At 39.0% G+C, this 118,386-nt stretch overlaps 3 protein-coding genes across 7 annotated transcripts; 1 reads left to right on the top strand and 2 right to left on the bottom strand.

Annotated features, from left to right (window-relative positions):
• Nucleotides 1–9,392: 9,392 nt before the first annotated feature.
• cwc22 (CWC22 spliceosome associated protein homolog) lies at nucleotides 9,393–33,253 on the bottom strand. The gene is made up of 20 exons (XM_023293184.3): nucleotides 33,156–33,253; nucleotides 31,233–31,289; nucleotides 30,928–31,142; nucleotides 28,623–28,915; nucleotides 28,053–28,307; nucleotides 27,683–27,811; nucleotides 27,285–27,453; nucleotides 25,644–25,697; nucleotides 25,417–25,552; nucleotides 24,565–24,771; nucleotides 24,416–24,478; nucleotides 24,236–24,331; nucleotides 22,738–22,819; nucleotides 22,256–22,316; nucleotides 15,766–15,843; nucleotides 15,061–15,213; nucleotides 14,743–14,870; nucleotides 13,708–13,809; nucleotides 13,340–13,530; nucleotides 9,393–10,079 (listed from the first exon to the last, which is right to left on the bottom strand). Exons 2-20 carry the CDS (start codon nucleotides 31,285–31,287, stop codon nucleotides 9,625–9,627), a joined length of 2,922 nt encoding a protein of 973 aa, XP_023148952.2. The 5' UTR covers nucleotides 31,288–31,289; nucleotides 33,156–33,253; the 3' UTR covers nucleotides 9,393–9,624.
• Nucleotides 33,254–34,008: 755 nt separating this feature from the next.
• Nucleotides 34,009–93,700, bottom strand: itprid2 (ITPR interacting domain containing 2). Of its 5 annotated transcripts, none has more exons than XM_055015115.1 (22): nucleotides 93,576–93,700; nucleotides 85,458–85,559; nucleotides 84,669–84,830; nucleotides 82,140–82,182; nucleotides 79,192–79,241; nucleotides 78,928–78,981; nucleotides 71,769–71,808; nucleotides 71,560–71,655; nucleotides 67,388–67,535; nucleotides 63,141–63,201; nucleotides 54,370–54,477; nucleotides 52,525–52,909; nucleotides 51,294–51,492; nucleotides 49,062–49,110; nucleotides 46,693–46,775; nucleotides 43,257–44,927; nucleotides 40,884–40,943; nucleotides 40,429–40,553; nucleotides 40,197–40,311; nucleotides 39,356–39,445; nucleotides 38,954–39,283; nucleotides 34,009–37,447 (listed from the first exon to the last, which is right to left on the bottom strand). In XM_055015115.1, exons 2-22 carry the CDS (start codon nucleotides 85,498–85,500, stop codon nucleotides 37,340–37,342), a joined length of 4,020 nt encoding a protein of 1,339 aa, XP_054871090.1. In that variant the 5' UTR covers nucleotides 85,501–85,559; nucleotides 93,576–93,700; the 3' UTR covers nucleotides 34,009–37,339. The 5 variants fall into 5 exon arrangements, with proteins under 5 accessions (XP_054871090.1, XP_054871092.1, XP_054871093.1 ...); XM_055015117.1 differs by having other exon boundaries at nucleotides 39,380–39,445; XM_055015118.1 differs by having other exon boundaries at nucleotides 84,699–84,830.
• Nucleotides 93,701–108,121: 14,421 nt separating this feature from the next.
• Nucleotides 108,122–116,078, top strand: neurod1 (neuronal differentiation 1). Its single transcript, XM_023296106.3, has 4 exons — nucleotides 108,122–108,251; nucleotides 110,015–110,301; nucleotides 112,137–112,366; nucleotides 114,998–116,078. Exons 2-4 carry the CDS (start codon nucleotides 110,027–110,029, stop codon nucleotides 115,558–115,560), a joined length of 1,068 nt encoding a protein of 355 aa, XP_023151874.2. The 5' UTR covers nucleotides 108,122–108,251; nucleotides 110,015–110,026; the 3' UTR covers nucleotides 115,561–116,078.
• The last annotated feature ends 2,308 nt before the right edge of the window (nucleotides 116,079–118,386 follow it).

The following is a 118,386-nucleotide window of genomic DNA, read 5'->3' as shown; positions in this document are numbered from 1 at the left end:
AACTTCTAATATTTTCTTTAAGAACATTCACATAAAAATAAAAAACTTTTTTGTGAATGTTCTTAAGAAACATTTTTAACATTTCTTTTGTTCCACCAAAAAATGTTCAAAGATTTTCCAAAAATGTAGAAAATGTGGACATCAGAAGTTTCATTGTGAAAATATGTATTTTTTCCCCACATTCCCAAACTTTAAAACAGGTCAGTTTTGACCTGCAGGACGATATGAGGGTTAAGGCAAAACCTGCTATTTACCCGTGGGAGTGCATGTGCATATTTGTGCACGTAGAGTTCAGCTTCTTGAGTTTTTTGGCAAATAAAAGATGATTAAATCTATTTTAAAACTGTAAATACTGCCTCTAGCACACACAGGTTCTCTTGTGTTTTTCAGTCTGTCTTCGTATTTACTGTAAACTCACCTGTCCGTGATGTCAGCGGGTGTCAGGCTAAAGGATCATTTCACACTTTGCTCCACCAGAGCTGAAACTTTACCACTGAAAGCCTCTTAAAACATGTCAAACTATACAGTACGCCTCCATGACAGCAAGCGTTTATTATTTATGGGAGTTTATGCTCAAAAACTGAGCTCACCTGTATCAGCAGGATGGAGTGGGCGTGGTCTTGATCACACCTGACTGACATAAATGTTGAGTTGCTCTCAGTTGGTTTTGTTGGGCTTTAGTTGCTTTGGTAGGGTTTCAAAATGGTGTCACGGGGATTCATTTTGTTTTTAGTTTAGGTAGTTTCAGTTGGTTTTAGCCTGTTTTAGGAGTTTAAATGTGATTTTGGTTGGTTTTTCTATGGTTCACTTGGTTTCAGTAGATTTCAGTTGGTCTTGGTTGGTTTCAGGAGCTTTCATTTGGTTATGGTTAGTATTGGTTGGTCAGTTGGGTTCATCAGGTCAGTTGGTCTTGGTTGGCTTTAGTAGGTGTCACTAGATTTAATTTGGTTTCAGTTGCCTTTATCTGGTCTTGGGTTGGTGTTGATTGGTTTCAGTGAAGTTCAGTTGGTTTCTTTGGGTTTGAATTTGGTTTGTTTCAGTGGGTTTAGTAGGTTTCGGTAGGTTTATTTCAGTTTCAGCTCTTCTTTGTTGGTTACCATTGGTTTTAGTTGGGTTTAGTTGTTTCCTAAAGGTTGACTTTGCTTGTTTCAGTAGGTTTCATTTCTTTCAGTCAGTTTTAGGTGGTCTGGGTTAGTTTCAGTTGGTTTTTAGGAGTTTAAATTTGATTTTGGTTGGTTTCTGTATGTTTCATTTGGTTTCAATAGATATCAGTTGGTCTTGGTTGGTTTCAGGAGGCTTAGTTTGATTATGGTTGGTATTGGTTGGTCAGTTGGGTTCAATTATGTTCAGCTGGTTTTATTATGTTTCAGTTGGTCTTGGTTGGTTTTAGTCCATTTCAATAGGTTTTAATTGGTTTTTAATTTACTTTATCTGGTCTTGGTTGGCTTGATGGGTTTCAGAGAAGTTCAGTTGGTTTCTGTGGGTTTGATTTTGCTTTGTTTCAGTGGGTATAGTTTTGTTTTAGGAGGTTTATTTTGGTTTCAGCTGGTTGTGGCTGGTTTCACTTGGATTCTCTTGGTTTCTTTAGGTTTGATTTTGGTTGTTCCAACTGGTTTGATTTGATTTCACCATTTCTTTGTTGGTTTTGGCTATTTCATTAGGTTTCAGTTAGTCTCAGTTGGTTTCAGTTCAGTTTGCTTGGTCTCTAAAGATTTGATTTTGGTTAGTTTCAGCAGGTTTAAGTTGATTTTATCAGATTTCAGTATGTTTAATATGGCTTCAGCTGGTTTTCAGTTCAGTTCGGTTGGGTTTATTTAGGTTCAGCTGTGCTCTTAGTTGGGTTTATTAGATTATTTGGATGGCTTTGGTTGGTTTTGGCAAGTTATAGTCAAATGTTGTGTTGTCCACTACTGGCACAACTTCTACAGAGTTCTGAAATGCATTTTTTAAAATAAGTTATTGTTTTTACATTACTAAGTAACTGTTGGTTTGTCAGAGCTCAAGAGGGGAGATGAGGTAAGCTAGAGGGTGTAGGAATATGGCAATGCCTGTAGGTGAAAGACCCAAGAAGGGTCCAAGGAATGAGTCTGGTGCTTTAGCTTAAAAAAAAAAGAAATTCAGCGTTAGGAGAAAGGATTACCATCTAAAAAAAAAAGTAACTGACAGAGACATATGTCAAGCAGATGTCAATGGTGTTTGTGTAATTAATCTCACTGCCAGATGGGAAAGATAAAAGTTCCAAATAGCAGCTTTAGGTTTTAATTATCAGGAATTACAGACAGAAGCAAAATTTCAAAGTAAATTTGATCAAAAGTACAAGAAGTGACAATACAGCTGGTCAATGGCTTTAAAGTACAAAAAAACTATGCATTTTAATCGATGTCACCGCTTAAAAAACATTCCAAGTACATAAAATGAGTAAGTAGCTCATGTTCACAACTTAAATTATGTAACTATAATCTGAGCAGAGGGAGTAATCACCGCGGAATAATAACGAACCACTTCCAAGTCGAGATAAGAAGCTACGGTTCTTCCAATCAACAAAGGAAATGTATTCATTTATTATTCATGCATTTAATTATTTCTGCATTTAACTATTTATACTTCAGTCGTCCCTACAAAACAAGCCATTGGTAAAAGGTAACGTCAACCCAGAGCTGGATGTGAGCCATGCTGAGCAACACACAGGGAAGTAAAAGTCACTGATTCGTGGCTTAACTGGGTGTAGATGCTTCAGTTTAGACGGACATCAGGTAACGTGATGCCAGAGAGCTGCAACATTTCACACCGCTGCTCTGAGAGAGACACACTTCTGCCTGTCGGTCTTTCTGTAAAGCAAAGCATGATGGGAAACTCCTGGAGCTGAGCTAACTCTCTTTAGACTCACATGTTCTCCTCGAATTATAGGTCAACAAAACCTCAACGTTCCTTCATCCGCTGCAGCTCATTCTGCCTCAAACCACCAAATACTTACCAGAGCACCAACTTTGTACTAATCCACCTCTGAAAATCAGCATGTGCCTGTCTGTTTTAGAACATTAAATGACCCTTTAAAGATATAAAACAACATTTTTCAAGGTATTATAAAATCCTGTCTGTCAAACAGACAGAACAACCATGGCTAAAAGGATTTATTTAAGAAAATTAGAATTTTGTTGCTATATTTTCCAAGTGTCCACAAGTGTTGGCAATACTGTGAAAAAAGACTACACACTTGAGTATTTACATTTATTCATTTCTTTCCACGTGTCCTTATCTGCTCAATGCAAACACAGCATGCACTTCAGTCCAATTCAGATAAAAAAAACTCAAATTTTGTCATTAATGGCTTCTCTGCTGTGCCTATGAATGAATCATTTTAGTTTTTTTCAACAGAATCTGAATACTGCATTTTATTTTTGTCAATTTCTTTGAATGAGACATCCAGAAAAGTGTATTGTTGATGAAATATGATTTTAAGCTAAGATTTAGTGACTTTTTCCAACAGAAGAGCTGATTCTATCGTTTGTTGCTCAGATAAATGCTATAATTGTGGTAGCAGGCAAACATAGTGGAGCATTTAACCAAATATTTCATTGAGTAGATGGTGGAGACCAAAAACAGAGCTAAAAGAGAGCAGATATCGGAGTTAGATTCACCAGGAGGACAGAAACCAGACTTCTAATGAATAATAACAATGCTCTGGATATGTTTATAAGCAACCAGGTTGAGCATATCAATTTCACAAAGTGATGATATGTGACTGTTGTATTTACAGCTCGTTTCTGCCTCCCTCAGGTGGACAAAAATCTGTTTGCTGCAGGTTTAAAATCATCTCTCCTCATGAAAGGTGTTTAAAAATATTGTGTCTTCTTGTGTTAAATTGAAACATCCCAGTTTATAAATGAGTAAATATTTCCCAAAATTTAGCCTGGCATGTTTGACTTCATTGGAAACTAAAGATGTAGTCCAACTCCTAGTCCTCACTGATCCTCCATAATTGTTTTCTTTAGTCTGAGCTCATGTTTCCTCTTTTCTCCCCCCTGTCCTCCATTTCTCCCCTCTTCCTTCCCCCTTCTCTCCTGCAGCACAGGGCCTTGCTGTGGTTTCCCAGAGTTCCTTGCAGCTCCCAGGTCCCAGTGGATCCTTTCCTCCATTTGCAGCGGCAGCAAACCAATCCCATCCGCTCACTCCTCGCTACATCCAGCCTATCACAACGCAGCGCTGCACCGACCCATTTCCACATGCTTACATCTCCCCCTCTCACCTTGAATATCGAGTCAAGGTTGTACAAGGATACAGCAGAGTGTGTGTGAGGTGGAAGACACTCCTGTAAAACCAGTGCAAACACACACAGATTTAACTATCAGTGCATTCTAGTTGGGTGTGAACTTTCCGATCCACTTGTGTTGGTCAGAAATGTTAATTCTTTGAGGAATACTTTGATATTGCATATTGTTCTCAGATGTGTTCAATATGAAATTACACATTATTTGCAATTTGTTTAGTTTGTACTGACTGTAATGTTTATAGGAAACCAGTTAAGACACCTGGAAGTGAATGGACCTCGTCCAAAAAAACAACATTTTTTATTTTTTTGTCTTCTACAGGCAGTGCGTAGTTACGGCTGCTTCATTAGTAATATCAAGAGTTAAAAATGTGACCTATAACCCAAAAAGTAACCCAATATAATACAAATAATAATGGTGTTAATAAGAGTGTTAAGGTTGAGGATCAAACCCTCTAATCAGTATTCCATGTGTGTTCCTTACTGAGGTGAAGACGCTGCAGCCAGTCACAGACACGAATCATTTAACAATCCCTCCAGGAATTCGCGATGTTCCGATGGCTACAATTAACGCAAATTCAACCAATCTCCGTGAATTCTGCGATTGCAATTTTGTCCAATCACCGCAACTTTTCCACAATGACTTCTACCAATCATAGCAGTCCCCAGTGCAAACGTAACACACATACGTCACCGAATTCATTTCCTTGTTTATGGTTTGAAGATGCAGGCATGTCCCCTTCTAATGTCTCTCATTTACCAACAAAATTACTGCTAAAGACCATGAAAAACAATTCCTGATGTTCTTCACCAAAGCAGAGGTAAACTGTTTTACACCCATGAAACCTTGTGGTGGAATACAAACGAAAATCATCGACTGACAAACACTTTTCTACCCAACTGCACCAATTCTGGTTCCACTAAATTTGTTGTCTTTCTGATTTGGTTCTTAAGTCAGGACTTTGGGTAGACCAGTCTAGAACCTTCATTCTAGCCTGATAGAACCATTTCTTTTCCACGTCTGATGTGTGTCTGGGCTCAATGTCTTGTTGAAACATCCAACTGTGTCCAAGATCAACCTTCTGCTGATGGTTTTAGGTTTTCCTGACGAACGTGGAAGTAATCCTCCTTCTTCATTTTTCCATTTACTTTGTGGAAAGCTTCAGTTCCACAGAGTGTGATACTGTCCCCACCATGCTTGGTGGCAGGTTTGCTGTTCCTGGGGTTAAAAAAGTGCAAGACCTGCCAAAGACAGTCTGAAACCAGTCCTCAAAAAGTCTAAAACCAGGACCAAAATCAGACCTAAACTACTCTTAAAAAAGTTCAAGACATTGTAAAACCAGTCCTAAGCCAGTCTTTAAAAGACCTAAAACCAGGAGCAAAATCAAATCTAAACCAGTCCAAAAAAATGCTCAGAACCAATCAGAATACAGTCAGAAGCCAGTCCCAAAAAAGTCAAAACCCAGCACAAAGTCAGGACCAAAACCAAACCTAAACTACTGCCCCCATCACTCTGGAACAGGGTAAGTCTGGACTCATCAGACCACATGACCTTCTTCCATTGCTCCAGAGTCCAACCTTTATGCTACCTAGCAAACTGAAGCCTGTTTTTCTGATTAGCCTCACTGATCAGTGGTTTTCTTAGAGCTACAGCTGTTTAGTTCCAATCCCTGTGGAAATGTTCTTACTTTCACTATTAAACAGCCGTGAGTTCTACTGTTGATTTCCTACAATCATCTAAGAGTTTATTCCTGGAAGGTGATGGTTCTCCACTATCTTTCAGGTTTTAATAATGTGTTGGATGGTTCTTCACCTGATTTTAGTAGTTTCATCTCCTTAGTTGCTTTCTTTTGTTTGATGCAGGTCAATAATTTGACCCTTCTGAGACAGATTAACATCCTTTCCATGACCACAGGATATGTCTTCCAACATGGTTGTTTAAGAAATGAGAAGCTCCTCACTGCATCAGTTAGGGTTAAATAAGTTGTTGTCATCACTGCAGTAATTACCCAATGGAAGGATCTTATCTATTTGCTGAGTTAAATCCAGGTGGAGACTATGATTTGGGACAGGCAGTGTACGTGGCTGTTGAACATCATGAGACTCTATATCAACTCCTCAAATTGTTCTGAGATATATCAGTCCAGAGAAAAGTTACAACTAAACAACTAAAAGACAGGCCAATATTAGCATTTGTGGAACTAACATTTGTTGCATGTTCTTTTTGGAGATTTTATACAAATTCTGGAATATTAGCCAGCAGGACATCAGTGACAGTATCCAGAGCTACAGCTGTTTGCTGTAAGAGATGAAGCTGCTCCTGACAGTTTACCTGTTTATTAGGCAGCTGCTGAGAGTGACGTTAGTGAGGGATAATCTGGATCAGTGTAGGAAGGAGACGGACTCCACATCTTTGATCACGTTGAAAAACCAGGCAGGTATGACAGGAAAAGTTCACAATCTTTTAGCTGTGTTGTTCCTGTTGGAGAGCAGAGAGGCAGTTAACTGCAGACATCAGCAGAGGAAACTGTTTACTGTAAACACAAACACTGTTTACAAATAAAATACCCCACTGGATAGCTCTCATTTCAAAGTGGTAAAACCTGAAAGGGATGAACCTGTATGACACAGAACACCTACAAAAGATAAGATTTCCCTTTGAAATGTAATCTTCAGTGCACTAAATCCTTAAAAGTCTTATTTCACATACTTTAGTTTCACGGTTCATCCTTTCTATGCAGCAACCTGCCTCATCTGTGTAATCAAACGGATTTAAAAGTAAAATATAGGAGTTTTACAGATTTCCCACTTGATTTGAAAATTAGCATATTCAGACACATTTTCATGAAGCTGACAAACTGTAAATACGGGCTAAGATTTCACCTGGCAACAACAGGAAGTCACCATACACAAGAAACGCTTCAGAAAACAAAACAGTGTTAATGTCTAATTCCACATGCATAATAGAAGTCTTTCTGAATATGTCAACTTATACTTCTAATGGAGAATATGCTTTCAGTATATTTACTTCTGTAAAGGACCAGAGTTACACTTGTTGGTGTTTACCTGCAAACAGCTGATTGTTTTCACATTTAGTATCCAAATCCTTTACTTAAGTAAAAGTACTAAGTAAGTAAGTTGTTCAAAAATAGAGACATTAACATTGATCAGTACATTTATTGTAACCAATACGTATATTTCAGTAAATAATGTTTTACTTAAAGGCTAATTAAGGAACGCACTTCACTAGAAATATAATTTTAAAAAGTACTGTACCAACATTATGTCATCTTTGGACATTTATTGTTATTATTATCCCTTATTAATCCCATGAGGGGAAATTCTGATTTTAGCATATCCCCGCAAATCAGGGGGTCAGAGCGCTATTGTTGTAACTGTGTCTTCTTTATCATTCTTTTCCATTTCCATTCCACTGCTGTTCTTCTGTGGCCGAGCAACACACCGCAGGAGTTCACAAACACAACAGCTTCAGCAGAATGCCCAGACGGCACAAAAAACTGCATGCAGACGGTGTTCTTCTCAATGTGTCACAGCCAGAATCAGAACAACCAAAGCAAGTAAACGACGACAGCTGCAGTCACAGTGACATCTATGTACTTAGACGTTTGCAGACATAATCTGAGCTAAAGTCTCAGCGGTCAGTGAGAGAATCGGTGAACCAGCCCTAGTTTTCATCATTCAGCTGCAGTCATCTCCAGGATCTTTTTGAACAGCGGCTTGGTCTGAGAGGCTCCCTCTGACTTAAACTGAATTTCCATCCTTTCATATCCTCCTCAGACCACTGCTGCTTGGATTTGGCATCCGTATTTACCGGTTTTCAAAACATTAACGCTAAACACTACTACGACTAAGACTACTACTACTACTACTAGCTCAGCTGTTTAAAAATGGCGGTTCTGTTTCCACCTTTGATCGCTGGTCACCGTAACCCGCCCCCAGCCCGTGACATCCTCGGTTCTGAACTCTGGCCCAGCAAAGAGCTGGTGTCTGAAAAGCACCAGTTTTTGGAGCCTGAAGCCGGTGCTTAGTTGGTGGAAACATAAAGAACTGGTGCTAAGTCAGGCACTCACCTAAATGTAAAGGTGCAGAGTTGAGCCTGGCAGCCACAGCTGAGGCTGCAGCGACTCTTAGTCCCAACCAGCAGCAGCCTGCTATATAAAACATCATACAGGATCACAACACAGCTCGACCTTTCCCTAAAGGTCGAAGATAAGACCAAAGTTCATGTAAAAATAATCCAGAAAAAAAATAATCCAGTTGTGACTTTTTGAGGACATCGAACCAAATATCTGAAATATAGATGAAAATGCAGTGAGATGAGAACATCGCAGATGTAAAAATGTATTACAAGGCAAAAGATAATAATGTGTATATTACTAAAGGCTATTTCTCACTGCAGGAACTTCTTCTAGAACAAAACATATACATACATATACATATACATATATATATACATATATATATATATATATATATATATATATATATAAAAAACAAAAAAAATCTAAATAAATGAGCAAAAAAACTATATATATATATATATATATATATATATATATATATATATATATATATATATATATATATATATATATATATATGCAGGAAACAGTATTTGCTCAGGGCTCAGCACCTCTCAACACTGACTGATTAGACACGGTGAAGACAAATGCTAATTGGTTAGACAGATTTAATAAGTGTAATTTTTCTTTCCACCTGATGTCCTTGTCAAGCACTAGTCTTGTCTTCACAAACGTCGCTATCCTGAACGTAAAACTCCCCTTCTAGGCCAACCTAACAAACCCTCCGTTGTTTTATTTGGTCTGAGCTCACAGAACTGCATTAGCATCCGGTAACTACTATTTGTTGAATCCTAAACCGCAATGGAAACAGAAAGACTTAAATGTCAGATTACGAGGTTGTTCCTGTAAACGTTCTGAGTCCCTGCAGTGGAAAATTGCCTGAGAGCTTTTACGCTAAGCTAACTAGCCACCGTCTCCAGAGTCATACTTACCGCTGGCATTAAGAGGGTAAAAAGAATGAACTATTCCTTTTGGTGACTGATAGAAACCACACAGTTTAAAGATTTGAAAACAGAAACAGATTAAGAAACGTCTAAAGCAACTTTAATGTTTTTTTCTCATTTTATCAACAACAAAAGTCATGAATAGAAAACACAGACAGACGAAGACAGAGAGGGAGACAGAAAGAAAGAGAGAGAGAAAGAGAGATGGGTCCCATATCCAAACACCAGAGTGATGGGGTGAAGGAAGGAGGGATGATGGAGGGAAAACAGGGAGACTTCACTTGTCTGTCAGTCATCAGTCCATCACATCTTATCTCCTCCTCCTCTCCTCTCTGTTCCTGTCTCTGTTCTCTTTATTCCTCTCCCTGTCTCTGTCTCTCTCTCTCTGTTTGTCTCTCTCTCTCTCCCTCTCTCTCTTCTCCTCATTCTCCCTCTCCCTCGCTCGCTCCCTCTCTCTCTCCCTCTTGTCGTCTCTCTGTCTGTCCATCTTTCGCCTCCTCTCCTCGTCCTCCCGCCGCTCGTCTTCGTCCGATCTCTCGTCTCGTCTGCTCCGACGGGCGCCCTCACGTGCACGCTCCTCCAGATCACGTGCACGGCCCCTCTGGTCCTTCCTCGCCTGCTTCCCGTCGTCGCCGTCGTCGCCGTTCCTGCGTCCGTGTCGCTTCTTGTCGGGTTTCTCCTTCTTCTTTTCCTTCTCTTTCTTCTTCTTCTTCTCCTCACTTTGTTCTTTCCTCTTCTTCTTCTTCCTGTGTTTGTTGTCGGAGTCTGGAAGACAAAAAAAAAAACAAAAAACGAATAATCATTTGTTTAGCTCTTTAAAGAGGCAGCTAACATCTTGACCTCTGACTCTCTTCTTTCACTGTGGTTTTACCAGAGAGTGGACATTCAGATGAAACGTGCAAAACGGCAAAAGATTAAAAGCAGATTGAACATGTGGTTGAAAAAACTAGAAGAAAATATAAAGCAGTATCCTCAAACAGGTTGGATGGGAAGCGAAGCGTGAAATGCTGGGATTTCCATTCCCGACAGAAAATCCAGCAGCAGACAGGTTGATGTCGGGTCAGCCGGAGCAAAACGCATGAGCAGCGATATGAGGCATTAAAATGCACAAAATCCATCGCATGACACACACATGAAAGTGACTCCAACCGGCTGAGTCTAGTAGCCAGCGGCTCACCTCCACAGCCTGCCAGCATGCGTGTGTGTGTGTGTGTGTGTGTGTGTGTGTGTGTGTGTGTGTGTGTGTGTGTGTGTGTGTCGCTGAACACCTGCCCAGCGATGCAGAAAGAAGAATAAATCCATCATGTGCACACGCTGCATTCACAGCAGAAAAAAATGGAAACCGCATCCCATTCATAACTAAACAGAACTGTTGAGAGCTCCTTCACCTACACTTTACCTACCAAAACGTAAACATGTACGGGCTGAAATAAGACTCAAGCTGCAGCAGACAGCGTAACTCACTGTATTCATGACAAAATTTTACTTCTTTTTCCTTGTTAAAGTTTACGTCTCAGAGACTGTGGAGATCCACTTCCATATTTTCTGGAACTGTTCCTCTGTGGCTCCATTTTGTCAGTCTTCTCCCCTACTTTCTGTCTGACTCTCTACTTAACCTGTCAAATATGGCCAAAAACTTTTTAAACGCCACAGAGGCAATGTTGTAAGTAATGAATTTCATTCTTGGACTTACTGTTTAAATTAAAATGATTTATTTACATGTATTTATGTTGTTTTATTCAGTTTTTGTTGCAGTTTTCACTCTGTAATGTGTATCAAGAGCCACAGTAAAGAAGTCAAGTTTGGTACGACTCATGATTCATTTTGCAAGCACGAGTTTAACTAGTTAGATGGAGACGGCTTTCCTTTTCTTCCAAGCATCAGAAGAGTCTGACTTATGCTTGGGAGCCATAATGAAGGGCAAAAAGTTAGTGAATTTAGCACAATCCAAGGTGGAGTACAACCAGAGAATGGAAACAAAGCCATCTTACAGCGCCGCACGACGACGTATTCATCCACTCGTCAGCTAGTTCCACGTAACCAGTTCAGACGAAATGACGAAACGCTGTAAGTCGAGGACGTCGTAAACTGAGGACCTCCATTTATACAGGCAGAGAACTAAAGGCATTCCAGGGTTTTGCATCCCATTAAAAGCATGACTTCTCTTCTTCTAGGTGAAAAATACTTCACTGGTCTGAATAAAAGACAATTTTTCAAGCAACTAGGTTTGAAAAAGAGTTGTTGTCACATATTTGAGGAACATTTACATCTTAATGGTATCAGATATTCAGCTTGAATGGAAAGTACTCAGATCCATTACAGTGTGCTGCACTGAGGGTTGTTTGTGGTGTTTACAGTGAGTCAGTCAGCCTTTAGAGTTTTTCGTTAACCCAGTTTAACCTGCAGGAGGCTCCTGTAACACGTTTTGCTGCCATGGAGAAAATAGATTCATGATGAGTGAGAACGAGTTCACAGCTTCTGTGTGCAGAAATGAAGAAAATGTGTCGAGCAGCCAAGAACTACAGCTGCCACAGACGATGAACTGAGAAAAGGCAGTGAGGAAAATGCAAACTGTCAGAGAAAATGATTCAGGGAGATTAATCGAGCCGCCACAGCAACTCAGTCAGCTGGAGAAAGTGACCTGTTTCCAGATGTTCGGTTATTGTTTAGTCACATGTCAACCTGTGCTGTTTTTATATGTAAAAATGCTGATTGTTTTAGTAAATAACATGAAACCAAAACTGCACGACTGTAATTCTAATGATGTAATCAGTCAGTCTTTTTAGCTCACCTGCAGAAGAGAGACGTATTACTATTAACAAGAGCCTCTTCGCCCCAATTCTGACTTTTTTCCTAGGTTACCAGTGAAATATAAAATAGGTTTGAAGACTTTTTTTGTTGTTTTTTAATCTCTGTAAGTATTTATATCTCTGAAATCCACATTACTACATTATAGTCTTCATGTAGACACTTCGGATCCACTGCGATTAGTTTATTCTATATTCTCAATCAATACAGGGGGTCCTCACCTTACATCAGAGTTCTGTTCCTTACGGATTGATGTAAGTTGATTTTCACCATGATTCAGAACTCCAGGGAAAATGTAAACAAAGGCGTTTCGTGCACCACGATATCGATCAGTTCTTCAGAAAAGTCCTGAATACCAACGGCTTCCATGCATGTATGAATCATTTTACTAGAAGATAACAGAATATTGTAACAGACTGATATTGTTGTTGATGTTGAGGTTTCAATGTTTATTGTTCAGTTCCAGATTTACCTAATGTCAGTGAATGTGCCATGTTTAGTTAGCTCACCTCTGATTGGCTGAGAGTCAGCAGTAGAGAGAGCTGGGAACGGCAGCTAATTCTGGAGCTAAGTTATGGTGTTTTTCTAGTTATTCTGGCGTTGGCGACGGTCCACAGTAGCCTGTATGAAGGTTCAATAAACCAGCAGAGAACCAGATAAAGTCTCACTCATTCATCACAGAGGGTCGCTACAATATGTTGACCTGTTTTTACAACTTGACCCATGTTGGTCGGTGTTTCTTCCTGTTCCCAGAGTTTTATTCTATCTAATTTCACTTCCATGGAGACGGCTTTCCTTTTCTTCCAAGCATCAGAAGAGTCTGACTTACACTGGGAGCCATAATGAAGGACAAAAAGTTAGTGAATGTAGCACAATCCAAGGTGGAGTACAACCAGAGAATGGAAACAAAGCTGTCTTATAGTGCCGCATGACGACGTATTCATCCGCTCAACTCATCAACTAGCTCCACGTAACGACGAAACGCCATAGGTCGAGGACGTCATAAACCGAGGACCCCCTGTATTCAAAGATAATCAAGTTTTTTCATAGCTGCTACCAGAGTCTAGTCTTTTCCTTCTATCGTTCCTTTGAATCCTAACATAAAACATGATAAATCTTCTTGAACTTTGTTGATTTCTCTATTTATTGTTGTTTTATTGATTATTTTCTGACACAGGACAAGTATTTTAGAGAGTAGAGTTAAATGTAGCTTCTACCTGAGCTGCTGCTGCTGCTGGATGACGAATCAGAGTCCGAGGAGTCCGACTCGCTGGAGGAGTCTGAAGAAGAGGAGTCAGATGAGGAGGAAGAGGAGGACGAAGACGAGGAGGAGTCGGAGGATTCAACTTCCTGGTTCTGAGTCATGATCATCTTTGGTGCGTTCTTCAAATGTTCCCTCAACTCGTCCCTGAAACAGAGAGGAAGAGAAACTTATTCACACGCTGACAGAGTTTATTGTTGCTGTGTAAATATTGATACAACAAACGATATATGATGATATTTTAGACAACAACTCAGTGATAAATTCATTCAAAGTTTTCCTCGGTGTCGGTGTAAATACAGTATGTTAGTGTTTGTCTCTTACGTCAGTCCTCCCAGTCCGATGGAGGTGAAGAAGTTGATGGCGAAGCGAGTGTTTCTTGGATTATCACGAGGAAAAAGACCTTCAAAGAATGGCTGCAGAGTTCTGTAACATACAGATATACACACACAGGTTATGACTTCATATGATGACTGCATGGTGAATCATCAGTGGATAATAAAGTGATGTTTGTTTGTCTATCGGCTCTTTAATGATGAAATTTGTGAAGACAGGTAGTTGGATGTCCAGCAGCCAAATGACACCATTTTCCTCATTCATTTTTGCATTTTTATTTTAATTTTTTCTGATTATCAGTACTCAGGATTGAAAAAAATTCACCTTCTCAAGAAGTGAAAGTGGTTAGTTGTCCAACCAGCGTCAGGTTAATGATATATTTCTGAAAACGTGAAACTTTTCTAAGCTTTGAGTGTAGCTATTCAATGCTAACAAAACATTTGCTTGTTGTATTTGATAAAACAAGATGAGTTTACGTTTTAAGACATTTAAGCTTTTAGAGACACTGCTGATAAACAAATAGTGTATGAGAATATATATATACAGGAGATCCTCGGTTTACGATGTCCTAGACTTACGTCGTTTCGCCACTACGTCTAAACTAATTACAGGCCGGTCCTCGGTTTAACGGACGGCGTTTCGTTGTTACATCGGAACTGGTTCAGTGGAACTAGCTGGCGAGCGGAGCGGATGAATACTGTATGTACAGTCGACACGCCACGCTGTAAGACGGCTTTGTTTACATTTGCCGCCACACTGGATTATGCTACGTTCGCTAAACTTCATTACGGCTCTCAAGCATCAGTCAGACTCCTCTGACTGATATCGTGATGCACGTAACGGCTTTGTTTCCATTTTCACCAGAGTTCCAACTTATGGCGAAAATCGACTTACGTCACACCATCGGAACGGAACTCCGACCTAAGTCGAGGACCTCCTGTACTAAGAAAGAGAAGCTTCCAGTTTCAGTCAGTTCCAGTGTGAATGTTTAGTGGTTAGGGTGGTGTGTCTGTGTGTTCTTACTGGTCTTTCAGCCTCTGGTTGAGTTTCGGGAGACCCATGTAGGCACAGAGCTCCTGGAAAAGGATCTTTACAAAGATTCTGCTGGACGACGTCGTGGTCTCCTCACTCATCCTGATGCACTCCAACACCTGAAAGACATTCAAAAGACACCACACAGTGTGGTCAGACTGGAATGGATTTAATGGTCATGTTGGATTTTGTTTGCTCTCATACGTGACCTTAAAACTGTGTCTGAACTAGATGTAGTTTAGGGCGTGTAATGGCTAAGATTACAGTAACATTATGCCAAACAGTACAAGTATAAATGCATGTCCTTACACTCCAGGGCACAGAATCTGTGTAGAGCAGGTGAGCGAACAGTCGGGCCACGTTCCTCAGTTTGTTGGTCTCCAGCCGGTGAATCGTGTCGTACTGCTCTGAAAATATCCCCTCAAAACTCTCCATGTACTCCTTCTTCAGGAGACAGAACCTCTAAACACACAAACACAAATGAAAATACACACACACACACACACACACACACACACACACACACACACACACACACACATTAACAAGTGTCAATTTGTCCATTTCAGACAATTCGTTTAGAGTATAAGATGTTTCTGATCAGAGCTGCTCAAATTAAAGTTGTAATAGCTGTAATAATAACAGAAATAGTTGTTGAAGAGGAAGTAAACAACCAAGATGAACAAGAAAATGAAAAAGAAAAAAAGAAAGCAGCATTTACCTCTAATCTTTAGTGAAATTCATGTCTGAACATTTAATTAAAAAGGTTTTAGTTGTTTTGTCTTTGTGTCCATTCAGGTCCAAAATTAACAATATTCAAATAAATGAAAACACAGAAGCCATGAAACTGTCCAGAAAGACCAAACTTCAAAATACTCTAAATGTCATTTATTAATACTACAAGCACCACAATGTGAATACAAAGAGGGAGGAGTTGTTCTATGATAAACAGACCTTCCCTAAGTCCACACAGCGCTTTAAGAAGTATTAACGAGGTGTGTTTGTGCGTCTTACCCCGGCCAGCAGACCAAAGAACTTCTCGTAGGTCCTCTGTTGAGCGCAGCAGTCCAGGATCATGTTGCACAGCTCCTTCTGTTCACACAGAAATAAAACATTTCAGCTGAGTTGTTATTGCACAATGAAGCCACACAAAAAAGCTCACATTTAGTACACAAGTCAGTTTATTTATATTTAAGGATTTTGAAGGCAGTCTTTCTGGTGTTTACGGTATTTATCAGACCAGAGGACTGAACTATGAAGGCAGTTCAACATATCCAGGCTTTCTTTGTGTAAGTCGGCTTGACAAAATCTAAAATCTCAGTCAGAGTTAACAGGTATGAATGTGGTTTTCAACTTTCTTTGTTAACTCAGACTTTCTGCTTCAAACTCGTCACACGAACAGGAGGCTTAACCATCATTTGGTTCTTTTCTGCACAAAATGAACCGATGATGTTCAGCTGCTTCACTCAACAGGTTGTTTTAATAGAGAACAATGAGGAACATAAACATTTATGATGGGAAAAGCTGTGACTGGAAATTATGTGAGACAGGAATGCTGGTAGAAAACTGTCAAATGTGCGTTAATGTATTAATTTTACCGATCATTGCAGCTGATTATTGATAACAGACAGCTGTACAATTCATATATTAAACATGATATTGTACTGAAGGTCATGTAGGTCTGACTGTCTCATAATGAAGGAAATCACTACTAATGTTATGTTCTCTGTAATCAGTACTAATAAACTGATCAGTTCTCTTATTTGCACTATACTATATATGTATAATACACCGCAGATGTCCGCCCATGTTCCACCAGGACGGTTATTCCTGTTGCGCAGCGCGTTCACTTCTGCTTTTGATGCTGTAACGCGTATGTCAAGAGTGGATTCCGATTATTTGATTAATCGCCAGAATAATTGATAGAATACTGGATTACTAAAATAATCAATAGCTGTAGCCCTAACAGCTACCAGTATAACTTCAGTTAAACACTTAAACAACAAACTTTTTGTGTAGCTGTTTGTGAAAATATGAAATATCTGAGCACTCGTTCATGCCCAAGCATCTCAACTAGCTGTTATCTAATTTGAGGTGATCTAAATTAGAAAGAAATGAGGTTAAAGTTAAAATTACTTGAATGTGAGTGCAGTTGTGAGGTGTAGCTGTGGTGGTGTGTCCAAAAAAAGACTGTAGCTGACCAGAGAAGAGCTGTGATGAAACGTTCTGAGATACCGGTGATGTGTCGTATAACATGCACCGTTTCAAACACTGACTTTTGCCCTGTTTCCTAAAAGCATCTTAAAGCCCAGACAGAGGTGAAATCTCTCGTGAGCTGAAGAGGAGAATCCCAACAGCAGCAGAACTGGAGATGCTCTAAACAAGTCACCACCTTCCCATCAATCCTAGCGGGCTGAGAGCGCTGACGGACTTTGATGTGAAAGCTTTGTGATTCAAAGGAAAGACGTTTCTTCTTCAGCAAACGACTGAGTTGGTGCCGCAGTGTGAGACGGACAGAAGAGTGTGTCGGCTGGCAAAGTTCAGAGTGTGTGTGTGTGTGTGTGTGTGTGTGTGTTCCAGCTGTTGTGTTGAGTGATTCAGTCCTGCTGCTGATGGACGAGGTCGTCAGCGCTGACCTCTTTCACACATGAACACGGCGTTTATGTTTGTGATGACAGCAGGTGTTTCTTCTCACGTGAAGCCATGTTTTCTACTCATGTCACTGAAATCCCTTCGTCCTAAAGCAGGTCAGACGCGAACAGGTGATGAGGAGATAATTCTACTTCTTTCAAATGGCCAGGATGAAGCGTGTTTTTTTTAACCTCTGATTCTCAACTGTTCAAAATGTCAAAATATATAAATACTGTAATCTTGCCTTGTCCAAAAATCGAAAGACACTCTATGAACAATGACAAAAAAACAAAAAGAAAAGCCACAAACACTTACGTCTAAGAGCTTGGTGGATATGTTGCTTGGTAAATAACCATTTCTGCATCAGAATTGGCCACTTAAATTGCTGGAAATTGGTCAAATGATTACCCAACTAATCAGCCTCTACAACCAGAACACACATGCAGAGTCCCACATCTCTTGACAATTTAGAATGTTGGAGTTGTGGCTGTAAATGATGAGATGAATGCTGTAATTCAGTTTTATTTTACTCAAGGTTTCCTATCCTTGCCCATTGATCGGTGCACATGACATGGCTCAGTCTGTGGGTCATTTAAGTCTAGTTTTGTTAATTAATGGTGTCTTATTCTATGTGTAAACTATCATGCAAGTACTTTTACAAATTCATATTGTCCTCCTTGCGTGTACAATACACTTCTGATGCCATCTTGTGTGCTCCATGACATATTTTAGATTTATTACCAAGTGAGTGTTATATAATATCTGTCAGAAATATTGCATTTAGTTCTTTTTCCACAAATTGTTCGGCCCTGGTATATTGAATATATTCACCGAAGTTACCATATTAAGTTACCCTTTGTTGTAACCAATGCCTTGATCTCCATCTCTAAAAAAAATTTGCTCATCATGTATGTGCATCTTTAAGACCATTAGTCTCAGTTGAATACAAGTAAGCTTCCAGCGTTAAACACCAGACACAGACAGCACTTTATACCATCTCTAACAACGCTGATTCAATCTGACAGGCTAGAAAAGAGACGCTGCTGCTGCTGACTGCCTCTGTCTGAGCAGGTGTCGACGACCGGCACGTCATCCGACACGCACAAGGGTCCTCACGACTATACAAACTACCGCACGCACTCGGTCGACTGTCCTCTGACACACACTGTTCCTCACGGCGCCTCATCACACACGCACGCATACACTCACCTGACCCGCAGCTGTCAACATCTGAAGCTATTACTGTTACACAACCTGGCCTTGGGACCGACCACACACACACAGACGTGAAGCTGTCAACAAGCAGCAGCCACAAAGGCAACAGAATGTGAGAGTTCTGGCGTTTTAAAGGTCTACAAAAATCATCTTTTATGGATCAAACCATTTCATCAGCATCACCATCTGGGCAGCAGCTGGGACCACGTTGGTATTATTGCCTGATAAACAACTTAAATCTAGAAAATTATGAATACATAATTATAAATACAGTCAATGCCGATGAAAAAATGAAGGGGACATGCTTCACCTCTTCCAAGAAAGAAAATTCAATATATTCAATTAACGTAAACGTATTTAGAAGAAAATAAACCTTAGTTTATTTTCCTAATATGCAGATTAGTAAATATACATAATTTCACATACAGTTGAACTAACAAATGATTCATACGTTTGGACTTCAGTGTTAAGACAAGCTGCAAATCTTCAACAGTAAACTGGCTAACAGCCCTGTGGGGTCATTCAACCTCACTAGTCTGGTGCTGATGTGAAGAGACTCACTGCTGGTACTGAGGGCAGGGGGAGGTCTGTCTCAGCCTTTACATCTACAACAATTGTCTAAGTTGCTAAATAGGCTCAGCTGTTAAGACTCAAACACACTGGAAGAGACACAGCGAGCGATGTGGCAACCTGAGACCAGAGAAAGTAAATGAAGGGAACGAGGATGCCGATGACCGACACACAGCGTCATCACTGAGTTCCCAAACATTTACCTCAAGGAAAACAGCATCTTCTTTTAAACCACAACAAAATACAGGACCAGCTCATCTTTGCAGACTTCAACAAACCCGAATAGCATACAGGAGGTCCTCGACTTAGGTCAGAGTTCTGTTCCTACAGATTGATGTAAGTTGGAACTCCGGAGAAAATGTAAACAAAGCTGTTTCGTGCATCAAGACATCTATCAGTTCTTCATAAAAGTTATGAATACCAATGACTTTCATGCATGTATGAATCATTTTACAGGAAGATAACAGAATACATTGCATTATTTTTACAACTTGATCTAGTAATGCTGATGTTCATTGGTGTTTAGTCCTGTTCCGAGCGTTTTATTAAATCTAATTTCACTTCCATGGTGTGTTGCCCTTTAGGCAGTATTATCGATGTACTTTTATTTTATAAAAGCCTTTATTTTTGAAGTTGTTTGTTGACAGTTGTCACTTCCTGTCTGCTATTTTGATGTTTGGCTTTACACATGTACGTGCTTTTCTGGATGCACGGCTCTCTACTTTGTAAATGCCACAGAGGTAATGTTGTAAGTAATTCATTTCATTTTTGGACTTACTGGTGAAGTTAAAAGGATTTATTTACATGTATTTATGTTGTTTTATTCTGTTTTTGTTGCAGTTTTCACTCTGTAATGTGTATCAAGAGCCATAGTAAAGAAGTCAAATTTGCTACGATTCATTTTGCAAGCAGGAGTTTAAATAGTTGGACAGCTGCAGCTTTAACATTGCAGAGAAGACAGCACACATGGAGACGGCTTTCCTTTTCTTCCAAGCATCAGTAGAGTCTGACTTAGGCTTGGGAGCCATAATATAAAGTTAGTGAATGTAGCACAATCCAAGGTGGCGTACAACCGGAGAATGGAAACAAAGCCGTCTTATAGTACCCCGTGACGATGTATTCATCCACTCTGCTCGTCAACTAGTTCCACGTAACCAGTTCAGACGTAACGACGAAACGCTGAAGGTCGAGGACGTCGTAAACCAAGGACCCTCTGGAATTGCACTCACAACTCGCATAAGGACAAAAATCAAACACATGACGCTCGAGTTTCTCATATCTAAACTCACTGCCATATAGAAAGTTTGTTGTGTGGATCTGTCATACGTGGAGACCTGGCAGGATCTAACGGTCAAAATGGTGCACTGTCCTTCAGTTTAGACAGGTGAACTGTCACACAAAGGCACAATTTTACAGTAACATCATTTGTTAAACAGTTAAATTTGAGCTCTAAGCTTCACTTAAGCTGCTATTTAACTGTCTAGCCAGTTTCAAAGTAATCGTTTAGGATGGAAAACATACAAGGGAGAAGAATATATCTCACCAACCAGAGCATTGGTCAGCTAAAAAGTGAATCGTTTTATCAATGGGACAGGCTTTACAATTAACATTTACCGTTAAGGCGCTCAAAACAATGCTCTCTGAAGACAATCAGCTGAGGAAACTGTGAGCTTACTGCAATGAAAGCGGTCAGAGACGTCGCATTTCGGCAAGTTTATATTCTGTTTTTAAAGTTTATATTCTGTTTTTAATATAGGCGTAATGGCAAAAAAAGATATGTTTTTGCCATTACGCCAATATTATCGCAGACAGTTAGAGCAGAGACAAGATAAACAGGGACAGAGAGTTAAAGCGGCGGCATGCAGTAAAGGTCCGGTCAGCTGGGAAATCGAACCGGGACCTCACTGCTGGCATTTCATAAACTGCTTGTGCCATTTCTCTGCAGGCAGATTCATTAAATTATGGATAATGAGCATTGTCGCTGTGGAGTTCAGTAAAATACATCTAAAATACATTTCATTCCCTCCGCCGTGTCCTCTGCTCTGAGGAGCTCACAGAATCACGTATAATCATCAGCATAAACTCTATTTTTAGAACAATAATAACAGTATAATTTTCGTGCTCATTGGCCACTGATATATTGCCCAGTGTTGCTGACTGACTCTAAATCAACTGTTTCTGCTCTGTTATGTCCTGCTGTCTGGAATTCCAACATCTAGTGAATAAAGGCTTTAACTACGACAAATATAGTGAAATTGCACCAATTCTGGTGCAGTTCCACTATATTTGTCATCTTTCTGTCTCAGACTTGAGTCAGTTAAATTGACAGTATAATGATACTGCCACCTCCATGCCTGACGGTAGGTACAGTGTCTAGAGGAGTCGAAGATAAACCAGCAGATGGGGGCATCAGGGTAAGAAAAGAGGCGGATGAAGTGATGTCCTCATCATGCCTAGTATCTACCAGCCTGTGGGGGTTAGAGTTATGATCTGGGCTTGGTCAGGTTCAGCAATGTTATGTTCCCAAAGAATGAGCTCAGCTGATACCTGAAGATACTGAATGACCAGGTCTTTCCATCAATGGAGTTTTTGGGCATGTTCCAAGATGACGATGCCAGGATTCATGGGGCTCACATTGAGAATGAGTGGATCAGGGAGCATGAGATGGATTGTCCTCCAAACAGTCCAGACCTCAGCTCCACTGAGAACCTTTGGGATGTTCTGGAGAAGACCTTGAATCTCCCATCATCAATATAAGATCTTGGTAGAAAATTAATCCAACTCTGGATAGAAATAAATGCTGTAACATTGCAGAAGCTTATCGAAACGATGTTGCGGTGAATGAGTGTCATTCTCAAAGCTAAAGGCGATCCAATGAAATATTAGTGTGTGCGATTTTTTTTTGGGACAGGCATGTATTCCGGTGTTACGACTGTTTTGAGATCCATCTGCTGCGGATAAACTCAGTCGTCAAAGGCTAAACACTCAAAGTGAATCAATGTGTGATAGGATCCCTAAAGCCTTTTACACAAGCTGTGTACAAGTGTGCGTGCGTGTGGTGTGTGTGTGTGTGCGTGCGTGCACTTACCGTCTGGCTGTCCGGAAAGTCCATCTTGATCAGTTTGTGGGCACACTCTTCAAAGTCCAAGCTGCACAAACCAAATAATCAATCATCAGTCAATCGATGGTCGATAAATGAACACGTGAAACTGTGTGTGTGCGTTTCTATATGTGTGTGCTTCAGTCTGTTGCAGGCTTCTTCAAACCTGTGTAACCTCAGTAACATAACGCCTTCTCCAGCCTTTAACCCAACCTTATACAGTCTTAATGGTGTGTCATGAAGCGAGGAACAGCCAAAAAGTCCTCACTTCTGAGGTCTAAAATTCAAACTGGTCCTCACAAAGACGGCAGACACACACACAGCTTTAAACACAGTTTTAAATCTTAGTCCAACTCCATCAAATATAGCAGGAGCTGTAAATAACTGCCAACACCCGGAGAGAAAACTAAGCCACTGCCTGTGTGAGTGTGTATTTTTAGGAGTGTGTTTCTGTGTGTGTGTGTGTGTACCTGGATTGAATAGCGAGGTAGATGGTTCTTCTGAAAGCAACCAGGTTGACTTCTGTCTTATCGAAGATGGTGACCTTCTCATCTGAGAGGGAGACAGACGGAAAGAGGGGACATCTTTAAGATCATCAAAGAGACTGTAGTTTTTGTTAAAATCAAATTTATATCAGGATATCGAACATATGATTAATACTAAAATGTAAACATGATCAGTGTCGTCTTTATAGTTGTAATGAAATCAAACCCAATTTCTGATCAGCAACAGTTATTCAGTGTCATCTCAGTAATTATCTTTCTACACATTCATCAACCACAACATTAAAACCAAATGCTTAATATTTTGTAGATTTCCCAACATTGACCCAACATGAACTCCACAAAACATCTAAAGGTGTGCGAGGCACCAAGATGTATGCACCTTATGCAGTTTACGACAACCGCTTTCGTACAACCTGTCAAAATCACTTTAAACCACTTAAATCACCGTGCCTTATATGGTGTAAATGCTGTTCATTGACTTTTAAAACAATTAGTATTTCTATAGATTTTAAAATTAGAAGTGTTTTGTTTATAGTATTGTACAGCAAGTTTTCTTCTAGTATATACCAGTGTTTCCTCTAGGATTTTTTCCCAGCAGCGGCGCTGCTCTGCTCCGCTATATAAAGATGTACTGTTTATAAATTTCACCTCACATATCACTATATCCTGTCTACTTGTCTCTGGTTGTGTCCGAGCTGTATTTAGTTGGTGCTAATGTCAAACTGACACAGAATTGACTTTTTTAATTAATTTCTAAAAAAAAAATAAAAAAATCGAGATTCCTTTAGACAGCTGATCTGCTATTATTCTGTCCTGCAGTCAAAAATTAATTCCAGCCTGACATCATAATAGTGCTGAAGGCATGGTGGGAAACTGGCAATCACTGCTGATTTTTCCAACAAAACACTTTGGGTTTGTTTGGCAGCACTGTAGCTGGAACCACAAGTTATTCTTTTGTTTTATTTCAGACGTTTCTGAAGTGGCTGCTCCAAAAGTGTTTGGTGTTGCATTAAAACACGACAGCAGGAAGCAGAGCTGAATGTGAAGGACTACAGCTTCAGCTCTTTTCTATCCTCACTATTTTTTCTCCATTTAACTGTTAAATATTAACATGAAAATGTTAGTTTGCTTTGTTTATGAACAGATATGATGTTTTCAGGTGTATTAAAGGGGTAGCTCAGCAATTAGTATTTACTACCATGAAGCTGGAGAGTCAAAACAGAATCAGCAGAAGACAAAAGCATTCTGACTTAAGTTGTGGGTCAGAATCCCCTAATTCAAACAGTTGGCATCTTTGCATTAGACGTTTGTGATTTCCAAACCTGAGCTGATAACCCTGATATGACATCCTCAGAGTTATGCCCTTAGACAACAATAAAAGACTTTTTTCACACACTGATTAGTAAAAGATCCTTTAATTTAAGTGAAAAAAACCCTTACATCTTGATTTTGTTCGTCTCACCTTCTCCCTCCTCCTCGTTCTCCTCTTCATCATCTTCATCCTCGTCGCTGCCGTCTCCCTCCTCCCCTGAATCGCTGCTGCCTTCGTCCAGAATATCTGACAGGAAGTGACAGCTGATTGGTCAAACAGTCGAGGAGGCGCTCATTGATTGGACAGCTTAATGCTGTGATGTTTCCTCACCTCGTTTGATGGTTTTGTATTTCTCCTCATTCTCCAGGAAGTCCGGGTCCATCTTAAAAACATCTAAGGGAACACACACACAGATATGTTAGGAGTGCTGAGAGTTGTAAAGCTGAGTTAAACCTCCTCCTTCGTTCTCCAGGTCTTACTCAGGATGTCCTCGGTGTTGTACTCGTCGTCCAGCGGCAGCATGTGTGTGAACTGGTCGTCCTCGTCCACCAGGTCCAGGCCCTCCGGGATCACCGGATGATCTTTGAAGCCGTCCTTCCTGATGGCAAACATCACCTCGATCATGTACTGGACCCTCTTATCGATGGACGACTCGTGGAGGACGTTCCTGAGACGCTCAAATATGGCTGACAAGAGAGACGGGCGGAATTAGTGGACACTTTACTGATCACCTGTTCTGATATTTGGAATACATATTAGTTTAACATTCAAGAACTGGCAAAAACACGCTGAATTGTGTGTGGTAGATGGCACATTTTTTTGATGAATCAATCAATCTTTCCGTCTATTAAATCTCCTAAAATAGTCGAAAATGTCCATTATACTTTCCCAGTCCTCGAGGCTACTTAAGTATAATTGCTGTTTATTTCAATCTTCATTTCAGAGGAAAACTGTCCCTCATGGAGATCCCTAAGGCAACTAGCAGAACGGCCTTTCCAGGTGGCTAATTTCTGTTCTACTTTAGGTCTACTGGAGGTAAAGAGTGCAAAGTTAGCATGACACATGGAGCCACGATAGTAGGAAATACAGCAGGTTGAAATAAACCAGCATTATCATGAAAAGGAAATTTAAAACCAGGCTCAGATGCTTTAAGCTGCTAGTTTTGTAAGTGGAGGTCACAGTCCAAAACCCAAAGAAAGCTTGGAATTATTTGTAATTATCAATATTAGAATGATTATTTGATGAACATTTCTGCTCTCAATAATTGGTCTTTGTCCTCATCTCAGACTATAAGAACACTGATGGATCAGTTAATAGCAGTTCTAGCATACCGTTGATTCCTCGGGGAGACACTTCAGTCAGTTTGAGTCCACACTCCTTCAGGAAGGCGATGGCGACCTCCACGCTGTCGTCGGTCGGACGCTCCAGGAGCAGAGTGAGCATCTCCAGACACAGAACCTCATGGGCCTGACGGAGACAGACAGGTGAAGGTAAACACACCTCATTAGACGTCTACACTGACTCTCAGTCAATATTGAAGTTAGAAATCAGAACCTACCACGTTCTGGTTGATGAGATGACCCACAAACTTGGAGGCTGTCAGGCACTGTTGCTGGAAACCAAAACACAAACTGATTTTAATACATGACAAACACGAATACGACTTCTAATAGCACTGATATACAGAATACAAATTAAACATGAATGTCCAGAAAAAAGAGATTAATTTAAAGCCAACTTAATTTATTTGCCACAAACAGCTCATGAACAAATTGTACAGACATTAACTGCAGCAGGTAAACACACTCTGGATTGTGTTCAACAGCTTCCAGAACTGCCAGTTATTTCTCTTATTCAGTGCCAGTTTCTTTTTAATCCCAGTCCTTTGGACTCAAACGCCATCAGTCTGCTCAAATTGGAAGACTTCCACCTCCGTCACTGGAGGTGGGAAACTTACCGTTAGATTCAGATCAATTCTCCCTGGTCAATGAATTTTTTGCAGAATTTTTGGATTTTTTCCAGACAAGGAAACAATATTTTTTGGTGCCCGTAAATGAGTACAACAGGAGGGTTAAGATAAAGTTGTTGAAGGTTCAACCGAGAAAAGAGGTACTTGTCATGCCTTATATTCCACCTGTACTGACAGCTATGCAGGTTCTCACCAGCAATGTTGACAGAAGTTTCCAAAATGATCTGATCTAATCAGATCCTTTCCTCCTTGTGTAGCATCTGCGATATAAGAGAGACGTTTCTACTATATGCTGTTTTTGTTTACAACAGTGATGGGACAGAAGCAGATTACAGTGACAGTCCACAGCTTTTTGACCGCATTATTTAGAGGCACCTCAGTTTTCTGTTTGTATAAGAATAATAACATAAAGGTAAATTTTACTGACCAAAAGGAACGCTTTGTAGTCACTAACGTTAAGATCCAATAGCAGAAAACAGCCTCTGTTGCAATTTAGAACCCAAGAAAGCCACTGTTAATGAAAATGCTGGCCTTTTGTGATAAAAATGCTGATATATGGGGTTATTTTCTTCAGCCCAAAAAGACACAAATGAGACCCAAAATGACAACGAAATGCAAAATGACAAAAATGAGACCCAAAATGACAAAAATGAGACTCAAAATGACAAAAACGAAACACAAAATGACAAAAATGAAACACAAAATGACAAAAATGAGACACAAAATGACAAAAATTAAACACAAAATGACATAAATGAGATACGAACAGCAAAAATTAAACACAAAATGACAAAAATGAGACACAAAAGGACAAATGAGACAGAAACTGACAAAAACTAAACACAAATGACAAAAATGAGACACAAAACGACAAAAATTAGACAAAACGATAAAAATGAGACACAAAATGACAAAGATTAAACACAAAATGACAAAAACTAAACACAAAATTACAAAAATCAAACACAAAATGACAAAAACTAAACACAAAATGACAACCTCAGAGATTTTGAAATGTACGTGTGTGTTGGTCGGCTCGTCTTGTTCATTAGTCCTAGTGTTCAACTTGCAGGTGATTGAGTGTTAATAAAATAACTCCCCACACATTCTTGGCTTTTTAAAAACGGAACCACAAGAGGACTAGCCTGACCCCTGCCAGCTCTTATTAACACCGCCTGCAATGAATCTGTTAATTCAACAATAATTAGCGACATACAGAAAGGCGGGTACCTTGAGGTTGCGGCGGTAGCTTCTCCTGAAGGCCAGGATGAGGCGTTTGAGGATCAGCTCTCCAATCTGAGGGAACTTTGAGTTGATGATGGCAACAACAGCAGCGTAGACGTGAGTGAAAATGGGAGAAGCTGCCTGAGCCTGGAGCACAGAGCGAGCCAGAAGACCCCTGAAGGACGACAGACAGCATCACTTATTTCACTCTCTTCTATCACTCACATTAAAACAGAAAGCACGATTTTAACTAAAATATTTAATAGGTGTCCAAAAACCTCATCTGACAGCAAGATTAAACTCAGCTTGACTTAAACTGTCGCTGAAACTTCTGAAACTAAACCGCGTTGTGTAGATGTGACCCTAAATGTTGTTAAGAGTGCACTGAGCTATCGTTCACCTACCTCCCCCTGACTATGTTCTCCTGCAGCAGCTCCTGGATGATGTTGACGATGTTGGACACGTTGACTTTGTTGATCAGACCGTTGATGGACTTCTTCAGAGCCTCCCAGCTCATCCTCTGATACGCCAGGCTGCACAGGAAGCAGGGCGTCAGGCATTCAAATTTAAAGCGAACAGTTCCATGAACACTGCTAATAATTGTTTTTAAAGGACAATAAATATTTATTTTGGATTTTCTATCTGCAGCGAGCAAAGCAAACTTTCACAGGGAAGAACTGAAGCTAGTAAGTGGTTGGAGGGAACTAGGTTTAGAAAATGATCCACAGGAAGTGGAAAAACTGAACTTAGGAGGGTATTTAGACACACTCTCACCTGCTCTTGTCGGTGATTTGCTGCTGCATCATGCGTAGCTTAGCAGGGGGGATGTAAGCTCCACCGGTCCTCGTCAGGATCGGATCCAGCTCCTCTTTTTTCTTCTTGACCGGCGGCTCCTCGGCCACGACCGGCTCCCTGTCAGCCGGAGGGGAGGCGGAGCGGCCCCGCCTCCTGTGATCCGACTCGCCGTCCCGGTAGGCCCGTCGGTCAAAACGGCCGTCCCTGTCATCACGGCGATCATCATAGCGATCCCTGAGGAGAGGAGAGAGAAAAGTTGATGTTATATTAGGATTTATTTACTTATGTGGACAGCATAACAAGCATGACAAATGGAAAAAAACTCGGAAAATGTCTGCCCCCCCCCCCGTTGCAATGCGCGTTGCCGAAAGATGTCGGCGGCGGGATGACCATCACGGCGGGCGGCCATCACAAGCCTCGGCTTGTGCAGATTGTACAAGCATGATTGTGACTGATTGTACAACATGTTTAACACACAGAGCATCTAATGTCATACTAATAAAAGTCAATCACAGCCCACATGGATGTGTTTGTGTGTCTGTCTATTACCGAGCATAGCGTCTTCTGTCATGGAATCTCTCCCTCGATCTCGATCGGTCCCGTCCTCTTGATCTGGATCTGGCTCTCTCTCTGGATCCGGATCTGGATCTGTTTCGTCCCCTGGATCTGTCTCTTTCTTTGGATCTGGATCTTGATTTATCTTGTTCCCTGGATCTGGATCTGTCTCGTCCTTTGGATCTGGATCTGTCTTGTTCCCTGGATCTGGATCTGTCTTGCTCTCTGGATCTGGATCTGTCTTGCTCTCTGGATCTGGATCTGTCTTGCTCTTTGGATCTGGATCTCTGGAACAACAGAAAAGGAAAAAAGGAAAATGTCAGTCACATTTATTTCAGTCTTCACACGTTAAAACTATCTGGAACAAACTGAATGCAGAAAGGACTCGGACACCTAAAGGAACACTGGACCAGCAGAAAAACATGCTGCCATTTATGAAAGTCTGAGTTTAGCTGAACAGGAGAGACAGCCCAGCAGTCAGTCTGGCTCAGTTCCTGCATGAAGTAAAGCCTGAATGTACCCGGGGAGCTCATGCTGACAGTAATGGACACAGAGGCGTCTTCAATTTGTGATTCTGCCAATCAACGAGCTGCATCTTTATATAGGGTTTAATTCACTGGTCACTCTCACAAATCAGGCCAGCTAACTTTAACCCCGGCTACTCCGGCTCACAACAGCATGTGGAGCTTAAACTGGGTTGCCACGGTAACTAACTCTTCAGGCCAAGCAGTGTTTTGACATCAACTGTTCAGTACGGCAAAATGCTCACATAGCCTGAACAAACTGAATCCCCAACGTAAACCCCACTGAAAGGGATAATTCTGAGACATTTGGAGAAATATGCTGATGTACTTACTGAAAAAAATAATTTGGAACTATTTTGCTAATAAGAAATCCTTCAATTTTTGAAGCAATGACAGTGACAAACACTGTTTACTTAACAGGTCCACATTAGACACTACACTGTAAGAACCTTACATTTTTAACATCTGATGGCATGAAAATAAACAGATTTTTAAAAAAATCTATAGATTAATCTAATGAATTGCTACTTGGAGCCCTAAAACGTATTTACCAAAGTATCTTACTCCATGAACGACTTTGACAGCAACTTAAAGGTCATTTTCAGACACAAACTCAAATCTCATAATCAAAACCAAACTACATCACATCAGTGACTCTGATAACATGCAAATAAGACGTAAATTAAGAGAAGCTGCAATACAGGGGGTCCTCTGTATTGCAGCTTCTCTTAAGTTCTTCATAAAAGTCCTGAATACCAATGACTTTCATGCATGTATGAATCATTTTACCAGAAGATAACAGAATATTGTAACAGACTGATATTGTTGTTGATGTTGAGGTTTCAATGTTTATTGTTCAGTTCCAGATTTCCCTAATGTCAGTGAACGTGCCATGTTTAGTTAGCTCACCTCTGATTGGCTGAGAGTCAGCAGTAGAGAGAGCTGGGAACGGTGGCTAATTCTGGAGCTAAGTTATGGGGTTTTTCTAGTTCTTCTGGCGTTGGCTACGGTCCACAGTAGCCTGTGTGAAGGTTCAATAAACCAGCAGAGAACCAGATAAAGTCTCACTCATTCATCACAGAGGGTCGCTACAATATGTTGACCTGTTTTTACAACTTGACCCATGTTGGTCGGTGTTTCTTCCTGTTCCCAGCATTTTATTCTATCTAATTTCACTTCCATGGAGACGGCTTTCCTTTTCTTCCAAGCATCAGAAGAGTCTGACTTATGCTGGGAGCCATAATGAAGGACCAAAAGTTAGTGAATGCAGCACAATCCAAGGTGGCGTACAACTGGAGAATGGAAACAAAGCTGTCTTATAGCGCCACGTGACGATGTATTCATCCGCTCGTCAGCTAGTTCCACATAACCAGTTCAGACACGACGACGAAACGCTGTAGGTCGATGACGTCGTAAACCGAGGATCCTCTGGATTTACAGCAAACATATCTGAGCCAGGTCTGACTTATTGTGTACAAGATGCCTCCAAATAAATATTTTTTGCTTGCGCAGTTTTTCTTCATAGTGGGAATCTCAAATATGACTCTGTTCTGCTGGAGAAACTAACCTAATTTGATTCATGCAGGACACTAGAGTGTTTATTTATTCATCATTTATCTTGGTCAAACAAATATAACAGATAATGTTTCTCACTTCACCATTTTCCTTCAGGAGGTATACACAGTAGTAATTAATGCTCACATAAACCCATAAAAAGACAGAACAGTAGGCATGCAAACATATGGTCAGTAACACCAACATTACTCATTTCTTACTTTGATCTGAGCCACGCTGCTTCTGATCTTCCTCAGAGCACCTTGATGTTCATCCTCATCATCACTGCTGCTGCTGCTGTCTGAGCTGCTGGAAGCAGCACTTCCAGACCCAGAAGGACTGGCCTGAGGGGACGGACGCTCTTTGGGGCTTCTCTCAACTGGACTGGCCTGCTGAGGCCCCCCTGCTGCTGGACTGGATTCGTCCTCTGAAGGTCCTGCAGAACCAGAAAGAGAGAGATCAGTGTTCGGACATCAGATAGATATCAGAGCTACATCATGAAGCGGTAACAGCAGGTTTCACTCACCACTGTGTTCTTTCTGTGCAGGACTGGGACTTCGACTTCTGTCTGGAGAGTCCATACCTGAAAAACACACAAACCCATTCCTATTATCATAAATAAGCCAAAATGTTCTTTTGATGAGGAAAGGGACCTTTTTGAATCACAAATATTCCATATTTTAAAAATGGACACACACATGAAAAGATCAAAACTTAAAATGTCTTAGTTAATTCCTCAGTACTTTGTCTACCATCTTTGCAATGCTCAGACACAAACACAGTGGCTCCTACTGAAGACTGAAGTGTTCAAAGTGACTCACAAATACATCATTTCTACTGCAGGACTTAGAGTACTTCAACAGGAAAAAGAAATTAATCCTTTAGAATGATCTTGATTGTATCTACATTCACTCATATTCTCATCTTGACTTGATGCAACTCACTGTGAAAAGCTTCAATTTACAGCTTTGGGTTTACAGATGTGTTGCTCTAATATCACTCTGCTCTCGAGCTGCAATAATTAACTGATTAATGAATTAGTTGTCAACTTAAAATTATTCACCATTTTGATAAATGATTAATCGGTTTAAGTAATCCTATTTAATTGGACTAATTGGACTTTTTTCAGGCCTGGGCACATGCCTTGGACTAATGAATATTGCCACTAGACAAGGACTTGTTTACAGACAATGGTGGGATGGCCGGAGGATGGATGGGTGAGTGGGGGGAGGCAGGGGTGTCACTGATGGTGATCATATTTTGTATAACAATTTAAAAAGAAAATACTAATAAAATATAAATATCAAAAAAAAAGAAAAAAAGGTTAAAATCTTATGATTTCAGCATCTTAAAAGTGAAGATTTTCTGGTATTTTTAGTTTTCTGTGACGGTAAACTCAATATCTTTGGGTTGTGGACAAAATAAGACATTTGGAGATATCATCCTAGAGTTTGATAAACATGGATCTCCACATTTTACCATATTCTGACATTATATAGACTTAACAATTGACAGGTGAGAAAATAATCGACTGATTAATCAATAATGACAACATTTTTTAGCCCCACTTGACAACAGAGCTACCTTTGAAGGACTAAAAAATACGTCTTGGCCAAACAGTCACTTATTCATGTACACAAACCAGTCCAGAGGATATCAACTGTGGAAAGAAAAGCTTTCACAAACTTACTACTAACTCACTAACATTCTCAGTTAATGTAGAGATTATTTACTTGATCAATTATGTCATCTTTAAATATGTGGAGTGTGAAAATGCAAATGTCCATTGCAGCTTCCTAAACCCAAAGGTCATGTCTTTTAGTAGCTTTTCTGGACATCAAACAGCCCAAAACCCACAGACATCCAGTTTACTAGAACGTAAATCAACAAAAGCAGCACATTTATAATCATTTCCAAACTTGGATCATTACAATTTAAACTTGAAAAAATGAACCTAACCCTAACCCATGGAGATTTAACAACAAGCAGGCTAACAGGATTCGGCAAAGCAGCAGTTCTATAGCATTATTTTGGTTAAATGACGCTTGAAAGATAACGTTAAGTCCCCAGATGATGTCTATCACTGTAAACAGAGTCTAAATCTGCCAGTAGCTAACATCCAGGAACCGCTAATATGATGCTAACTTACCGCTTGTTGCACCGAATACTACAAATTAAACGAGTATGTACGCCTACATTTTAAAAGTTAAGACTATTATACTACTATGCTACTAAAAAAAAAACACTTCTAACGGCCTCAGTTTAGTCGCCATGTGTGTTTGGATGAACAGAAGTTAGCTCGTGTGCTAATGCTACCTTAGCTGCAGCTACATAAACTGCGGCTGTTTGATAGTCTGCCGCTAAAACCTCCACATTTTTCTCTTCTCTGTTTCTGAATATAAACTCCGAGTTCTTCCTTTGCTTTCTGTCGTTTTTAAAGCCGTCTTACCGTTGTGTTTTCCGACGTCTCTTAAATCTCTGTCGTTCTTCTGGCGGAAAACTTCCCACACAGCCGGCACCACTACCGGGTCACGAATCACAGGTTTCCGTTTTCCTGCCGGTTCTCCCCCTGATGGTTATTAAAGGTACTTCCCTCAAGGATTTTATGTTTTTAATATTAGGAAGTCAGGACAGAAAAACCTACAGTTATTCCATATATTATAGAGGCTAAAAATAAAAATAAAAATAACTCTAACAAATAGTAATAATTGAAACAAATCTAGAAAAAATATTTCTTTTAAGTAGATATTAATAAAAAATAAGATAGATAGATAGATAGATAGATAGATAGATAGATAGATATACATATACATACATATACATATATATATATACATATATATATATATATATATATGTATACACACACACACACACACACACACACACACACACACACACACACACACACACACACACACACACACACACACACACACACACACACACACACACACACACACATTGATTTTTGTTGTTTTTTATTTTGCCCCCAACAAAAAATTCCCGAATGTAGTTATATATCTTGGCTGAGTCTTAAGAGAAAAGGTCTTTTTACAAGATTGCACATTTAGTTTTAAAATTACAAAGTTTGGATTTGAATGTATTGAAATTATAGGGATATTTTAAATGAAACTAGTGTTATTAAGGTGGTATCCGGTATGGTATAGTTGCTGTGTGTCTTAAATATGTTTACATGCAGGTTTAAGGGTGGAAAAACCACTGGAGGCTCTTTTGATTCATTGTTCAAGAGCATCACTTCTATACCGAGTAATTAAGAAGCATGAGGCAGCACTCATATGTACTGAAAATAAATACATCTTTATTATTCTCATCTCTACAGAGTGACCCCTCCCTGCATCCCACTTAAAAGACATCAGTACAAAATACACATCATCATTATTAGACATCAACAGGAACTATTAGACACCAACAGTCAGATGATAAAGTGAAGATAGACGTGTGAAGGACTCTGGATCAGTAAAAGAAGAAGTGAGTGTTGGTCCAGCAGAGCAGAGTTTATGATCTGTGAATGTGAAAAAAAAGTATTCTACAAAAAAAGTCAATGAATTCACAACAGAATGAAGGTCATAGGTGTTATTAATGACAATTAGGAGGACTTACGTGACTGGAAGTTCATATTTAGTCACATTTAATCCACTGGATGAGTCTGAAAGCTCCAGATTATTAGGAAGTGATGCTCTGAGCTTTACAGGAACAAACATCGATGTAAACAAAGATCAGCTTTAAGCACATTTTATCTCTAATGCAAGTCTGTAAAAATGTTCTGAATCTCATTATGAAGATTTAAAACAAAAAAAAACCTTGCTACTTAAAGTTGTGTCTGCCTTGATTAGCTCTCTCGGCTAATCAGACTTAGCTCCCAGGTTTAAGATTTTTAGTCACTGATCTCACAAACAAACACTCCACAGGTTTTAATGCTGAAGGAAACAGAAGTTTAGGAATTAGTGATCAGTCAGTCCTGTGGATTCGGTGTTAATTTCTCTCGGTAAAACCGCTAAGTTTCACATGAATCTGTGTCAGATGTGGCCGATCACATTTGAAATGTTAGCATTGTTGTGATAATTTCCTACCAATAACCTCGGTTTATGATCAATATACATGTATATGTTCACATTATTGCACGTGGAGTGAAGCTAACATGCTAACACGGCTAAAGCTCACGAAGCTCCTCCCTCTGACCGGACATTGCATCACCACCATCATCATCACTGTCACCATGACAACTTACCAAAACCTCTGAACGCTCAGTCTAAAAAATTCATCACACGCCGACCTCATCACCTGCTCAGTCACACACACCAAAACGCTCCCACATCGTCAGGGTGTTTTTAGCGTAGCTTAGCACAAAGAATGGAAATGGTGGGAAACTGCTAGCGCTCAAGACAGGAAAGCAAAAACACCTTCCAACAGCTCAAAAGCTGTCTAAATTAAATGCTACGTCTCACTTGTTGAAGAGGTGCAGATAGAAAAAAGAAAAGAAGGTGACAGCATGCTAACAGACCCGCTAAGTCGAGGTTTTGGTGACCTCAGTTCATACTCCAAATTAAGTTTTAGCTTTAAAATCTAATGTAATCTGATTTTAAATTTGTAAAAACTGTTATTTAAATGCACGTAAATGAAGCTGTTTCACTGTTTTATGGACTGAACAGCAGTGTACAATTTGTCTCGTTTTTGTCATTTTGTCTCATTGTCATTTTATGTCTCGTTTTTGTCATTTTGTGTCTCATTTTTGTCATTTTGTGTCTCATATTTGTCATTTTATGTCTCGTTATTGTCATTTTGTGTCTTGTTATTGTTATTTTGTGTCTCAGTTTTGGCATTTTGTGTCTCCTTTTTGTCATTTTGTGTCTCAGCTTTGCCATTTTGTGCCTCGTATTTGTCATTTTGTGTATCATTTCTGTCATTTTGTCTCGTTATTGTCATTTTATGTCTCATTTGTCATTTTGTGTCTCATTTTTGTCATTTTGTTGCTTTATTGTCATTGTGTCTTGTTTTTGTTTTCTGTCTCAGTTTTGCCATTTTGTGTCTCGTTTTTGTCATTTTGTGTCTCATTTTTGTCACTTTGTCTTGTTTCTGTCATTTTGTGTCTCGTTTTTGTCATTTTGTGTCTCGTTTTTGTCATTTTGTCTCGTTTTTGTCATTTTGTGTCTCGTTTTTGCCATTTTGTGTTTCGTTTTTGCCTTTTTGTGTCTCGTTTTTGTCATTTTGTGTATCGTTTTTGTCATTTTGTGTATTGTTTTTGTCATTTTGTCTCATGACAGTGAATGAGGCAAAAGCAGTGGAGGCACGATGAGGATGATGATGGTGATGTATCATAATTCTATACACGTCTACACTTTCTACTTTGACGCTAAGGTGAAATGTACATGGAATGAGTAGCTTTAAGGGGAAACAAGCTTCAGTTTGACCATCAGCAAATCTAAACCAAATTAGTACAGTTTCTGGAATGCAGCGACGTCCTGGAGGCTGTGAAAAGTCAGATTCCGTATGATTTTTAGTATCTGTGAGGAATGTTAAAGCCAGATCAGCTGTACATATCGCCTCTCTTCCCTCTAAGTGGCATTTCCCATAGATATCTGATTTCTGCTTCCACCTCAACATGATGCAGGACAACGGGACATAATCTGAGCTGTTCACAACATTAAAAAGTTAAATTTTATGAAAAGAATCCCAACGTCTACGAGTGCAATAATGGCTTTTAAATGTTTTTACACAAGAAGTTACTTTTGATTTTGGTATTGTAAATATATTTTCTAATTGCTAAATCAATGAAATCTTAATTCTCTGCTATTGAGCTAGTTATATTTAGAAATATTCCAAATGAAAGTGTTTGGATTCTTCAGAGTAACCAAGACACTGTTTCAGTTATTTTAAATGTCATGTTTCACAGCGGTGAGCAGCACAAACTGAATTCATTTTATCTTAATTTTTGGTAAAAAGGCACAAATCTCACACTGAAAGTTCTCAAAACCTGGAAAAAATAAGCAGGAAGAGAGGAAATGTATGCATTCTGTTGTAAATTGCGTGAACTGGCCCTTTAATTGCTGCAGTTTGAAACACTGATTGTGATTTTTTTAAAATATATTTTTATATGAAATGATCCTGAACACATAAAACACACAGTTTGAAACTTATCGTTTTATGTAACAAGATGCTGATTATTATTAGGATTATTCCGTGGAATTGCACTGATCTGATGTGTTAAAGTAGAAATATTAGTGCAAAACTTCTGCAAACGTTCTGATCTCACGCTGGGATGAGGGCCAACAGGACTGGGATTAGTAGTGGAGATACTGGTAGCGGTACTGGTAGCAGTAATTGTAGTATTTGTAGTATTAGTGGCGGTGGGAGCAGTTAGGCCGGCCTTTCATCACAACAGCCCAGAAAAGAAAAAGACAAAACATCTCCACTGATGGGGAACAGACTACATCACACCACCTCGACTGGAAACAGGTGAGGTGGGCGGAGTTTATCCCACGCAGGTGTTCACCCCGTCATCAGTGTCTCAGACATACAGTGTTACAGACACAGTGTTACTCAGCTGTACAGTGTTAGAGACAGACAGTGGTGTCGGTTGCTAAGGGGGGCGGTGCTCTGCTGTTGTCATGACTACAAGGGGTGTTGCCGGGACGGAACAGGCGATTGCTGCGGCGACACGGTGGCAAGAAGCTCGCTGTAGATCTCCCGTCGGACCTCCTGCGCTACGCTCCTTCGAATCTGGAAAAGAAAAGAAAAAAGGTGTCACTGGAAGTCGTTTATCCGCCGTTATACAGGAATCCCAGAACGCAGCAGCTCGACTTCTCTGACGGCATCACATCTCGATTCTGGCTTCTCTTCACTGGCTCCCTGTCCGATTTACAATCGATTTTAAGATTTTACTGATTTACAGACTTAATATAAACCAGATCTTCTCACTTTTTCTGGAAACGGAACAAAACATTGAACCGTCAGAGACTGTAAAACAAACTCCGATATGACAACGGCAGAAAAGAAAAAGAGAAACTGTGTCGTAAGGCTGAAATGACGAGCAACCAGTTAGTCAATCCACAAAAATAATGTGGAATTCAAATTGTTACCTACATTTTTAAAAGGAACAATACCAAAAACCATCGAGAAAATCTAAACAAAGAGTAAAAAAAGATCATGAAAAAGGAGAAAACAAAGCGGAGGAGACTCTTTCATATAAATATAAGAGATATGACCTCTTTTTTGTGCAGTTGAAAGATCTTAAAAAATCCATAAAACATAAGTGGCTGGCAGGAAGAGAGTCTGGCGTCTTTTATATCATAATAATTAATTTCTTGCTGCTGTCAAAGCTGTAAGTACAGTTTGTTCTAAATTTCAGACGTACTGAGGACACTGAGGATAAGAGCAGGTGAGGTTGTTGGCAAGAGAAAAGATGGGATAATTCTGAAACAGCCTCCCTCTAAAAGTGGAGGATACGTATTAAATACCAACATAGAAAGATAACGCTTAAATTAAAAATTAGTCAAAAATACTAATAACAGAGTTAAATTTGTCCAAAATGACATGAAACTTGCCTAAAATGAGTTTAAAGCTCATTAAAATGCCTTTAAAGTTGTTTAAATTGACTCAAAATGGCCCAAAATACCTTGAATTGTGTCCAAAATGAGTTCAATACTGTCTAAACTGCTTTGGAACATATCCAAAAATCATCCTAATGAACTCTGAATTGCTCAGAGTGATCCAACATTTGTCCAAAATGTGTTGAAAGCTGTTAGAATGCTTTCAAAACTAGACTAGATTTATCATTCAATTAATGTTACCTTCATTGAAAAAAAAGATTTTATTTCAAAAATAAGGACATTTCTAAGTCGCCCCAAACTTTTGAGCAGTAGTCTATATAAATGAATGAATGAATACTCTAAATGAGATAAAGTTCCTCCATATTAGTTAAAGTTGCTCTATATTGGTTAAAGTTGATCAAAAAGGAGTTAAAGTTGCTCAATATTAGTTAAAGTTACTCTATATTAAAGTTTCTCTATATTAGTCAAAGTTGCTCTATATTAAAGTTACTCTATTAGCTACAGTTGCAAAAAAATTTCTTCCAAAAAATGCTTTTCCTTCAAAAAGAACGACATTTCATTTATTTTTTATATATATATATATATATATATATATATATATATATATATATATATTTGTATACATGAATTTCATTTTCTTTCCCTATATTCTCGTTAAAGAAAGTGTGTGTGTTACCTCGCTGATGAGCTGCTGCAGGTTGTCCACTCTGACTCCTCCTGCTGCTCCCTCTTCCTCTGGTGATTCTCCTCCTCCTCCTCCTCCTTCTTCTGCTGCTCCTCTGTCCTTCTCTACATCCTCCTTGTTCTCCTCCTCCTCCTCCTCCTCAGTGTGTTTGTTGGGTCCAGGACGGAGGGCAGGAGTGATATTGATGGATGCTTTATACACTCCTCCCCCTCCTCCTCCGACCGGACTGGACGCCCGGGAGGACGGGGAGGTGGAGGGGGCGTGGCCACCGTAGCTGATCTCTGATTGGAGGAAGAGCTGCTCTCTGAGGAGGTCGGACATCTGGACGGACATGAGGACAGACAGGTGAAGGTTTCAGACAAACGCTAGCAGGTTTAGCTTCATAAAACGAACCTGTGTGAGTGTTTGTGTGCTGACCGGCTCCATGGCTCTCAGAGCAGAGGCGGTGGACAGACCGTCCACGCTATGGTCCATACGAAGACCCTGCAGGAAAGAACACACGTGACGGTGTTACTGTAGACGTATAGTACAAAAACCACAGTAATCCATACCGTGTGTTGTATGAGTAAATAATAACAGACTGCTCACAAGATAGGACACACCTTCTAGTTTTTTACTATTATATTCAGTGCACAACAGAAATGAAGCCACCAAAACAATCATTAATTGTCAAACAGCCCTGAGGAGTGTTTTCCTTTAACTGTTCTGAGAGAAGTTCCACCGAGAACAGCTGACGAGGCTCAACTGTTAACTGAAGTCTGTTCCAGGAGACGACAGCACGAAGCTGATTAACACTCAGAACACAAAAAATCACTGGTGGGTGATAAAGTTGTGTTATCTTTCTTGTGTATATATACTCTATGTGGTGTGTATTTACCCTGTGGTGTGTGTTGTGTGTGCATACCGTATTGTGGTGTTGTGTGTGTATACCCTGTGTGGTTGTATTTACCCTGTGTTGTGTGTTGCGTTTGTACACTCTGTGCGTTGTGCGTGTATACCCTGTGTTGTGTGTGTATACCCTGTGTTGTGTGTGTATACCCTGTGTTGTGTGTGTGTATACCCTGTGTTGTGGGTGGTGTGTGTATACCCTGTGTTGTGTGTTGTATGTTGTGTGTATACCCTGTGTTGTGTTGTGTGTTGTGTGTGTATACCCTGTGTTGTGTGTTGTATGTTGTGTGTATACCCTGTATTGTGTGTGTTGTCTGTAGCCCTGTGTTGTGTGTTGTGTGTATACCCTGTGTTGTGTGTTGTGTGTCAGCTCCAGCAGTCGGTCCTCCAGCTGTTGTTCCAGCTCCTGCAGCTCCTCTCTGACGGCTGATCTCAGAGACTGAAGCTGCTCCAGTTCCAACCTGCAAACAAACACACACTCAGGTTTACACAGGTTTAGTTGTGTATCATAGTGTCACACACACACACACACACACACACAGTACCACCACAGTCTGATTACTGGCGTTACAACTCACCTGTCGGCGGGGCTCAGGTGTTTGTAGACAACGGCCTGCTGCTGGAGGATCGACAGCTCCAGGTCCATCATCTGACTGCGGAACAAGTTCAGATTCCGTCTCTTCTGCTGAAACTCTGCCAAAGACTGAAAACAGAGACACAAGGTGAAGTCCACTCCGCTGCTTCCTCGATGGAAAAAGACTGAAAACTGACAATATGTTTTACATTATGTAACGCAACAAAAAAATCAAAATGGTGGAAAAACTGTAAATCCAGATCATCTGGTTGCCACATGTTAACGCGACCCAGAGAACATTTTATGCTTTCAAAAGAAGTTGAAATTTTGTGTCTGTGTCATAAAAATCCTGTAAAAACTAAACATGGCAGAAAAGACTAAACTACAGGTGTACAAACTATTAAAAAAGTACAGACTGCTACACAGAAACAAGGCAGGGATCTGATTGGCTGATGGTACCTGGTTGCTGGCCAGAGCTGTGCTGTGATCACTGAATGCACCCGGAGTATCAGCTCGGTTCTAGAGGGAAGGACAGCAATGGATAGGTTACTGGACAAATAGACGGAATATCTCATTTACAAAAATATAGGAAGGGAGTTCTTTTCCTCTGGTGTTGGACAATTGTTTTAGTGGTGAATAGAAGCAACAGAACGGCTCATCTATCACAGTTTTCTGTCTCTGTCATTACAGCAGCTTCTATATACAGCAGGTCCTCGACTTACGTCAGAGTTCTGTTCTGTTTCGCCTCAAGTCGGAACTCCAGAGAAAATAATAAACAAAGCCGTTCTGTGCATCACGATATCGATCAGTTCTTCATAAAAGTCATGAATATCAACAACTTTCATGCATGTATGAATCACTGTTTTTACAACTTGATCTAATAATGCTGATGTTCGTCGCTGTTTGTCCCTGTTCCAAGTGTTTTATTAAATCTAATTTCACTTCCATGGTGTGTTGCCCTTTAGGCAGAATTATTGATGTACTTTTATTTTGGAAAAAAAACTTTATTTGGAAGTTGTCCATTGACAGTTATCACTTCCTGTCTGCTATTTTGATGTTTAGGTTTACACACGTACGTGCTTTTCTGGATGCACGGCTCTCTACTGTGTAAACGCCACAGAGGTAATGTCGTCAGTAATTAACTTGATTTTTGGACTTTCTGGTGAAGTTAAAAGGATTTATTTACATGTATTTATGTTGTTTTATTCTGTTTTTGTTGCAGTTTTCACTCTAATGGTTATCAAGAACCACAGTGAAGAAGTGAAATTTGCTACGATTCATTTTGCAAGCACGAGTTTAACTAGTTGGACAGCTGCAGTGAAGACAGCACACATGGAGACAGCTTTCCTTTTCTTCCAAGCATCAGAAGAGTGACTTGCGCTTGAGAGCCATAATGAAGGGCAAAAAGTTAGTGAATGTAGCACAATCCAAGGTGGAGTACAACCAGAGAACGGAGACAAGGCCGTCTTACAGCGCCCCGTGACGACGTATTCATCCACTCCGTTTACCAACTAGTTCCATGTAACCAATTCTGACGTAACGACAAAACGCCGTAAGCCGAGGACGTCGTAAACCGAGGACCCCCTGTAACTAGAGACCTTTGCTTCGTTAGGTCGGAACTGGTTCAGTGGAACTAGTTGGCGAGCGGATGAATACTGAATCTACAGTAGTCACGCATCGCTATAAGATGGCTTTGTTTACATTTGCCACCACATTGGATTATGCTACATTCGCTAACCTCATTATGGCGCCCAAGCGTAACTCAGACTTACGGTTTACATTTTCGCCGGTATTTTCCTATCGAGTTGTGTTTCAGTGTGAGTTAATGATTGTTGTTGTTACTGTAGTGTTACAAATAGGTAAACTGATCAATATCGTGATGCATGCAACGGCTTTGTTTACATTTTCACCGGAGCTCCGATTTACGGCGAAAAACAACTCATGTCACACCGTAGGAACGTAACTCTACCATAAGCCCAGGACCCTCTGCATATGAAAATTTGACTAAAGACACCCAAAGTATTAAGTCAACCGATTCAGTTTTGTTAACACTGCAATCATCAAGCCAACTAAAAAGTTGTAATCACAGGAGCAATACTGAAGATAAGTCTAACGGGGCAACAAGAGCAGCCAGATGAAGCTCAGGCAGCTCGTCCAGTTGGTTTGGAGGAGAAATCAAAACCCAGCAAAAAAAACTAAAAACCTAAAATATCCTTTTTTTTTTTTTTTTTTTTTAACATCTACCACAGCTTGATAATAATTTGTTTTAATAAATATGCTTATCCGCTTTGGTGTTGAATTAGATGAGAAGTTTGACACCATTGCAGTTGGCTAACTTAACTTAGCATAACGAGCGCTAGCTCAGTTTTTCCAAAGGCTAAAAAAAAAAATCCCTGTTTTATGGGGCAGTTGTGCCAAAAGTGTCAAATCTTTCCTTCAAAACATGTTTCCTCGGGCACTCAGATCACTCAGCTGGTTGAGTGGTCGACCCATGAACATGGACTATAGTCCCAGACGGCATCGGCCTGGGTTCGAATCCAGCTCACGGCTCTTTGTTGCAGGTCTTCCCCCCATCCTCCTCCCTACTTTCCTGTCTGCCTTTCTACTAATCTGTCTAAAAAGGCAAAAAAAAAAAGCATGCTTCCTCATACTGCTTGGACCAATAGCAGTGTTCCTGTGTAGTGAAAGTTATTGGACTATCTGGAAAAACATTCTGCTTCACAGATGTTTCCTGTCCAAAGTTTATAGATATATGGCAAAGAGGAAGAACAATAAAATAAAGTGGTAATAATACTATCTACAGGTTACATGACAGGATCTCGGAGGACTCACCTGAGCCAGACTCTGAACTGTTCCCCTGATCTCATGCAGAACCCTCCTCAGTTGCATCTCAGTGCTGCTCGGGTTAGCAGCAGGAACTCCAAGCCTCGGGTGGAGGAAGCCTGGGGCAGAAGGTGCTAGTCCCGGGTAGAGGCTGTGTTCATGGGCCAGAGGTGAATACTGGGTGACCGGATGAGGGAAAGGCACGTGTGGGTTCATGCTGTAGCCGTGGGAACCAAGGTAGGGTGAGGCAAACAGGGAGCCGTGATGAGCGGCACTGTAAGGTAACTGATGGTTATACAGATGGTTGTAGCCCTGGTGGTGCATTGTGGGAGATCCAGGAGGGAAGTGACCCAGACTGACAAGATGAGGAGCTGCGGAGGTGGAGGGATGGTGAAAGGTGGACATGCTGCCGTGTGGAGGGACTGGAGGGGTATTTGGCTGGTGGAGGCTGGCTAGACTGGAGTGGTGGTGGTAGTGATGGAGGTTAGGAAGGCTAGTGTATGGATGGAGAGGGGACGGGCTCTGGGGTGGAGGGTTTATGGTGAAGGGGCAGGGGCTGGAGCTGCAGTCGGAGCACTGAGCCAACGGGTTGGGGAACGTCATCTGCCCTGGGTTCCAACTTTGATGCTGTTCGTTGGCTGGAAAGTGGACGGGTGGCTGCCGATTGGACGAGAGATCCGGAACGCTCTGGGTGCTCCAGGACTGGGCGTGGCCTCCTGGGGACCAATCAGGAGGAGGGCTGGAGCTCTGTAACGAAAAGGACGACCGCATCAGATGGCGAGGGAAGGGTTTTGGTGGGGTGGCAGGAAGTGGTTTTTTGTTGGAGCCAAACGTGGAGCCGGGGTTTATGGTGATGGTTGACAAGTAGTTGGTTTGTCCTTCGTCCTCCTCTTCCTGCGCCTCCCCCCGGGCGTCTCTGGGGGGTTGTTTGGGCGGGGTGTAGTAGGACGTCTGGCCTCGCCCAAACTGGATTCTGACAGAAGGTGCGGCTCTGCTGGGGGGCGTGAGGATGGAGGAGGGCAGGGAGGAGGATCTCTGCAGGGGGATGAAGCTTCGTCTCCCTGCTGAAGTTTGGGGTGTCCTGTTGCTCTGGGAACCCGCCCGGTTCAGCTGCTGCTGTCTGGCTCGGTTCAGAGCACTCTGAAGCGGAGACGATGGAGCAGGAGGATGAAGTGAAGCAGAATCATCTGAGAACGGAGCTTCTGCTTGGACCTCAACGCTCTCAGCTCCCTCTGTGGACAGACCTGTGTCTGCGGCGGCCTCAGCTGGTTGTGGTTCTTGTTCTGAAACAGACAGATTCTGCACATTTTCTAATTCTGGTAGTGGTTCTGGTTCAGCAGCGGATATGCTCTGGGTAGTGTCTGGTTCTGGATCAGTCTGGTCACTACTCTCCGCTTCCTCCTCGTCCTGGATCTCCTCCTGCTGTGCTCCCATTGGTCGGCTTCGTGGGAGATGGTGAGCCGTGTACTGAGGAACCGGCTCTGGACTTCCTGCTGCGTCTTCTTCCCTGGAAATACAACTCCCATCAGCCTCAGCAGCAGCAACAGGCCCTGCCTCTTCCTCTCTGCCATCTGGTAGATCAAACGCTGGTTGGTCCATTGCGAGGGGCGTGGCCACCTCTTGTGAAGGATGTGATGTCACAGTGGTCTCGCTGTCACAGCTGTCACTGCTGTCCTGCACCTAAACACGATGAATTAAAATGTTATTATCAGCAGTAGAAGTACCCAGATCATTAGACAGTACATGTTTTTGCTACTTCTGGCATCTAAATTTGAGAACAGAGGCTTTAATTCATGCTATTTATTTGCAACCACCATATCACTGGATAGGATTTTTTTTCATAGATGTCCCATGTTCTATATAAACCGTCATGAGGTGGGCAAAATAGTATGAACACTTTTAGATATAATGCAGCAACACCACCAAATATGACCTCAACAATAAATATAAAGTGAATACATCAACAAAAACCGAGAATGTAGAACTTTGCAAAAGTTTCTGTCAGCTGTTGTATTTTACTGGATTAAATTTCACAAGTGTGGCTATAAAAGTGTCAGGCGAATGTATGTACAAAAGTATAACAGTACAGTAAAAATTAAATCTACTACTTTTGGAGAGCTCTGTGTAAAGGTCTACACACCAATATGAAAACAGAAAAAAAATTACAGGTTAAAGACCTGCATTCAAGCTACTAGAGTCAAATTTCTGCATTTTTATGTAGTTTAGTAGAAAAATGGTCCATGTGACAGATTATTAAACATGATGTTATTAGATTGTTAACCTTAAATTATCAAGTCTTAAAACAAGTATTTTTTTTATTGTTGGAGGTAGTTTTATCTACATTATATAAAATAGTGTCTGGAAAGAGGGTCAGACTTTTAAAAAACAAAGATTAACTGCAGAAGTTTTAACCCTGCAAGACCCAAAAAATAAATACATAGAAGAGAAAAAAATTATTATAAAAGTATTATAAAACTTTTTTCCTTTTATACATACATACATATATATATATATATATATATATATATATATATATATATATATATATATATATATATATATATATATATATAAAAATAAAATTTATAATGATAAAAAACAATGACCATATATATGTGTATAAACAATAAAAAATAATAAAAAAATAAAACTGATGCTGTTTGTTGTTTTATGGGGGTAAACAAAGTTGTTAAATGTAAACTTGTTTTTCATACTGTTTGAATTTCTCTAATTGTGTTTTATTTCTGGATAATTTTACCTCTTTGAATCTCAAATTTTTCACAAAAGAGAAATCTGAAGCATGGCGGAGGGAATTGGTATTTAAAAAGACCTTGTTTTCAGTAACAATATAATAAATGTTTTATTAATTTAAAATGAAAATGTTACTCAACAATAACAAGTAAATATATATTCCAAATGAACAACATAATATTTTATTCTTAAATGGATTGAAGTAGAAGTATAAATCCATTGATAAATTCCAGTAAACAAAAATCACAACCAGCTTTACTAATGAAAAATTTAACTCAAGTTTATATTAAATATGTGATCTGCAACAACCTCTCTGAAATCTTAATCCAGTGAGACTACCTCCCAGGTGTCCGTTCACAGATAAAACCAGACTCACCTCCACCTTATCTGCTGTTTTATTCATGAGGACACCTTGCTGTGTGCTGATACTGATCACAATGTGAGCCTGATTTCTAATTGCTGATGTGTATCTGAGGACAAACGACAACCTCCAGCAGCTTAAGCGACTCTCCAGGCTGACTTATTAGCTTTCATTAGACATAATAAAGTCATTTCTTTAGATTGCATGTGATTAATCTGCAGGTATGCTTTTCCCCTAGGTGTGACTGGAATTTTATGAGTCGTTCGAAAGAACTTTAAGGCCACAGTTGTGGATCATAAACAGAAATAAAGTGGGGAGAGACGTCTGACGGACCTTCAGGTTGCTGTTGGAGTCGGCTGACGGCTCTTCAGCAAAACCGCTGCTGTCTGACTGCTGGCTGACCGTCCTCAGCAGGTCTGACAGAAATAAAAGAAAAAACACCAGGATTATTTCAGCAGTACCACGTTTGACCTGCAGGTGGCAGAGTGGAATTATTTATCCAGAGCATAAAACAGTGGGATTAAAAGACAGGACAGTCTGTCCTCTCAGGAAACATGTTTATAGCAGACAAGAATAGGTTGTGTATAAACTCCACATGTACACACAGCAGGACAGAATAGATTTATATCCTCACATCCTACAGAAAGACTCAGACAGATTCAGCTAGTGAGATGGAAAGAACAAAGACACAGCTGTAAACGAAGATACAGATTGAAAGGAGGCACTTCTACTATTTTTAACTCAGAGTGGTGCTGAAGTGGTGATACATGCAGGAAAATTACAGTTAAGAGCCAAGATTAGCACTAAAAATAAGACAATGCATGGGTTTGAGAGAGCTAAAAATGTCTAATAAGCCATTTACCCATGAAAGTAAATCTTTAAGTATTTGTCTAAATTAAAATTAAAAAGAAAAAAAAAACATTTTTATCCCCTATTAACAAAATGTTGAGTTCTTTTGGGATTTTCACGATGATTTTCTGTTGAATTTTATCATATATTTAAAGAGTTAGAGATTTGAGCATCAAGAGCTGTTTAGTTTGGGATTCCACTGCACCACATTTGACCTGTGAAGGATTAGAGCAGGGTGTCAAACTCATTTTAGTTCAGGTTCCACATTCAGCTCAATTCGATCTCAAGTGTTCCGGACCAGTAAAATCATAACATAATAACCAATAAATGATGACAACTCCAAATTTCTTTTATCTGCAAAGGCACAAAATATTTAGTCACAAGTATTTGGAATTGAAAAATATAGTATTTTACTTTAACATAGACAAAAAACAACAAAAGCAAGACAAAATATTACAAAAAAGGGGACACAAAACGACAAAAAATGAGACAAACGACACAAAACAAAAGAAAAAGTGACAAAAAATTTGACAAAAAATGGACAAACGAGAATAAAAAATGATAAAAGCATAAAAGAAAACAAAAACGATACAGAAAACAATTAATAAAGCAAAACACAAAATGACAAAAATGAGACAAAAAACACAAGCGAGACAAAAAAGAAACACAAAACAACAAAAATGAAAAACAAAATGACAAAAGAACAATGAACAATCTAGTATTTTACTTTATGTTGAAAACAACTTGTCATGGTCTAGAAATTATTTAAAATTTACAGTTTTACAATTTTACAATTAGCAGTTAATTTAATTTTTACACTTTACAAAGTCGTCCCACAGGCCGGATTGGACCCTCTGGTGGGCCGGTTTTGGCCCGCAGGCCGCACGTTTGACACCGTCGGATTAGAGGAGAAGTTCACATTCATTAGAGTCAAAAAGTGTAAAAACAGAAACAATCAAAAGATTTTTGATTGTCCCAGAACTAATGATGTGTGTTTCCATCAGGAAAAATAACCAAATCACAGCTTAACATTGTCATATTATAACAAAACACGTCTAATTTTAGGAAAAATCTGCTAAAAATTAACCATTTGCACTAGAATTCTGAAACTATTTTTGTTGAAAAACGAAAAAATGCTGTACTCCTTGGTGCAACAGTTTTGCTACTGACAAAAATTCAGGGACTTTTCAGGTGAAATGTAAGCTTTGTTAGAGCAAACAGACAAGTATGGAAACAAGAAAAGCAGACATGTATGGAGACTAAATAAAATATAAGAGGTACACCATCTTTAGGATGTAGAATCCCATTTTTTACAGTATTTAAAACACCCCTGGGCACTTGGAAGACTTTTGTACATGTTGATTCCAGATTTTTTCATTTTTTTGCAAAAGAAATAATTACGGAAATTAACTTTTCCATTTTCTATGATTTGTGGTACTAAAACTGTGTTCTGCTGCACAAAACACATTTCTCAAGTCTCTCCACTTCCAGCCATGACTGTGCTGTTTCCACAGAGGTGCAGGACTTTATACTGCAGTGAAAAATGAGAGTTAAAGCGCGACAGAAGTAAAAAAATGGCCAGAAACTCTTCGGGACTTGGAGGGTTTAAACAGAATCCACTGATGTGTTTCAGCGCGGAAACGTTGAGCTGCAGAGGATTTGAGGAAATCTTCAGAGTAAACAGACAAAGTTCAAGAGCCATCTTTACGAACGTTTTCAAAGGAGAGGAATAGATCCAGTAAGACCTCGGAGACACACATGATGCATTTTGTCCAGAAGCACTGGATGAATGTGGAGCGTAAACACAACATCTGTTTGGATAAACTCATTCAGAAATAACAATCAGAACTCACCGGCGGCTCTGGACGTTCTGGACTGCGACTCATCTTCGTTGCTCTGAATCTGAACGACAAACCACAGGCGGAATTTTAGAGGAAAGAAACAAAAAAGCTGCTGATGTTCAGCGTCTTCACTTGAAGAAACAAAGACAGAGGCTTCCCTGAAGCTGCTAACCCTCCTGTTGTCCTCATTTACGGGCACTAAAATACTGTCTCCTTGTCTGAAAAAAAAATCCAAAAATTCAGCAAAAAAATTTCCCAAATTTCTGAAAATTTGCAAAACCTTCTGGAAGAAAATTCCAATAATTCCTTAAAAGTTTCCCTTAAAAGTTTTACTTCAAAAAAAATCCCCAAATTTGGCAAGAAAATTTGTGTAAATATTTTCAAAAAATTAGTAAAAATCTTTCAAAAAAATCCTAAAGGTATCTAAAATGATTACATATATATCAGTAAAACTTCTAATATTTTCTTTAACAACATTCACAAAAAAATTCAACCAAGATCCTGCGAAATTCGCTAGATTTTGGTTGATTTTTTTGTGAATGTTCTTAAGAAACCTTTTTAACATTTCTTTTTTTCCACCAAAAAATATTCAAAGATTCCACAAAATGTTGAAAATGTGGACATCAGAAGATTCACTGTGAAAATGTATTTTTTTCCCCACATTTTCAAACTTTAAAACGGGTCAATTTTAACCCGCAGGACGACACGAGGGTTAAACTGCTGGGCAGATTTATGCAGATAGAGCGGCTCAACATGCTTCACTGGAGTCTTCAGAAGGTACAGATCACTGTAAAGGGCAATACACACTGGTTTTGTCCATCTCTACTAGTCTGAGTGGGGTTTTTTTTGTGTGTTTCTGGCAATATAACTGAAGTGTAAAGTCCTCAAGCGGTCATTGAAATCACACAAACCTCCTGCTGTCTATATGTTGTGACTGAAACACAGCTGGTCCGCTTGCTGTTGTGTTTTAGCTGGTTTTAAGGACAGTAGCATCATAACTGAGCTCTGAGTCTCATTCTAGACTAATCACATCTACTGACGTTCTTCTGATGCAGTGACAACGGGACTCATTTGCATAAATTTGCCTTCTTTTCTGTTTACTAGCAGCAGCTTGTTAATATGGCAAAATAACTAACTCATAGCTATGGAAGGTGATTTGAATGATCGGAAAATCAAACAACGTGTTTATTTTGAACACATTGCTAAATGTTTCTACTGGCGTGCCGCAGGGCTAAGCTCCAAGCCCACGTCTGTTTGTTTTTTATGTGGATACTTTGGGCACATGTGTCCCTAATGCCAAACTTCATTTTTATGCTGATGATTCAGTCATATACTGCTGTGGCTCTACTCCTGTGTTGTCCTGCAGGTCAAAATTGACTCGGTTTAAAGTTTGAAAATGTGGAAAAAAAACATATTTTGACAGCGAAACTTCTGATGTCCACATTTTCAACATTTTTGGGAAATCTTTGAACATTTTTTGGTGGAAAAACAGAAATGTTAAAAATGTTTCTTAAGAACATTCAAAAAAAAAAATCAACCAAAATCCACTAAATTTCGCTGAATTTTGTTTTTTTTGTGAATGTTCTTAAAGAACATAGAAGTTTTAATGATATATATGTAATCACTTTAGATATTTTTAGGATTTTTTTGGAAGATTTTTACTAATTTTTTGAAAATATTTACACAAATAATCTTGCCAAATTTGGGGATTTTTTTTAAAGTAAAACTTTTAAGGGAAACTTTTAAGGAATTATTGGAATTTTCTTCCAGAAGGTTTTGCAAATTTTTAGAAATTTGGGGGAATTTTTTTGCTGATTTTTTTCCAGAGAAGGAAACAGTATTTTTTGGTGCCCGTAAATGTGGACAACAGGAGGGTTAAGGTTCATCATGCTTTGTAGAACCCTCACTCACCACTGCACCTTTTATGATCGAGTTGAACAGCCCTCTTTGGCAAAGCGCCGTCTTACGCACTGGTACACTTTTATTTACAAAGCCAGCCTAGGTCTACTTCCACATTCTTTATGTCACTACATCTCTAAAACCCACAGCAGTTACTGTTTACTTTCCAATTATTTGTACTTAAACGTGCCAAAGGTTCATTCTGAATTTGGGAAACACTGTTTTAAGTCCTCTGCACCTGCTGCTAAAAACAGCGCTGTGACTCATCCGTGAGGGAAGAGGTTTTTCTCTGGCGTTACCAAATACAAGCATGAAGAACCCACAAGAACCCAGAGAACCTCGTACCTCCTCCATGTCAAAAGAGTCAGCGTTTTCTGAGCGAAGCTGGGCCAGCTGAGGCGGTGTGAGGCTAGCAGGAGCTTTATCTGAGGTGGAGGTCAGGTTCTTCTCCTCCTTCACCTCCTGACCTCCCTCTTCTGTTCTCTGATTGGTTGACTGAAGGTCGGCTGAGTCTGGTTGTGGTCCGGTGCTGCTCTGGTCAGGACTGAAGGGAAGTCAGATGATTAGTAGAAACTGAGTGATAAGTACCTTTACCTGTAAAGTACTCCAGATCTGACCTCAGAGAAACAGATAGAAATGGCAGGTAATTATCCCGTTAATTCAAAAATTACTTCACAAATGTGCAAAAAAAATAACGTGTTGAAATAAAATACAATTATTATTATTTAAAATTAAACCAGCAGTGTTTATATTGAGCAGAGTAGCGACAAGTATGGAAACAATTTCAAAATGAAAGTAGTAAATTATTTATAGTACCAGTTTTTGCAGTACTGGTGACACCTGTGTTGCAAAATCACTTCTTAAAACCCACTTTTACAGACTTGCTTTTATGTGAGGTTTACTTCTAGCTTTAATTAGTTTTAGTGCTTTATTCTGTATATTTCAGATGTTCTCTCTTGTTTTATTTTACTTTTAGCTGCCTGGTTCTTTGATGTGATGTCGTCTCTCTAATTCTTTAATTCTCAATTTTTTTTTACTTTTAATTTTAACCCCTAATCTTGTTCTTTAATTTTCAAACTGCCTAGTTCCCTACATTGAGTTGCATGCTAATCTAGCTAATTATTCATTTTATTTATTGTCATTTTTACTGTTTATTTTTAATTGACTGCGCTGATTCTCTCTGCCTTTGCATGTTTTAACTGTCAGAGCACTTTGGGAACACTATTCTTCAGGGTGCTACACAAATAAAGTTATTATTATGTTATTATTATTACCTGAGGGCACTTGGAAAAATATTGTACATGCTGGTTCCAGTTTCCTAATTCTTGAAAAAAAAAAAGAAATTTAACTTAAATTTATTTTCTTTTTTATGACTTATGATCATCTAACTGGTATACTGAATAAACCGAAGCCCCTAGTTGTGGTTGTGCTGTTTCCATAGAGATAAAGTGCTTTAAACTGCAGTGAAAAATGAAAATGTAAAAATGTGACGGAATCAAAAAACGCCCAGAAACTGTTCGGGTTCAGAAAAAAGTCCTGGTTTCAGTGTTAACTAACTACCACTAGCTGCTGCTACCTGTTGTCTGTCAGCCGATCTGACTCTCCATCTCCGTTGGTTTCCTCGGTAACCGTCGCCAGGGAACAGTTGTCTTTCTTGCGTGTGTGCTTCTGGCTGACCGTCTCCACCTGGTGGCCGGAGGTGGTCCTGCAGTCGTCCTGATCCGTGCCGGCGTATGCGTGTCCGTTGGTGTGTGTGTGATCGGAGGCGGTTGTGTGTCCGTTCGGCTGCTGGTTGCTCGTCTGACCTTCAGGCGACTCGGGCGAAGCCGCCAGCAGGTTGTGTTTGCTGATGCTCTTCTTCAGGAGCTGCTTGGCGACGTTCACGGCCGACCTGCTCTTCTTCTGAGGAGGCGACTGTTCACCGACGCTTCCTGCTCCGCCTCCTTCTCCTCCGTCTCCTCCTGAGAAAGATACAAGACGAAGAGATCAGTTTAAAATGCACCTTCACTCATTTCAATCAATCAATCAGAGTTTATTTCCAGTTTATTTCATTTACAAAAGACCAAAAGGTTACCAAAGTGCTTTATGGTAAAACAAGAGAGTAACTTAAAAACAACACAGTAACTTAAAACAGAGACAGCAGTAAAACATACACCTAAAGCTAGTACATAAAACCAAAATAAAATGTCACCATGCCACTAGGTATTGCAAGCCATTTTAAACAGAAAGGTTTGGAGCTTTGATTTATAAAGACCCAGGGCAGTGATGGTGGATCTTGTTCCACAGTCTGGGTTCTACAGAGAACATCTGGCCACCCCAGGGTTTATATTCTGACCTCAGGACTTCAAGCAGAGCTCAGAGCTCTTTTTTGGTCCCGTAAAGTTAAAAGCTCTGATAAATAAAGGGAAGCAAGACCGTTAATAGCTTTAAAATCAAACATTAAAAGTTTAAGAAGAATTCTGGACTGGAAGCCAGTGGAGAGAGTAAAGGACTGGGGTGATGTGCTCACGTCTGGGGGTGTTTGTTAAAAGATGAGTTGCAGGCGGTTGATAGACGACTAGGAGATGGCAATATAAAGTGCCTTGCAGTAGTCCAGTCTGGAGCTGATAAAAGCATGAATGGCTTTTTCAAGGTCGGTGTGGTTTAAAAAAGGCTCGACTTTGGCCAAAAGGTGCAACTGAAAGAAACTTGCTCTGACTACTGGGTCAATTTGTTTGTTAAATTTCAAGTCTCTGTCAAACACCACCCCAAGATTTTTGACGGCAGGTCTCAAAGTCATTGAACTGAAACCTGATATATCAGTACCCCCAAACACAATGCATTCAGTATTGTCCTCATTTAGAAGTAAAAAGTTAGATGAGAGCCACTCCTTAATGTCCCTAACACAGCTAGTAACCCTACACAGCGATTCATTTTCTGTTGGTTGCTCTGGTAGGTAAATCTAAATGTCGTCCATGTAACAGTGGAAAGAGATTATGCTTTGCTATGACAAACCCAAGCGGCAGCATATAAAGGGAGAACAGAGTAGGGTGGAGTGGTTGGTGGTTTGAATGGTGGGTTGGTTGGTTGGTTTGTTGGTGGGTTGGTGGTTTGAATGGTGGGTTGATGGGTTGGTTAGTATGTAGGTAGGTAGGTATGTAGGTAGGTAGGTAGGTAGGTAGGTAGGTAAGTACTTTACTAATCCCAATGGAAATTCAAGTAGTTTATTCAGGTAGTGTATTCATGATCTGAAAAGGTTAAAGTTAACTAAATATGATTGGAATTCATGTGGACCTTTCATTTCACGACTAAAAGTATGACTTCATAATCACAGATTATCCAGCTCTTCAGTTATTTACTGCTTCAAGGGTCAAAGCAATGATTCTTTTTCTAGTTTGATGACTACAAAAAAACAGTGGATTAGTGCAGTTGCCATGCTTACCGAGGTCTTTGGAGCTGATGCGTTGGACCGGCTGTCCGGAAACCTGACTGTAGAGCTGGAAGAACTCGTTAGCGACCGTCGTCAGGACCTCGATCTGACGGAAACGACCTGAGAGAGACAAGAACAAAACAGCAGTCACAGAGAACCGTTAAAATGAGCAACAGAAACACGCAGAAATACCGCAAAGTAAACAAACTAATGAATTTAACACATTAAGAAACCTAGGGAAAAGAAGCAGGTTTTGAGAAGTTTGACATGGACACATTCAGAGGTAAACGACTCCATAGCTCAGGGGCAAAGACAACAAAAGCTCAACCTCCTGTTATCTTAAGTCAAGCTCTCATATGCTGGTTTTCTGATCTGAGAGACTTTAGGTCAACATGCACCGCCTCAAACTGGAAACGTACTCCCTTCATCGGTCATTTATATATCCCCTAAAAACTCACTTCAGTGTATCAAATTTATAAACTCTGAACTTTTTAAATCTGAAAATAACACCTTCCTACCTTAAAATGGCTTAAATGTAACTCTACAGCATTGTTTTCTCTAAGATGTGCAGATCTATGCAGTCAGAACTCGTGTCTGCTGCTCAATGGAGCTCAAGTTCACCCACAAATCTGCTCAAACACTATAAAACTACTCTAACAAGTTGCACAATTGGTGAGATTCAGTCATAATGACGGAACCAGACGCTGACTCTCAAGCAGAAACTGACAGTATCGATTCTTCGGGTTTGTTACATATAAATCCCTGAAGTGTGAATCTGTGTCTTTAAAATGCTCATTGGTGCTCTGCAGTTTGTAGTTGGAAACACTCCGTCACGCCGCTGACTGCTTGTTTTGCTCATGACATGTTCACAAAGCAAGCAGAGGGGGGGCTTAAGTCTGCACTCAGCGAGCACTTTATTAGGATATAGTCTGTCAGGCCTCCTTTCGCTCTCACACAGCCTCACTTCTTAATGTCACGGATTCCACAACGTGCTGGAAATGCTGCTTCAGGATTCTGCTCACATTATTTCTTCACATCTGTCAGCTCCACATCCCAGAGGACTGGATTCAGATGTGCTGACTGGAGAGGAAGAAGTTCACCCAGCTCTAGGTGACTTGTGCTTTAGGACGTGGTGGAGGCAGCCATTCGATGCTAAATGGTAGCCACAGACCAGGGGTGACAAACATGCGGCCCGCGGGCCAAAACCGGCCCTCCAGAGGGTCCAATCTGGCCCTCAAAGAGTAAAAATTCCAGAGAAGTTTTTGTGTGTTGTTGTTTTTTTGTCTGTTTTGTTTTTGTTGTCTGACTTTTGTCGTCTGTGTCACGTTTTTGTCATTTTGTTTCTCGTTTTTGTCCTTTTGTGTCTTTTGTTGTCTCGCTTGTGTTGTCCATTTTTTTTGTCATTTTTGTAATTTTTTTACTTATGTCCATTTTTTGTCATTTTGTAACTTTCTAATCAATTTTTTTGTCTCTTTTTTGTTTTGTTTCGTGTCATTTGTCTCATTTGTTGTCATTTTGTGTCTCATTTTTGTCATTTTGTGTCTTATTTTTGTAATGTTTTGTGTTGTTTTGTCTTTTATGTCTGACTTTTGTCATTTTGATCATAAAGTAAAATACTCTATCGTTCAGTTCCAGATACCTGTGAGTAAATATTTTGTGCCTTTTTGTAGACACTCTGTGATCTGGAAGTTGTAATGTGTAAATGATAAACTGAAGCAATATACTTTTTGACACTAAAACAAAGGAAACATTAGGAGTTGTGGTTATTTATAGGTTATTATGCTGTGATTTTCCTGGTCACTGGAGATCAAACTGGGCTGAATGTGGAACTAACCTGAACTAAGATGAGTTTGACACTGTCGCCATAGAGGGATGCAAAAGGTCAGCAGTTATATTTAAATAGACTGTGGTGTTTAAACAATGACTGGCCAGGTCCCAAAGTGTGGTAAGAAACATTCTGTGGACCATTACAACACCACTAACCTGCAACAACACAGGTTGGGTTCATGGATTCTAGTTGACGAGCTACCATCTACAGTCTTTTACGCTTTTGTTTCTGCAGTAATAAACTGAAAAAAAGCCTAACGTTGGGCCTAAACGTGGACGTTGGAGCTTCCTCCTCCTGCGGTTGTGTAAGTTGAGCTGTCAGTCTCATTGCTAACAGGATGATGACTTGCATACTTCCCCTCCTCCCCTCCATCGCTCGCTGTCTAAATACTTGTCAGTCTGTTATGAAACTCGGTCTTCTGCTGTCCATCTGTAAACACCTCTAAAGTCATCACCTGAAATACTGCACAGTCCTGTTCTGTCGTTTTCTCCCACCTCTGACCTCTCGCTTCTTAAAAAAGACTCTGGGCTCATAAATTTTCAGTTACATCACAGCTGGGACAATCTGGTGATTCTCAGTCTTATTTAATCACGGACTGAAACGCTCGCTCCAGACGGAAAGCGCTGGAACTGCTGCGGCAGCGAGTTTAGGAATATCGCTGATGGGTGCAGTGGAGAGCAGCATTACCACGTTCTCAGGTGTTTACACAGAGAGAAGAAACAGAAGAAGGCAAGAGAAGCCTCTGTTCTGAAGAACCGTTCATGTTCTGAAGAACCATTCATGTTCTGAATAAACACTCATGTTGAGAAACTGTTAATGGTAGACTGAGAAGATTGCATCGGTTGTACTATTTTTTGGAATACATGAAACCCTATTTTTGTGGAATACTTGGTGTGTCCCAGCCTCACTCAGACTCTACCTCCAGCGGCCGCCAGGTAAATTGAGTTTGAGACCGCTGTGTTAGCTAAAAAGAGGATTAGAAGTAGATAGAGACCAAACTTGAGCTAAAAGGAGCGTGAATGTTGGGGCCTCGATCCATCAGGGGGAAACAAAAACAAATCAAAACAGATGATGTTTCTCAGTCTGCTAGCAGTAGGCAGCTCAGCTTCACACATCAATAACATGCCAAGTTTTCCACTTATTCTTCACTCTCAAAGTGGTGAAATGAATGCACATTAAACAAGCTTCAAATGATGTGAAAGAAGCTACAAATAAAGAAGAAAATATGAATGCTTAAACTCAAGGGTCCGTCATTCTCTAAACGATTCCAGAGCCTCTTCTAGCAGCCGTCTGAGTGTGATGATAGTAATACTGTTTCCTGCTGCCTGCTGACGCTGCATTAATGCTCGTTCTGAGGACCCTAAAACAGGAAGTGAGGAATCAGTGAGAGCAACACAGACTCCCCCTTTTTTCTCTCTTTATCCCGGGAGATTTCTCCTCATGGTGAGAACAAGGCCTTACATAACAAACAACAACACGCACATGTGTGTCTGGGATCCAGGGAACCGATGGAAGAGGATGAGAATGTTCTGGAAGAGAAAAAAGCTTTCAGGAACTGCAGACGGACCCAGACGCTGTTAAAGGAGAAATCCGCCTAAAGTACAGGATCCATCACCGCAAACTTCTACTAAACTAAATCCATCCAGGGCGAATGCTGGGACTGAATATTACCCTTCAGGTTCCAACTACTGCTCTCCTCTCACATGTTCTCAGTGTCAGATATGTGCAAAGACTGAAAATCAACAATGCAATATTGGTACTGACTTTATCCCTCTCAATCCCTATACCCACCAGTGTCGTTATTTTTTTAATTCATTTATTTTGTATTCCTCTTTATATATTCATATTTATTTCCTTCTTTTTTAACTGATTTATTTTTATTCACTCTTTACTTTTTAATTTATTCATTTCTCTTTATATTTACACATTTATTTCCTTATTTTTTCAAAGATTTATTTTTTATTTATTCTTTTATTTATTTCTCTTTATATTTACACATTCATTTCCTTATTTTTTACAGATTTACTTTTATTTGTTTTTTATTTATTCCTCTTTATATTTACACATTCATTGAATTATTTTTTAGAGATTTATTTTTATTTATTCTTTCATTTATGCCTCTTTAAATGTACACACTTGTTTCCTTATTTCTCAACAGATTTATTTTTTATTTATTCTTTTATCTATTTCTCTTTATATTTACACTTACATTTATTTCCTTATTTAACAGATTTATTTATTATTTCATTTATTCCTCTTTACATTTACACATTTATTTCCTTATTTTTTAACAGATGTATTTTTATTTATTCCTCTTTATATTTACCCATTTATTTCCTTATTTTTCACAGATTTATTTTTAATTTATTCTTTTATTTCTCTTTATGTTTACATATTTATTTCCTTTTTTTAAACAGATTTATCTTTTATTTATTCTTCTTTATATTTACACATTTATTTCCTTATTTTTTAACATTTATTTTTTATTTCTTCTTTTATTTATTTCTCTTAATGTTTACACATTTATTTCCTTATTTTTTCAGATTTATTTTTTTATTTATTCTTTTATTTATTTCTCTTCATATTTACACATTTATTTCCTTATTTTTTAACAGATTTATTTTTTATTTATTCTTTTATTTATTCCTCTTTATATTTACACATTTATTTCTGTTTTTTTCACAGATTTATTTTTTTATTTATTCTTTTATTCATTCCTCTTTGTAATTACACATTTATTTCCTTATTTTTTAACAGATTTATCTTTTATTATGGCAATCAGCAGCTCAGAACCAGTCTTACAATAGGTCATCGATAAACTTTTCTTGATCAGCATAAATGCCGATGTGTTGAGCTTGTATCTCAGTCCGTGTACATTTATGGTCAGCCTCCTTCTACCTGTTTGTCATTACTCATAACAAGCAGTAGATCCACACTCTAATAACACTAATAATGCCCATAAACGCTCCTGTCACACACAACAAGCATTAAAAAGGCTGTGCAACCTGTTCCTGCTTCATTTGCATCATCAAACACGCTGGGAGGTCTAAATTTGGTGAAATTAGTCAAACATAATTTGAATGCTCTTTGTGTGTTTATTTATGTCACAAATTTAGGCGCAGGATGCTTACATAACTAAATTTCCCTGCATCCAGCCAAGAAAGATCATGTTTCCGATGCGAGTAATAAATAAACACAGATCAGAGCGATCGCAGAATAAAGACGACGTGTGAGCGCACCGCTGCAGTTTATGGTCTGTAAACTGAACGCAACCCAACAAAAAAACAGCTTAGACAATAACTAATCTGTCTCCAAACACATTGCAGCGTTGTTCCAGACCAAAAAAGCAAGAAGCGTTTGATTAAGGCGACTGGAGGCTGCAGCAAAACAGGAAGCACACTATTGGATTTATCTATTAATGGGAGACAAATTCAATATTCAACACTAGATGTACAATAAGGACGTATTAGTGGAGACTCAAGGCCAGACAGCTGCTATAAACAATGTACAAAAATGGGACAAAAGGGACAAAAACAAGACGTCCTTTCCAGAGACAGGAAGTTAATGTTTGACCGTTATTTTCTGATCACCTACAACAGGAGTGTAGGGCTAGGCGATAAATCGATTTTATCGATTAATTCGACTTTGTACTTAATGTCGATATGTTTTAATGAAAATCAATTTTCTCATCAACATCCGCCACCAACGCCTTCCCGCTGGGCTCCCGTAGTTCAGAGTGCGCCCCCCCCAACCCCCCCCCCCCCCCTTTTATTTCAAAAAACATGTCAGCGAAAAGTATTTCTGAAAGCATTTGAGGTGAGAAATAATCTGTGCAGCAGCTGAATCTGTCCTTGTTTTAGGTCACCGATGCCTAGTTTAGAAGTTTGAGGACAGTTTCACAATGCGTGGAATCTCCGCACGCAGCATCCAATTTGCATAAAGTAGAAGTCAGTCTACTTTATGCAAATGAGCTGCAGCCCTCTCCAGGTAAACACACCTGATCACAGCTGGAAACGCACCACAACCAAACCAGTATCCCACATGCAGCGCATTTCCAGCTGCAATCAGGTGTGTTTACCTGGAGAGGGCTGCAGCTCATTTGCATACAGTAGACTGGACTCCTGAAAAGGCTCAATAGCGCCCCCTGGAATACTATGAAAATCCAGCCCCCGAAGAGTGTTTCACCTACAGCTACAAAATTCGGTACACATATGTAACTCATCAGGACGCACAAAAAGCCTCTTGCACCAACACCCAAAACCCAACAGGAAGTTGCAGCGCCACCTGGTGGACATGTATTGGATAACCGAGCTGCAAAGATGCGAGGATCCGACCAAAGCTGCTTGCACCTTTAATTTTGTTTGTGTATTTCTGGTGCTGCTACTGGTGAATGTATGCGTTTATATGTGCAAGAGGAGCTGAACTCTATGGGATCCTAATAAATAAACAGCAAACTGTGAAGAGCATTTGCACAACAAACACAGTCCTGTTCCACATGCATTCACTCACTAGTATTCTGTCATCATGAGTTGTTTTTCTGTCCACCAGACTTCCACTAAATGTTGTCCCCCTGCTCTCCTGCTAACTCAGTTCTGTTTGTGCCTCCAAAACAGCTTGTGACTCATTTAGTTGTTATCTGGAGATAAGTAAATTAGGTTGCGATACTGAGATAAACAGATGGAAACAATACGTATGTGTGAGCAGCCACACCTCTGCTCTGCGTCACGCTGTTTGTTCTAGAAATCCAACATCCAGGTTAATGTGTCTGAGACCTTTGAACGGAACAACCTGAATCCTGAACAGATGGAGAGACTGATGAGGAATCCGTTCGTTGTGTCTGTCGCTCTCAGTCACATCGTTATTTAATCAGGCTTCGATGTGGCTGTTCAATTAAACAATGAATCTGCAGTCAGAATAGTGATCTTTTGCCTTTCTTTTGTCTTTTAATCCTCAAATTCTTACAAATTTTTCACTGCAATGTAAAGTCCTGCTCCCCTATGGAAAGAGCACAGCCTTGGCTGGAAGTAAAGAGAAGTCAAAGGTGTCTTTTGTGCATTATAATTAACCCTGTAAGACCCAAATATGGAAAAAAGTAAATACAGAAAAAAAGCAAAAAGACAAAACAAAGCTAAAATAATAATAATTAAAATTATATAATAATAATAATGATAACAATAATAATATAAATCCAAATATAGGAGAAAATGAGCAGAAATCTTCATATATATATATATATATATATATATATATATATATATATATATATATATATATATATATATATATATATATATATATATATATATAAACCCAAATATAGAAGGTATATGTATATATACATACCTATAACATTTTTTGGTGTATTTTTGGCACAGTGGGTTTTACAGGGTTAAGTTCTCATGTCGAAATCATAGCTGAAAAAAAGTGAAGTTACATTTCTCTGGTGGCTCTACATACAACAGATCTTTTACTACTTAGGTCTTTAATGTGTTTTCACACTTGTCTCTTATCTGCTCTGAGTAAACTCAGCCTAGAGTTCAGCTGAAAAGTTCCTGAATTTTTCTCACGCAGCTGTTAGTCTCCAACAGCTTCACTGCTGCACTGAGAAACACAGAATTCTTTGTTTTGTACAGAATCCAGTTTGTGCAAACAATTTAATTTTGGTAAATTTTTGAATGAGAAACGCAACAATGATGAAATGTGATGCTAAGAATTCCAACAGAATCACAGATGAGTAGTTTCTTTCTATTTTCTATTAAAGATAACTTCCAACCCAGCAGTGTGTTTTGGGGTTTAGAGGGTTAAATCTCTTTCTCGACTGTGAGTAGGAATGTGCTGAGTAGTTTTATTTTTTCTTTGTAAATTGACATCTGCTTGTGATGACAAATATCTCACTAGTTTCAGAAGATGAGGCACAGAGTGCAGAGCTGACTTCTTTTAGAGCAGTTAGACGTCGGCACAGCTCTGGGATCAGTCGGCTGTTTATTCACCCGTCACCTAAATTATGTATTTTATGTGAAGTGGATTGATACAAATGGGGTTTTTTGCTCATTTTCTTCTATATTTGTATATTTGTTTGCATTTTATCTGCTGATAAGTTAATATCATAGCTGGTGGTGCTTTTATGTTTCCTCCTCAAAAATGTGAATGTGTGTTTGCAACTTTACCAAATGTACGGTTGGCTGTGTAAACCAATCAGAAGAGAGATTTTTAAATATGGCCAGCAACAGAAAATAAAGGCTAAGAGACAAAACCAGAAATAGGACAAATGAAAATAACAGGGTGGGTTTCACTTGGTCTTGGAACCAAAAAAATGAAACCTGCTACACTCGACAGTATAAAAAAGCTACCGACCTGAAGAGTATAGAGATAAATTAGAGATATTCTGTGTTTAAATGTAAATAGTTGAAACAACACAAAAAAATGCAACTAGTGAAGCTTGGAACTGATCAAACAGTCGCTGAGGTGCAAAATCAAGCTTTTGCAGACCTTCAACAATGGAGTGATGCATCTTCTTATACACAGAAGATCTTTGGCAGAACCCCTTTCTACAGCAGCAGGACTGTTAAACTGTCAAGAAGAGGAGAATCAGCTGTGTGTGCGCTGAATTAGCGAGCCGGTACCTTCATGCAAACACGAGCTTGATAACAAAAAGGGGCCAGGATGTTAGCGGAGCAGGTCTGTGAGTGTGTGTGTGCGTCTCCAGGACAAACACATCTTTGTCCTGGCTGGCAGTGTCGTCCAGGCAGTTGGCAGAACAGCTAAAAAAGCCGGAGGACCCCACAAAACCCCACATAAATACTGGGAAAGGGACACACACTCAGCGGCCGAGCTCCACTTCCTCTGTCTACAGTTTCAGGACATGAACCTCGGAGCTTCTCGTCGCTAACGTGGTTAACCCTCCGCCTGCAGGACGTAGACACAAACAGGAGAACAGACAGGTGGAGGTACGTACTGGTCAGGGCGTAGTTGGGGTTCTCCAGTTCCATGCGCTGCAGCTGAGCTCCCAGGTAAACCTGCAGGTGAAACACAAGAGGGGATGTCATTGTAAAACAGATTCAAAGAAGAATTCAAACAGAGTTAATCTGGTGTTTTCACAGGTAGACGGACACCTTTACTACTTTTATTTATTATTATTTTATACAGCCAGCTTAAAGCCATCTTTCTTCTGTTGATGTGATGGCATCTGAACATCTTAACCCTCAAAATTGACCCGTTTTAAAGTTTGAAAATGTGGAAAAAAAAAAAAAAATTTCACAGTGAAACTTCTGATGCCCACATTTTCAACATTTTTGGGAAATCTTTGAACATTTTTTGGTGGAAAAAAGAAATGTTATAAATGTTTCTTAAGAACGTTCACAAAAAAAATCAACCAAAATCCAACGAATTTCACTGGATTTTGGTTGATTTTTATATGAATGTTCTTAAATAAAATATTAGAAATTTTACTGATATATATGGAATCACTTTAGATATTTTTAGGATTTTTTTGGAAGATTTTTACTAATTTTTTGAAAATATTTGCTCGAATTTTCTTACCAAATTTTTTTTTTTTTTTTTTTAAATATAACTTTTAAGGGAAACTTTTACGGAATTATTGGAATTTTCTTCCAGAAGGTTTTGCAAATTTTCAGAAATTTGGGGAATTCTTTTGCTGAATTTTTTGGATTTTTTTCAGACAAGGAAGCAATATTTTTTGGTGCCTGTAAATGAGGACAACAGGAGGGTTAATGAGGTCATTTTTCCATAAATGCTGCAGTCTTGCTCCGCTGCCACAGGGACAGAAACAGTAAATCTTTCCTGCCACGAGCAATAACTCTGTTCAATACATCACCCTGGGCTGGCAGAGAGCTCTGAACCCTCTCATCTGTTCCTGTTTACATTTATCTACTTCTGTCATTTCAAATAGCCTTTTGCACACTTTTTCTTCCACTTGCACGACATATAAATCATTTGTAGGGTCAACATATAATTGCAGGACTTTGTGTGTCATAGTTGACAGTTTATATTATATATACAGTTGAGTAAAATGGAAAGTTATTTCTAAAGATATTGTAGTAAACCTGTTGACTTTATATTAAATAAGTCAGAAAGCCTTGGAGTCTGGCCAGTCTTTTCTTCAGGAGGAAATGACATCATGTGGAGCAGGTCATGTGATCTGGAATTAACACACTTCCTGGAGAGGTGTTTTTGTAATGGGGAACTTAGTGGAAAGTGACTTCTGGGACACAGATACAATTTGTTGTTTTGTGTTATAAAATAACACAAAATGACTCAATGAGGCACAAAATGATCATATAAAGATACAAAATGATGAGAGACACACAAAATAACTACAAAAAGTTGTAAAATGACCACAAAAACACCTAAAATTATCACAAATAGACTGAAAATGGCCACAAAAATGCACAAAATGACCACGAAAAGACCAAAAATGCCCACAAAACAGTCTGAAAATGGCCAAAAAAGAAACAAAAGGAGCACAAAGACACATAAAACAACCACAAAAAGACGGAACATGAACAAAAATGCACAAAATGACTACAGAAAAACACAAAATGACTCAGTGAGACAGAAAATTATCATATATAGATACAAAATGATGAGACACACAAAATAGCTACAAAATACGGCAAAATTGACTACAAAGCACCTAAAATTACCACAAAGACTGAAAACGGCCACAAAAATGCACAAAATTACCACAAAAAAACTAAAATGCCCACAAAATTGACTGAAAATGACTAAAAAAGAAACAAAAGGAGCAGGTCATGTTATTTGAAATTAACACACTTCCTTGGAATTTGTAAAGATATGATCATAATGAACATAAAAACATTAGTTTTTTTTACTTTTAATAAAAATGTATGCAAGATATATCCCATGGACTTCAAAAGTCCCTCAAATATAGATTGACCCGGGACATTCTTATTTCACATAGGACATTTTTACTTAGAGTGTCTATTACACTCATTGTGCATTTTATATTTTTCTTGTTTATTTTCATTTAATGCGTATTTTTGTTTATTTATCTGTATTTATGGTGGTGGTAATTCTACTCTTTCTGCTCTAACTTCCAGACTGAAAAACTGTTTTTATCCCAGAGCTAAATAGTCCATTTCCCCCTGCACACAAACAGACACACTATGTGCAATAAAGAACTGGGTCTGGCATCTCACTGCTCATTTCGCACTGATTTTGTTTACATATTTATATCCTCTGAGTATTTTATTTTATTTGTATATCGTGTGATTTTTTTCTATTTGCTTTCTGTAGCTGGGAGTCTCCAATCAATCCGTGTCAGAGTGTCATCCATGAACCGAGATGTTTGAAATGATGAACCTGCTTCAGTATTTCTGGGTCTAAATCTAAGTGACAGGTTGGGACATTTTTATTTGAAATTACTATTACTTTTGTTTTCTTTTTGTTTATTAGTGCATAATTATTTACTATACATTTCTAGTTGTACTGTTCAATCTTCTATATATGACAAATATCGCCATCAGTAATGATACAGATGCCATGTCTAAAAAAGGAACACTTTGGGGATTTCTTCTAGACTTCTTTTGTAAAAATGTTTGCATTCCATCTGATCCATAGATAGATTTGGAGCTGCATTATGATAGAATATTGTTTATTATAGTAGACTGCCACCACAGCACGAGTTCCTGTCTGTACTCAGGGTTTCTGCAGATATCAACCAGTCAAATTTAATGCTTTTTAATGCCATTTTAATGCTATACTGTAAAAATTTTAATGCCATGACTGTGAACTCAACAAATTACACCGTTTTTTTGTTAAAGATGACTTTTATATGAAAACTGTCCCTGCATTTCACTATTTCTGAATCCAGAAACCACCCCTGACCACCAACGGGCTGCAGTCATTCTCTGAAATCCACGTTTTCTAGCCATTTTGCTGGAATTTGCGTTTCCCCATTTCCCAGCTCTCCTCCACCTAGTCCAGCCTGCCGGCCACTTTAAAAACATGCAGTTTTTGGCAATTGTACCCATCCGGCTTGAACAATTATCGCAATGGTTCGGCATGTTTATGCAGATGCACATATCTGACGAATCACAGTCTATAATTATATATTACTATTATCAAATATTTTCTTGAAAACTGCAGAAAGAATTTTTAATGCCACTGAGAATCAAATGTAATGATTTTTAATGCCATTTAAGGCCTTAATTTCGCAAAATCAACTTAATGACTATTAATGCTTTTTAATGCCCTGCAGAAACCCTGGTACTACTGCAGTTAAGAGAGTTTCTTCACCAGCTCCAACCTGAACGCTGCTGAGGCTCATTGGAACAAACTGTTGCTCCTGATTATGACTGCAGCTATAACTTTGGTTAAGTTTATAACTGTGACACATTAGTTTATAATGGGTAAACATTAATTACATGCAGCGTGCTCTGAACTGACAAGGCGTTGCCAGCAGAATGTTGTATTGATGCCACAGCATTCCTGACCTACTGTGGAGTTTTCCTAGCCTCCCTGTCTGTCACAGAATAGAAGCACCAGCGGTTAAAGTGGTTGCAGCACAGCTAGTCTATTCCACACAACAACAGATTCAACCACAACCATTTCCACAGCCCCAATTTTGCCCGTCACAATGGTTGCATTAGCTGCCTTATCTCAGCCTTTTGAAAGGAGGAATGTGGAATACATGCATCATTAAAGTGTCATATCATCTCCTTCCAGTAGCATTAGTAGAGCGTTTTTTTTCTAAACTGATAGTGTGTCATAACTTAACTGATCCAACATACAACTCTTGTCGGAGTTGCAAATTACGCCGATCCATAGGAATGGAACTCCAACGTAAGTCGACGACCCCCTGTATTTAATACAATATGGATCATAGCTATTAAACTTCATCGTCTTGTGTCAATGAATGCCAATCCATCTATTAGATCTGCTTTTGCCACTAGCTGGTAAATCAACTGGCTTATCCTCTGGTAACCAAACCTTTAAATAGTAGTTGAGATACTTCAATCAAAGCCAAAGTCAAAACATTAATGTTTCCAGTACTTTGGTTTAAGGTCAAGCACGACCAGTTAACTTCCTACCTGTTCTTCATGGTCAGGAAAAAGGTTAGCATGCTAAGAAGCTGACCGCAATAATGACCAAGGTAAGTGGTGAGCACAGTTACATGAGCTTTAAAAAACACATCTGTTCTCACAATGCTGCCTTTAGTACCTTGATGTCGATGCCTCGCGCTGAAGACGTGCTGTTGAAGAACCTGGAGGGAATCTTCGAGGACAAGTCGGGTTCTTCTCGACCAAAACCGAGATTCAGGAGAATCTCCTCAGGATCTTCTTCGTACAGGTCCAGCAGCTCCGACACACTGTGGACAAACAACCAAGCAGTTAGTCCCTCAGTCAGTGAGTCAGTCCGCTGGTCAGTCTGTTAGCTGGTGAGTTAGTCGGCTGGTTAGTTTAGTCGGTCTAACCACAGGGTCAGGAGGATCTCCACCGGCTTCCCTTCTGATTGCTCCAACATCTCCGAAACACTATGAGAACACAGACAGCCAGTTAGTACTTCTCACACACAGCCCGCTGTTAGAGGATTAGTCTGTTAGTGAGGAAGTTAGTTCAGTAGTTTGAGATAATCTACAGCCCTTCCCTGCTCCTCCACAGCCCCATCTGGAAAAGAAAAAGACTAAAAGAAACCTGACCAGCAGCAGAGGATCAGTCCATCGAGGATCGTTCAAAGCAGACTTGCGAATACTGGAACCCAGAAAGATTTAACTGGGTGGAACTTAAAACTTAAAAAAAGCCTCCATCCTTGTTGGTTATAGTGCTTTAAGTTGTGGTAATACTACGAATTCCTAGTCGTATGTACAAACTATGACTACTTAAATTATGGCCCCTTATAAGCTATTAATTGGTCAATGAATCTGGATCTCAGGTAGGTTAAGCTTATGAGCTTTTAACAGGCTGGAAGCTGTTACCCTGACGTTAAATTAAAGCATCCGTGACTTATTTCCCTCCTAAATTTAGCCCCTAAGGTAACCACATGTCATGCAATGTTGCCTCTGGGCTTCGTAATAAAGATTCTTCCTTTCAGGCTGTGTGATTGCATAAAGCTGGATGTAAAGCAGTGGAGACAGTTTCCAGAAAGCCAAAGTCTTCCACAGCCGCAGTTCCAATAGTTGCGTAAAGATGTGGATTGATTAGCGGTTAATTATTTTTAGAAGCAGCTTTGTGGTGGTTTGTGAAACTGCCAGAGTCGTTGGCCGCAGATTCCTGGAGGGACCGACTGATGTTGTAAACCTGGCGCTGTTTTATTTAGTTGTGCATTGAAGGTCTTGTGCCCCAGAAATATGTGTTGTTGTTGGTCTGTAAAACTATATTGTTTCAACACATCACTGGAGGCATTTTACCATCAAATGATTGGATTTTAGCCTGAAAAATCTGATTAAAACCCTCTCAACCACATAATGCACCACCAATAGCCACATTAGACACAACGCACCATTTACCACCAACCTGACAACCTTTAGCCACACTCTGCACCTGAACTCACCAGCTTGCCACCAATCAACCACCACCAACAAAATCAGAAAATCCTACAAACACATCAGGATATTTATTCATTAAGTTCACTGACCACATCTGCTTCAGTGATGAAAATCTGGAGACATTTCTAACACACTGGTAGCCCGCTGAGCTGTTATTGTTACTCAAACCAGTCAAATTTCACTGGGAGGAGCTTCTCTACATACCGTAAGTCTTCATCAATTAGTAGCATGCTGTATTTTTTGCTTATGATCGCTCAAAATTTGTTAATTTCGTTTGGCTACTTACTATATTCAAGAGATTTTTTTAAAAAATCTGACATTGACTTGGAATTTTTCAAAATATTGCAAAAATTAAAGACTTTTGCTAACTTTTTGCATTGTTTTTGTTTTTAAGAGAGCGGGACATTTTACAGTTGTCAGTATTGGGTCGGCAGTAGTTTAAAGGAGCTCTGATAGGAGGCTGGACAGTAAACAGTAAAGGCTGATATCAGTGAGATAAAATTAGAAGCAGCAACACTGGATTACATGCTGCATCATTTCCTGTGAATTCCTCGTGTGTATAAAGGAAATGTATTAAACAACAACACTCTATTTACGATATAAAGATGGAACAACACAAGGTAAATACACTGAATGGCTAGTCAACCATAGACGTCTGACTCTATTAATTTTACAAATTAGAACTTTAAAGATCTGAAGAGACAGAAATTATGTAGTGTAAAAAAATTGGGAGAAAATCCGGAAAAATATTAGGGAAAAAAGCTAAATTCTCCTACTTCAGAATCACAGTACATAAACTTAATTAACTTCTGTCGGTTGGATGGTAAAATAATACAAAATCAATAAATCTCTCTAATGCCTTGATTAATTATGTTAAAATGGATATACTGCAACGGTTATAGTATCTTTTCCTTTCTCTGTCATCTCATACATGCTTTAAAACCCTTAATAAACATAGAACATTAAGACTCCAATGGGCTCAATGGAAAAATATACATGGGGCTATAAAATGGATGGATTTTGACTATCTAGTTCAAAAAATCATAATAATTTGGGTTCTCAGATTTGACTGGTGTCTTTTCTGTTTGACTCTCTCAGTGTTTCCTCATGGGCTTTAACTGGAATATTTGTCCTTAAAAAAAAAGAAACTCCCTGGTGATTTCATTTACAAATGGACCCGAGGATCATAACGATATAATCAAAATATGATACGAGGCCCTCAGAGACGCTGAATAGCAGTCAGTCTGTCACCCAAAACATGCCTGAGACAGAATTAGCTCCATGATCCTGGACACCAGAAATACAGATTCACTAACTTTGGATCCCTGCTGTCTTTAGAACAACTAAAGAAGAAATAAAACCAGCTGAAATTTCTTTTGTTTTCTACATCAAGATCCTTCCTTAAAACCACTCTGAGACATAACAGGACTTTACCTGCACTTATTGATATAGAAAAGCTGCTTTATGAGGGAAATGTGCTTGGATTCATTCCAAAAATGTAATTTCTATTAATGGATGGAGCTTCTGCAGGTTGGTGGACAGGAAGTGGTACAAGAACAATGGAAAGCAAGTGTTAGAGGTGGAATTAGCAGCAAGACTATAGGATGTAAAAAGTAATAGAAATACTTCCAGTGTGCAGGAATGTGCAAGTTAATGGCCTGAGAATGTGTAAGGTTCCATAGTATGTAATGTAAACAACTCAAATAGAATATAATTCTCTCCATCTACTATATTTCGCACCACAAATACAAAACTGCGTTAAATTTGTGCTTCAGATGTGGTACAGAGAAGGGCTTGTTATTACATAGCATTTTTGGCTGTGGAATAACTAAGTATGGGACTTTAACGCACTAATTCCGATTGATTAATTACAGAAAAAATAACGCTTTGAAAAAATTAAGGCATTTAATCACACCTTTCTCAGTTCCTTAATTTCTGGCACACTGATGCACACTCCAGCCCAGTAGGTGGCGCTAATGAACCTAACGTCTGTTTGACAGCCGCGAAGAAGAAGCACAGGACGCACTGATGTCAACGTACAAGAAAGTTTGGTGAACAGTGAAGGAAGACGAGATGCATTGAGCTTGTTGGGAGGAAAGTTTTCTTTTAACCCTCGTGTTGTCCTGCAGGTCAAAATTGACCCGTTTTAAAGTTTGAAAATGTGGGAAAAAATATATATTTTAACATTTCTTTTTTTCCACAAAAAAATGTTCAAAGATTTCCCAAAAATGTTGAAAATGTGGACATCAGAAGTTTCACTGTGAAAATATATTTTTTTCCACATTTCAAACTTTAAAACGGGTCAATTTTGACCTGCAGGACAACATGAAGGTTAATGCATTGCCAGGAAGCTTCTAGCAGTGACTTCGAATTTGGATTCTCATCTTTCTCATTACATTTAAAAAGATCTCATATTCTCTCAGATATTAAGCAACTCTTTTTGACCTATACAGACACCTAGCCAACACCTGGTTTTAAATTATATATTAAAACATTATTAAAAATTTCTTCACAGAACTGTTTACATTGTCTGTTGTTATTTTATGCTATAATATCCATTCATGAATTTAATTTTTACATTTTATTGATTCATTTTGTCCTCGTTTGGTTTGCATGTGTGTTACACGGAGGTGATTTCAGCTCGGGTTTATGTGAGTTTGTGTTTGGTTCGTCTTGGACGCAGCGCCTCTGGTTGGGTTTTTTTGCTTGGACATAAACATGTTCTCTGCAGCGTTGTTTAATCGGTTTGTGAGTTAATAACAGCTCAGCTCAGCCTCCGCCTCCCTCTATCTGAGCTCACTTCCAGCAGAAACCTCCATGAGTCTGAGGACCGACGACGTGAACTGACCTGGAAACGGTGCTGCTCTTCCCCGATCCTGTCGAGTTCATACTTCTCCCCCTCTCCTTGTACTGACTCCTCTTCTGATCCGCCGCCAGACCAAAACTGCCCACAGAGAAAAATCAGCATTGATGCATTCACAGGATAGAGACAGAAAAGAAAAAATCAGCTGCAGCTTGATTTAATAAATACAGAGAATAAAATGAAAGTGAACTCACCAGGATTCAGTTTTGTTGTTGCTGGACTGAAGATGGTTGGCTGCAGAGACAAACATGACAATTATTATCATCTATAAATCATTAAAAATGACAACTTCAGCAGCTAATCGGTGTCTCGTTATCATCATTTTTAACCAATTCATGTGTCAGAGACATCTCTGATCGGTTGATGAATTATTTAATCAGCAAAATAGTGTCACTTCTTCAAATTAATTCAATTATTTATTGTATTTATTTTTGCATTTTATTTTACAATGTATACACTTAATTAATTGAATTATTTATTGTATTTATATTTGTATTTTATTTTACAATTTATATACTTAATTAATTTGGTTATTTATTGTATTTGTATTTGTGTTTTATTTTACAATTTAAACATTTAATTAAATACACTACTTATTGTATTTATGTTTGTATTTTATTTAACAAATTATACATTTATTCATGAATAAAAACTTCAAAAATTAATCATAAATTTCTAATTGACAAAATGTTCTTTTAGGATTTTGTGTTACTTGGTATTTTATTTATACATAATTTATAACTAGAATATCTATTATCATTAATAAATTATCAAATTTGAAATAAATTACACATTTATTTCAAAACTGTATTTTAATTTAGAATTTGTACATTTAATTCAATTATTTATTGTATTCATATTTGTATTTTATTTTACAATTTATACATTTATTCAAACATGTAAAAATTAATCATTAATTTATAATTGAAAAATGACATTTTAGAATTGTATGTTGTTTGTTATTTTATTTATGTTATAATAATATTATTATTCATAAATGATCAGATTTGAAATGAATTATATATTTATTTTAAAATTGCATTTTATTTTTGTACTTATAATTATAATCATAATAATTATTATTTATAAATTACAAGACATAATTATCTTGTCATTCAGAATGAACTGACTGTTCCCTATAAACATCCGTCAAACAGCAGCTGTTCATTAATAGTTTTAATAGAGTTTACAGTGAGGGATCTGTTAAAGCCTTTCAAAAAACACAACAGAACCGTCATGAATGAGTTCAGCTGAGAGTTAATCTGTCTGACAGAACTTTCACTCTGTCAAAGACCTGAAAGCCGTCAGCAGCTGGAGGTGTGACTCTTGTTTTCCATTTCAGAGGAACCTGTCCAGACCTGTCGTCCTGCCACCGTCCAGGTGAGCCTCTCTCCCTTCCTTCCACTTCATTACAGCTGAACTTCTTTCAGTCCGTGAGGTTTTCTTCTCTGATGGACAGCCGGATTAAAGCAGCCAAACATGACGATAGCTCACCTCCAGACTCTTAATTCACAGATTCACTTCCATCCTGTTCACCCTGAACCGTTTAATTCACTGATGCACTTCCACTCTATTCACCCGTTAACGGTTTAATCCCCTCCTATTGGCTCATGATGACATCATTACAGCCCATTAGGATGTGTTCATACATGACGTCTCCACAACCTAAAGCCGCTCAGATAATTAAGACAGAGACACTCAAACTAAAGAGGTCCGGTTTGCTTCAGTTTTCAACAATTAGAACCAAATCCAGGAGTTTTAAAATCATCTTTTCATCCTAATGTCACACAGTTAGCTCCAGTTTAGAGAGACAAAGGAAGCAGGTTCAACACACAATCAAACAAGCGAGAGAAGCTAAATTGCTGGGAGTTATAATTGATCATATATTATCTTGGGACAAACAAATACAGAGAACCGCAACTAAAAGTAGAAATATTTTGGGGATGTGCCAAATATCTGACACCACAAACCACTGCACAAGTAATTCAAGCTTTGGTTTTGTCACACATGAATTACAGACAATTGTTTATTCCAATGCACTAAGTGACATCAGAAAACTGCAACTGGTACAGAATAAAGCTGCACATGTTGCTCTTTCCTGGGGAATTAAGGCGAATGTTTCTGAAATGCATGATAGTCTCCACTGGTTAGATGTGAAAAATAGACTGTTGTACTGTTGATGGTGTTCATCAGGAATATAATCACAACATCTCTTTTTTTGTTTTGCTTTGTGTTGTTTGTCTCATTTTTTCTAATTTTGTTTCTTACTTTTGTCATTTTGTCTCATTTTTATAATGTTTTGTTTTGTTTTTGTTTTTTTGTCTTTTTTTGTATGACTTCTGTCATTTGTTTCATGTTTTTGTCATTTTGTGTTTCCTTTTTGTCTCACTTGTTTGTTTCTCGCTTTGGTCATTTTTGTCTTGTTTTTGTCATTTATGTAATTTTTTGTCTCGTTTTTGTCGTTTCTCCATTTTTTTGTCACTTTGTAACTGTTTTGTCTAATTTTTTGTCTCTTTTTTGTTTTGTTTCTAGTCGTTTGTCTCATTTTTTGTCATTTTGTTTCTCACTTTTGTTATTTTCTGTGTAATTTTTGTCATATTTTGTCTTGTTTTTGTTGTCTGACTTTTGTCGTGTCTCATTCATATAACATAATAAAATATAGTAATATAATAGTGACTACACACTGATTATCATCACATGTTCTGGTGATTTTCAGCTCATAATTTAACTGTCTGGCTGCAATCTTACTGTTCTAGTTGACTTGAAGATAAAGATGAAGGATTGTTATGTTGCTTCAAAACAGCAAGCAAGAAGGTAGAGGGTAAAAAACACGGATGTAGTGGTTAAACACCTGAATCATGAGTCGACACGTGTCCAAAATGATGCAAAACTTTCAGAGACTCGGTGAACAATGTCGGCCAGCACAAGTTGAAGAAGAAGAACTGAACTCATTTTTCACAAGAGGGTTTGAAATGTTCCAGATTTCAGCAGGATGATGCTGAGTTACTGTAATTAATTTGCTAATGAATAAACCTTTTTCACAGAAGACGTGTCACAGCAGGAGAAGCACAGGTGTATCAGTGATGACTGCAATCCACTTAGTTTAAGTCCAGCTGTTGTCGTCTCACTGGGGCACTTAGAGGAATTAAACCATTGTTAACATGCTTCGGTTTCACCTGTGGTTTTCCTGCTATGACAAGTCCCAGCGTCTGCAGTGGAAAAGGCCAATTATGGAGCGAAGGAGCGAGCAGCTGTGTGGTCGTACGAAATTAAATCAAGTTTACTGCATTTTTGTTGGAACTGAAAAGCACCCAAGGCTGCTGTTCCTGCACAGGATGTCCCAGATGGAATCTAGGCAAACCCTGACCTCTCAGCATCGACTAATTAGATGCTTTTTCTGTCTGACTTTTGTCGTTTGTCTCATGGTTTTGTCGGTTCGTTTCTCGTTTTTTGTCATTTTTTTGTCTCATTTGTGTCATTTACGTTATTTTTTGTCTCATTTTTGTCACTTTGTAACTTTTTTGTCAAATTTTTTAATTTTGTAACCCTGTCTTTTTTATTTTGTTCCGTGTCACTTGTCTCATTTTTTGTCATTTTGATTCTCACGTCATTTTGTGTCTCATTTTTGAAATATTTCTTAATTTTTGTCTCGCTTGTGTTGTTTGTCTATTCTTTATCATTTTGTTTCTCGCTTTTGTCATTTTCTGTCTGGTTTGTGTTGTTTATGTAACTTTTTTGTCACTTTGTAACTTTTTGTCAAATTTTTTGTCTCTTGTTTTGTCGTTTGTCTCATTTTTTGTCATTTTGTTTCTTACTTTTGTCATTGTGTCTCAATTTTGTAATGTTTTGTCTTGTTTTTGTTTTTTGTCTTTTTTTTGTCTGACTTTTGTCATTTGTTTCATGTTTTTGTCATTTTATGTTTCCTTTTTGTCTCGCTTGTTGTTTGTTTCTCGCTTTGGTCATTTTTGTCTTGTTTTTGTCATTTACGTAATTTTTTGTCTCGCTTTTGTCGTTTGTACATTTTTTTGCCACTTTGTAACTTTTTGTCTAATTTTTTTTGTCTGTTTTTTGGTTTGTTTCGTGTCGTTTGTCTCATTTTTTATTATTTTGTTTCTCGCTTTTGTTATTTTTGTGTCTCATTTTTGGAATATTTTCAACTTTCAACTAATTACAACCTATTCAGCCCCAGATTCCACCGGCTGATCTCCGACCACACACAGAAACACACACTCCGTAAAGTCATTACAGGTTATTGTTCACTCAAAAACACGTCCACCCTCTCGCCATCAGAGCAGTTACCGATGTATTCACAGCAGATCACAGGAACGATGAAAACTCTCAGAGGAGACTCAGTCATGCATGCAGTGTTTCCACACCTCTGCTGCTGTTGACTTTTCCTTCAAGAAGAAACAAGACCGAGGAATGAGGACGGAGCGTCACGAGACGTTCTGTTGGTTCAACCGACACCATTCTGTTTGCCAGACGCCTGGCCTTCATTTACACCCTCGATCAGGCTCATTACTGCTACTAACGGACACACACGGTGCTGACTGATGAATAGTTTTTAATAAACTACTTATTAAAAAGAGAGAGGCAACTGTCTTCTTATGAAGCTGACATGCCACAGTCCCATTGCAACATGGCCTATAAAGCATTTAGACACTTAAGTCACACTTGTCAAAGGAATGGCATTTATTTGAAAGAGAGCTATCATAAGCACAAAATATTCCACAAAAAGAAGTTTGCTGGGTTTTAAATAGTAAAATAGGAGATACTAGGTTTAAATCGAAGACAAAAGCAAATAAATATGGATCACAGCTTGCAGAAATTCTCAACAATGTCTGTCCAGGGCATCAACCAGTTTCTATAACAGCTGTGGTCCATTTATCCATACCAGGGTGTTAAATGTGAAATTAACCCACATTTCTGAAAGCTGTTGTCTCTCTGTGCTTGTTTATTTTTAACTAATTTAGACCGAGTTATCTTATTGTTTGAGCTACTGAATAGTTTCCATTGTTCCCAGTGAGCATCACATTCAAAGTAGTCCACAAACTGAATTGTATCTGCTGTACTTTGACAGTTATGCAGTTAAATCTACTAATAGCTACCCATGAACCTTTTGTTGTCAGTCACAAGTCATCTATTTTTCAAATACGCCCAATTGTGCACGTTAGAATTTTCTCTAATCTCACTCTAAAAGCATTTAATTAGCCTTTTTCCAGTTTTCAGTTCATCACATGGACAAACTTGTGTCAGAAAGGCTGCATCCAAAATCCCTTGCTGTTTACTCTATAGTGCACTGGGTCAGTAAATTCATCCACTCTGTAGAGCGTGTACACTAAAGAATGTAATGAACAGCATGACCGCTAAGCAGCTGACAGCAATAAAACAAAATGCCAATGCTTATCAAGTGTTTGAAAATTAAATTTGCTTTGCACTACTGAGCAAACCACTGAGTTTCCTTCATATAGAAGGTAATTTCAGACAGTTTCAGATGGCCTCCAGTTGTGCTCGATTACTCCCCATCCCTACTCTCTTGATGACCAGCATTCATAATAATATTCTACACCCAAGTAGGCCTACATTGCACCAAATCCAACTCATACAGTTCCTAGAGCTAATTTTATGACAGATTAGTACTTCGTGTTCCTGCTGCTTGGACAAACAAACAAGGACAGCTCTCAGGTTTTTTCAGACACTTTCGTCTAAACGTCTAGACACTAAACGTTCAGCTTCATCACGAGACCACAGTGATTCTTTAGTAAATTTTATGTTGTATCTTCACCAGCGTAATCTGGACCAAAATTCACCCCTTCCAAGCAAACTTCTGCACAGATCGTTGTACACCAAGGCATGGTGGCCAGTGTCAACACTTTGGGGACAAAGTGACTTGAGGACAGCACCAAGTAGCACCAGTTTAAAAACCCAAAGTCTGACAGCCAGAATTGTTGTCATTTAGAGCGGTACGTTAATGGTTTTACAAGTGACAGTGTAAGTTATTCATCCATCCATCCATCCATCCATCCATCCATCCATCCATTTTCTTCTCTTATCCGGGGTCGGGTTGTGGAGGCAGCAGATGAACCAGGTCATTCCAGACGTCCTTTCCCCTCAGCAACATTTTCCAGCTCTTTCTGGGGGATCCCGAGGCATTCCCTGGCCAGATGAGATACATAATCCCTCCAGCGGGTTCTGGATCTACCCTGGGGTCTCCTCCCAGATGGACATGTTCGGAAAACCTCCAAAGGAAGCTGCCATGGTGGCATCCGAATCAGATGTTCAAACCACCTCAACTGGTTCCTTTAGAGGAGAAGGAGCAGCAGCTCTACTCCGAGCTCCCTCTGGATGTCTGATCTTCTCCCCCTATCTCTTAGGTTGAGCCCAGCCACCCTACGGAGGAAGCTCATTTCAGCTGCTTGTATCCGCGATCTTGTTCTTTTGGTCACTACCCAGAGCTCATGACCATAGGTGAGGGTTGGAACGTAGATGGATGGTAAACTGAGAGCTTCTCCTTGCAGCTCATCTCCCTCTTCCCCACGACAGTTTGGTACAACGCCCACATTTCTGCTGATGCTGCACCAGTCCTCCTGTCCATCTCATGCTCCATTTTCCCATCACTCGTGAACAAGATCCCGAGATACTTGAACTCACTCATTTGAGGAAGCATCTCCCCCTTATCCTGAAGGGAACTATCAAACGGTTTCCAGCAGAGAACCATGGCCTTGGACTTGGAACTTATTAATTTAGCAAAAAAAAAATACTCGTTCAAAGTTGTTCTAAATGTGTTTTCCAATTTAGCCAAGATTTTATGAAATGACAATATAAACCTTATGAAAGATTACCAGTCAAAAATAACAGTGATTGAACCATTGCCTCTAAAGATTCACGGCTACAACAACTGTGGTGTCGACAGACCAAGCTAACAGAATTATTGTGAGACAAGAAATCACCTTCATCACTTGAAGACTGGACTGAACTCATGTCCAATGTACCAAGTTATGAACAAACCAGACTGGAAGACACGGAGCTCATTACTGAACAGCAACAGCAATCAATATCGATTTTGAGCCTTTGCGCTGGTAAACTAAAAGTACCGGAAATTAGAGATTCAACTAATAATTTGAGGTTTAAATCAGGTGTTTCTGGACTAATGAACCATAGTAATTTGCCGGGCAGTGCAAACAATATCAACCATAACATCTGACTCCTACTGACAATGTGACTATTTACCTAAATGTCAGTGTTTGTTAAGTTTCCAGGGTGCAGAAAGAAAACACAGAAATAGGGGAAACCATAAACAATGAGCTGAAATCAGCAATCTTATTTGCATTGTGAGTGTTCCTCTGAACTGACCTTCAGCTCCCAGTGAAAGGTCATCTTCAAAGCTGCAGCCGTTCCTCAGCGCTCCTGTTCACACACAAAGTAGAAAAGTTGTGTAATCCTTTCAGTAACAAATAAGCACTAAACTCAGCCAAACTTTAAAACAAGCTGTGACGGCCGGTTGCAAGTATGTAAGTTCTAAAGCAAAGTCCAGAGAACAGAGGCAGTGTCAGCATCCAAACAGGTTGTGATCCTGATAATGTAATAAATAAACAGCACATAGAAAATGTTGATTACCTTTACTGGGAGAAGCACTCTGATCATCTAGAGAGGCTCCGAGGGGCGTCCTGGACAAGAGACACACGGCGAGGGTTACATATTAACCTAAACCATAAACGGGGACTAAAAACGCAAAAATCCAACAGACATTCCTATCAGTAAAGTCAGGTCAGCTATTATTAGTACACAGCATACAAGGTGAAACACATCAGCTGCATCACTTAGCATTACAACATCTACAGCCCACAACAGATACAGAAGAAGTCACGGATATAAAGAACACATGATGTAAAAAAACTACAATTTTGTGTCTTCTTGTAGCCAGTGTGCATACTTACATTGAAAGAAATGTGATGCCAATATGTTTTGCCTTTAATGTTCATCTACAGTAAACTTACTGCTACGTCAGGATGGTGATGAGGACATAAAGAAAACCTATCTTAGATTCCTGGTTGACATAAAGCAAACTCTACCACCAAAACACCCCATTGGATATAAGAAATGAACAAGCAGTCAGGCAAAATCCAGGTTATGCAACGCTCACAGCCCACACTGAGTACTGACCAGGCTGTGATAGCTATCACAACCGTGCGGCTGAGGCTAACTATCCAACCATACATGTTAGTCCATTGAATACAAAATGAAGCTTAAACTTAACCATGAAAATATGGCTAGGCATACCAGGATAACTCCTAGACTAGGCTAACTGGCTATCAGGCTAAGCTAAACTATCCAAGGGTCAGCTGCTTGTCAGGTGAAAAACAGATAAAGTCTTACTATGCCAACGTTAGCTGCTTGTCAAATGAAGTCTAGACAAGCTAAGCTAATTCCCAATCAGTCGAAGGCAAACTATACCAACACTACTTCCTGTTAGGCTAAGGCTGAATAATATAGGATAACTGCCTGTTAAACAAAGGCAAACTATACCAACGCTACTGCCTTAGCAGGCTAAGGCTAAGGGTAGCTGACCCAGGTTACCTGCATGTTAAGGCTAACTGCTGCTAACTGTCTGTTAAGGCTTGTTGGCAAAGGAAAAGTAAGCCCAGCTAAATGGCTGTTACAAGATGGCTAACTACACCAACGCTACTACCTGTTAGATTAAGTTTAAGTAACTGAGAACTAGATGAAGGTCAACTATGCCTACACTATTTACACTATTGCTTGTTAGGCTAAGGCTAGCCTAACAAGTTTAAGTGACTGAGTACTAGATGAAGGCCAACTATGCCTAAACTGTTGACTTTTAGGGTAAGTCTGAGTAACCCTTGCCAACTGCATACTAGATGAAGGCTAACTCTCCCAAAACCACTGCCTGTTACTCCTACGGCTAAGTAACATAGGCTAACTGCCTATTAAACCAAGGCGAACTATACCAATACTACTGCCTGTTAGGCTAAGGCGAAGTAACTCTGGCTAACTGGCTGTCAGGTTAAGGCTACCTATCCAAGGACAAACTCCGTGTCAAGCTAAAGCTAAGTAACAAAACTTAACTGCCTGTTAGGCTAAGACTAGCTAACCCACTTTACTGCCTGTCAAGACTAATCCCTGCTAACTGCCTGTTAAGGCTTGTTCTGCAAATTTAGAGTCAGCCCTACTAAATGGCTGTTAGAAGATGGCTAACTACACCAACACTACTACCTGTTAGGCTAAGTCTAAGTAACTGAGTACTAGATGAAGGCCAACTATGCCTAAACTACTGACTTTTAGGCTAAATCTGAGTAACCCTTGCTAACTGCATGCTACATGAAGGCTAACTATGCCAACACCCCTGCCTGTTAGGCTACTTTGAAGTAACTCCGGCTAATTGCCTATCAGGTTGAGACTACCTATCCAAGGACAAACTCCGTGTCAAGCTAAAGGTATGTAACGAAACCTAAGTGCCTGTCAGGTTAAGGCTAAATAAACCAGGCTAACTGCCCGTCTTGTGTCCTTGTCAAACCAGGCTACTTGCTTAGTCAACGGCTGACCTACACTAAATATCCCAGGCTAAATCCTGTCTATGGAAACTATCCCAGGCTAAATCCTGTCTATGGAAACTATCCCAGGCTAAATCCTGTCTATAGAAACTATCCCAGGCGTTCTACTGACCAGACTAGTTGTCCCAGGATAACTAGCTGACAGTAGCAGTAAGGTAGCAGGTCTGAGCTGCTGTCTGCAGCCGGACGCTGGAAACACTGAGCTGTTACACAACCTGCAGCTCTTATCAATGGGACAAACTTCATTCCACTATTCAACACACACACTAATACAGACACACACATGGATGGTTGTGTAACAGCGCGCAGCCGCAATGTTCGCCAATCCTCCCACTTTCCAAAGGCAGCCATGTTGGCCCCAGGCCCCTGCCCTGCAGCTGTTGCTATAGCAACCTGTGATTCAGATTCTGCCGGTCATGTTACCACGGTGACGACGTGTCGGGCACGTCAGAGCGCTGTCGAGGGTTGTGAGTGACAGCGGTTGAAGCTGTGTGTGTGTGATAACAGTGTTGACTCAGCAGGAGGAACCCCTCCTCTGTTTACTTTCTTTTTTTCTGCCTTTCTTTCCATCTTCTGTCGACCTCTTCCTGTGTCTTTCTTTCCTTCTTGGCTTCTTATTCGCTCCAGCGGCTCTATGGGGCCTATCTCTGGGCGTCGCTCTGCTCTCTTTGTGTGTGTGTGTGTGTGTGTGTGTGTGTGTGTGTGTGTGTGTGTGTTTCTGTGTGTTGTATGTCAAGGCGTTGGCTCGACGTCAGCAGCTGATAAAAACGCTCCTGAGCACACACACCTCCAGACACAAGGAAAACATATTGATAAACCAGTTAACCAATCCGTCACTCAACCAGGCAGCTGCTTGTAAAGGAACATCTGCTTTTCACACTTCTGTTCAATCAGGAATAAAATGCATTTTTCTGTTCAGTTTTTTTGATTGATTGGTTCTTAGCTCATTTGTAATAAAATCAACTTGCACCAGGTGTTGACGGGACGCCGTACCTGCATTCACTCAGCCAGTTGGTGATCTTGTTGGGAACTTGACCTGACAGAAAGAGACACATGAGCAGGTTAGAGGAGTACGACAACAGATGCTGTCCTGCACAGTGATTACAACATGCTGTAAAAGCTTTACAGCGGTGCCACACTTAAGGATATAACTCTTAACGTCTCAGCTGATGGTAATAACGGAATCAGCAGGCTGAACGCTAAATGATCCACATCCTGCTCCTGCTCACAACACTGTAGCTGCAAATACTGATTCATTTCATTATGATCAGGACTATTTTTGCAGTTGGCTGTTTAATGAAAATTGCAAATCACAGTTTCCCACAGTTTTTGGTCAAACCAAAAGTCCCATAAGCAGGAAATGCTCATCTGTTTGCAAACGATTTAAATATAATCCAGTCTGTCAAGCCTTCTCCGTTTGCAAGGGCACGTGTGACGTAAATCCCAAGTCTCCAAGGGTCAACATGGATCCATGTGCAGCCGAAAATTAGTGACTGTTCAAGCTGGAAGTACTTTAAACAAATGCTTGTCATGAGGACAGACTGTTGTAGGAGATTCTTTCTCTACAGTCTTATAATTCACCATGAAAAAAGTTGTAATTGAAGTTGCCTCTGCAGGATTTTGGCGGTGTTTTGATTTGTACTTACTTTACATCGACGTTGCCCAAACACAGGAAGAAGTCCTAAATTCTCCAGAAATCCTGTGCTATGTTCACCCACAGGAATAATCAATGTCATGGTGCTACAATCCAATCTATAACTAGCTGTTTTATCCTGGTAAAGTTACAGGCAGCCTTTCAGGAGCATCCAAACAAGCCAAGTGTGTTTTTCTGTGTGCAATATTAGGTGCAAACTAACACGCACCTACTGTAATATGAAAAGAACCACATCTGCTGCTTGTTTTCTTATTGGTCATGTGGAAACCATCAACTGAGCCGTCTCCCAAAAGTTAGGTTCTTGCACGACTAAATTGCATTTAATTTATGTTTGAAAGGAACATGTTTTCTTCCACAAAAGGTAAGACTGTGATGCAGTGGGAGAGACTTCCAGTTTGAAGGAGCCACAAAGTAAGAAGGATGGAGGCGTAAGTCAGGAACTTCAGCTCAGTAGACCGACGTTTGCACCCTGTGTGGGACCATAATTCTTAGGACAGTCTTATAATTTCTGCAAATATGGAAGGGGGCAGTTAACTTAAAATTTTACAACTACACTACAAGGGCAACACTGTGCCTGCTAAGCAGTTGTGTGTAGCCACAACCTACTGTGCATGTATGAAACTAAGTCTTCCAAGCAGACACCCACAAAATCGAAAAGTGGTTAACAACTTTGCATGTGGACCAGTTTATAGTCCTTAAGTCAAGCTATGAGCTAAAGCCAAGCTAACGTCTTTGTAGGATCGTATTTAGACACTTTGAGCTAAATGCTAACATGTTCTTGTTAACAATACTTCTATTTAGCAAGTGTCTTTATCTTCAGTTTAGCCTGCTAGCATGCTAACAATTGGGAATGCCAATCGAAATATAGGTACTTGATCAGCAATTATTGGAGCTAGAAGGAAGTTCGAGGAAACACTAGTGTCATTAGAGTGTATTTTGCGGGGGATATTATCTTAATCTTGATGTTAATCTCTAGTACTGTTAGAAAAAACAGTTCAACACTGTCAGAGCTTCTATTGGACTTAAACACAACTGCAGCATAATGCAGCTTTTCGGTAGTATCTGTAAGCAAAACAATATACTACAAGTGGTAATATTTGTTTTGAACTTCATATCAAGATACATTTTTGATAAATTAAGTTATTAAAAAACTCGGACATAGTCAGGGCTTATGTCAAGCTATTAGCTAAAGCTATGCTAGCGTCTTTGTAGGATTTACTTAGACACTTAGAGCTAAATGCTAACATCAGCATGCTCACATACTCGTTAAAACTTCTGTTATTCAGCAAGTGTGTTTACAATGTCTACCTTTTTAGCTTAGCATGCTAGCGTGCTGTCAAAGCTGAAGGAAACACCATCGTTAGATTGTATTTTGTGAGGGACACTATCTTAACCTTTATGTTAATCTCCAGTACTGTTAGAAAGGAGCTGTGTTTTTCCCCATTCACTTCAACACAGTCAGAGATCTACTGGACCTTAAACAAAAGTGGAACTTAACTTAGAAGTCCAACATCAATATTTGTGAGCAAAGAAATAAACTATGTGTGGCAATATTTGTTTAATACTTTACATTAAGACATATTTTTGATATATGAAGTTATAAAAAAAAAACTGGGACATAGGTGTGTACTGAGTGGAAGATTTTACAGCTGGAAAAAAAACTTTCCATCGGATGGACAAACTGTCATGGAGACACCGTTCCAGTAAACATATGCAGCTATACCACATAAACATAAAGATAAAATCATCAGATAACAATCCTGGACTTTGGCTGTCAGCTGAGGTGAGCTCTCTGCCGTTATATAGTTAATGTAAAATACTTTCTAAACATTCTGACATTCAACAACTCCAGGCAAGTTCAGTCTAACCTGGCTCCTCCGAGGGTCTCTGTGTGTTACCATTAGTCTGGGTCTGTTGGGGTCCCTGGGGGCCACAGTCCCCTGGTTTTGACTCCTGCCAGACGGAGTCTTTGCTCTGGGCCCAGGCCCGCCGCCGCACACAGGCCATGCTCATCGACTTCAGTCTGGGATCTGAGGATCAATGGAGCATGAAGTCATCGATCGGGTTGGGCAGGTATTTAACGCAACAAACACAGCTGAGTCAGAACAAACACACACAGCAGGTGAGCAGCTGAGGCATCACATGAGTCCTCATCCTGCATATCTGGGACGGCTAACTGTTGTTTCTGACAGTTATAAAGACAGAACTGAAGGACCAGCATTAATGCAATATCAGACTGAACTGCAATATACCCAAAAACTCACAGGAAAGAGATAAATCTGCATGAATGCTTCGAATTTATGCCATCCAGTAACAACAAACCATTAAAACCAGTGGTACCAGTTAATCAGCACCACCTTCCCTTCACCATTTTTATAGTGAATGTAAAACAACACCACAAACATATATATTTATAAAAGTTATAAACGTGGCATAACATGTTTGTCTGTATTTCTAGTTCATTATTTCAATGGTTTATCAATTCCATAAATTATTTCAAATTTTATCCATTCATTTAGCAAAAATGTATCAAATGTATACTTTTAGCTCAGTTTATTTTTTGCTATTTATATTTTAACAGTTTTTTTAATTTAATTAATTTTAATTTTTAATTAATTTAATTTATTTAATTATAGAGGCTGTTGAAGACGACCCACCTGTAGCGGCGCTGGTTTCCATTCCCAGAGCTCCACTCTCCATTTCTGATCAGTCAGAGAAGACTGACGACTCTACAGCGACATCAGCAACAGGTACCTCACCTGCACAGACACACACAATCCTTCATAGTTAGTGGCTTATTTAACAGAGACGGCGCATATTAACAAAGATTTTGCCTGTTTTTCATCTCTGGACAGAAAAAACTTAAAGGGGAAAAAACATTGAAAACAACAAGAAAAACAGAGAAGACTTTTACAGACATAGCACCACAGAGAAGTTGGTTTTAAGGGTTTTTACAACTAACTCGTGAATTGACCACCCCTGACCACCCACTGGCTGCAGTCATTCTCTGAAATCCATGTTTTCTTGCCATTTTTGCTGAACTTTGCATTTCCCCATTTCCTAGTTCTCCTCTACTTTCCAAACATGCAATTTTTGGCAATTGTACCCGACCGGCTGGAGCAATTTTTGCAATGGTTCGGCATGTTTACGCAGATGCACATATCTGACGAATCACCGTCTACATTTATATATTATCAAATATTTTTCTTGAAAATAGCAGAAAGAATTTTTAATGCCACTAAGAATGCCATTTAAGGCCTTAATGTTTGCAAAATCAATTTAATGACAATTAATGCTTTTTAATGCCCTGCAGAAACCCTGTGTTTACTCCCAACAGGAGCCTCTGATCTCACTGGGATCTCCAACACTGCCAGAATGAGACGTGATTTCCAGAGGAATTTCTATGGAAGAGACGTGGAGGGAGATGAGCTGGAGTAAAAAGGAACAGGAGGAAGGGAGATAGTTTGGAGAGATATATGAAGTTTCACACAGCTAGGGAACACTTTATTACTTTTACATTCTATATTCCTTATTTCTAAATAAATGACTTAACTCTTGATTTTTTTGTTTATATTATTATTTAAGGATAAGGATAAGGATAAACTTTATTGATCCCACAGTGGGGAAAGTTCACCGTTACAGCAGCTCCAAAGAAAAAGTATAAAGGCAGTGCAGGAATAGATAAGAAAAAGAAACAGTGCAAAACTTGCAGAAAAAAAAACATTATATACAGATGATTTTTGGCTGAGGTGAACAGACAGCAGAATGCAGTGAAGAAACACTCAGAATGGGTCTGATAATGATCTACCAGACTGAGCCTGGACAGCATCTCTGTAAAGAAGTTAGAAACAAAATTCTAAGCTGAAGCTTGTGTGTTTGATTGTGTTGGACATTAGAGCTCATCAATACGACTAACACGCAGATATCTGTGTGTAATCTCAGCTGGGCTCAGTGTGGGTGTGTTGGTCATTAATAATAAAGGAATCTTCTCAGCTTCTCATCTCACTACTAAACATCCTTCCACCGTTTCATCCCTCAAACCAGCAAACAGTTTGTTAGCAGCCAAACACTTCCAGTAGCAGCTCTAAATTAAAAATGAAGTGGACTTATGGCAAATACTTCCTGAGCAGTGGAGTTACTGAAGCTATCTACAGTGTGCATAGAATCCTATTACAGCTGGAACTAAAACAACCACTGACGAAGGTAGAAATGTAGAGATGTTCACATTTATGAAAATGTTTATTATGAACATTCTCAGCATGTTTAAAAGTTCCTCCCTGCATGTGCAAATAATAACAGAACCACACTGAAGTCATTAAACTGCTGCACATCAGCATCCTTCTCTATCCCACATAAATAATAAAATAAACAAAAACAATTTAATTGGAAAATGTATAATGTATGGTTTTTGTGTGTTTCAGATAGCCTAGAACTGCGGTTCCCAAACTATTTGGCTTGGAGTCCCCCTATAAGACGCACCTCACCCCTAGAATTTTGCATTTTGCAGACGGTCCCTGTTCACTCGTCGCACAGCCTGCTGCTCATAGACATCAGTCATTTCTGCAGCTTGAAAGACAGTGACCTTTGATTAAACTGGGCTTGTAGCATATTGTCTACCTTACAACGGTGGAAAAGAGGCATCGTTATGTTTAGACAACGTATATTTAATGAGTTATTGATGCCGGAAGTCCGAATTTGTGAATGTCTTCCAACTTTACCGAACTGTGTTTTGTTTCCTGACGTCGTAATTCGCTGGCTTCATGCTGTCATTTACGAGCATTTCACCACAAATAACATAATTTTGTCTTGTCCTTTAATAAAACCAAATTTAAGGTAACTCTCGAGGTATAGCCGGAGTTTTTAGGTACTGATGAATCTTCACCAGTTTTGCGTTTTTCAAACATCGTTCCCGTCAGTAATTTTCTAACTGCACACAGAAATAATAAATCGGGATGAGCGAGCGAGAAACCAGAAGAAAGCGTGGAGAGAAGTTGAAAGATCAAGGAGGTGTGGCCATCGAAGTAGCATAAATGTGTTTCAAAAATGTTTTATAGGTAGACTTATGATGACACAGTGAGTCTGTTACTCTGATTTTATCCAGAATTGGAAAATCTAATTTTTATAACCTCAGCCTCTGAGCAGACAAAGCTTTGCCCCCCTCTGATCTCTGGCGTCCCCTCTATGGGGGCACGGACCCCAGGTTGGGAACCACTGCTCTAGAAGATGTGTTTGACGCTATCTTTGGGAGCACTTGAAGGCCATGGTGTATCAGGTGAAGATACGAGACATAAATCATCTCGGAACGTATCACCAACGCCATTACAAGCAGAACTTAAACTGTGCTAATTCAAGTTCATCAAATATAGATATATAGGTAGATATAGATATATATATATATATATAGATATATATAGATATATAAAAGTCATATTTCCCACCAAGACGGCCAACGTGCTGTTTAGCGTCTTCCATTTAGAGTTGCTTGGTTCTGCCACTACCAGAACAACATGTGCTACGGTAAGTCTACTTGGACAAACTGCCCAAAATGCGTTGCCGAATTTTGAGTGATTGTGCGCTGCAGATGGAATAACTGCATTGAAATCACATTAACCCTCGTGTCGTTTTAACGTTTGAAAATGTGGGAAAAAAATATATATATTTTCACAGTGAAACTTCTGATGTCCACATTTTCAACATTTTTGGGAAATTTTTTAACATTTTTTGGTGGAAAAAAAGAAATGTTAAAAATGTTTCTTAAGAACATTCACAAAAAATCAACCAAAAAACAGCGAATATCGCTGGATTTTGGTTGATTTTTCTTGTGAATGTTCTTAAAGACAATATTAGAAGTTTTACTGACATATATGTAATCACTTTAGATATTTTTAGGATTTTTTTTGGAAGATATTTACTCATTTTTTGAAAATATTTACAAGAATTTTCTTGCCAAATTTGGGGGATTTTTTAAATACAACTTTTAAGGGAAACTTTTAAGGAATTACTGGAATTTTCTTCCTTAAGGTTTGGCAAATTTTCAGAAATTTGAGGAATTTTTTTTGCGGAATTTTTGGATTTTTTTCAGACAAGGAAACAATATTCCTTGGTGCCTGTAAATGAGGACAACAGGAGGGTTAATCGTGATTATGGATAAATCTGCATTAACGCATTCATTTTGACACATTATATTTTCAGACTCCACGTTGTGGGTTGGAGAGACAGAATGAACTCTTACCGATAACATTTATCACATTCACATGCTTATTGGAAGAGACACTTGAAGTTCAAATCTTAAGCAGCTACTATAAATATATATGAACTACACTCACACACAAACCTTTGAGCACTTGAGAAAAAGTTGTATTTTGGGCAGAACAAAGTTTTAGAATTAGAGGTACGAGGACACGAAGTCATATTTTGGGTGGAATAAACCTTTAAAACTCTATGTTAGGTGGACTGTACTGTATATATCTTACCTCTTTTGCATGTGTTGGAATTCTTCATATAGTTTTGTTTTATATGTACATCTGATTTTATTATTTATTGTTGTTAATTTAGCTTGTTTCAATGCACCGTCCAGTGGCAGCGACTGACATTTTCATGCCCCCATGTATGATGACAATAAAGCTATTCTACGCTAATAACAGTTACCTCATCTGTTATACTTCCTGAATTCATATATTTATTGGAAGAGATGCTTGAAGGTAAATTCAAGCAGTTACTATAAATATACAGTCTGGAGTTACTAGAGTCTCCAACCTGTCATATTTGGCAAACAGCTCAAATAATCCGTAATTATGTGTAAAATTTAAGCCATCATAAAAATCCCCATCACTGAACACTCATTAACAATGGTCTCAAAAAATATTAGCATTTCATGCAAAAACAATCTGTCAAAGCAGTGATGATTGAGATGAAATAGTTCTTTAGACTGATTGATTTGAGGCGTAACGGCCCATAAATGACACCAAAGGGAAAATTCCATCCCGCCGTTCAGACACCTGAGCTGGCATCGAGTCAACAAGCTGTGAAAACTAAAGCAGCGAAGTGGAAGTCAAACATCACGAGGAGAAGCTGGAAGAGGAGGAAGAGGATGGAGAGGAAGAAGATGAGAGGAGCCAAATGTGAATGAGAACATGTGAAACAGGAAACGAGTGTTTAGAATGATGAACAGAATGACTTCCTGTCCGAGTGAGGAGACAGACAGTTTATTTTTAGATTCCTCTCTGATGCAAAACCAACCGGAATGTCAGAAAACAAAAACAACAACAACAGAGTCGACTGCTGCAGCATCAGAGACAAACGATGCACAGATCAGATGTTCAGTCGAACTCTTTAAGACCTAAAGAGGTTTTAGAGTCACTGAAGGACAACAGAGCATCCAGAGCTGAGCCGAGCAACGAACCGTGATGCTTTTTACGATTTTCATACAACTTTAATGACTTTCTTGCACAAACAATTCACAAACTAAAGAAAACGGCAACAGTTTCACGCTTTCCTGAGCTAACATCTTCCCTTGTTTTGTCCGAACGGAAACATATTTATGGTTTTACAGGATCTTTAGTGATGCATGAACTAAACTATCTACATCTGTGGATAAAGGAGACTGGTATCAACTCTCATTTTTGCAGCTGGATGTTCTTACAGCTGCATTTTTGTTTTGTACTTTATCAGCCTTGGTTTAGAATTAAACGATTATTTGAAATAAAACTCTTATTTCTGCAAACTCTGGTTTCAGTCGGCACTTTATGCTGCGGCATAAATGTCACAGAAAACAAAGAAAAAGTGGCAAATGGTCCTAATTAGGAAGCTAGAACTGAGAAACATTCTGTAGTTTTATTTGAAAAAGAGCATTTTCAGTTCATTAGTTATTGAAATAGCTGCAAACTTTCACAACTGACGTGATTAATTATTTATTTCTGCTGTGTTTTTTAGACGTCCAGGTAAAAATTTAACATAATAATCAGAGTTTTAATGACTAAATGTCAGCATGGAGTTAAAACTCATAGACATAGACATACCCAAGTATAGAAAAAAATTACATAAAAAAAGACACACACACACACACACACACATATATACACACAACCTATTTGGGTCTTACAGGGTTAAATGCTGCTGCATCAACTCTTCACAAGACTTTGCTGTTTTCACCTGCAAATTATACATCTAATAATCAGCAGCTATTCATTGTTGAACATGTTTTTTATAAAGAAAAAATACATTTTGGTTCCAGCACACACATATACGAACAACAATCAGCCCCTAAAACGAAACATAAAAGAACCAATTCTAGTTACTGGTCAGAAAACACATTTTTATAACTGCAAAATTATAACAAAAATGTACAGAATGTTAAAATCTGATCGAACTATTCACACAAAACCTTATTTTTTTTTTAATATAGAAAAGAATTCTGGCAATTATTGCACATTTTAATTATGTAACTATTTGAAAATAAACATTGTCAGGTATTTCAGGGATTATTTACTCTAAAAACAGAAGTAAAATGATTAAATGCGATGCTGACGACTAACTCATAGAGAGAAATTTATTATCAGAGGAAGACGGCTGCAGATTGAGCCTGGAGATGTAACTCATCACAATATTGGAAGAATGTTCTGAATATTATCTGATGTAAGCAAAGCATGAATCTACGTTAGGTGATAAACTATTTAGAAATGTGGAGGGTTTCTGTCTTGGCCTGTTTTATGTCGCTGTTAACTGAGGATGACCCACTGACTGCAGGAATATTCAGCTGACTGTTAAGGAAACCTGTCGACCGAAACACAAACCAGATCCCGAGTGGAACCTGCACCGATGCGACCGTCCACTGTTTCTGCTCCAGCAAAACGCAGGCAAAGACTTTAACGTTTGTTTTTGGGATTAATGTCAAAAATAGTCGCCTCAAAGACAGAACAGTGATAACAGAAGCATCAGAGAGGTGTTTTATGAAACAAACATGAAAAATTAAGGTGGAAAATAACTCTAAAATCCATTTAGGTATACATAAAACAACTCTTCTAAATATGGAAAAGAGATGAAGAGATTGAAATCAACTATTTATATTGAATTTGAATCTAATTTCATGGAACTTTAACAAATACTTTTTACTCGACTACATTTACTTGATCACATTAGTTACTAGTTATAAATTAAGATTATGCAAACAAAACATAAACAATCAAAACATGAATGACATAAAGAGATGGAAAATATCTACATATATTCAATTTGACACATCACCACTTAAATTTGAGTATTTTAATTCCAGTGAGTTACGTTTACTTTATGACTTTAATTATTAATTACAAATTAGGATTCTGCAAACATAATATATGAATTTACATTATAAAAATGAAAAAATATGAAGAGACGGAAAATAATTACATATATTGAATTTGACATACTTGCACTTTACTTAAATATTTTAATTTCATGGACTTCATTTATGTAAGAATTTAACTTTTTCCATTTACTCGATCATTTCCGTTACAAAATAAGATTTTGCATATAAAAAAAATATACATTTCCTTTTAGATATAAAAAAGAGATGAAGAGAAGGAACATAATTTCATAAATTTTTTCCTCGACTACATTTACTTCTTTACTCTAGTTACATATTAAGATCCTGCAAACAAAACAAATGAGATGAAGAAAGTATTTTAATTTTAAACTTTATTCACAGGACAAAATTGTGTTTTTTACTCCACTACATTTACTTCATCACTTTAGTAAGTGGTCTCACATTTAAAGTCTGCATCACAGCATATAAAACTACTTTTAATATATGAAAAACGGATGAGGAGATGGAAAGATGGAAGCAGATTTTAAGACTCAAAGGCTTCTTTTTTGGAATCAATGTGATCAATAGTCGCCTGAATTTAGGTTTAAGAAGCTTGAATCTAATTTATTAATCGACTAAATGTTGGAGTTCAGTATCTGACTTTAGATTATGGAAGAATATTTATTTAGCTGCACTCATTAGTCTGGTAATCCATTCGTTAATTAAAAGAGAATTAGTCATCAGCTGTTCTGATAACTGATGAGTTCTTTCAGATCTTTTAGAAACAAAAAAAAGCCAAACCTTTCCTTTGTCGTCGGCTGTATGATAGTAAACTGGAAATATTGACGATACTTCAGTAAAACTTTGAGCTGTGGAGAACTATAAGAAGCATTTTTCACCATTTTGTCACATTTCACAACATTTAACCGACTAAATGTTGAAGTTCAGTATCTGACAAGTCACTTCTGAATACGGAAGAATATTTCTTCTGCTGCACTCATTAGTCTGGTAATTTATTAGTTAATTAAAAGCGAATTAACCTTAAATATTTGAGGTTTTGAACTGAAAATTTAATAAACGTTTTGCACCATTTTGTGACATAACTATTAATTAATTACCTATAAATGAGTTTAATGGACACGAGCAACGCAGCTTGTTTGTCAACACGCTCTTACATCACACACGCGCGCGCGCACACACACACACAGTACTGACCTTACAGATGCTGATCTGTCATGTGAACCTCCTCCAGTCTAATAAACTCCATGAATCTGACCTAAAAGCAGCTCAGACTGAATAAATCTCCTCTAAACCTGCTTCTGTCTTTCTGTCTTTCTATCTCTGTTCTGTCTCAGATCAAACCAACTTGCTGATCCAGTTCTCTGGTTCCTGCTCAGTGGGGCTCCACTGACAGCGGCTCACTAAAACCCTCCACAACGACAGCAGCGGCCTCTCAGCGGGCAGAGCGGCGGCCAGCGTCCCGGTAACTCACCGTCATGGTCCTCCGCAGTCCGCGTCTCTGCTCCCGAACTGTCACAAAAAGAGTCCAAACTTTTCTAAAAACACTCCAACATTCCTGCTTCCGCTTCCTGAAAGCAGCAGCGGCGTGGAGGAGGAGGAGGAGGAGGAGGAGGAGGAGGATGGAGGTGTGTCTTCTGGAGGCCGCAGCGGACCAACAGCGACACCTGGCGGACATCAGCTGTTCTTACATCAGCTGTTCTGACATCAATTGTTCAGACGTCAGCTGTTCTTACATACATGTTCATACGTACATGTTCATATATGTTCTTACATGTTCAGCAGTCCAGTAGTCTAGGTTTACTCCTGATCATATTGACAAGAAATTTAATGTAAATAAATAAACACATAAAAATTAATTAAATAATACATAAATATTTATTAATTCTGAATTTTTACTTTATTTTATTTTTCATTTATTTATTTAAATCAAATTCTTTTTCAGCAGTCAGCATCACTTTTTGGTTATTTTATAAATAAATAAATAAAATAAGTTCATAAAGAACACATGAAGTAACCCAAAATTCAGGAATATGATATAAATATATACATAAATATGTAATAAATAAATACATACATACACATAAGTTCATAAAGAACACACAGAGTAACCCAAAATTGATGCTTATGTATGGCTGAAAGTAATTTAAGGTAAATAAATAAATGAATGAATAAATAAATAGAAATAAAATAAATAAAATAATGTAAATAAATAAATGACTAATGAAATAAATAAGGAAATCTAAATTGATTAAATAAAAGTATGAATAAATAAATAAAAGAAGTTTGTAAAGTACACATAAAGTAACTCAAAACTGATGCTCATGAGCTGCTGAAAGGGATCTGATAGAAATAAGTCAATAAATAAATAAAAGAAGTTCATAAAGTACACATGAAGCCTGTATCTGGGTATGTAGGACCGGTAGTCCAGAGGTAGTGATGGTGGTTTGGAACCTGGAGAGTGCAGGTTCAATCCCCCACTCTGCTCAAGCTTTTTTTTCACATTTGGGCAAAAAGCTCTTTGCGCTCTTTGCGCTCTTTGCGCTCTTTGCGCTCTTTGCGCTCTTTGCGCTCTTTGCGCTCTTTGCGCTCTTTGCGCTCTTTGCGCTCTTTGCGCTCTTTGCGCTCTTTGCGCTCTTTGCGCTCTTTGCGCTCTTTGCGCTCTTTGCGCTCTTTGCGCTCCTTTTCCAGCAACTTCTTGGTTTTGCAGGAACCACCCTTCAACTCCAATCCACTGACACCACAGACCACAACCTTTCCACTCCACTATCATCCTCCGCAAGGTTCCCAGTGGGGATTCGAACCGTGACCCTCCACATGACAGACACACAACCTATGTGTGAGCTATCTTTCACACAAGGTCCTTCGTGGACTTTGTTGTAATGATGGTTGAAAGAGGTTGTCATACAGCCAAAGTATGTATATATTGTAAATAAAGCTGCTGTAACAATGTAAATTTCCCCTGGAGTGGGGAGAAATAAAGAACTTTATCTTATCTTTAAAAGTGTCAAAAGAGCCCTGGGCTGGATTCGAACCAGAAACCTCCTGGATGAGAGGCAGATAACTTACCACTGCGCTATCCTTCCTACTAGGTGTAACTGTTAGTTTTCGTAAATGATGGTACACAAAACTATTAAGGAGGTGAAGATAATAAAGGTAATAAGGTGGATTTCAACCGGGGACCTTCAACATGCCAGGCAAAAAACTTACCTCTACACCACCTGTCCTACAAGATGCTGCTCTAACTTTGCTTAAATGATGCTAGCAATTAGTACTGGAGCATCCAAAGGACACATAAAAAGTGTGAGTGGGGATTTGAACCATGGACCTTCAACATGTGAGGCACAGAACTTACCTCTGCACCACATTTCCTACAAGGTGTTGTTGTAAATTGGCTTAAATGATGGCATCAATCAGTACTGGAGCAATCAAAGGACAAATAAAAGGTGTGAGTGGAGATTTGAATCATGTGAGGTACAGAACTTACATTGCAGGTTTGTTTCTGAGACTGAATACACCCAATCTCATCTGATCTGCAAAGCTAAGCAGGGTTGGGCCTGGTTAGTATTTGGATGGGAGACTACCTGGGAATACCAGCTGCCGTAAGCTTTTTACTTCTCCTCACAACCTGAACAAGACACTGCTGGTCATTCACTAGAGACAGCTATCAACTAAAACCTCTTGGTTTCTTTATTATACACTCTATGAGGTGGATAAGCTGCAGCTCATGCTGATTTATTGCTGGTTCTGGTTGGAGCCAAAGAACAAAGGCGTCACCTGTTGGAGCAGCTGATGTCCTGCAGCCTCTTCACCACAGAAAGCCTCTGACAGCTTCAATTCTTTACACTCTGACTGCAAGACACCAATCACATAGGAACATATACATGTGTGGAACAAAGAGCTGAGCTGACACTCAACATGTGTTTGACCATTTATTGATAAAGACATTCAAACATGTCTAGAGATAGAACACCAACGCACGGTGTAAGAAAGGTCAGAACAGACTTCACCTGCTCAGGAAACTGAGGTCCTTCGGGGTGCAGGGAGCAATTCTGAGGACCTTTTATGGTTGTGTGGTGGTATCAGCCATCCTGTATGGAGTGGTCTGCTGGAGCAGCAGCATCACGGCTGCAGACAGGAAGAGACTAAAGAAACTGGTTAAGAAAGCAAGCTCTGTCCTGGGCTGGTGGTAGACAGGAGGATGATGACAAAGCTGTTGTCTATCATGGAGGACATCTCCCACCCCCTGCAGGAAACAGGACCATCACCGGCAGCTCCTTCAGGGACAGACTGCTTCACCCACGATGTTTGAAGGAGGTCCTTCCTTCCTGCAGCGGTCAGACTGTGTTCAATCAAGCCTGCTCCCAGTAGTTCAGATCACCCATGAAGTAACTGCAATAAAATGTAAATAAGTCAATATGTGCAATTTCACAAGATTTTTTTCTTTTAGAAGCATTTCTATTTCTTCTCTAAGGAGAAAGCATCTATTTATATCTGTGCACTGAGTGCTGCTTTTCTTTTTACTTTTTTTCCTATCTGCTACTGCCACACTGAAAATTTCCCCACTGCAGAATCTACCTATCCATCCATCTATCTATGGTCCATCTACCTCCCTACCTATCTATCCATCCATCCATCCATCCATCCATCCATCTCTCTCACAGGTGTGGGGGTTGATTCACCTGTTCTCAATCACCTTAATCCACGAAGGCCCGGTTCTTCATTCTTCCGCTCTCTGCCAGACCAGAGACTTTGAAACCAGAACCTTTCTCCTACAATTAGTCTGGTTTCCCCTTTTTGTTTTCACCTTGGTTTAGTTATCCTTTCTGTGTTGGTTTTAGTTTCATTCGTTAAATAAACTCCTTGTAATCTTTGACCTGTGTCTGCAGATGTCCTGTGACACCAATGATCCCATCTGATATTTAGCATGTTTTCAATTATTGGTCCCATTTCTTAAAAAAAAAAAAAAAAAAAAAAAAAAAAAAAAAGCCCCCTGAAATCTGATCAGATAAATGAATGTGAAACTACTTTGGGTCTGCTGCAGCTGCCTCCCTCTGATCTTGTTCCTGCCCACAGCACAATCTGATCAGTGAAACACTGAAGGACAACTTCAGCATGTAAAACATAAATAAGCAAAGGCTGCAACTCGTGATTATTTTAATTTTAACTTAACTTTATGTGCTGTTCAAAAACTTTATTTTTTCTGCAAATGTGTAGTGATTCCAAATCTTGGTTATTGATCTCCTTGATTACAAAAAAAATCTGTATCGACCCGGAAAAAAAACAAACATGTCAGGCACCCTATGATGTTAACTGTTTGCCTGAATGTTTTTGTTTAAAATCCTCAGTAATAACCTTTGACTGGTTGCTCTTAACCCTGTAAAACTCACTGCTGCAAAAATACAACATCAGCTTATCTTTTAATTACTATTTTCTATTATATATATCTGAAATAAACCCTAATCTGGGGTCTGACAGCAGCGTGAGGTCAAAGAAGCTGCCATCAGCTGCTGCACTTCTGTCCGTCCAGCAGATGGAGCCATGGAGCTGCAGTCAAGTGAAGAGCAGCACAAGGCAACCACCACTTCCATCCACTGACGCATTCAATTTGACTGACGCTAATGTTTTATTGACTTCCAACCACTAAACCAATAAAAGCTGCAAGCAGCGTTGGACGAGTCCTCGCATCCGAGCGGCCCGACTGGCCCACGCATATCCACCAGGAGGCGCTGCAACTGAGAGAGTAAAGTTTCAGACAGATTGGAGCATGTACAGGCTACTTACACAGCACTTCCTGTTTCATGGCGAGAAATCCAAAATGGCCGCCAAGTGGTGCAAAGATGTGATTAGGGCCGGACTCTGATCATACATGTAAAATTTCAGGCAGATTGGAGCATGTACAGGCTGGTTACACAGCACTTCCTGTTTCATGGCGAGAAATCCAAAATGGCCGCCAAGTGGCACAAAGATGTGATTAGGGCCGGACTCTGATCATGCATGTAAAATTTCAGGCAGATTGGGGCATGTACAGGCTGGTTACACAGCACTTCCTGTTTCATGGCGAGAAATCCAAAATGGCCGCCAAGTGGCACAAAGATGTGATTAGGGCCGGACTCTGATCATGCATGTAAAATTTCAGGCAGATTGGAGCATGTACAGGCTGGTTACACAGCACTTCCTGTTTCATGGCGAGAAATCCAAAATGGCCGCCAAGTGGCACAAAGATGTGATTAGGGCCGGACTCTGATCATGCATGTAAAATTTCAGGCAGATTGGAGCATGTACAGTCTGGTTACACAGCACTTCCTGTTTAATGGCGAGAAATTCAAAATGGCCGCCATGTGGCGCTATGACTGTGAGTGTATATCAACCTATGGACGTGATTAGGGCTGGACTCTGATCACACATGTATAATTTGAAGCAGACTGGAGCATGTACAGGCTAGTTAGACAGCACTTCCTGTTTCATGGCAAGACATTCAAAATGGCCGCATTCCGCTGGTAACTATGGCCACGCCCTCAGACTTTTGCGGAGTGTTTTGATAACTTTTGATCAACCATGACTGGTGTCCATCCTGACCAAATTTGAGCTCTCTCGTGGTTACGCTGTTTGAGGTTATAGCTTTTGAAAATGTCCAAAAATGACAAAATTGTCCAAAATATGAATCATATTTCAAAATGGCCGCATTCCGTGGCTCGCCATTTCCACGCCCTCAAACTTTTGCAGAGCGTTTTGATAACTTTTGATCAACCATGACAGGAGTACATCCTGGCCAAGTTTGAGCTCTGTCGGGGTTAAGCTGTTTGAGTTTATAGCTTTTGGAAATGTCCAAAAATGACAAAATTGTCCAAAATATGAATCGATTTCAAAATGGCCGCATTCCGTGGCTCGCCATTTCCGCGTCCTCAGACTTTTGCGGAGCGTTTTGATAACTTTTGATCACCCATGACTGGAGTACATCCTGGCCAAATTTCAGCTCTCTCAGGATTACGCTGTATAGATATCAAAAAATGTCCAAAAATGACTCATAATTCAAAATGGCCGACTTCCTGTTGCATTATGGGTAATGATGCAAGAAGCTTTTTTGTGCGTCTTGATGAGTTACATATGTGTACCGAATTTCAGAAGTCTAGGTCAAACACTGTCCGGGGGCTGAATTTTCTTAATTTTCTAGGGGGCGCTATTGAGCCATTTTGGCACGCACGCGTGCCATTTCCCTAAAATATCAAATTTTTCGCCGGTTCTGATGTGTGTGGCGATTTTCATGCGTTTTCGTGTATGTTTAGGGCGTCAAAAAGGCCGATTTCCCGGCGGACGAAGAAAAATAATAATAATTCTTAGGGTTTCAATAGGTTCCTCGCACCACTTCGTGGTGCTCGGACCCTAAATAATTCCTTGCATTCCAATAGGGTCTTCGCACCATTCGGTGCTCGGACCCTAATAATAATTCTTAGGGTTTCAATAGGTTCCTCGCACCACTTCGTGGTGCTCGGACCCTAATAATAATTCCTAGGGTTTCAATAGGTTCCTCGCACCACTTCGTGGTGCTCGGACCCTAATAATAATTCCTAGGGTTTCAATAGGTTCCTCGCACCACTTCGTGGTGCTCGGACCCTAATAATTCCTAGGGTTTCTAATAATAAATAATTCCTTGCATTTCAATAGGGTCTTCGCACCATTCGGTGCTCGGACCCTAATAAATAATTCCTTGCATTCCAATAGGGTCTTCGCACCATTCGGTGCTCGGACCCTAATAATAATTCCTTGCATTCCAATAGGGTCTTCGCACCGCCGGTGCTCGGACCCTAATAATAATAATAATTCCTAGGGTTTCAATAGGTTCCTCGCACCACTTCGTGGTGCTCGGACCCTAAATATGTTTCAGTGGTTCACAGAAATGCTTCGGTTGTGTTGTTGTATGGAAATGAAATGTTGATGTTATTTATCTACTTAACCCTCGTGTCGTCCTGCGGGTCAAAATTGACTTGTTTTAAAGTTTGAAAATGTGGAAAAGAACTATTTTCACAGTGAAACTTCTGATGTCCACATTTTCAACATTTTTGGGAATTTTTTGAACATTTTTTGGTGGGGAAAAAAATGTTAAAAATGTTTCTTATGAACATTCACACAAAAATCAACCAAAATCCAGCGAAATTTGCTGGAGTTTGGTTGATTTTTATGTGAATGTTCTTAAAGAAAATATCAGAAGTTTTACTGATATATATGTAATCACTTTAGATATTTTTAGGATTTTTTTGGGAAGATTTTTACTAATTTTTTGAAAATATTTACAAGAATTTTTTTGCCAAATTTGGGGGATTTTCATAAAACTTTTAAGGGAAACTTTTAAGGAATTATTGGAATTTTCTTCCTGAAGGTTTAGCAAATTTTCTGAAAGTTGGGGAATTTTTTGCTGAATTTTTGGATTTTTTCAGACAAGGAAACAATATTTTTTGGTGCCTGTAAATGAAGACAACAGGAGGGTTAATCTCTGTTTTTTGTTTTGTTTTGTTTTTTACACTGATGCCCCAATATAGGCTGTCTTTTCTGCACCTTAATTTAATTGTTCAGATTTTTTTAACAAAGAAAGAAAGAAAGAAAGGTCATACTGTCTTGTGTTTTCGCCTGCAGTTCCAGATTGGTCACTAGATGGAGACAAACACCATTAAATTAAATAGAAGCTTCTATCGCTGACAGCAAACTCCAAAAACCTGCTGTAGTCCACTTAATAGTTCTGTTCTCTGGAGCTGTTAAAGGTTTGTTCAAATAAGTCATATTAGCAAAGACAAAATGAAATAAACAAACTGGATTTATGGAGTTTTAGAACTACACAATGAACACTTTTACATATTTCATTAAAGATTATTTTATTGCTTAAACTCTTTGTTTATACGTTGTAAATGTCAAACCACATTTCCTTTATGATCTCAGTTGAGTATTTAAAAACTGGAATAATGTTCCCACACATGTTTTATTCTCCTCCCTTTTCTGTTGATCCTGACATAATAAGTCGGTCACACTTCTTAGCAACTGGCTTTTATTGAAGCTACATAAACAAACCCAAAAGCACTTATAAGTTCAGACAAACAGATGACAACATGAAAACGCTGCTGTAAAGTGCTGCCCATAAATGCGATTAACCCTCCTGTTGTCTTCATTTACGGGCACCAAAAAATATTTTCCTTGTCTCATCAAATCAAAAAAATCATCAAAAAAATTCAGCAAATTTCTGAAAATTTTCATTTTCTATCATATATATATATATATATATATATATATATATATATATATATATATATATATATATATATACATACATATATATGTGTGTGTGTATGTATATATATATATATATATTTCTAGAAATATTTTACTAAAAAAAATTTTTTTTTTTATATATATATATATATATATATATATATATATATATATAGAGAGAGAGAGAGAGAGAGAGAGAGAGCTTTGTTTGTTTTATTCTATTTTTAAATTTTTTTGCTCATTTTTTTCCTTTATTTGAGTCTTACAGGGTTAAAAAAAAATAATAATAATAATAAAAGGTAGCTTAAATATTTAAGTGAAATGATATCAAAGCCATGCTTTTCATTTCTGACCCACTTCTGCATCTAAGGGTTAAATATTTCACTATTTCATGTTGGTTTTATACATTTTTGCTAAAAACGCCATGTTCTCAGTTTGTTGTCAGTAGATATTAAACTGTGTGTGTGTTTGTATGAATAGGGTAATCTGACCTACTCTCACACACACACACACACACACACACACACACACCTACACACACACACCTACACACACACACACACACTTTGATTATCGATGAGTTCTACAGCAGAGTTCTAGAATCTTTCTTGTGTTTTTCAATTATCTGTTCATCTGATTACTTTCAAACTGGATGTGTGAGTCTCTGGGACTTTGAGGAAGTACAGTGTTGATTTTATTTCTCTATTTTAATGTGGAACACCTTGATTTGGCTTTTCCTTCTTTTTTTTGACAAGAATATAAAGATAAAGAACTTTCCAATGAGCCAAAGATGCATCGACTGAACCCTGGTTTCAGTGGGGTAAATACTGATGCACTCACTAATTTCACCTTTTTATATTGTTTATCTGTTGACAGTATTTTGTTAAAATCTGTCTTCACTTTGACACGGAAGGGTCATATCTTTGTAAATGCTTCCTGACTCACTTAGACTCTCAGGATTCAGTGGAAATATTTGGAATAAATGTCTCAGAAGATAAGACAAAATAAGCCTCTATATCCAGCAGTGAGGACGTTTGCATTGTTCCAACAGCAAAGATAGTGCAAACATTTTGAAAATATAGTACAAAAATACCAAAATAACCAAAATAATACAAGATATACTTAAGTACTGATAATAAGAATAACGTTATTGCACATGCCAGTGGTATTGCACAGATTCTTTCACAAATGAAAATGTTGACATAAGTATTAATATTGCACAAGTTGTTATCTATATTGCACAAATTTTATTTAAACAGAAAAATAACAATGAGCACATGTCCTCCTAGTATATGTACACAGAATAATACTGCACAGGATATTATAAAAGTACAGAACAATCATCATATTGTACAGAATAAAACAGCAGAACTAATCATAGCATAAAACACTCCAAAATAAATCCAACAATACGAAAAGTAAAAAGTCAGATTATCTGTGAAGACTCATAAAAACAATGAACTCTCAAAAATTCCTCTTCAAAATATTTCAAACTTGATGATTTAAGATAGTCTCCTCTGAAAATAGTCCTTGGAATATTTAGAAGCAGCATCACCTAAAAATAAATCAAATTCAGTTCATTTTCAGAATCTTCAGAAACCTGTAAACTCTGAAATGAGACGTGAAATCTTCAGATCTGATACACATGCAGAAATATTATGGGTTTTTTTTATTTTTTGTTTTTTTTTTATTGTTTTTTTAGAGGGGGATAGGAAAGGAAAGGAAAGGAAAGGAAAAGAAATGAAATGAAATGAGAGGACAGGAAATGAAATGAAATGAAATGAAAGGAAATGAAAGGAAAGGAAAGAAAAGGAAAGGAAAGGAAAGGAAGGAAAGGACAGGAAAGGAGGAATAGGGGGTAGTGGGGATGGATAGAAATAGTGATTAACCAATGTGGGCTTTTTAGGGCTGATGTCGACAACATATCTTTTTTTTTTTTTTTTGGTTAATTGAGAAACTCAATCACCGATTTGTTGAACGGACATCATGAGAAGCTATTTCCTGACAGAAACCTGCCATTTACAGTGAGGCCTCTTCCTAATAAAGGATTAGTTTCACTGAATACTATACAATACTAATATTAGCTATGATGTCTGAGTGTCACGGGACACTTTCTTCTCTGTTTTCTTTATCTTTTTTTTTTTTTTTCCCACTAAGGTTAATGCCTTATGAACTAATTAGCCAACAGACAATACGAATTATCAAGAAATAATAAGTGGATAGGTAGTAGTGGTAGGAGAGTAGGGGGGATGGGGAAAAGACAAGATGGAATAGAGGATGAAGGTGAGAGATGGAGAGGTGAGGAGGAAGGAGGCAGGAGGGGTGAGGAGATGGAGGAGGAGGAGGAGGAGGCTAAGCTGAGCTACCAGCAGCCTCCTCCACCTTCCTGTTGCTCTTGAACCAACTCCAGAAGCTCTTCTTCTTCTTTGCCTTCTTCTCCTGCTCCTGTGGTTCTTCTCTCTCCTCGATCACCTCTTCAGTCTTTTTTTGGTTGCTCTGTCTGTCTTTGGTCCTCCTGAAAAACTTACAGAATGTCTTTTTGTTTTTCTTTTGGATCCAATGCTCTGTCTCTTTTTGTTTCTTGAGCAGTTCTTGATTTTCTTTTTCTTTCTCCTCGGCTTCATTGCCGGCTTCCACCAGCAGCTCCTCAGTCTTGAAGAGCGTCTCTGAGAGGTTTTCATTGATGCCAGTGATTCGTTGGAGTTCTTGGTCTCTGATGGTGATCAGCTCTTGTGCAGACTTAAGGCTCTTCACAATCTCTTGATTTTCTTTTTCTTTCTCCTCGACTTCATTACCAGCTTCCAGCAGCAGCTCCTCAGTCTTGAAGAGCGTCGCTGAGAGGTTTTCATTGATGCCGGTGATTCGATCGAGTTCCTGCTCTCTGATGGCGATCAGCTCATGTGCAGACTCAAGGCTCTTCACAATCTCTTGATTTTTGTGAGATTCTTGGAAAAGCAGTTTCTCCAGATTCTTCATCTGAAGGAATTTCCGGTTATACTCACCTTCAAGCTCCATCTTTTCTGTCTGGAGCGTTTTAATATACTTCTTCATCTGGTTGTTGAGTTCTATGTGAGGGATGTTGTTGCGCTCCATCAGCTGGATCTTACCCTCCAGTTTTTCAGTCTTTTCAACCACTGCTTGTTTGTCCTTCTGCAGTTTGTTGTTTTCTTCCTTCAGACTTTTATTGCTGTCCACCAAGAATTTGACTTGCAATTTCAGGTCCTCATTTTCTTTGTGATCTGGTTCTCTTTGGAGGTTTTTAGCTTCCTGCAGCATTGCTAAGAGACCCTCGTTCTCCAGCTTCAGCTGTGAAACCTCAGCTTCTCTGAGCCTAAGCTGCTCCCTGACCTCATCTTCAGCTTCCATGACATCGGCCCAGTTCATGGTTGTAGTCTCGGTCTGGGAAGAGGCCTGGTCTTCACTCAGGATGACCGGCTCTTTCACCTCTTCCTCAGCCTTAACGACATTGGCCGATGTCATGGTCGGAGCTGGTGTCTCTGAAGAGGCCTGGTCTTCACTCAGGATGACCGGCTGTTTCACCTCTTCCTCAGCCTTAACGACATTGGCCGATGTCATGGTCGGAGCTGGTGTCTCTGAGGAGGCCTGGTCTTGCTCGGTGTTCTTATGGCTCTCAGGCCCCAGCTTTTCTTGCAGCTGGATTATCTGCCTGTTCTGGTTCATCAGCAGCTCCTCTAGTTTGCAGGTTCTGATCTTGCTGACCTCTGCCCACTTGAAGAACTGCTGCTTTTCAGTGAGGAGCTGTTGAAGGCGGCGGCCCATATTATTAACTCGCTCCTTGAGATGTTCGTTTTCTACCAAAGTAGAAAACTTCTTGTGAAATCCAGGCCACTTACTGGCTTTGGAAGCAGCCTGTTCAGGGGTGATGGTGAATCTAACTTTGCGTTTTGGTTGAATTCTCTGTGCCATGGTAATGCAAATAAAGTCCAGAATGTACTCCACAATAAAGAAGTCCGCAGTTTGTCGTCCAATCGTTGGAAGAAAATCCGGTGCACTGAAGAAAGGCTCTGACCTGTCTTAGTTTTATAGGCAAAGGGCTGTGACATCAACAGTGATTCATAATTGACCTGTGACATCATCAGTGATGTCAAAATTGACCAGTGTCATCACACATCATTAGCCTTTGGCGTTGCCTAGCAACAGGGAGCACACACACACACACACACACACACACACACACACACACAGCCTGTAGTATAGGATAATTGTTATTCAGAAGGAAGTTGCTGTTTCTTCACGTTGCTTTGAATAACAAAAGAAAAAAATGTGTTCATGTAGTTTAGTTTCTGCCTCCTGATAAATGTGTAGAATCAGTTAGTTTCTGTATTAAACATCCACTCAAAGTATAAATGTTGGGCTTATTTACAGCAGTAAAGAACCTCAAAATAGATAAAAACACTTCAGAACTTCCAGAGTAAAGATAAATGTGGCTCTGTCTGGTAACTCCACAGGTTTCCTCCTCATCAGTCCTGACCTGGAGGCATTGATTGTGAGTTAACCATTAGCTGCCAGAGCGTCCCAACCATGGACCGACCCACAGCTCCTCCACGGTCGCCTGGTAACCTCTTAGCAACCGGTTCACCATCCCCATAGTAACCTCTTCACTGCAGAACAGCCCGGTCCAAAGTCCATAGCTGTGTTCCTATTGGTCAGACCTGAAGCAGCAAAAGGTGTCTAAGCTCCGCCCACTGGTCCAGTCCAGCTCTTCTCCTGTTGACTTTTTCACACATGCAGCTGAAACAGGCGATAATGATTAAACAGGACAGAGGGGAGGCTGGAAGAGAATCAGTCCATGTGATGTGTGGAACAAGAAGCAGATAAAAGATATTCTGAGATAGATAGACAAACAGATACATAGACTAGATAGATAGATAGATAGATAGATAGATAGATAGATAGATAGATAGATAGATAGATAGATAGATAGATAGATAGATAGATAGATAGATAACTTCACCAACATATGGAACAGTCATTCTTGAAAAAAATAAAGAAGAAAACAGGAAACAAACAGTGTTCTCCCATATTGAAGTTTGATGTTTTATTGATCCACCCATCAACCTCGACCTCCTCCCTGTGCTGACTTTGTGGTTCTCAACGCTTCCTTCTTTGTTCCTGCCATCATTACAACAACCACCGGACGGCTGCCATAGATAAAAGTAGCTATGGGTCAAAGAACGGTTCATAAAAACCTGATGAATGTCTGTGTTGTCGGGTCAGTTTCCATGAATCTGGATCAGGAATTTACATCTGAACATGAGGTCAGGACTGTACTATTTGTTTTGTAACTGCTGTTAATTCCAGTGATGAAGTGCCCATATTCCTCTCCTCTCAGTAGGATCCTTCACACCTCCAAGTGCCACCTAGAGTCCAGAGTCAAAGAACTCATCGGCCATAGAGAAAATGTTATTAGAGTCCGAGCACCGAATAGATCCTATTGTAACTACATTGTGAAATATTTTCCCGTTTTTTGAAATTCAAATTTGGCGGCCTAAAAATACTTGAAAATGCGTGAAACTTTGCACACACATCAGGACCAGTGAAAAATTTCAATGCAATTCCTCTAAAATTTATTTTAGGGGATTTGCATAGGTGTGTGCCAAAATGGCTCCATAGCGCCACCTGCACAATTTTCAATTTTTGTACATTTTCAAAAGCTATAAACTCAAACAGGGTAACTCCAACAGAGCTGAAATTTGGTCAGGATGTACAGCAGTCATGGGTGATCAAAAGCATCATGTTCACACCGTCTTCATCACCATCATCATCATCATCTTCTGCTTCATCTCCATCATCATCATCATCATTTTCATCTCCATCATCATCATCATCACCATCATCTCCATCATCATCATCATCATCATCTCCATCATCATCTTCATCATCACCATCATCATCATCATCTTCTTCTTCATCTCCATCATCATCATCATCATCATCATTTTCATCTCCATCATCATCATCATCACCATCATCTCCATCATCATCATCATCATCATCATCTCCATCATCATCTTCATCATCACCATCATCATCATCATCTTCATCTCCATCATCATCACCATCATCTCTATCATCATCAGCATCATCTTCTTCTTCATCTCCATCATCATCGTCATCATCGCCATCATCATCATCATCATCATCACCATCATCTTCATCATCATCATCATCTCCACATCATCATCATCATCTTCATGATCACCATCATCATCATCATCATCACCATCATCACCATCATCATCATCACCATCATCACCATCATCACCATCACCATCATCATCATCTCCATCATCATCTTCATCACCGCCTTTGTATTCTTCATTTTTAAGAAAGCATCATTAACCTACAGTCTCAGATCTCATTTAACGTGCTGCACACACCTTGTGGGAGTGTGCTGCTGTCCCGTCTGCGCATGCGTTCATTCGTGTGGCGACAGATGGTCAACTTTCCTCACAAAGAGAGCGAGCGAGAGAGAGAGAGAGAGAGAGAGAGAGAGAGAGAGAGAGAGAGAGAGAGAGAGAGAGAGAGAGAGAGAGAGAGAGAGAGAGAGAGAGAGAGAGAGAGAGAGAGAGAGACTTTGGCTGATACAAATGGAAGATTTGTCACGTGACCCCCGGGGCCGTTTTAATGACGTAAGCACCATATGGCGCGTGCCGGGAGGGCGTGGCCTCGATATGCTAATTACCCCCAACCCGTCTTCAGTGTGTGTGTGTGTGTGTGTGTGTGTGTGTGGTGTGAGTATAAAAGCAGCAGCATCCCACAAACACCCCATAAAGCTCACAGCAGATCACGCACAGACAGTCACGCACGGACACGCAGACAGAGCGCGCGGGATGCGTGCGATCTGACGGACAGCATCTCGTTACAACAGGTAGGTTTCTGATCACCGATAATAATAAATATGTGATTGATGAACTCCTCCTTCAGGATAATCATAGTAACAATAATACTTATTTATACCAAATCAATCACCTGCTAATGACCATTTAACTCATCAGCAGATGAATTATTCCTCTCATCGGCATCAAAGTGAATCACCAAAACTATCTTCAGCTTCAGTTAATCGTTTTTTGATCCACTTTATTAGATTTTTTTTTGCATTATGTTTTAATGTTTTATCATTTTATTTGCTGTTTTACGTAACCCTGTTAAATTGTTCTCCTCTGAAACATCTCTCTTGGTCCCTACAATTAAAAAAAGATACTTATAATTTAAAATATATACCATATTTCTTCATCCGTTTGTTGTTTAGTTGTTTATTTTTGTATTTCTCCGGTGTTTTCGGTCACGTCCACCTCTCTGTGAGTCAAAGAAAACGGAATGAAAAAAGTTAAATTGCCAGCAAAAGATCAAGTATTATTATTATTATTATTATTATTATTATTATTATTATTCAACTGTCAATAATTTCAGTTAACTAAAATTCATGGTGTTGCGTCTTATGATAGAATAAAAGCCCGTTTTCTGTGCTGGTACAGAAAACACATTCATAAATATTTTCCATCTAACATTTTCTGCCAGGCCTATATATCATCTAAATGCTAAAGAATTAGATTTTTCGACTAAAATCTACCTGCAGTATTCTAGACAGACACTACTGACTCATTTAGGATCGAACGAACGGAGCCAATAAAGACATGATTCCGTTTCTCTTCTGCACGTTTGGCTCCAAAGTTTCTATTCTTGCGACGGTTTTAGATTTTTAACAGCAGCTAAAGGTCGCATCATGTAGAAACTGTAGAAACTAAAGTCATTTCCGGTATAGTTGTAATTTTGGGATGTATAAATTAAATTCCCTTCTCTCTGCGGTACGAAAGCGAGTTTTCTGCTCTCCCTCCGCGGCCAAATGACTTATTTTAACTGCATCGAGTTGATTTATTAAAATCAGATATAAATTAGAGAGCTCTTCAAATTAAGATTACAGCTTTATTTCTTATATATTTTTATGTTAGATACAGTTTAACTCAGAGTAAGAGTTCTGTCACACTGTTTATGTATTTCTTTCCATTTCATTTAAAGGAAAATATATATTAAAGCCTCGTTCATTCATCGTCCATACACCTGCTGTCTCTGTTTAATCCCCCAAATACAGAAAAAAAGAGCAAAAAAATGAAATAAAGTAAAACAAAAAATAGATATAGAAACACAAATCTAAAAAAATGAGCAAATAAACAAATAAATTAAACAAAAAAATTATTATATATGCATATATAGAAACCCAAATATAGAAAAGAAATAAGTAAAAATAATATACATAAATATATATGTATGCAAAAACAACAGAAAACACTAATTAAAAAACAAAACTGATGTATTTTAGCATCAGGGGTTTTACAGTTAAGCAGACCAAATGTTCAGCTATATGAGTCTCAGCTTACAGGAATGAATCTTTCCATCATTATATTAACATTTTAAAGTGTGGTCCATCTGGAAAACCTTCAAAATTAGTGTTTGGAAACATTTTTATTGCTATTTAGTGGTCATTTAAGTGAAAATCTGAATTACAACTGCCACGTGTTCTTCTAAATGTTTATTATTAATTCTGTTTTCTTCTGTAAGTCTGCACAGAGTGTGACGTTGAGCGTTCAGGAGCATTTTATTGTTCTCTAACGAGCATCTTTCCTGTGTTTGCAGAGAATCAGCATCATGACCAGGTCTGTGCGGGAGGAGCAGGAGCAGGAGGAGCAGCAGGAGCTCCGGAGTCCCACAGGAAGAGACTCTGAGCGGGAGAGAGGAGGAGGAGCTGCTGGAGGAGGAGGAGCAGGGGAGGAGGAGGAGGAGGACCGCTTCCACCATCTGGAGGACGAAGAGGAGGACGACGACGAGGAGGAAGAAGAGGAGGAGGAGGAGGAAGACGGAGAGAACAAGCCCAAGAGGCGAGGGCCGAAGAAGAAGAAGATGACGAAGGCTCGCCTGCAGAGGTAGACAGGCTTTTTCCTCTGCTTGTTTTCAGTTAAAGTGGTTCAAATCTGCAGGATTCATCCTCTGGGGACAAATTTAACAGCAGTCTGACTGAAAGACTGACTGTGAAATGAAAGAATCATCACGAAAATCTGCAGATTATCTAGTGTTTTTGAGCTTATAAAGAGTTGCAGCCGTCCAGCAACAACCTTAGTGCTTTGTTTCAATAACACAACTCTCATAGTCTCATTTCAGTAAGAATAGTCAACTTTAAACCACCTACTCAGACACTGAAAAGAGAAGTTGGTGATAGTGCAGCTAAAGAGGGAGCGGCGGAGACCAAAACGGAGCTAAAAGAGGTTGAATATTGAACTAACATAGCTGTGAATGCTTTTTATTGCCTCACAAGAGGTTAGAAAAACATCCTGAGAATACATTTATGCAACTTTCCTGCCCGTCCTTCTAATGCTTTCCTTCAAAATGCCGCTTGTATTTCCAGATTCTGTATAAATCCAAACATTTTTAATGAATGGGGTAGTGTCTGCAATAAGTCTAATGCAGAAGCTGTGGTAGATAGTGCACATATTTATGAACATTATAGGATCGTAACTCATTAAATGTTGTTGGTCTAACGACCTTAAAGTGTATTCAGGATCATCTTTAGCACCGCTGATGTAAAGAAGCCGTACAGAAAACATGCAGAAGTATAATAAAAGTCACAGAAATGATTGACAACTCTAATAATTATCGGGAATCAGGGTCCTGGCCACTGTTTTAGCAGCAGATTATAGTCTACATGAAACCAGAGTGTAACTTTCTCTTGTTCTCTGACATTTATAGCTTAATTAACTCACTCTAATCTGAACTAAACCTCAGGGAGCTAATTTTCTGTCCCTGCATTTAGTCTTTTACAATCTCCTCTGCAAATTTGCCCGCAGATAACAATGTGTAATTTTAATAAGCTCCTAAACAGAATCGAGCAAACAACCGTCATGTGGTCTGTTCATTTTTAATATGCGTGAATTCCCAGAGTGTTTACTGCAAATTAGACAGCAGCGATGTAGGAACATTAGTGGGACATGGAACCACAAGATTCCGGTTTATTTTGTTAATCCAGGTTAATCTAAAAGTCAGTGTTCACCAGCAGGTTTCAGTCGCGCTTTTCCATCGTCTCAGGTGTGTTTGACTGAACAGGAAACTACAATTCAAAGAGCTCTTGATCCTTTAACCCTCCTGTTGTCTTTATTTACGAGCACCAAAAAATATTGTTTCCTTGTCTGAAAAAAAATCCAAAAATTCAGCAAAAAAATTCCCCAAATTTCAGAAAATTTGCAAAATCTTCAGGAAGAAAATTCCAATAATTCCTTAAAAGTTTCCCTTAAAAGTTTTATTTAAAAAAAATCCCTCAAATTTGGCAAGAAAATTCTTGTAAATATTTTCAAAAAATGAGTAAAAATCTTCCCAAAAAATCCTAAAAATATCTAAAGTGATTCCATATATATCAGTAAAACTTGTAATAGTTTCTTTAAGAACATTCAGAAAAAAATCATTTTTGTGAATGTTCTTAAGAAACATTTTTAACATTTCTTTTTTTCCACCAAAATATGTTCAAAGATTTCCCAAAAATGTTGAAAATGTGGACTTCAGAAGTTTCATTGTGAAATTTTTTTTTTTTCTTCACATTTTCAAACTTTAAAACGGGTCAATTTTGATCCGCAGGACGACATGAGGGTTAACTGCATTTCTTCCATCTCATGTGCGTAGGAACACTATTGGCACTATTGGGCTGTAAGGACTTTCAAAAACGCTGATCGTTGGTACCTAATGTGCATTTTTTCTGTCTCTCTCTCTGCAGGTTTAAGGTCCGTCGGATGAAAGCTAACGCCCGGGAGAGGAACCGCATGCACGGGCTGAACGACGCTCTGGAGAGTCTGAGGAAAGTTGTCCCCTGTTACTCCAAAACCCAGAAACTGTCCAAGATCGAGACGCTGCGCCTCGCCAAGAACTACATCTGGGCCCTGAGCGAGATCCTGCGCTCCGGGAAGGCGCCCGACCTCATGAGCTTCGTCCAGGCGCTCTGCAAAGGTGAGAACAGCAACAAAAACTGGACTGAAGGAGTCTCTGATCTCTGTTCAGAGCAAAAAACAGTGACCACAACGGTTTTATTTATGTACAAATGTCAATCAAACATAGCAAAATGTTAGCAGTGCACCCCCTGGTTTAGTAGTTTCGAACCTAAACCTGAATAAATGTTTTTAAAGTTCCAAACTCAGCATGTTAACTGACTGGACAACATTTAGCAGATGTCGTGTTTAAAATAAGATATCTGCTAATGTTGATAGATGGAAATGTTATTTAGCATTCAAAGAAAGTTACTGACAAATCAAACGTTTGGCCTCCTAACGGTGAGACAAAAAAGTTACAAAGCAACAAAAAATGGACAAATGTCAAAAATGAGACAAAAAATGACAAAATTGAGAAACAAAGTGACCAAAAAATATACAAGCAAGATAAAAAGGAAACACAAAATGACAAAAACATGAGACAAATGACAAAACTCAGGCAAAAAAAGACAAAAAGTCCAACAAAAACAAGGCAAAATATTACAAAAATGAGACAAAACGACAAAAAATGAAACAAACGACATGAATCAAAACGAAAAAAAAGACAAAAAATTTGACAAAAAGTTATAAAGCGCCAAAAAAATGGACAAACGACAAAAACGAGGCAGGAATTTGCATAAAACGACACAAGACTAAAAACAACAAAAACAGGAGACAAACTATTACAAAAATGAGACACAAAACGACAAAAGCACAATGAACAATCTAGTATTTTCTTCTGTCATTTTTACACTTTGAGGGCCGGATTGGACCCTCCAGAGAGTCCAATCCGATATTCTAAGGGGAGCAGGAACGTTTGTACCAAATCTAATCGCAATTGGACATATTTTAAAAAGTCAACATTGTCAACCTCCTCAGAATAAAACTCTGTTGATCCCTGCAGTCAGTCAGCTTCATCCTTTGGGGACCATGAATGTCTGCATCCAGTAGTCAATGAAATAATTCAGTTTGGTACCATGAGGCAGGAGGACAAATATCACTTAACTTGGCTCAGAAATAGTCTTGTGAAATGACCTCAGAGCCACGTTTTTATTTAGTTATAATATTGGCCCACTGATAATATCAGCCTGATATTGGCATAAAAATATAATATCAGTCAATATCGTTATCGATTTTTTTGCCTATCATGAAAACCAATAAAATAATGCTTGGATTTCGCCAGTGTTTACCGACTCATAGAGGGAGGGAGAGCGTGATCTGTTATTTGAGACGATTAAAAATATAAATATGTCACTTTTTCCATAACTGAAGTTGAAGTAGTTTTCTTCTTTTGCACAGACAATGTTTACATTTAAAAGTCTTGTTGCATCTGAGAATACATCCAGTGGGGCATCACAATAAAATCAGGCATGATGTGTTAATTCCACCACAGGAGATATGTGACAGACTGTAGGTGAACATATTAAAACTAGCTGCTGTCAGAGTCTGAGCTTCACAGCACCCACAGGCGAGTGTATATATTAAATAATCCAGATATTGCCGGGGCTGTTTTGTTTTTTTCCTGGCCTTCTGATGAGCAGTTAGTTTTCCTCGAGGTGAATTTTAAATGTTCGGTCAGGAGACGTTGAAACTCTCTTGATATGAGAACGTCATAACGATAGACTTAATGAGGATTAAACGGTGTATAGATGATGGATGGATGAACATTTACTGTCATTATTCAATATCTGAACATACTCTATTAACAGTTACTAAAATATTTTTACATTTATTGACAAATATTAATAAGCATTAATATAATATTTAGTAATATTTGAGATATTAACTGTAAACGCAATAATAGGTTTCAAAATGCATCATTTGTATGGTGTTTATATTACATTTAATAACAGATTCACATTTATTTACATTATCTGGCATTTATTAACACTTAAAATGATGTTAACTAAATTATATTCATATCTATTTACAGATACTAACAGCTGATATTGGCTAACAGTAAAGTCAATCTATAATTGAGGTACTTTTCCATGGGATATATCTTGCATACATTTTTATTAAAAGAAAAAAAAATGTTTTTTATGTTAATTATGATCATGTTTTTACAATTTCCATAATTATTTATTATGGAAACAATCACTTATTAATAAAAAATGACTGGATATCACTAAAATGTCAACTAAATAACCGTCCTAATTTAATAACAACCACCTTCTAATTAGCTAAACAATAATAAAATGAGCTGATTCAGAAATAGTTTGGATTGTGTTCTTTTTAAGTTGAGATAATCAGGACAGATATTTCTTTTTTGGCAATATCATACATATATCAAATTTTATATGGAAAACAACAAATTAAATCACTTTCCACTAAGTTGCCCATTACAAAAACACCTCTCAAGGAAGTGTGTTAATTCCAGATCACATGACCTGCTCCACGTTTTGTGTCGTTTTTGTCATTTTCTGTCTTGATTTTGCCATTTTGTGTCAAATTTTTGTCATTTTGTGTCTCATTTTTGTCATTTTGTGTCTGAGTTTTAATAAAAAATGACTGAATATCTCTAAAATGTTAGCTATGATACAAAACCCCCTATTATATATTGACCCAGGTATTGATTGGTATGTATTGATCCGTATTGTGTCTCTGCTGTCAGGTTTGTCTCAGCCGACCACTAACCTGGTCGCCGGCTGCCTGCAGCTGAATCCTCGGACCTTCCTTCCGGAGCAGACCCCCGACCTGCCGGCCCACCTTCCCCCCGCTGGCGCTGCCGCCTACCCCGGACACTTCTCCTACCAGAGCCCCGGGCTGACGGCCGGCCTGCCCAGCCCCCCCTACGGCACCATGGACCCGTCCCACATCTTCCACCAGGTGAAAGGCCAGCCCTACGGCCCTCTGGAGCCCTTCTTCGACGGCGTCCTGGTGTCGGACGGCCCGGCCTTCGACCCGCCGCTCAGCCCGCCGCTCAGCATCAACGGGAACTTCACCTCGTCCTTCAAACACGAGGCCGTCGCCGCCGCCGAGTACGACAAGAGCTTCTCCTTCAGCGTCCACTACGGGGGAGGAGGGGCCGGCGGACACGGCGCCATCTACGGCAACGGGGGGTCCAACCCGCGGTGCGCCGACATGCAGGTGGACGGGCTGATGGGCTTTGACGGACACTCGCACCACGAGAGGCTGATGAACGCCCAGCTGAACGCCATCTTCCACGACTCCTGAGGACGAGGAGGACGAAGGACTGAGAGCCTGATGGAGACAAGAGAGACCGTTACCATGGAGACAGACAGTCCCACGTCCTTCTATCCTTTCATCTTTCTGTCTGTCCTCGCTTCTCTTCTTTCTGTCTGCGTCAGCGATTCTTTCTGGTGATGTAACCTTCTTCGTAGCGCTTCGTCCTGCAGGAGACGCTCTCTGAATGTCTCGTTATTGTCCACGTTAAAAATAATCAGTAATCACTGAGCAATAATCTGGAGGAAACTATGCAATTTTGTTAAAACCTGAGTGTCGCTCAGCGGATAATTCCAAATGTTGAAAGAATAAAGATTTCTCTATTTTTGGTCAGTGTGTGAGGTGGGGTTGGGCCGGCGTCGGGTCGAAGTGTTCACGTTGTTCATGTGGTTTTTACTTTTTGCTTTTTATAACGTTCCTGTAGTGTTCTGTTAACATTTCATGTGGTTCATATTTTATATGATAGATGTTTATAAAGACCTTTTATTAAAAGGATCGATGTGATTCGACTGAGAGACTCTGTTCATCTGCAGCAACACAACAGAACACCAGTGATTGGTCCAGTTTACTGGCCAAGTTCAGCATTTACACATTAAAGACACGCACAGAAATCTAAACACTCAAATAACACAACTGTACAATGTCAGTTTAACCCTCCTGTTGTCCTCATATATGGGCACCAAAAAATATTGTTTCCTTGTCTGAAGAAAATCCAAAACATCACCAAAAAAATTCCCCAAGTGTCTGAAAATTTGCAAAACCTTCAGGAAGAAAATTCCTTAAAAGTTTCCCTTAAAAGTTTTTTTTTTTTTTTTAATTCCCCAAATTTGGCAAGAAAATTCTTGTAAATATTTTCAAAAAATTAGTAAAAATCTTCCAAAAAATCCTAAAAATATCTAAAGTGATTACATATATATCAGTAAAATTTCTAATATTTTCTTTAAGAACATTCACAAAAAAAATCAACCAAAATCCAGTGAAATTCGCTGGATTTTGGTTGATTTTTTGGTGAATGTTCTTAAGAACCATTTTTAACATTTCTTTTTTTCCACTAAAAAATGTTAGAAGATTTCCCAAAAATGTTGAAAATGTGGACATCAGAAGTTTCACTGTGAAAACATATTTTTTCTTCCACATTTTCAAACTTTAAAACGGGTCAATTTTGACCTGCAAGACAACACGAGGGTTAAAAACACAAACTCTTCAGCATCAGATAAAAACAACTAGCTTTGTTGTTGTTGTTGTTTGTTGTTGTTTGGAGCTTGAGGTCATTGAAACCAAATATGTAGAAAAAATGTGTAAGAAATATAAACATAGAAGAAATATTTTACAAACTTAATAAGTGTCTATTGACAGAAAATTCATTCTGTCTTGCTGATCTTCTTTGGGGTTTCTGACAGTAAATTAAATATTTTTTGCATTTTAGACAATAAATTTGAAGATTATAGGCATTATAAATGATATTGTAGTTCAGACAATTACACAATTAATCAAGGATGTTGTCAGACTGGTCAAAAATGAAAGTAACCAGAAACAGTTTTGGTCTGATGTCATGCAGTCTGAGCAGTTCCCACACGGCTGCTGAAGGGAAGAATTTAACTTAAAAAAAATGCAACAAGCAGCTCACAAACATGCAGACAATCATAAGAACTGAACACAAAACCAAATCCTGTTTAGTCTCCGAGTATGATACGGAACACATGAGGAGAAAACACAGAGAAAACCCTGTTAACAACATTATCACAGTGACCGAAGGACAAAACCAGGATTGCTGCATGTGTGTGTGTGTGTGTGTGTGTGTGTGTGTGTGTGTGTGTGTGTGTGTGTGTGTGTGTGTGTGTGTGTGTGTGTGTGTGTGTGTGTGTGTGTGTGTGTGAAGGGCACAGATGTTCGTTCTGCAGGCAAGATTTTAATTTATGAAAATGATCTTGTTTATGCATGAGAGCCCCCCTACACACACACACACACACACACACACACACACACACACACACACACACACACACACACACTGCTGTCCTGCTGTGTGTGTGTGTGTGTGTGTGTGTGTGTGTGTGTGTGTGTGTGTGTGTGTGTGTGTGTGTGTGTGTGTGTGTGCGTGTGTGTAAGTCAACAGGGACAATATGGTGGCCATATACCACCATTTAGCCTCCCTGTTAAAGTGGAATAATAATGAGAACGTCGGGCTGCGGCAGGAAGATTCATCCTGATCAAACGGAGCAGAAACTATTTTCAGGAATATTCTGTCAGGTTAAAACACCTTTTATACATCTAAAGCACAAATATCAAGTTATTTAGCCGAAATGCTAACAGAAGCTACTTTATTTAGTTAAATTTTGGGGATATTTTTGGATTTATTCGACAGGAAATGAACCAACATGCAGCACAGATCCTCAGCTGGAACTGAATCCTGCATGCACGGTAGTAAAATTACACAGTTTCTGCTGTATCTATGTGCAAAAAAACTCCACATCATTTTACAGATATTTGTCTTTAAGAGAAAAATTACATGTATTAAGGACTGAAGAACGGTAGATATTTTTAACCATTATTTATCTGTTTTGCTAATCACAGATAACAACGAGCTAAATCACATTTTAAAAGTGTTAATTTGCATGTTAGGTCTAAATGAATAGGCCAAAGTGGTAAATAATCTGTATTTTTACAAATGGTAATTCATTCCTTCACAGTGTATGATGGTAAAAGTTTCTACTGTATTTAAATGACAAAAAAATCATTATTTTGCAGATATTTGCATTGTTTGGAAGAAAAATTATGCGTATTAGAGATAATAATGAGCTAAATCACATTTTAAAA

The sequence above is a fragment of the Amphiprion ocellaris genome, chromosome 11 (assembly GCF_022539595.1).
Source record: "Amphiprion ocellaris isolate individual 3 ecotype Okinawa chromosome 11, ASM2253959v1, whole genome shotgun sequence".
In the NCBI taxonomy this organism is placed as follows: domain Eukaryota; kingdom Metazoa; phylum Chordata; class Actinopteri; family Pomacentridae; genus Amphiprion; species Amphiprion ocellaris.
This window is presented reverse-complemented; position numbering and strand designations above follow the sequence as displayed.

Coding starts and splice junctions, on each gene's coding strand:
- neurod1 (XM_023296106.3), top strand. CDS start 110,027: ATGACCAGGTCTGTGCGGGAGGAGCAGGAGCAGGAGGAGCAGCAGGAG. Junction 110,302..112,136: donor ACGAAGGCTCGCCTGCAGAG/GTAGACAGGCTT, acceptor CTCTCTCTGCAG/GTTTAAGGTCCGTCGGATGA. Junction 112,367..114,997: donor CGTCCAGGCGCTCTGCAAAG/GTGAGAACAGCA, acceptor CTCTGCTGTCAG/GTTTGTCTCAGCCGACCACT.
- cwc22 (XM_023293184.3), bottom strand. CDS start 31,287: ATGGACTCTCCAGACAGAAGTCGAAGTCCCAGTCCTGCACAGAAAGAA. Junction 28,308..28,622: donor GACAGAAGACGCTATGCTCG/GTAATAGACAGA, acceptor TCCTCTCCTCAG/GGATCGCTATGATGATCGCC. Junction 15,214..15,765: donor TCTTTGGTCTGCTGGCCGGG/GTAAGACGCACA, acceptor TTGTGTGTTTAG/AGGTTCTGTCTCCTGAAGAA.
- itprid2 (XM_055015115.1), bottom strand. CDS start 85,500: ATGGAGAGTGGAGCTCTGGGAATGGAAACCAGCGCCGCTACAG. Junction 40,554..40,883: donor CAGCTCTGGCCAGCAACCAG/GTACCATCAGCC, acceptor CTCTGTTTTCAG/TCTTTGGCAGAGTTTCAGCA. Junction 39,284..39,355: donor GCACACAAACACTCACACAG/GTTCGTTTTATG, acceptor ATGTCCGTCCAG/ATGTCCGACCTCCTCAGAGA.